We start from the raw sequence: 114,322 nt of genomic DNA, 5'->3' as shown, positions 1-114,322 counted from the left end.
TGCAGAAAACTTGTGTTGTCAAATTCAACACAGTGAAGGTAGGACAAAGCTGGAGGATCTCAGGTTTAAAAAAATTGTTTACAGCAAAGACTTTGTTCAAACAGGGAAACACATAACCTAACCCATCCCTTACCTTCTCATCTGAGATTGCTGTTCCCTGTGGGAAAAAAATAACCTTACATGAGGCGAGTACATCTACCTGCATCTGACACAGTTATAAGAGCTCATCTGTTTCAAAAAATGCCTCGCAAACATGCATGAGCTGCAGGGAGCTATTATCTTGTCTCTATTTGTCCTCTACCTGAACACAGTTTCTGGCTGTGAGCTATTCGGTCGGTTTGACATGCCAAGTTTGTTCAAGCAGGGAGACATAATGATCGGGGGGATTTTCCCGATTTTCAACAAAGAGATAAGTAGCACTTTTACATTCAAAAGCGAACCACCTGGAGCAAAATGTGCAAGGTAAGTATTACCATATTTGACTTTTCTGTACTATTTACATGCTCCAATACTCTTGTTTTACAAACTTGCCATTGTATGTACATGTACAGCAGCAGCTCTGTATTTTTATAACCTATTTCAATCACCAAAACCTTTTTAGATATGACCTGCGAGCTTTTCGATGGGCCCAAGTGATGATATTTGCAATTGAAGAAATCAACAAAGATCCTGCTCTCCTGCCAAACGTATCCCTTGGCTATAGAATCCTTAACTCTTGTTCATCTCCTACAAATACTTTACGTGCTGCACTAACACTGGCTAGTAGACCAGAGGAGATAGAATTGACTTCCCCTTGTCCTCCGGCTATATCTGCCCTCATAGCAGAGGCAGGATCATCTCAGTCTTTAGCTGTGGCTGGAGCTCTTGGACCATTTCAAGTGCCAATAGTAAGAGATTACATAAAATGTTTTATTGCATTAGTGTTCTGTGATATTTTATACTTTTGAAGTGCTTGTTTGTAGGGATTTTTGAGACTTGTTTCTTTTTATAGGTAAGTTACTTCTCAACATGTGCCTGCCTGAGTGATAGAGCTAAATATCCTACATTTTTTCGGACAATCCCCAGCGACTACTTTCAGGCAAAAGCTTTGGCAGCACTGGTCAAACGTTTTGGCTGGCAGTGGATTGGGGCCATACAGTCAGACAATGACTATGGGCGGAATGGGATCCTGGCTTTTGCTGAAGAGGTTAAAAAGCTTGGGATTTGTATTGCATTTGTTGGGACAGTTAAACGTACATACACTATGGAGAAAATAATGGATGTTGTGGAAATGATCAAACAGTCAACTGTCAAAGTCATTCTGGCTTTTGTTCCAGAGGGTGACTTTTACCCTTTAATGAAAGAGGTTGTGAAACAGAACATTACAGGAATTCAGTGGATTGCCAGTGAGGCCTGGATAACAGCAACTCAACCCTCCACACCTGAAATCTACCAAGCTTTTGGTGGAGCCCTAGGATTTGTGGTGCAGAAGATGGCTATTCCAAATCTAAAACCATTTCTTACAGGCATTAGCCCTTATACTGATCCAAATGCAGCATTTGTGAGGGATTTCTGGGAGATTATAGTGGGCTGTAAACCTGTTTTACCTGGGAAACACTCAGGTACAGAGGCAATGAATGAAATATGCACAGGCAATGAGACATTAATGAATTCCCATGACGTTTTCTTCAATGTCACACAGCTCAGAGTGTCTTATAATGTCTATAAAGCAGTTTATGCCATTGCGCATGCCCTACATCAGCTGGTATTCTGTCAACCAGTTGCAGAAAGAACAATGAGGCCATGTTTGAATATATCAGAAATTCAGCCCAAAGAGGTGAGAAATAGTGCAAGTAAAATCAGCAATACCTCCAACTGTCTGCAAATATACAATAAATGTATCTTGTTTATATGAACACTATCTAACAACTAATCTGTTAATTTTCTCAGGTCACTGATTACCTACAAAGGGTGAATTTTACGAATCACTTTGGGGATAATGTGTTTTTTGATGTGAATGGTGACCCTCCTGCTTCTTATGATATTATTAACTGGCAGCTGATAGATGGGCAAGTGCAACATGTCACACTGGGCCATTTTGCCTCTGCTGCTAATGGTGATTATAAGCTCAGAATCCAAGAGGAAGACATTGTATGGAGGACAGGGAAAAAGGTAATTGTGCAATAAGCTTATAGATTTTGAACCATGTGTCTGTTGGAACATGAAATCAACTGAATATGGCTGCACTATTATATTGTTTAAACTTCTTTTTCCTCAGGTTCCGACATCTGTGTGCTCTAATGTTTGTCCAGTAGGAACCAGGAAAGCTCAAATAAAAGGAAAACCCACCTGCTGCTTTGACTGCATCCCATGTGCTGATGGAACTATAGCCAATTCAACAGGTATCAAAAGCATGTATGCCATAGTAAACAAACATAAATGATCCAATATCATAGCATGTATTTAGTCTTTGCATATATTTATTGTTTAAATGTAATATCCAGACAAAGAGCAGATTGTTTCTGTTCATGTTTAACAGGTGCAGCTGACTGCACACCCTGTCCACAGGAATACTGGTCCAATGAGAGGAAAGATGAGTGCATCCCTAAAACATTTGAGTTCCTGACATATCACGAACCGATGGGAATAGCTATCACTGTTGTATCCCTGCTAGGGGTCTTTCTGTCCCTGGCCACAATGATGGTGTTTATCCACCACAGAGACACTCCTGTGATAAAGGCCAGCAACTCTGAACTGAGCTGTTTCCTGTTGTTTTCTCTTTTTTTGTGTTTTCTCTGTCCCCTGACCTTCATGGGCAGACCCACAGTCTGGACATGCATGCTGCGCCACACAGCTTTTGGTGTGACATTTGCTCTTTGTATTTCCTGTGTCTTGGGAAAAACTATTGTTGTTGTTACAGCTTTCAAAGCCACATTTCCTGGCAACAAAGTCGCAGGAAAGTTTGGTGCTGCACAGCAAAGGATCATAGTTTGCTCCTGCACTTTGATTCAGATAGTGATATGTGTGTTGTGGCTTAAGTTAAACCCACCTTTCCCAGACATGGTTTTCAAATACAGCAATAAAAAGATAGTTTTAGAATGTAACACAGGCTCTGAGGCTGCTTTCTATGTAGTGCTGGGGTACATAGGTATCCTTGCAATAATATGTTTGGTCCTGGCATTTCTAGCAAGAAAGTTGCCTGATAACTTTAACGAAGCCAAATTTATCACATTCAGCATGCTGATATTCTGTGCTGTCTGGATCACCTTTATCCCAGCATATGTCAGCTCTCCTGGAAAGTTCACTGTGGCTGTGGAAATATTTGCAATTTTGTCTTCAGCATTTGGCTTACTGATTAGCATTTTTGCACCGAAATGTTACATAATATTGATCAAGCCAGAGAAAAATACTAAGAAACATGTCATGGGAAAACTGTGAACAAAAAATTATGATTTCTTAATTTTCAAAGATGAAACTACTTTACTTACTACATGCTTACTGCTTGTACAATAGAAGCAGTAGCATATAAGAAAAGCAATATTTTGTAGAATTTTATATAACGCAGAATTTCATCTAGAACTCTGATATATAATTAATACATGTTCCATACATAATATAACATTAAAGATGCACAATATTTACTAAATGGATTGAAATTATTTTTTAATATTAATTTATTATCATGCCTCATTTACTATTTCATAACAAAATATTTTATGTGTGCAAGTGCTGTGTAAAACTAAGTTGTAACTGTTAATTATGCTGTTCACAGAAAACAAAAAATATTTTATAGATAGATAAGATATATTTGGGGAGCCATTTTAATTAATTAATTAATTAATTGTAAATATGCATTCATCTTGAATACAAATAATGAATAATTCTCCATATATAAATACTATAAAATCTACTGTATTACTATATAATTTTTTGAAGGTGTTAATTACATTCATCATTAAAAAAATGTTTCTGTTTTCAGATGTTCATTATTGTCTTTATCATTTACTGTAACGAACACACTTTAAATAGTACAGAAAACATAACAAGTGGGTTAAAAATAACCTTTTTAACCACTGATAGATGTATTCCACTTAATTTAATATTCTGTTATATTAACAGAATAAGTTTGCAATATACTGATGATATACTGAAGAAAGATATATACAATAGAAATTTCAATAAAAAATCGAATTAAGTATGTTTTAACAGTTTTAACTACTTAGTTGCAACATACTACCAATAGTTACATTATTAAAGAAAACCTTTAAAGTGAGAATAATGTGTTAGCTAGCATTGTGGCAACAGTATTTCAACACAAAACAAAGATATTTCATCAAAATGGCTTTCTTACACATTCTATAATATATTTAATAAACATATTTTCATCTTTGCATCATGTTTTTCTTGCTGTTCTTCTCTGGTTTCAGGATTATGATATAGCACTTTGGAGCAAAAATGCAAAAAAGGAGACCAAAAGCTGAGGCTAAAATAGCAAAAATATGGACAGCCACTGTGTATTTCCCAGCTGTGCTCACATAAACTGGGATAAAAGTTATCCACACTGCAAAGAATATCAGCATGCTGAAGGTGATGAACTTTGCCTCGTTAAAATTATCAGGCAGCTTCCGAGCCAAAAAAGCCATTAGGAAGCACATGCAGGCCAAGATGCCGATGTATCCAAGAACACACCAGAAGCCAACCTCTGAACCAGTAACACACTCGATGATGATGGTAGCACTGTGGTAATCAGTGTTGTTGTTGGCATGAGGCGGACTGATGAGCAGCCAGATTAGACAGATTATTACCTGAGCGCAGAGGAAAACACAATGTTCTTTTCTAATCGACACAATTGGAAAAAAAGATAGTTATATAGAGTTATAGAGTTGAATTATAGAAGTGTTCTTACCTGGACAGCTGTTCCTAAAAGAGCACTGGCTCTCTGCTGCTTGGGTCCAAACCACTTCATGACATTACTTCCTGGCAGTGTGGACCTAAATGCCATTAGGACCACTACTGTCTTGGCCAGGAGGCATGAAATGCAGAGGGCAAAACTGATCCCAAATGCTGGGTACCTGATACAGCAAAGCCAGTCTGAAGGCTCACCAATAAACAACAGGCCAACAAGGAAACAGACAGCGAGAAACACCAAGAGAAGGAAGCTCAATTCCATGTTGTTGGCCCGAACTAGTGGTGTGCCTTTGTATCTGAAGAATATGGCAAGGATGAAGAGGGAAATACAAGCTCCGAGGACAGATACAACACACAGCACAATACCCATTAACTCATGGTAAGACAGGAACTCAATGGTCTTCGGCATGCAGAGATCTCTGGCTTCATTGGGCCATGTGTCCTCTGAGCAGCGTGAGCACTCTAAAGAATCTGGCGATGGAGAGAAAGGAGAGCTTATTAGTTTAGAGAAGGTACATGTAGATCCTAGGAGTTTATATTTGGATAACGCAGAAAAGGGGTCATTAAAAACACAACACACCAGTCTTATTACTAACTTCTCCCTCTGCACAGGGGACACAGTCGAAACAGCAGATGGGTTCCCCCTTTCTCCTGGCGATGCGGGAACCTGGAGGACAACTGTCGCTGCATACAGACCGGGAAGCCTGAGAGGCAAAGTTCAGCCACTCAGAATGACACAAATTTCAATCAATATTCACCAGCTTGTCTATGGTTTTCTGTCTCTGCTTTGTCATTAAATGCTGGCCTCTGCAGCCTCTATTTCAGTTACAGACTAAAAGGTGAAAGTATGCAAACCAAATTCAATGTGATCTATAAAAGCTGTGTAACTAAAACTAATTACATTTCTGTGAACTACCCATTATTGTAATAAATAATCAACAAGATTATGATGGAGTAATAGTGTAACAATCCTATACAAATTATTACACAAAGAGTGAATTATTTCAATCACCAGATGATCAACAGAGAACTGATGCTCATGCCTTTGTCAGATGTAACACCATAGTTGACATCATACAATTCCCAATGACATAATTACAAAACATGTCTTTTTTTTTCTCGTAAACAATCTGTAACCTCTGTAATCACCTCAGCTGATATCCATTCACAAACTTTGCTATTACAATGGTAGTTATTCTGCTAATTGTTCATCACTATATTGGGTTATTATGGGGGATGTCAGTTAAAGTATATTGCACAATAATAACAGATTAGCTGATGTGTTGATCAACAGTACATAGAACAATCTAAGAGCTGAACATGGTCTCAAGCCCGTTTGCAGAGAACACACCTGCTTCCCAACAGGCCACTGAATCACTGAGTCATTTATGACCAGGCTGCGTCCAGCTGACAAAGAGGCATCATAGAAACCTACTTTTACCAAATTTAATGAACCGTCAGGCCTCCTTTGCCAGTTCAAGAGATCATAATAAGCAATGGGGTCACCATTTTGATCAAAGTTGACTTTCTCCCCCAGTGCAGAAAAATTTGAACGCTTCATGTAGTGGATTAGCTAAGAGAGAAAGAAAAACAGGTTATCTAAACACAAACTATGACAGATTTGACTTCTTTCTCATCCTGTTCTTAATTTGTATTTGAGTATAATATTTAACCTAGTCTCACCTGCCATGGTTTAAAATTCTTTGGGTCTGCACAGGTGCTATTCAGGAAAGGCCCTTGCCCGACTTTGCAGTTACTCATATCTTGCAAGGCATGGGCCACCACATACACAGCCTTGTAGACATTATAGGACACTCTTAGCTGTGTCACATCAGAATAAGGAGAGTAAACATCATTTAAATCCTCTGTCCCTTTACATGGCAATCTGTCGAGGTAGCTGTCGCCCCCATGAGAGTGGCTGTTCACTGACCGGTTCAGTCGGCAGTTAAACGTCTCTTCCCAAAATTCTGCCAAGAAAGCTGATTCATGAATATAGGATGGTCTGAGACTAGCGAGGTGTTGTTTCAGCCCTGGAATCACATCGGCTCTCTGGATGGCAAATCCTAGTGTTCCTGTCAGGAGATCTCCAAACTTTTCCCAGAGTGATTTGGCAGTGGCCCAAGCCTCACTGGCAATCCACTGCAGGCCGGTAATATTCCGACGTCGGATTTCTCTGAGAATGCCCTTCATCTCTGAATCACTACAAAAGTTAATGATGACCTTTGAGGATGACATCTAAACAGTGAAAATGTAGAGTTAATAGTTATTGAAATTTAAGCTGTTTTATGAACTTTAATAAGGTAATGGTGTGTTGGACCTCCTCTACTTTATATGAAATAGGATTCACATTCAAGTACTAATACTAATACACATTTGAGCATTTTAAAATACTGGACTAATACATTTGTATGTGAACAAGCCACATGTACCGAGGGTGAAAAAATGTATAAATATGTAAGTGAATAAAATAACAAGAACACATTACATGATCATGCAGTCCAATGTATCAGCCTGAAATGCTTCAAATGAAGTTGAGAAACGGAAAAGTGTTGAATTGACTGTATGGTAATTTTTCAGGACATAGTTCGTAGTGTTGCAATACTAAGATTTGTGAACCTAAACTTGATGATGTGACAAATTTTAATTGTATCAATCTAATACAAAAACACTACAACTGAACATCAGTGAAAACTAAGGCAGCAAAAGACAGTGTTCCTGAGGCAATAATTTCAATATTATATACTATAATGTACTTTTTTGTGACTAAAACTACATTTTGGTCTGAAAGTATTTCCATGCTTTATTCATTTAGTTTTAATGTAAAGTGATTCATTTTTGGTTGTCTGTGGTTATAGATGTAAATACAACATTAAAACTCAATAAAACAAACTATAATTTTCATTTTTAGTGTGAAAGATATTCAGACATTTTGGTCACATTTCTAACTCTTTTGTTGGTCTTATAGAAGACACAAAGACCCAATTTAATTAAGATGTATTAATTGTAATGGTAATATATAAACTGCGGCCTCAAATGACCATTGAGTTGAATCAACACTTTTCTCAAATAATTCCAACAAAGGTTTAACACAAGTTTCACAAAGGTCGTATTTATTGCATGTGTTATTTTGTCTACCTCCTGTATGTATGAAATTTTGTATTGACCAGTACCTGAATAACATCCAGAAGCTCATCTAGAGCCTGCTGAGTCAGGACTACAGGGTAGAAGTGAGTGTAGGCAGCACACACACCATACTGCACTAATTCCTTCAAGAAGAGCTGGATGGCAAAGCGAGCATAATCAGATTCCAACCCAATGACTCCCACCCAGGTCCAACCAAAGTAGCTAACAAGCCGGGCCAGGGCTCTGATCTGGAAGGCGTCACTAGGCATGGTGCGCATAAATGTGGGGAACTCCCTTTGGTTACTTAGACAGCTGCAGGATGCGAAATAGCTCACCTGGTATTATAGAAAACAATAGTTAACCCTCTGCACAGTTGGGCTCACTTAAAAGGCTGTTGAACAAGCATCAGATTTCACCAAACAATACCACCATCTTTACAAGCATTCAGTGGTGCACACTTGAAATGAAAGAGGGAGTTTGGAGACCTTCATCTTAACTACTCAGCTGTAAAGATGGAAGATGAGTTAATACGGATTTTGAAGCATGGATATATGAAATATGTTTTACTTCTTAAGCTAAATAAACCATTTTAAAACCCCATTGGATTGTCTGAAAACGATTATCGGAAAGCTGAAATGGGGCGGTTGTTCTTTTCTCTGAAAAGTTGAAGAAAAGTAGTTTTCACAGAACAGCAATGATTTGCAACAGTATGGCACTTCAGTAATATGAAGAAACCATAAAAGACTGATTTAACAGGGCAAGAGCACATATATTATTAACATTAACACAACAGACAGTCAGACAATCTCACCAGGGGGATATGGAAAGAACCCAGGCTTCTTAGCAGAGCCATAGACACCCCAGAGGCAGCATCTCCTATGATTACTGGGGACACAGTCCTTTGTACGGCAGCACAGCCTAAATTAGAACTATTGTTACTTTCCGGACCTTTGTCTCTGTTCACACTCTCGGCCCTGGAGCCTCTCTCTGGCTGGCCGTTCACCAACAGCAAAGATGCTCTCAGAGACACAGGTATGTCATCACAGCTGTCATGAATGTGGAAACCCAGCTTGAGCTGTGGCAGGAGGTCACTGCGCTGGTTGATCTCTTTGATTGCAAAGGTCATCGTCTGCATCCAGCGCAAGGCACGGGAGTTGAAACTGTACAGAAGTGAAAAGTAGTTCATCACACAGCACAAATATATACGTATATTAAAATACCCTAAACACAAATTCAATAAAATGAAATCTACTCTACACTACACAAGCCAATTACTATCAAATACATTCAAATATTCACTTACTACTTATACATATTAGGTGCTGGTTTTGTTTTGTATGTTGAAAGAGAAGACACAGGGCTGTAGTGTAGAGGGAATAAGCCCCCAATAACTACATCTCCATCTTCATACAGACTGTTTTTCTCTTCTTCCCCCAAGAAAACGCAGTTATCCAGAGCAGCAGCTGAGGCAGGTTTGCCGCTGAAGAGAGAAAGAATCATAAGAACCTTTGCAGCTGACATTGCCATGGCTAGCCTGGGTTTAAAGGAAAGCTCTAGCTCAGCAATGTTAAATATTTTAACGGCTGAATATACAAAAGTAGGTGCCCTTTCTTGTCACATACAAAAGGATTATGATATTTAAAGACGCTGCTGATTTATATACTGTGGTTAGCACACATAAAGGTGAGGGGACCGCCCAGTTGCAGTAATTGTGTTATTAAAAGGTAACACCTTACGTTCCTGGGCTAGGGTGAAGACACAGTGAAAAAAAAGGTTTCTTAATGACATGATTTACCGTATTTGTTCGATTTGTTTTATCAGTCAGTATTCAATACAGTTGTACTAATACAGTATAATGTTGTAGTAATAAGGCAAGCAAATTAAGTAGTCAGCATGTGCATCAGCAGCTTTTATCGGATTGGATTTGTTCAGGTCAAAGTACTGCTGTGTGGTCACCTGTGTCTTGGCAGAGCTCAAAGCCTGATACACAATCACTGTGGTTCTGCATGTAAAAGGGAAGAAAATAGACAATGACGCTCAAAAAACAAGTTTTTGATTGCAGTTGTGCACGTGTCGTGGTATGTGTAGACAGTTGTATTGATTAAAACAGAAGTGTAATTGTTCTGTCTAACGCACGTGACGTATGACAAAAACACACACCCTGTGTTCCGTGTAAGTGACTTTACACTGATTTTTATGCAGTTTCCATTTTCTCGTTAGGCAGTGTTGTGTGTGTCTATGTGTGTTATCATGGTGCCAGCAGTTTTCTGCACATCATAATGTGAGACTGATGTTTTTGTTTTCCACTTTGCTGACCAGCTGGTCTGACGAGCCAAATACATCTGGTAACACAGAGTTTTGAAATTGATATGTTAAGTAAAGCACATCCAATAAATACTGTGTAAATGGCTGCATTCATTTAGCGCTAATATCCAAAGTCCTTTACAACTCGCCTTACCATTAACCGCTTACACATACAATGATGGCGGCAAGCTTTCATGCAAGGTGCTCGTCTGACCATTGTGAGCAATTTGGGGTTTGCTTGCCGCTTCAACTTGTGTTCAGGAGGACCTGGGGATCGTACCGCCAACCCTGTGTTTAGTGGACAACCTCCTCCATTGTTTTAAACACCTCAGGGTAAAGCAATACAATTTAACAGTGCCACAAACTGCAGGCTCTAAAAAGGCCAAGAAGTTTAATCAAAACCTTTCTAAAACTGTGTCATTCAGAATGCAACATTATAACCCTCATGAAGGTAAGATTTATCGCATTAGACTGCATTAGTAACTATGTATACCTAATAAACTGGCAAGTAAGCTGGCATCTCCAGTATCATTGTCCTGTTACATCATTTACGATTTGTCATTCAGTCTGCATTAATCAATTTAGTGAATTAGGCGGGACTGCTGATGTCCAATCCACTGTCACTCTGTCATTAATAAGATGCAAGAATGAGAAGGTCCATACAGTATATAACTTGTATAATTCCCTGCTCTCTGTCTCTCACTCTGTTTTTTGGGGGTGTGTAACAATATGACTCAACTTGTCTTATTTCACTTGCTTTGCACTGTCTGTGTCCTCACTAGAGCTTATAAACCAATTTCTAGCGTCACCTCTCCACCCCCATCTGCAGCCAAAGTGTGCACTCTTCAAAACAGCTTTCAGCCAGGCTTTGTGGCCAAGGGTGACTATGTTATTGGGGGGCTCTTCCCCCTTCACTATAACCAGGAGATGCCAGACCTCAACTGCACCTACAGACCACCGCCAGTGAAGTGCAATGGGTGAGTTTAATAGATGTGGATTTGAAATCAAAGTGAGGGTATTTAACTCACAGTTTCCATTTAAATGGTGTCTGATTTTGTAGAACAAACATGTTGTGAAACTTGAAACTTCTTTAATGAATGGATTATGTAGCATGTTTAGCAGTTTATATTTACCAGTTTTTAGGGTGTGTTATTCCCAAATAAACCCAGAGAACCTTCCTGAAAAGAAATATGTACTTTGGTATTGTTTATATTTGGAAAATATCAATTTACTCTACCTTACACAAGCCATTATTTGGAATTAATTACTTGTTAGTGTACCAGTTGAAAAATGTTTCAATTTTCTCTCAAATTAGTTCCAAACGGGTTTTTCACAATAACATCTTATAACATCCTGGGAATTATTGGGAAATGATTTGAACATTTCAGACCTGTAAAATAAAGCATTCCCAAAGACATGTCTATGAAGGACAAGAAAATTTGCATAAAGCAAAAAGAAACCTCTCAGTTACTTCATCACAACAAAAAGATGTAAAAATTCAATTCAGACTAACTTCAAATCAAAACATCTCTGACTTTAATCTTACCTTCAATCTCCATACCTGCTGTGTTCAATGTGCGTGTTCATCTGTGTCTGCTGGACTACAGATTTGATCCCAGGGCTTTCCGCTGGGCTCAGACTATGAGGCTGGCAGTGGAGGAGATAAACCAAAGTACAGAGCTATTGCCCAATATAACCCTTGGGTACAAAATCTTTGATTCGTGTGCATATCCACTGACCGGCCAGAGGGCTGCTCTAGCTGTGCTGAACGGGCTGAGCGAGGACAAATCTCCCATGTGCAGCAGTGCCTCTCCGCTCCTCGCTGTTATTGGGGAATCTGGTTCTGCTCAGTCTATCGTGTTGTCAAGAATCCTGCAGCCATTCAGAATCCCAATGGTAATGATGGCTCCATTCCTCTATACCCCTCAAGAAACATTAACTTGTCATCATATAATCTGTTTCACTGCACTGTATTGTACTCTTTTTTTCTTGCTTTACACAGATCAGCTACTTTTCTTCGTGTGCGTGTCTCTCTGATAGAAGAAAATATCCCACCTTCTTCAGAGTAATCCCTAATGATGACTATCAGGTGAGAGGCCTCAGATTAAAATTACTTTTGAATGCATAACAAATGGTGCAATATCTATATCTCTCTATGTGCAATACAGTAACATTCCTTCATCCATTTCTGTGAATTTGTAAATTTGTAAACTTGTAAATTATAGTTGTTGTTTTATATTTGTTCTTATAGTTTTTATAACTGTCTTTTTTATATATTATATCTTGAGTTTTCTTACTTATGTCTCTTATGTCGCTGTTGTAACAATGCGAACCTCCCCGCTGAGGGATTAATAAAGGATTACATTACATAATAATAAAAAAAATGTCCAAAATGTCTGTGATTTGAGACCAAGTGAGTTGACAATATTTTCCTTTGAAATTAGGTGAAGGCCATTGCTCAGCTGCTGGTACACTTCAACTGGACTTGGGTTGGGCTGGTGCGAGGGGACCGTGAATACGGGCGCTTCGCCGTGGAAGGTTTACTGAGTGAATTACAGGGTACCAAAGTGTGTGTAGCATACCAAGAAATAATCCCTCTGCTCTACAATCGCCAGAGGGCACTGGAGATCATGCAGGTAGATACAAATACATGTTGAATTAAGTTTTACAGCATTAGAAAGTTTCTATTTCACCTCAAGACCCTTTTATAATAGGTGCTGATTACACATCATCACCTATATTATATATAGAGAATGGCTGATCAGATCTTTCTGCTACCAACTAAACTACAAAACAATTAATCTATCAGTATAAATATTTTAACAATTTTACTAATATAAAGAAATTTACAAAATATCTAAACAAGCAATCCCAATCCACCCCAATGATGTGACGGGCACATCTTGCAGTGCAGTCTTGGCTGCTTTCTGTATTAACAGCTCTGCTTTAGGGGGCACATCTCTTGCTCAGGCCTAACAAGCTGTCCCTCAAGCAGCAGCAACCACCAGCGGTAACTCAGAAGAAATAGAATTTAGAACAACTTCAGGTAAACTTAACTAAAGGCAAACAAAAGTAACTGTACAGAACTAAATGTGTGCACTCCAAATAGAAACAAATGTACTGTTTATTATCTGCTGCTTATTAAGTAAACCATGAGTATGATGGAAAACATAAAAGCTATGTGTCATCATCTATCTGTTTGCTGATGTATGTACAATGTGAATGTGATGTGCATAAGGTCAAAAGGTCAACAAACAAAATGAGGAGTAAATTAAGTGAGTGTAAACTATAAAGAAAACTAAGGTGAATGGTAAGTAAGGTAAGGTGACAATTAAATCAGTTGTGTGGCAGCAGCATTTATGGAGGGGAGAGAAAGGGTTATTTGTGTGCACTGCTGTCAGCTTTTATATTACCACATATATTATATATTTTTCAACTCCTACATATAGGGGCTTACACAAACACAATTATTTTTACAGTATGTACCTGTAAGTCTTGCTCAGTGTCACTTATTTTTAACCTACTTTCTTTTTGCCGTCCCTCTTCCTTGTGAAACTCTTTCCCCCTTCATCATCTGCCTCTCTGTAAAGGTGATGCGTAGCTCTTCGGCAAAAGTGGTGGTGATGTTTTCAGCCGAGGGGGAGATGACACCTTTCCTGAGAGATTACATGGTGCAGAACATCACTGGAATCCAGTGGGTGGCGAGCGAGGCCTGGGTCACAGCATCTGTCTTCACAGGGAGCGAGTATTACCCCTACATGGGGGGCACCATTGGGTTTGGCATCAGAAAAGGTCATATATCCAGACTCAGTGACTACCTGCAGACAGTAAACCCTCAGATGTATCCCAGTAGTCTTCTGGTTAAGGAGCTGTGGGAGGCTCTGTATGGTTGCAGTCCCTCTCTGCCCTCTGGTTCCCAGTTGCCCCCCTGCTCAGGGCAGGAGTCCCTGTTGGACCAGCATTCAGCCTATATGAATACATCCAGCCCTCGAGTTGCCTATAATGTCTATAAGGCTGCATATGCAATTGCTCATTCCCTCCACAACCTTCTTCTCTGTCAACCAGGCAGTGGGCCTTTCCAAAACAACTCATGTGCTCAAAGAAACAACATACACCCCTGGCAGGTATAATCCAGTGCACCTACTGTTACAGTATTACATTGAGGTATTGAGTATTTCAGAGTTATTCATATTATCTATTGGTTTTCAAGCTCCAATATTACCTCCAGGAGGTGACATTTAACATTGCCGGGGAGGAGGTGAACTTTGACCTGAAGGGCGACTCCATACCCTATTATGATATCATCAACTGGCAGAGAGGCACAGGCGGGAACATTGAGTTTGTCAACATGGGGTTGTTTGATGGAACCAAGTCTGCCGGAGAGGAGCTGGTGATCCAGGAGGACAGGATAATGTGGGCAGGGCATCAGAGTGAGGCAAGCTGCTCACACTATGTTTTTACCTTCATCAGATGCCAACTGTTGAAGTTCTGTAGGTTGAGGTGATAAGCTGGGTCTGATATGAGTGCCTTTACAGTAAACAGTAGAGATTCAAAGCCCGCCATACAGTAGGACAAGTTTGGTGATTTAATACTTCCCAATGCATTCCTTATGGTGGAATTCTTCTAAAATAAAAGCATAAATTACGTTTCATTTGAATGCTGATTAAAACATTGCATTTGTAACATACAAAGGCCTCCATCTTTGAGTATTTTTCTACAATCAACTTAAATCCTGAAACTGAATGTTAGGCTACTTTTTGAAACCACAGATAATCAGTACATATTGACTAGGAGTACAAATTCTTTAATAGCTCATGGATAAAACCCAGTCCTTGTGTGAAAAATTTTAACCTCTTCACCTTTTTCTTCATGGCTTTGTTTCTGACCAAATAGTTTAGAAACCTTTCAAAGGTGGTAACTAATAATTACATTGTCAACATCGTGACATTTATTCAGGAATTGTCGATTGTTGATCAATTTGTTGATTGTTATGTCCATCACAATATCCCAGAGTCTAAAGTGACATTGTTTGTTATGTCCAACCAACAGTACAAAATGCAAAGGCTTTCAATTAACAGTGTTCAACAGAGAAAAGCGGCACATACTCACATTTGAGGAGCTGGAACCAACAAATATTGGTGTTTTAGTAAATGACTTAAGCAATTATCAAAACAGTATGTAACAGTAAGTAATTGTCTAATTCATTTCAGCACACTTATTTCACTGCATAGCTGAAATCCATTACCTGTTCCCCAGGTGCCGGTGTCTGTATGCAGTGCCAGCTGTTTTCCAGGGTCCCGGAAGGCTGTCCGTCGTGGGGAGCCTGTGTGCTGCTTTGACTGTGTACCATGTGACAGTGGCAAAATTAGCAATCAGACAAGTGAGCTTAAAACCAAGCAATACAAATCACAACAATTAAAATATTTTATATTACAGGTAATCAGGTAATATTTGAATACAGAATATTTCAGATGGTTTACTCTTTTTTTGTCCCTCCTCCCTTTAGATTCAATAGAGTGCATATTTTGTCCCGAGGACTTCTGGTCAAACAAAGACAGAACAGCCTGCATCCCCAAGAAGGTGGAGTTCTTGGCCTATGATTCCTTGGGTATAGCCCTGACAGTGATCTCTGTGGTGGGTGCCTGCCTCACTATAGCTGTCTTTGCAGTCTTTTTCTATCATAGAAATACGGCCATTGTCCGTGTGAATAACTCTGAACTCAGCTTCTTCATCCTGTTTGCGCTGACTCTGTGTTTCCTGTGTTCATTGGTGTTCATTGGAGAGCCAACATCTTGGTCCTGCATGCTACGCCACACTGCCTTTAGCATCACATTTTCACTCTGCATCTCCTGCATTCTGGGGAAGACTCTGGTGGTGTTGGCTGCTTTCACTGCCACCAGGCCAGGGGACAACATCATGAAGTGGCTGGGGCCCAAGCAGCAGAAGGTCATTATCTTCAGTTGCACTCTGGTTCAGGTGGTTATCTGCGCTGTCTGGCTCATTGATGCTCCCCCTTTTCCATCCCGAAATACCCAATATGAACACTCAAAGATCATACTGGAGTGTAGTGTGGGCTCCAGCCTCGCATTCTGGTGCGTTCTGGGATATATTGGTCTTCAGGCCTGTCTGTGCTTTGTATTAGCTTTTCTGGCCCGGAAGTTGCCGGGCAACTTCAACGAGGCAAGGTTCATTACTTTTACCATGCTGATCTTCTGTGCTGTGTGGCTGGCATTCATCCCTGCTTATATCAGCTCCCCTGGAAATTATGCAGATGCAGTGGAGTCATTTGCCATTCTGGCTTCAAGCTTTGGCTTGTTGTTCTGCCTGTTTGCTCCAAAGTGTTACATTATTTTACTGAAGCCAGAAAAGAATACAAAACAGTACCTAATGGGAAAAGAAAATAAGTAATATGCCATTAGTTAATCTTTTAAAAATGTCAATTGTTATTTTAAAATAGTCACATTTTAAATTATGATGTTTTTCACATTTGTATTGACAAGGCGGTGACAGTTGTATGCAGCATATTGCAGCATTGCAGCTTTAGTGCCGTGTAAAAGGAAATAAATAAGTAAAAGTACAAAGAGCTTGTAACTTTAATATACTGTATATTTTGAAGAAATAAAGATTTTTAGCAGTGAATGTTCTTTGGAGTTTCTGAGGCTTAGTGTGCTCGGAAAATACTTTCTGCTTGTCCTCTACCCTGCTACATCTGTGAACTTCTGTTTTGAATTGATCCAAGGTCAGTGGAGTTAGAAATGTACACACTAGACAAGAACATCAGTAATAATTAAGTAATTATTGATTAAACTGTCCTCTGATGTTTGCAAAATACCGTGTGCTAATGTACTTTACGTTGTAAAGGTTATGTGGTTGGGTCTGGTGTGGTACACTGAAGTTTGGGTCAAAGTATCGCTGCAGTTACAATATGTAAATTGATGTGGTTGATGATGTTAACTGCATGATCTGATGCCAACATTTATACAACCATCCCCTGAAGCAGTGGGCAGGTTTTTCTTAGCATTGATTGGCTTAACAGCAGTAATTGCACAGTCCTTCAATATGTCAGTGCCATGGACATTTTGTCATTGATAAAATTTCCATATCTCAAAAGACCCTTTTGGGGGGCCTTCATGCTCCTGCTCAGTTTCTCAAATCTTAGCATAGGCCCCTGAGTACTAATACTACAGATACTAATACCTACACTGCATAGAGAAGGTAGAATACAGACTTTTTATTATTGTAGTATTAAAATGTCTAATAAAAGACATTAGCTTCTCATCAGATAAAGAGTTAGTGCCAAATGGACACGGTATAGTGAAAGGAAAAAGTCACACACTCCAATCATATTAATTTACAGTAATGAGGCAAACTTTCAGTCACTTGAGGCATTAAAATCAAAAGAGAAGCATGTTTAAAGTGGCATTTTATTTAGTTTCACATTAAAATATTCAAATTCGTCAATTAAATTTAATCATTTTAAAATGTTTCTGTTTGTTTGATGGCCATTAAAAATTACCACCTTCAACATAAATGTTATTTCATCTAAGATATTTTCCAGTCATGCCTTTCTTAATGTTTCTTTCAGGCACCAGTAAAATTATGTAACATTTAGGAACAAAAATACATAGTAACAGTCCAAAACTGGAGGCTAATATAGCAAATACTTCAACAGCCACAGTGAACTTTCCAGGGGAGCTGACATAAGCTGGGATGAAAGAGATCCACACGGCCCAGAAGATTAGCATGCTGAAGGTGATGAGCTTTGCCTCATTGAATGTATCAGGTAGTTTGCGTCCGAGGAACGCCAGGAGGAGGCAGAGGAAGGCCAGTAGGCCAATGTAGCCCAGAACCAGGTAAAATCCAGGAGGCCATGGCTCCTTACACTCCACAACAATCTATTTATGTAAAAAAAATACATGAATACAGATCAATCAATACAATACATCAATAATATACACCTCAGTACAATTTGCATGAGGGCGTGAAATAACATAATTTCAAATGATTATGTTTGGTTCCTTTCTGATCTCAATAATAAACATTAAAGCCTCTATGTGTAGGATTTGAAAATTTCTGACTTTGGCGACTCCTAATGGTAGTATCAGAAAAGACAATGTGGGACACTGTTCTTACTTTTCCAGTTGAGGCTTGGTAGGTTGGGTTCCTGAATGGAAAGGGAGGCGCGCCCAACAGCCATCCAGCACAGAGACAAACCTGACGGCAAGATAGGAAGATAGGCATTTCTTTAAAAAGACAAAAAAAATTAAAATGGTCACAAGCTTAGGTTAAAATGAACGGTGGTTCTGTAGCCATCCCACCTGAGGAGCTGTGGTGCAGAGGATCAGAGTCCTCTGTTGAGAGGGACTAAACAGATTCAGAGTCCTAGAACCAGGTACATTTGTCCGGAAGGCCAAGAGAACCACAATGGTCTTCACAAGGAGGCAGGACAGACAGAGGACAAAGCTGATCCCAAATGCTGCCTGGCGGAGCCTACATGTCCACACAGACGGCTGGCCAATGAACACCAGGGAACACAAGAAGCAGAGCTTGAGTGACAGGAGAAGCAAGAAACTTATTTCTGAGTTGTTGGCCTTGACGATCGGTGTGGAACGGAAACAGTGAAAGACAGTAGTGATGATGCTTGTCAGGACGACACCCAGCAGTGTGAGTGCAACCAGGATGATGCCCATGGTGTCGTAGAAAGACAGGAATTCTTCGACCCCTGCCACGCATTTCACCTTGTCTTTGTCTGACCAGAAGTACTCAGGACATTTTGTGCACTCAGTGGAACCTTTGGGGACACGTACAGTAAACACATGCTGTGTAAACACACAAATACACAACAACAGTTCATATCCACACAACATGCCTTGATGATTCCCCAGTTGTGCAACATTTCTGTGGTTTTAACCTTCTGCTTCTCACAGAAGTTGGAAAATATATGAATAAACAAAATGTCTATGGGCTACCAGTCTGGTTGCTGATCTCTCCATCTGCACAGGGTAAACAATCAAAGCAGCAGTGGGGCTCTCCTGGACGTCTGGCCTGTCTGCTGCCAGGGGAGCATTGAGCACTACACTCAGATACAGGGACCTGAACAAATAAAGGTGTAAAATTATACACCAAGATTTTATTTGTTGCAGACTGGATGCTTGATGGAACAAAGGTTTTTTTAGAGAGGAAATATGATAGGATTTTTAATCATGTATTCCAGGTCAAATTTAGTATCCCGTGAAGAATCATTTTAACACACATTATGAAATCAGTTTAGGTGACATATGACCCACCTGTGACTGTCCCTTTGTCCATACAATGGTGCTCTGCTCTATCTGCAACTGTTGTCTCAATGGAGCCGAACCATCATAGCTTCCCACTTTGAGAAATCTAAACACAGCATTAAATTCTTGCAATCAGGCCAAACAATATGTGTGACAGTTTTGCATCGTAACTTGGCTGAGTGCTTAAATAGCAACAATAAACATAAATAAAGCTTCTCAATCATGATTACTCAAACAGGCAGTTGTATTCCTGTGTCTTGAAATATAATATTCCACCTTATTTCACCCTTGCTGTCCTTCTGCCAGTTAATGATGTCATAGAGAGGGACTGGCTCTCCGTTGGAGTCAAAATATACCTTCTCCTCAAATTGGTTGGTGAAATTCACTGTCCTCAGATGATGCAGCAACTGGATGAAAGGAAGAAGAAGAAGACCAAGAACAGAGAAGAAAACAGGCCAAAGCAATGATTCACACAAAAACTCTGGGAAAATGTACAATAATCACAAAATGCAAATACATAATTGATGAGTATTTTGTAGTTGTTTAACTTACCTGCCAAGAAGTAAATGATTTATGTTTCTCACACATCCCCTTGTTATGTCCTGCAGAATCACAGTTCAGTAAAGTATGCAGAGCATAGGCAATGGCGTATACAGCTTTATACACATTATAGGATATTCTGACCTGAGATACATCAGTATAACTGCTGTCAGTGTACCTCAGATCCTCTGAACCTGTGCATAAAGGCCTTTCATCAGCACCTTCATAGTTTTCATCCCCTGCTCTAATAGGCCTGAATAAAGACCCAGAATTGTTCTTTCCCATGAAGTTCTCCACAGCATCTGCTTCATTTTGTTTTGATCTGTCTCCTCTAAACTCTAGCCTACAGCCGAACAGCTCTTCCCAGAATATGTTGACAAATTCTATCTCAGGTTTTGGAGAGGGGCGGACATTTAACAGAAACTCCTTCAAGCCGGGGATCCTGACTCCAGGGAAGGAGAAGCCCAGCGTGCCCTCTAGGAGAGGGTGGAAGCGAGGTGAGGTCAGCAGGCTAGCGGTCACCCAGGCTTCACTAGCTACCCACTGGATCCCTGTCACATTTCTCTGAGCCAGCTGGAAAACAAGGCATACATAAAGATATTTGATGATGATAAGAACGCAAACAGATTATTATTAGCACCAACATCCTTTTGATATTCGTAATTCTCATATTATTACTGCATATTGCCATATGCTCTGCTATGCCCCATCATATACATTAAGTAAGGTGTAGGGTGCTTACCTCTAAGAGCAGATCCAGCAGCTGTCCCTCTGTGGCAAAGACCACCACTACCTGTGCGGTTGAATTCTGCAGCCTGTCTGTCATTTCTTGTATTTCAGCAACTGTTGGTGATTTGGGGATAGTCAAATGAAATGCCAGACACCCACCTTGTTGTCTAAACTGATTAGAGAATGCTTGGATACCATAGTGACTGTAGTCATCCTGAAATATAGATAAAAATGTGTTTAAAAGCATGTTGGTATGTTAACTGACTAATGATGTGTTAAAAAATAGTCTTTATCTCACCGTGGTCCCTATTGTGCCCACCCAGAACCAGCCTAAGAAGGTGACCAGCTGAACAAGACCCCTAACTTGAAAAAGATCACTCGGCACAGTCCGCAAGAATGACGGGTACATTTGCTTGTCAGTAAGACAGGTACAAGTGGCAAAATAACTCACCTGTAGGGAGATAAAGTGAACTTTATCTTTACTGAAAGACAGAAGCCAAAAACAAAACATCATAAAATATTGTAAACATTGTTGTGACGTTTATTACAAAAGCCAAGTGGTGGAAGGAAGGACAGCCTATGAAAAAAATAGTACTGTTAATTTCTTTCTTACCAGTGGGAGGTTGAAAGGGCCGAGAGTGTGAGCTAGAGCTCTTGTAGGGGAAGAGGATGCTAGGCCAATTACAGCAGGCACAGGAGAATCAGCCAGACAGGAGGGCAACGTTTCAGATTGTGTACTATCCATTCTGTCCTCTGTTACATTTTCCTTTATATAATTTCCATTATCTTCAAGACTGTGAGGCATTGCTCTACTAATTTGAGTGCCTCTCTTTTTCACTGTGGTCAACCCCTCCATTCTAGTACCCCTGTCCTTTTGCATATCTAATCTTTTTTCAGTTTCCTCCATTTGTTTCACCTCACTCTTTACAGCTTTGGAGTGACTGATTAGAGAGAAAAGAGCTTGCAGGCTGGTGTGGACATGGTCACAGCTGTCCATGATCCGGTAGCCTAGTTTAACACCTGGTAACAGGCTTGAGTTATGGTTAATTTCCTCCACTGCAAACACCATGGTCATCATCCAGCGGAAGGCTCTGTGGTCAAAGCTGCAGAAAATTTAATAAAGATGAATACAGTGGATTCATCATGAGACAGAAAACACAGTAACACAGCACAATATAAACAGAACATATAAGCAATGTAGGAGCAACATAGAGATCTAATCACAGCAAGAGGAAATTATTGCAGTCACTTAGTTGAGTGAAAGTCATTCATCCAGCTTCAAAATAGTTAAAAGTAAGCTCTACCTCTACCAACTACAACAGTAAAATCCTGCATTTACGTTCATGCATGAATAATAAAAATGTAATGATATAATATATACGAGCATGAGTCAAAATTCTAATACTTTGAATAATTTAAGTGCATTTTCCTCATTATACTTACATACTTTTACTTGGGTAACATTTTGAATGCAGGACTTTTACTTCTAACAGTGTTTAGTGGTATCAGATATCAAGAGTATCCTCACACTCACCCGCTGCAAGGTGTGAGCTGAGGTTTGCTGTGGTAGCTGTGCTGTGGCTTAGGGGCCACATAATGCAGAGGGAAGACCCCTCCAATCACAACATCCCCTCCCGACTGCAGGGCCAGAGGCTCACTGTCTGCCAATTTCACACAGTGAGGTAAGCTAGAAGCAGCGCCATTCACGCCTATCCTCAAACCACTTTGTCTTTCTGTTTTTGTCTCTTCTTCCACCACACCATCTAAACTTAGTTCTTTCCTTTCCTTGGCCCTTTTAGGAACACCAGCGAATACTGGAAAAAGAAGGCTAAATAAGACCCAAAGAAGCAGCCAAGGTGAAGCCCCAACAGGGGTTGGATGCAGTATCCATACTGACCCCATGAAGACTGTGTGTGTTGGAGACAATGGTTCTCCAACATAGTCTCTGATGGGCAAATGAAGTAGACTATATAAAAACTGTGATGGTTGCTTCATTTCATAGGTCATATGAGTCATCGCCAGATCAACCAATCACAATGAAAAGCAATGGCACAGGAGAGAAGACAAGACGTGGCTCACATGAACTGTGAGTCTAACTAGAGATGACTATAATAAAAATTAAAGAAAGTCATGCTTTTTACCTCCACCCTGTTCTTTTTGAACAATGACCATGATTTTTACACCAAACGCATGATAAACACATAAAGGAAATCAATAAGCAGGGTTTGATTTGCTGGTTCCACTTTGTGTGATTTGACCTAGGAATAATTATAGGATCTATAAAATGGATAATAAAAATGTAGTATGGAACAATTTTCTGTTATCAAAGTGACTTTACAGAACTATGAGGAATCAGTTCCTAGGAATTTGAACAATTAAATTCAATTTGAAAAATTAAATTTAAATTTTAGCTGTTGCATCTTAAGACTGTGCAAGGACTCGGAAATGTACTGACTCTTAGACCGAACAATAACATGAAGAGAAAACATTAAGTATTATAGTACATACTGTATACTTATAGCATTAGGAAATTGTATATATTGGCATTTTGGTAATCTTGAAATGTTGAAAAATAAATCCTACTAGTTGAAATAGTTTAGTTTATGAACATTTATTTCATCAAAAAATTGCCACTCATCCCTAAATTACAGACCTCCGAAAATGGCTTGGTATATTGCTACCACCTAATGGACATCATATAGTAAAACTAGTGTGCATTTTATAAAATTGCATGAATGCTTATGGCTTCACAGCTGTGCATTGCTGATGTTTTATTTGGTCTGCTATGAGTACTGCATACCATCCCTAAATTTGTCCTCCGGATAAGAACGGTTGTCTATTTAAAAAACATGAGATTATTCAGTCACTGACCTGTAATTAAAGTAAACCTAAACCTATACAGCTCTTACTCTGTCTCTTATGTCATGTAATCTCTAAACACAATGTGCTTTACCAATTTGAAAACTGAACAAAAGCACATAAGAAGTGGGCTTTTGTCAATTAAACAAGTTAATCCCATGTCATTACCATTCAATCCATTTGCAATTGGTAAATGTGTATTAGGTTCTGCCTCTACATCACCTGCAAAACTGGGTGGTGTAAAAGCTTAAACAAACAATGACGTAAATCAGTGAAGAGGATGACATAGTCCTGTATATAACATTAAGTGACTGTGCAAAGGATTAGAAAACAGGTGACAGGAGGAGGGCAGTTATGGGGGCAGTTGTTGACACACACCTGTGTGTCTTGATTTTGTTCTCTTCCTCTTTCTTACTGCCTGTATTTTCCTCTCTTTCCTTATCTTGTAAATTACAGAGAAAGTTTCATCTTAATGGGATGCACAAGGCTGGTGATGTGGTTCTGGGTGGGCTGTTTGAGGTCCACTACATGTCTGCCTTCCCTGAGCTTTCCTTCACCTCAGAGCCAAATCAGCCAAGATGCCAAGGGTGAGTTTCACACACATACAACAGAAAGTTGTGCTGATTATTCGTGTTCAAGGGTAGAAAATAACATGAAGGAACTGTGCAGTGCTGTCATGAATTGATGATAATTCTGATACAATAAGACATGATTTCTTGACAGATAATGTATTAGTAACAAAGCCCCAGCAGTTGTATCTGAGTTATCAGCTGTGACGCATCATTTGAGAGAGGTTAATCTTGACATTCTGTGTGTTAGATTTGATATTCTAGGGTTCAGGCATGCTCACACAATGGCTTTTGCTATTGATGAGATCAACAGAAACTCCAACCTGCTACCTAATGTGACTCTGGGATACAGTCTTTATGACAACTGTGCCACACTTGGAATTGCATTTCGTGCTTCATTGTCACTGGCCAGTGGTCAAGATGATAAGTTTCTTTTGGATGAGACCTGTGTGGGGGCCCCTCCAGTCCTGGGGATTGTGGGTGATTCATACTCAACATTTACTATTGCCATGTCAAGCGTCATAGGTTTATACAAACTGCCCATTGTAAGTTTCTCATATCCTATCTTTTATCTTTTATATGCTATTTTCCACTTGCCATACATAATGGGGCTATGAAAATGAAATAAAGGAATAATCCTTGTTCTTATGTCTCTCACAGGTGAGTTACTTTGCCACATGTCCCTGCCTGAGTGATCGACAACGCTTTCCATCCTTCTTTAGAACAATCCCAAGTGATACTTTCCAGGTAAACTAAACCAGCGAAACAAGAACTTTGAAGTATATTTACCTGAATTACATACTAGTCCACAAAGAGTGAATGCTTTACATGTCATGAGTGAAGCTATATTGATTTGATGATGCACCTGAATAATTGTTTGCATTGAAAGGGTTATATAGATACATTTTCTGTACAAGAATATTTTAGTATGCACACAATTTTTTTCATTCTTTATTAAATTCAGGTGCGTGCTATGATTCAGATTCTAAAACACTTTGGCTGGACATGGATAGGCCTTCTGGTCAGTGATGATGATTATGGACTCTATGCTGCCCGATCCTTCCAGTCGGACTTGGCTCAGTCTGGTGGAGGTTGCCTGGCCTACTTAGAGGTTTTGCCCTGGGGCAATGACCCAACTGAATTTAGCAGGATTGTAGATTTGATAAAAATATCCACAGCTCGTGTGGTCATTGTGTTTGCACATGAGAGTCATATGATTCACCTAATGGAGGAGGTAAGAATTAAAAAAATATATATTCATTTTGAAATCTATAACTTGAAAGAGAGCGATTAAGGTGTTATAGTCTGTTCCTGGAATGAGGAAATTACATTGATTTCTGTAAATTGGCTGTTGCTGAAGATGATTTGATAAAATATGCAAACGTTATACATTTATCACCTTAGATTAAAAAATTGTTTAAACCAGTGAGTAATATTATTTTTTAAACAAAACAAATATGTATTTAATAAAAATAACATAATATTAAATTGAGTGACAATGAATTCTGAACTAACATATTTGACATAATTCAAACACAGGTGGTGAGGCAGAATGTGACAGGCCTGCAGTGGATGGCCAGTGAAGCCTGGACAGCAGCTGCTGTGCTCCAGACCCCCCACCTCATGCCGTACCTGGGTGGCACACTGGGCATCGCCATCCGCAGAGGAGAAATAGCAGGGCTCAGGGAATTCCTCCTACAAATACGCCCTGACCAACACCACAACAACAGCTATGGATATAGCATAGTGATGGCCTTTTTTCTTTACCTTACTACCCAGTAAGCACATGGTCACATTATCATCATTATTTTAATCTGGATTTTCTTTCCTTAGGTGAGACAGTTTTGGGAATACATATTTCAGTGCAGATTTGCACCACCTCCAGCAGGTTGGGTGGAAGCTGGAGGAGCATTATGCACTGGACAGGAAGATCTAGAGAATGTGGAGACTGAGCTGTTCGATGTGTCAGAACTCAGGCCTGAGTACAACGTGTACAAGGCTGTGTATGCTCTGGCATATGCCCTTGATGACATGCTGCAGTGTGAGCCAGGGAGAGGGCCTTTCAGCGGGCACAGCTGTGCCACTTTGCAAAGACTGGAGCCATGGCAGGTGTGATATCAGTTTACACTCCACCTGTTTTTGAGATGTCAACTAAGTGATGTTTTCTGTTGTGGAAAACTATCACATAAAAATAGTAAAAATAGTAAAGTATTATGTATGATATCAGGGCACTTACTAAAAATATAGTGTGTCAGGATAATCTCATGGATTGTGGATACAGAAGAACAAATAATTTGATCAAATTAATAATGCTAAATGCTTATGTTTTGCAAATACCTAATTTGATTGTTTATTGAAGTTAATGAAGAAAGGATTGCACATCAGTCACTACAGTTTTTATGTAGTCTGTTGTACCGTTTGTGTTTCTGTGTCTTCTCTCATCTTTTTGTAGCTTGTACATTATTTGCAAAAGGTCAACTTCACCACACCATTTGGTGATCACGTGTCATTTGATGAGAATGGTGACGCCTTACCAATATATGATATTATGAACTGGCTGTTGCTCCCTGATGGAAGAACAAAGGTTCAGAGTGTGGGTGTGGTTAAAAAGTCAACCTCCAAAGGTGAAGAACTCACACTTGATGAAGACAAAATCTTCTGGAACTTTGAATCCAAAAAGGTCACCTCTTTTTTCAGAAACCTTACTCTTTTGATAAGATTGCAGTGTAAAATCGTTCAGAATAACATAAAATAAAATAATAGATATTTTTATCCCTGTAGCCACCCCGGTCAATGTGCAGCGAGAGCTGCCCTCCAGGTACCCGCATGGCCAGAAAGAAAGGGGAACCTGAGTGCTGTTTCGACTGCATCCCTTGTTCTGAGGGAAAGATCAGCAATAAGACAGGTTGGTGTTTTTAAACATTGTACTTTGGAGACATAATGTAAATCTGTATCTCAACAACTCCCTTGTTTTCTTAGACTCAATGGAGTGCACCAGTTGTCCAGAGGACTTCTGGTCCAGTCCCCAGCATGACCACTGTGTTCCTAAGAAAACAGAGTTCCTTTCCTACCATGAGCCTCTGGGTATCTGCTTGACAACCACCTCATTGCTGGGCACATTTATCTGTGCTGTTGTGCTGGGGATCTTCACCTATCATCGCAGCACACCCATGGTACGCGCCAACAATTCAGAACTCAGTTTCCTGCTCTTAGCATCACTAAAACTATGCTTCCTGTGTTCACTGCTGTTTATCGGTCGTCCCAGGCTGTGGACATGCCAGCTGAGACATGCAGCATTTGGGGTCAGCTTTGTACTTTGTGTCTCATGCATCCTGGTGAAAACCATGGTAGTTCTGGCGGTGTTCAAGGCCTCCAAACCAGGAGGTGGAGCCAGTCTGAAGTGGTTTGGTGCTGTGCAGCAGAGAGAGACAGTTATGGTTCTTACTTCTATTCAGGCAGCAATTTGCACTGCTTGGCTTGTGTCTTCCTCACCAGTTCCTCATAAAAACACTCAATACCACAATGACAAGATAGTTTATGAGTGTATAGTCGGATCCACAGTTGGTTTTGCAGTGTTACTGGGTTACATTGGCTTACTGGCTATCCTTAGCTTCCTGTTAGCGTTTCTGGCAAGGAATCTTCCAGACAACTTCAATGAGGCCAAACTTATCACTTTCAGCATGCTGATCTTCTGTGCTGTGTGGGTGGCCTTTGTCCCTGCTTATGTGAATTCTCCAGGCAAATATGCAGATGCAGTGGAGGTATTTGCCATCCTGGCCTCCAGTTTTGGCCTCTTAGTGGCACTGTTTGGGCCCAAATGTTTCATAATCCTGCTGAGACCAGAGAGAAATACAAAGAAATCTATCATGGGTCGAGGAACCACAAAGTCATAAAACATCACTTAGTTTAATGCACACTGATCTGCTCATTAGCACATTATTTTGAGAAGGCGCAAAACAAAACAATTAAGGGGGCCCATTAATAATAATAATAATAATAATAATAATAATACATAAATGTATTTACCTTTCAAAGTTGCAGACGGCTTCACAATACAAACAAAATACTAAAAGTAAATAAAATCCAAAGCATAAGATATAAAACAAGATAAAATAATTTAAATATTTACAACAAATACCATCAGTTAAGAAAAAGCCATAAGATAAGTAAATTTAAGAAGAGATTTAAAAGAGGACACAGTTTAGTTCCACAGCTGAGAGGCCCGACCAGCAAAGGCCCGGTAAACTTTGAAACCATCAGTAGGGCCCTGCCAGAGGATTTCAATCCACAATCAGGCTCATAGGGACAGATAAAGGCAGAAACCTGACCAAATCAATTCTAAAACTGACAAGTAACCAAGATCTTGGTTAAATGCCTCAGTTGGACAAAGCAGGACTGCACTAGGCTATAGACATTTTTTCGTGAATCCTGAGGGTCACGGGACTCCTGCGGGATGGGAGTCAATTTCATTATTCATCACGTGACTGGAACTGGACAGGAAAAATAGTAAATGGGAGCAGGCGGGAAAGGAATCATAATACCAATAGGTCAGTTCAGACCAAAGATTTGCCACGAGACAAAAGCGTTTTAGTTAAGAGTGTTGCAGGGTGTAAACTGGCCTGTCTCAGTTTGACTTAAGCTGGCTGAGCGTTGCCTGCCACTCAGCTCAAGTAAAATCATTTTTTAAGACGCTACCATTTATATCAAGTACAAAAAAGCCTGAGAAGCCACAATAAGAATGGAAGTACAGAGAGTCGTTGCTATTGAGAGGATACACCGTCTCATCTAGTTGCATTGGTGTAAACTGGCGGGTTTAAGAATGTTGCTGGTAAGTAGTTGCAAGTTTCAACTCATCTCGTTGCAAATCTTTAAATCTTCAACTGTCAACTAAGCATCAAAAGACAACTCTGACTCAAAAATAACACCTAGGTTACAGGCCTCTTTTTAAACATTATTAGATTAGAAGATTATTAGAAGGCATCCAGACCGTTTGCCTGGGTCCGGGTGTGGTGGCAGCAGGCCAGGTAAAGTAACCTATGTGTCCTGCATAGCCACATCCTCCAGCTCTTCCTGTCTGCTGCTTTAGGAGTCCAACTGATCCAAGACATACATAGATTTGATGAAATGACAACAAATCATCAACCTTTGGCCTAAGGTGTTCTGGTTCCAGGTTTACGCACATGAACCACCTTATGCTTGAACATGGTGTTTGTTATGGACAATCCAGCATAGAAGTCCAATAACAAGATACTGGCTGAACGCACGGCATCTCTAAAACTAAAGGGAAAAGTAACACTGGGATATTTAGAACTGATAAAAAAAAAAGCCACAACACTCATTTACCTCCTTCAATGTGGTTGCAGGGACAGATCCTAAAGCTCACTTTGTGCCCTGAAAGGCCTGTTTTGGAAATGCTCTGAACTAATTTAGCATAACTCTTTGTCTGTGTGCTGAGAACTGTTCAATTCAGATTTATTTTTCTTAAACTTTCCTGTCAGATTGTCTTGTGTTTTCATGTGCGCACTGTAAAACATTAACATGGTAACTAAAAAATTTGAGAGTAAATGTTGCCAAAAATGTATTACAGAAATAAGCTGCTGTTGCATGTTTATTGTTTTCAATAAATTGTTTTCAGGTGACAAAAAACACTTAATTTTGTTCAGTGCTATTGCTTGGAAAACCAACACAAATTGCAATTTCATCATAGTAACAGTTGCTCGGGGCATTTGGAGATTTAGGGATGTTGATGGGTGCTATAACAAAAGTAATACACATATCTGCAACATATGGTTCACAATATTGTATAACATAAAATGAATTAAATGAATGAAAATGAATCTGTTATTTGTTGGTTTTGTTTATATTACTCCTCATTTCTATTTTTTATGTTCTTTGTCACTGCCTTTGGGTTTTTAGAAAAATAGTTTTAAAAAAGTGCTATAAAAAAATAAAGTTATTATTATTTGCTCTTTATTGTAGGATAAAAGGTCACATTTTGCTGGTCTACCATCATGTCAGCTTGTCATCGCATTAACAATTTCTCTGTAAATAAATTTGGAACTAGCCTGGAAACCAGACAAATCTGGCCTGATACAGGTTGGGCCAATCACAATAATTTATCTAATGAGGGGCGGGATTAAGCGCTGTTGAGGAATTTTTGTAAACATGGCTGCCGCTGATGTGGAACTTTCTGAATCGGCTATTGCGTCAATATTAAATGAAGTGGACAGTAGTTCACGTTACATACAAACGGTAAGTGTTGGCTTCTAAAACATGTCATACCAAACATTGAACTAGAAGTCATATGAACTGCACGTTGGCACTAGTTAACTAGCCCATCCAGACTAATTTGCATTGCGATTCTACATCAAACTTGCATTCTCATCATTTTAATAGTCGTACATAAATATTATTAAAATATAATAGCAATGATTTTATCAAAATGTCGACAAAGAACTGCATTTTTGTTATGAATGTAACTTTATTTAGCACATTATGAAAACGTATTACTAAAATAAGACATACTAAAGGAAATTCCAAAAATTACATTGAGAAAATATTTAGTGTGAAAAAACTTGTAAAGACTGTGTTGAATGTGCACTGCATAAACCCTATGCTGTATGTTGCGTATTAACTATTTCCTAACTTCAGATGTCTTGGGATTGGTTTTTGTTCATTATATGTTTCTTGGTGTTCTTCTCTGGCTTGAACAATATGATGAAACACTTTGGAGCAAATATACACATTATTAGTCCAAAACTGGAGGCTAGAATGGCAAATATCTCTACAGCTACAGTAAATTTCCCAGGAGAGGTGACATATGCTGGGATAAAGGTGATCCAGACTGCGCAGAATATCAGCATGCTGAAGGTGATGAGCTTGGCTTCATTAAAATTATCAGGTAGTTTCCGGGCCAGAACAGCTAATACAAAACAAAAGACAGCAAGTAGGCCTATGTACCCGAGCACAGCCCAGAACCCAATAGCTGAGCCTAATGCACACTCCAGGATGATTCTCTCCTTGTATAAGGTTAGATTTTTCATTGGAAAAGGGGGGCTAACAACCAACCAAATAGTGCATATTAAAACTTGAATGAATGTGAAAGACACTACAGTCATTCTTTGCTGTGGAGGACCAAACCATTTCATGACATTACTACCTGGGAGTGTAGCTTTGAAGGCCATTAACACTACTATAGTTTTTCCAAGAACACAAGAGATGCAGAGGACAAAGGTGATTCCAAACGCTGTGTGGCGCAGCATGCAGGACCACTCAGATGGTGCCCCAATGAAAGTTAGTGAACATAAGAAACATAGAGTCAGAGAGAAGAGCAGCAGGAAGCTCAGCTCAGAGTTGTTGGCCCTGACTATCGGGGATGTCCTGTGACGAAAGAACACAGCCGCTGTTACAATGGCAAGACAAGCACCACCAACTGAGAATGCAGCCAGGATGATTCCTAGGACCTCGTCGAAGGAAAGAAACTCTACAGGTTTGGGGAAACAAGTGTCTCTCTCTGCATTAGGCCAGAACTCCTTGGGGCAAGGGAAACAATCAAGGGAATCTGAAAAAATAAATCAAAAATGGTTTTTAGCAATTGTTAATTTGATGTTGTAGATATGCATTATAAAAGAACAATACCTGTGGCATTGCTAATCTCCCCCTCAGGACAGGGTATACAGTCATAACAGCAGATGGGTTTTCCTTTTTGCAGCACTTTACGAGCTCCTGGAGGACAGCTGTCAGTGCACACTGACACAGGCACCTGGCAAATAGATAAAAACAAACTCACACAGATTCAGGTGTGTTACGCAGCTCTTAGGATTAAAGGATTGGTTGTGTATTGTGTGTATTGAAGTTTTATCAGTCACTGTAACCATTCCTTTGTTCATACTTGATATGAAGAAATCCCTTCCTAAAGTCACTTCAGTATAATTCTTTGAATGTACACATATCATGCCCTTTAAGAGCACCAAATTAGAAATCTTAATATGTTAAACCATTGCTTTAGGGCTCCTTACTTGTGTGCCACCTTCCACCCAGGTGAGGTTCCTGTTTATATGGAACTCCTGGCCCACCGGCAGTGATGCATCATAGTGCCCTACTGTCACCAACTCAATGCCGCCACTCTCAGTTTTTTGCCAGTTAACCAGCTCATATCTGGCCACAGGATCCCCGTTGGCATCAAATGACACATCATAACCATTTTGGGAAAAATTTATTTCCCTCAGCTGAGAAAGTACCTGTGAGGATGAAGTAAAGTAAGACAGTGAAGGAGAGAAAAGAAATAATGTCAAATAAAGTGAATATTTCATTTAAAGAGGTACATTAAAGAAAAGGCATTGGGGTGATCACTTATTCTTTTCGACTGACCTGTTTGGACTCTATCCTGGTGAATTTGTCACACTCAGCTGTAGAATTTGTGTCCTGACACACTGCATTATGAATAGCATGTGCTATTGCATAAACAGCCTTGTACACCATGTTAGTTATTCGGAGCTGAGATGTGTCAGTGTACGGGCTCCGGAGCGTCTCTATGTCTTCAGTTCCATCACACACACTCTCGTCCGTGGCTGCACCTAAAAACACACGGAGACAGAGGCAGATGTTCTTTAACCTTGACAATGATATTACATTATTATTCTTTCTTACGTGTTTATTATTCTTTTTTGCTATAGTTTTGTTTTATTACACCTGCCAAACCTGCATTGCAGTCACTCATATATCTACATTGTTCTAATTTATTCATAAAACATGCTTATTTTACATTAGATCTATAACTGTTTTGCAGACATGCCTTAATCAGTTTTCTTTTAAGTAACTGCTCACTCAAACTACTAAGTTTGTGTCCTGCCCTATTTTCTTTAACCTCTGTGTATAGCAACTCACATCAACATGAATCAGACAATTAGTACATTTATAAAAGGCAAAAATACAAAACATATAAATTACAAAAATTACTGTCAGTATATTAGGCAAATTAGACTTACATATATACTTATAAATAAACTGAAACTGATTCATGCTAATAAATACATTTCTTTATCTTTATTCAGCTTGGTGGCCTGGAGACTGTTTATATACTGTGTGCTTGTGTTGACAACGTCAGTGTATTAGGCATTGTGAAACCACTGCAGCCAAGTTCATATAAAATCTTTGCCAAGACAGACATGTCTGGGGTTTGGTCTTAAAGCAACTATAGACTTTTTAATACAGGATGCTCCACTTAGACAGACAACACAGCCACAAGGACCTGGCTGTTAAAAATCAGCGCTCACTTTTTCCCAGCCTGCAGTTGAATGAATCCTCCCAGAACTCAGTCAGCACTGGAGAGGCAGCAACTTTAGGGGGAGAGAGATCCAACATGAATTCTCTCAGACCTGGGATGACAGATTGCTGAATGCCAAATCCAATGGCTCCAGCACAGAAGCTGAACCTCAGCATGTCTGGGTTGGTTACCCAGGACTCACTTCCTATCCACTGGCGAGGTGGAGAAGGCTCACGCGACAGCTCCTCCAGCAGGATCCTCAGGTCTCCAGAGGCTGCAAATGCCACAACGACCATAGCTGTCGACCTGGAGAGACATTATGGTGCAATGTATTCCATCCATAGACATAATGTTTATGTTTTTAATTATTTATCAACACAAATGAACATGAGAGATGCTTTAGTTTTTTGTCTGTTGAATGTACAGTATTGGTCTCAATGATTCTATTTTCAGTCACACATCAGTAATAAATATGAGAAAAATAAACATTAAAAGAAGACACATTTCAAACTTGCCACTAAAATAATAAAACAATCTTCCATCTTATATTTGCCTAATCATTGTTGTGGTTTTGTGTGCAGAAGGTCAGAGTCAGCACAGGGAACAAAAGCATAATCAGTGATGTAGAAACCTGCGGATAACGTCAGCTACTCTCTGGATTCTGCTATGTGGGTGGGTCCGATAAAAAGATTCAGAGTATTCCACACAGATCCCCTCCTCCTGCGCTGCATGCAGGAAAGATGCCATGCCATTATTGCCATATTCCGAATCCGACCGGACAGCACCTATCCAAGTCCAGCCAAAGTGTTTTACCAGTTTGGCCAGTGCATCAGCCTGAAACTGGTCACTTGGGATTGTTCTGAAGAAACTCGGGTACTGTCGCTTATTGGACAGGCATGCACATGTGGCAAAGTGACTCACCTAAAGGAAAACAGTGCAATTCTTTAACAGGAGAGACAGTAATCATCACTTGCCTATATTAAACACATAGCTTGTCAGAAATTCAAAATATTTACTTGAGGAATGTTAAAGGACCCGATGATGCGCGACATGCTGATGGATGGCGTAGACCCAGACTCACCAACGATAGCCATCACCATACCAGATTGTGAGCAATTGTCACGGGTGTAAAATATCGCGTCCAGGCCATTTGAAAGCTGGAATGCCACATGTACCGTCACAGGCACTGAGGCGCATGAGTCGTGGATCTGATAACCAAGCTTGATGCCTGACAGCAGCTCCGTGCTGTTGTTAATCTCCTCGATGGCAAAGACCATTGCACGTGAGAGGCGCAATTCACGGGAGTCAATGCTGCACACAAACAATCATGTCACTGTTCAAATTTATGATAAGGACAATTCACAATTTTAACAGAAAACACACAATAAAGTAGGACTGCAATTCATATTTATGGACAATAACTAATAGCTGCACTGCATCACAGGAATTTTATGGAAAGAAGTAAAAGAAAATGAAGTCTTGATTTGCTTTTATCCTATTAAATATTAATAAATCAATTATTAAACACACATGTTTTCAGTTAAGACACAAAATACATTTTCTGTCAAAATAATATATTCCTTAACTTTTCAATACTACACAAAAGCTTTGCAACACGATTGTCAGCACATCATGCAATTGAAAACATTTCTTTCCCCACACAGTCTAACATCCTCTTATCCCCCACTTCTCCCTCTTACTGACCTCCCTGTGCACCTTAGTGGCTCAGGCATGGTGGTGTAGTTATGCTTCACTGTGTGCACGTAGTGGTGTATAGAGAAAACACCTCCAATAACGTAATCACCATCCAGTGAGAATGCAGGTAGACGAGTGGTACCCTGGAGCTTACATTTCACAGATGAGGCCTTAGTGTCGACCCCAGCACCAGTCCTATCCTCTGTAAGCCCAGCTCTTTGTTTCAGACCATCCCCAGAACCATTCAAGGCTAGAACTGAGTTGAGCTCATACAAACCCAGAGACAGGATCAGGCCAATAAAAAGAGCTGAGATCTCCATCCCTCAAGTGTCTGCATGTGGGCATACTATATGTGTCTTGTCTGGTTTATATAGATTTTCAGACAAAATCTTCCCTCCTTCTACTGTACGTCAGCTTACTATACATCAGAGAGAGGATGCCCTTACCCAATTGACTTTGTCTAAGTCTTTGGGTTCCGTGTACAATTTAATCTTTGTCAAGTGTCCTTGTCTCTTTTTTCCTCTTGCAAAGTTATTATTATTGTAAACACCAGATACCTTCCAAATTTTCTCCTACCCTTACACCTTTTTTACTTTGTTTTCAACAAGCTCACATTTAATTAATCCTAACAAATATATATATAATTTAATATGCTGCTTGTGGTTTACTCCCCCACCGCACAAGATCTCTTAGCTCTTTTAATCAACAAGTGCCACAATCATATAAGCACAAGCAAAATAGGCGCATATATTGTATTAATCATATATTCTTGCCTTCTGTTTCATTGCCACTGAGCAGCAACTCACTCAGTGACTGTGCTTTGTGCTACTGGGTTAGCTCACTGAACGAGAGTGTGTTGCTGAGTTGAGGCTCTGACTCATTCTTTGGCTCAAGGAGTGTGTGCAGAACGAACTAGTTAACTCAGAGAGACTCTCGACAGAGTCAGAAGTTAATCTGGCTCTTATGCACGACCGCGCATATACCACACAGAAGCAGAATTTTTGATTCACTCCCTCTTGCAACTCCACTCATTCCTCTTTAATAGTTGTTCCAAAAGAACAATTAATGCGGGAATCTATTCGGGTTTATATCTGATATCAGTTACCAGACTGGAAGAACTCTGGAGTCAGCAGTTCAAGAGTGACTTCCCTGAGTGAAGCTGGAGATGTCCGGAGAGGATCTTCAGTTTCTTGACATGGCCTCATAGTCAGCTAGGGACATTACAACATCGCCCTGCCACTGAGGAGGAAGGACATGAAGATGCCCAACAACCGTAAGGTAGCTGAGCAGCACACTCTGAAATTAAGGTGGACGTTCGTGAAGAATCCAACATTCCACAAAGAGTGCTCAGCATTCTTAGGTGGCCTCATTGAAATGGGCTATACCGTGAAGGTACCCAGCAAAGACCCGGGTCGTGACGATGGTAAAGTGTGGTACCTGCAGCGTTACAGGGTTCATCACCCCAAAAAGCAGAAGCTCTATGAGCTGTATGTGGAAAGGGTGGATTCAGACACACCAAATGGGTAAGCAACAGCAGGGCCGTATTGTCTGCTATCCCTGCAGAGGAGAGGGCAACAGAGGTTAAAAACCTGAACCTGGATTGGGATGCACTACCTGTAGAGAGGGCTTTGGGAGTTCACTTGTGTACCCAGTTTGAAAGTTTCATGTCGTGGACTTAATCCAGTCCTCCACGATGGCATCCTCAGAGTAAGAGGAAGACTCAGCAGGGCCGCCATGACTGAGAAGTCAAAGCAGCCAGTGATCCTGGACCTTCACGTCGCAAAGCTGATCCTCAGAGATATCCACAAGAACTTGGGTCAGAATCAGAATCAGAATCAGAAACGGTTGAAGTATTGGCGCAAACTCTAGCTATAAGGAGAATCCTAGCGAAGTGCGAGCCTCCGTTTACCAACACTGGAGTGGACTACTTTAGCTTGTTCAATGTAAAATGTGGAAGAAGTACTGTGAAAAGGTCATTTTTACATGTCTGGCAGTAAGGCTAGCTAGGTGGAAACAGGTCCAGAATATGGCAGACATATTCTGGAAGCGATGGACAAGAGAAAATCGACCACAGCTGCAAGAGCACCACAAGTGGTCCCGTCCATCTTGCAACTTTTCCATTGGAGACATTGTGTTTATCATTGACGACTCAGCACCACACAACTCCTGGGCCATGGGAAAGGTCATCCAGAAAGTCCCAGACGAGTTTGGGCTGGTACGTCAGGTCCAACTCAAGCCCAAGACCATCACACTGGATAGGTCCATCACGAATATTTACCTGGAAGGTGAATGAGGCAGTGTTTATGCTGTCTTCTATCTAGGTGTTATGTGCTGGTAACGTCTGGCACCCTGTGTAATAGTTGAGGTAAACGGTAAATTAAGCAATACAGGCTGCTTACCAGGATGAATTTAATTTCTTTGGCTCCACAAGTTGTATATATTTGGTAACTGTGTCCAGTTAAGAACCCAATTAGGGGCCGAACATTTGAGTTGTACTGAAATATAATGAAAACAGTAATAATTTTATCACAATGTCAAGACAGAAGTTAGTGCCACACATTTATGTTATGAATTTAGATTTTATTAATTCACTTTATTTTGTACTGTCATGATAGGATTTTTTCTCTGTAAAAAGAGACAATAACATATTAAAAGGACATTCACAAACTTACATTGAAATCAAGGAAATATTGAATGTAAAATAACTTATTGTACTACTTACATGAAAATATTTAAATCAACTAGGTGTGACACCGTGATTGGATGTGTTGAATGTGCACAGCATAAGCTCTATACCGTAAGCTCCATCTTTGTCTCACTATATCCAAACTTCAAATGGCTGAGGATTGGTTTTTGTTCATTAAATGTTTCTTGGTATTCTTCTCTGGCTTTAACAATATGATAAAACACTTTGGAGCAATTATACACAATATTAGTCCAAAACTGGAGGCTAGAATGGCAAATATCTCTACAGCTACAGTAAATTTCCCTGGAGAGGTGACATATGCTGGGATAAAGGTGATCCAGACTGCACAGAATATCAGCATGCTAAAGGTGATGAGCTTGGCTTCATTAAAATTATCAGGTAGTTTCCGGGCCAGAACAGCTAATACAAAACAAAAGACAGCAAGTAGGCCTATGTACCCGAGCACAGCCCAGAACCCAATAGCTGAGCCTAATGCACACTCCAGGATGATTCTCTCCTTGTATAAGGTTAGATTTTTCATTGGAAAAGGGGGACTAACAACCAACCAAATAGTGCATATTAAAACTTGAATGAATGTGAAAGACACTACAGTCATTCTTTGCTGTGGAGGACCAAACCATTTCATGACATTACTACCTGGGAGTGTAGCTTTGAAGGCCATTAACACTACTATAGTTTTTCCAAGAACACAAGAGATGCAGAGGACAAAGGTGATTCCAAACGCTGTGTGGCGCAGCATGCAGGACCACTCAGATGGTGCCCCAATGAAAGTTAGTGAACATAAGAAACATAGAGTCAGAGAGAAGAGCAGCAGGAAGCTCAGCTCAGAGTTGTTGGCCCTGACTATCGGGGATGTCCTGTGACGAAAGAACACAGCCGCTGTTACAATGGCAAGACAAGCACCACCAACTGAGAATGCAGCCAGGATGATTCCTAGGACCTCGTCGAAGGAAAGAAACTCTACAGGTTTGGGGAAACAAGTGTCTCTCTCTGCATTAGGCCAGAACTCATTGGGGCAAGGGAAACAATCAAGGGAATCTGAAAAAATAAATCAAAAACGTTTTTTAGCAATCGTTAATTTGATGTTATAGATATGCATTATAAAAGAACAATACCTGTGGCATTGCTAATCTCCCCCTCAGGACAGGGTATACAGTCATAACAGCAGATGGGTTTTCCTTTTTGCAGCACTTTACGAGCTCCTGGAAGACAGCTGTCAGTGCACACTGACACAGGCACCTGGCAAATAAACAAAAACGAACTCACACAGATTCAGGTGTGCTATGCAGCTGTTAGGATTAAAGGATATGTTAACATGTCTTTTTCAAAACAATAGTCACATACCAAAATGTGATTAATATTTGTGTTAATACTGACTGTGAAGAAATCCTTTCGCTTCTATGTAACTGCTGGGGGACAAAATCCACAGTACTCCTTTGTGTCAAAATGCATTCAAAAAGTTCAACTGAAGCTAGAATGAGGCTTGAGCTCATTAGAGTTAGACAAATAAATTTGATCTCTTCCCAAGGTACAGTTGCTCTCTGCTGCAGCTAAACAAGGGAGCACTTTCTCTGAAAATATAAAGGGGAATTTAATACTGAAAATACTGTAATTTTGGAAGGCACCTACATTTGTTTATCTGCTGAATTCTCAATACCTTTGGTTGAATTCTGGATGGCATTTTTACACAGATGAGGACTGTCAATGTTGGTTCCTCATCTCTTACTTGGAATTGTATCAGGAGTGGATCTTCACATCCAAAAAGAAAGAACAATTACAGCAACTAAAAACTCTTTCAATGTACATGTGCTTTAGGGCTCCTTACTTGTGTGCCACCTTCCACCCAGGTGAGGTTCCTGTGGACACGGAAAACCTGGCCCACCGGCAGTGATGCATCATAGTGCCCTACTGTCACCAACTCAATGCTGCCACTTTCAGTTTTTTGCCAGTTAACCAGCTCATATGTGGCCACAGGATCCCCGTTGGCATCAAATGACACATCATAACCATTTTGGGAAAAATTTATTTTCCTCAGCTGAGAAAGTACCTGTGAGGATGAAGTAAAGTAAGACAGTGAAGGAGAGAAAAGAAATAATGTCAAATAAAATTGATATTTTTCATTTAATAAAATGTACATTATATCAAAAAAGGCATTGGGGTGATCACTTATTCGTTTCGACTGACCTGTTTGGACTCTATCCTGGTGAATTTGTCACACTCAGCTGTAGAATTTGTGTCCTGACACACTGCATTATGAATAGCATGTGCTATTGCATAAACAGCCTTGTACACCATGTTAGTTATTCGGAGCTGAGATGTGTCAGTGTACGGGCTCTGGAGCGTCTCTATGTCTTCAGTTCCATCACACACACTTTCGTCCGTGGCTGCACCTAAAAACACGAAAACAGTGTTTTTTGCCTTGACAATGATATTACATTATTTCCACTGCCAAATGTGACTTTCATATTGTTTTAATTTATTTGCAAAACGTGATTATTTTACATTACTTTTTAACCCTTCTGTGGTGTTTGTGTCAAATCTGACCGATTTACAACTTCATAAAATCATAAAAAAAAATTTTTCCTCTGATTGCCTCAAGGCCTTATGATATCCTCCACACTAGGCATTTGAACATAAAACATAAAACATAAAATTGCTGATCACCACTTTCATTGAATTTTGAGTGGTCTAATCAACTCTGTGGTGTTCCCGGTCAAAAATGACCGGCATAGGAAATGAATGGGTAATACTAGATTATGTTCATCCATTAGATGGAAAACATCCCCATGCACAGGAGGCATTATTTACAGCATTAAAAGGTGTTAAATAAAATTTGGTGATGATTATGTTGATTATGAATTATGTTTTTTGTGTTAATGTAGGAGCAGTTAAACCAGACCGGTCAAATTTGACCGGGAACACCAAAATAAGGGGGGAGAAACAAATATAATACAAGGGTTAAAGCCCTGTTTTGCAGACATGCCTTTATCTATTTTTCATAGCTGCTGTTTTAGTTTGTTTCAGTCCTTTTTTTATCTTTTATGTACACCAACTCACATTAACACAAATCAGTCAGACAATTAGTCACATTTGTAAAAGGAAAAAAAGTCCACAACTTTTCACCAACTGACTTGTTTTGTTTTAATGTGATCAAAATGAAGACATCTTATATAACTGCCAGTATAATAGCCCAATTAGATCTACATATACTGCTACTAATACATGCTAGTAAGGTTTTTAATCTTTATTCAGCTTGGTGGCCTGGATACAGTCCATATACTGTGTGCTTGTGTTGAGGATTTCAGTGTTGGCATTGTGAAACCACTGCAGCCAAGTTCATACAAAATATTGGCCAAGATTGCAGAGTGCCTAAACTTGACCACACAATGACTCAACTGTGAGTATCATCCAAGTTAAAGATCAGCACAATTTTCTCACTTTTTCCCAGCCTGCAGTTGAATGAATCCTCCCAGAACTCAGTCAGCACTGGAGAGGCAGCAACTTTAGGGGGAGAGAGATCCAATATGAATTCTCTCAGACCTGGGATGACAGATTGCTGAATGCCAAATCCAATGGCTCCAGCACAGAAGCTGAACCTCAGCATGTCTGGGTCGGTTACCCAGGACTCACTTCCTATCCACTGGCGAGGTGGAGAAGGCTCACGCGACAGCTCCTCCAGCAGGATCCTCATGTCTCCAGAGGGTGCAAATGCCACAATGACCATAGCTGTCGACCTGGAGAGACATATTAGTGAATTATATTATATAAAATATATATTATAATAATATATATGTATGTTTATATGTATATATATATAGAATGAATGGTTTTAAATATGTATAAAGGTAGTTGAATATAGAAAGTCGGTGTGTTGAATGTACAGTATTGGTCTCACTGAACAACATCAGTAAAATATATGAGACAAACGAATGTGATGAAAAGAAGACACATTTCCAACTTGCCACTAAGATAATAAAACAATCTTCCATCTTATATTTGCCTAATCATTGCTGTGATTTTGTGTGCAGAAGGTCAGAGTCAGCACAGGGAACAAAAGCATAATCAGTGATGTAGAAACCTGCGGATAACGTCAGCTACTCTCTGGATTCTGCTATGTGGGTGGGTCCGATAAAAAGATTCAGAGTATTCCACACAGATCCCCTCCTCCTGCGCTGCATGCAGGAAAGATGCCATGCCATTATTGCCATAGTCCGAATCCGACCGGACAGCACCTATCCAAGTCCAGCCAAAGTGTTTTACCAGTTTGGCCAGTGCATCAGCCTGAAACTGGTCACTTGGGATTGTTCTGAAGAAACTCGGGTACTGTCGCTTATTGGACAGGCATGCACATGTGGCAAAGTGACTCACCTAAAGGAAAACAGTGCAATTCTTTAACAAGACAGACAAAAAAACATCACTGGCCTATATTAAACACAGTCCGTCAGAAATTCAAAATATTTACTTGAGGAATGTTAAAGGACCCGATGGTACGTGACATGCTGATGGATGGCGTAGACCCAGACTCACCAACGATAGCCATCACCATACCAGATTGTGAGCAATTGTCACCGGTGTAAAATATCGGGTCCAGGCCATTTGAAAGCTGGAATGCCACATGTACCGTCACAGGCACTGAGGCGCATGAGTCGTGGATCCGATAACCAAGCTTGATGCCTGACAGCAGCTCTGTGCTGTTGTTAATCTCCTCGATGGCAAAGACCATTGCACGTGAGAGGCGCAGTTCACGGGAGTCAATGCTGCACACAGACAATCATGTCACTGTTCAAATTTATGATAAGGACAATTCACAATTTTAACAGAAAACTCACAATAAAGGAGAGCTGCAATTCATATTTATGGACAATAACCTATAGCTGCACTGCATCACAGGAATTTTATGGAAAGAAGTAAAAAAATTATGATAAATATTAATAAATCAATTATTAAACACATATTTTCAGTGAAGAAACAAAACACATCTTCACATCGTGACACTGCTATTTTTGTGAATATAATATATTCCTTAACTTTTCAATACTACACAAAAGCTTTGCAACATGATTGTAAGCACATCATACAAATTAAAACATTTCTTTCCCCACACAGTCTAACATCCTCTTATCCCCCACTTCTCCCTCTTACTGACCTCCCTGTGCACCTTAGTGGCTCAGGCATGGTGGTGTAGTTATGCTTCACTGTGTGCACGTAGTGGTGTATAGAGAAAACACCTCCAATAACGTAATCACCATCCAGTGAGAATGCAGGTAGACGAGTGGTACCCTGGAGCTTACATTTCACAGATGAGGCCTTAGTGTCGACCCCAGCACCAGTCCTATCCTCTGTAAGCCCAGCTCTTTGTTTCAGACCATCCCCAGAACCATTCAAGGCTAGAACTGAGTTGAGCTCATACAAACCCAGAGACAGGATCAGGCCAATAAAAAAAGCTGAGATCTCCATCCCTCAAGTGTCTGCATGTGGGTATACTATATGTGTCTTCTCTGGTTTATATAGATTTTCAGACAAAATCTTCCCTCCTTCTATTCTACGTCAGCTTACTATACATCAGAAAGAGGATGCCCTTGCCCTTATTTGTCACAGTGCTTCCTGTGTGTTTACTTCAGTCATTTTGGTTTTCATGTTTCCTGTTTTATTTTGTTAATTTACTCTCCTCTCGTTTTGGTCTACTTCACTTCTTGTCTTTGTGTGTTTCCCGCCTGTGTGATTGTCTTCACCTGTCCTGATTAGTTTCACCTGCCCCTCGTTATCACCACCTGGCTTCTGTATTTAGTCTATGTGTTTCCCTCTCCCCTGTTTTCCCAGTGTCTTTGGACTTTGGACTCTAATTCTTGCCTGTTCCTTGCCTGTTCCTTGCCTGATCTGTTTGTCTATTTGGACTGCTTTTGACCCCTGCCTGCCGCACCACCTTGTAAGTCTTTGTTCCCCTGGTTTTTGCAATAAAACCTTTTATCTGCATCTGTTCTGCCCATTCTCCGTGTTCCCTGCTGCCCTGCTCCACCAGCCGTGACAGTACAAACTGCCATGGACCCAGAAGACTATTTATTTGAGGAAGGATCTTTATATATATATATATATATATATATATTATATATAATATATATATATTATGTTGCTTGCCTTACCCCTTGTGAGCTGGGTCCTAACACTTCAGTAAACAGGCCTTCTAAACAGAAAATATTTGTACATATATTGATTCCCATGTTTTGAAGCAGTGATAATAGAACAATGGTAGAGTAACCAAGCAATCAGACAAAACAGGCCCAAGGTCATGGTGTCTCAAAAATGTGATTATATTTTGAAAGTTATTCTGTTGTCTGCATCTGAAGAGTAACTTAACGCACTCTGAAAGCGTCACAATGTCCGCCTCTCTGTCCCTCTCTTCAGCCACATGTCCACTTTCCCAGTCATTCTTTACCTGTCCACCAGATGCCTTCATACTTTTCCCCTGCCATTCCCATCTGTCCTGCCATCATCTTATCAGCCACTCTTTACTTATACTGGTCCACTTCCTTTGTTCCTTTGTCAGTTCGTTCTAGTTTCTATGTTGCTGTCTTGCCTTGTGTTTTTGCTTTTGAGCTTCCCTCACCTTAACCTGGACCTAAACCTGCCTGCCTTGCTGTTACCTGTCTACCTGTCTGCCGACCGGCCTACCTGTACCTGCCTGTAAACTATTTCATAAATAAAACTTTGAAGTCATCCCGCTGCCTCCTGTTCGCACTTGGGTCCTTCCCGTGTTTTCATTCTCCTTTACGTGTACGAACTGACCAGCCAAGGTCCCAGCAGATGAGGGATTTGCTATGGAGGAGCTTAATGAGGCGACTCACAATACCCTGTGCCTTTTGAACTGCTGCAAAAAACCCTCCACTATGGAACAGAAGGAAGCAACCTTGTCATTGGCACATGGGAATTGTCTTCCAAGACTGGGATGCAGAAATAGCTCCCTCGATTGGTGGGGGATTTTCATCAACCCTCCTGCTTCCTGGCCTTCAAGACTATTTCCCAGCCTGCTAGCCTCCCACCTTCTAGCCTCCAGCCTCCTCCTTGGCCTGCTAGCCTCTAGGCTCGAGCCTGGCCTACACCTTATGCTAACAACCAGCCTACACCTCGGTCTGCTAATAACCAGCCTGCACTCTGCCCAGCCTCCATGCTATGCCCAGCAGGAACCCCAGTTGGCCACCCTGACCTCCAGAACAGTCCCATCTACGTCGCCAACCTTTGGACTGACCTCCAGAGCAGTCCCGTCTATGTCACCGACCTCCAGAGAGTTCCTGTCTATGGCACTGTCCTCCGGGTCACCCTCCAAAGCGGCTCTGCCTGTCTGCCAGTCTCCTCCTCATCCACAAGAGAGGCTCTGCATTTCCATTTTTCATCGCTTATCCAGGTCCAAGTCATGGTGGCAGCAGGCTAAGCAAAATAACATGTCCTTCTGCCTAGTAACGTCCTCCAGCTCTTCCTCTGTGCTGCTTCAAGAGTCCACCTGATCGAAAAGATACGGTTGCAGATCTGATGAAATGACTACATAATTGACCTTCAGCATATGGTGTTCTGGTACCATGTACACACTTGAACCACCTTATGCTTGTATATGTTGTTTGTTATTGACAGTCCCTGACTAGCACAGATAACAACAACCACTCCAGTCCATATAAGACATGCTGTTCCTCCCAATCACACACTTCAAGGTTTCTCCGTCATTGCCCATGTGAGTGTTGAAGTCCCCCAGTAGAACTATGGAATCCCCAAGCGGTACACTCTTAAGGATCCCATACAGGGACTCCAAAAAGGCTTGCATAAGCAAGGACAGCAGTCAGAGCCTTTCTCTCAGCAACCTTCAGTCACATAGAGGCGACCCTCCTTGTTACGGCACTCTGCTGGGGTCTCATTGATTACCCACACCTGCCGAAAATTTTTCACCCTGGCCATCTCCAGAAATGGAGGGATTCCAGATACTATCCAGGAGTGTGGTTCCAGAGCCAGAGCTAGACATAGAGGTGAACCCAACTATTGCTAATTTGCTCCAAATTAGGTTTGGAATTGTTCTTAGTCAGACCCCTTGCTCGGGACAGATTTGCCATGGGTGAACCTACCAGGAGTTATAACAGAGCTCCATGGGTCATGGGGGTACACAATCCTCTCCACTACGTTAAGGTGCCCATTCTAGTAAGGGATGGCTATTTCCCAACAATTAGAAATTTCATGATTGGGAAAAGCAATTGGAAGAAAAAATGAGGGTAAATGGATGAGGTCTAGGTTTCCTAAAGAGTGGCTGAACTCACAGCATCTCTAAACCTAAAGGGAAAAGTACCACTGCCCTGTTCGAACTGATAAATTATTTTTAAAAACACCCTCAACACTCACCAACATTCATGCCATTCATGTGGCTGCCAGTACAGCTGCATTAAAACTCACTTTGTGCCTGAATGGCCTGCTCCATTAATGTTCTGGATTAGTTTAACATAACATTGTGTCATTGTACTGAGAACTGTTGAATCCTGTTCTTTCTTTTATTTTTCGTGTCAGATTTTTATCTAGTTTTCATGTGCACACTGTTATAATTGGCTATGTTTCGAGCTATCATGTATTCTGATTCTGTATTTCTCCACTGAACCTATGATCCTGTTTTGTACTTTTCTACTGAGCACAATGTACGTCCTTGAAGATAACATGACTGGTTAGAACTGGTTTTCATACCAGGAGATAGCTGAAACTTCTCTATTCTATCAGTTAGGTTTGTTATTTTAGATACACGCCGTACCAACAACATCCACACATGTTTTATTTCAGTAAGTCCAACCTCTGTACAGGGCAGGCCCAGCCCAAGAAGATAAATGTGAATCATTTTCGGACATCGGGGCTCCTTCTGACTGAGATCCTGCGAGAGCTCTGTCACTTCGAGCCAAGCGCTGCATTTACTTTACCTGTGACCGAAATAAAGTTTACATCTGTGAACTGAACATTGCCCCAGTTTGTTCTTGGGCTTCCAACTAAAGCATCGGGCTAACAACACTATTAAATAATAACATGAATAGGAACTGAATATTTTGACACATTTTGCGAACAGAAACATACTGCTGTTGCATCTTTCTTTAATTTTTTTATTTTTAACATGATGTCTTTCACATCTTAAATACTGTTGGACAAAAAAACTTGAATTTATTCAGTGCTATTCTTATTGAACACAAATTGCAAAACGGGTCACATGAGTTTCAAAACATTAACAGTTAAGGCATTTGTGAATGTAAATTGGTGACATGGCAAGACAGGAGTTTGCAAACATTTTGACAATACAGTTTATGGCAATATAACCTGTAATATGCTATTCTATAGAGAACTATTCAAAGAGCAATGGTTTTATCACAATGTCAAGACAATTCAGTGCCACACATTTTTGTTATGAATTTTAATTTCATTTATTCACTTTATTTTGTACTGTCAGCACATGATGGGATTTGGGAAAGAGACAATAACGTTAAAAGGACATTCACAAGATTACATTGAAATTAAGAAAATATTTGATGTAAAAAGACATGAAAATATTTAAATCAACTAGGTGTGACACGTGAATGTGTTGAATGTGCACAGCATAAGCTCTCTACTATAAGCTCCATCTTTGTCTCACTATATCCAAACTTCAAATGGCCTAGGATTGGTTTTTGTTCATTAAATGTTTCTTGGTATTCTTCTCTGGCTTGAACAATATGATAAAACACTTTGGAGCAAATATACACAATATTAGTCCAAAACTGGAGGCTAGAATGGCAAATATCTCTACAGCTACAGTAAATTTCCCTGGAGAGCTGACATATGCTGGGATAAAGGTGATCCAGACTGCACAGAATATCAGCATGCTGAAGGTGATGAGCTTGGCTTCATTATCAGGTAGTTTCCGGGCCAGAACAGCTAATACAAAACAAAAGACAGCAAGTAGGCCTATGTACCCGAGCACAGCCCAGAACCCAATAGCTGAGCCTAATGCACACTCCAGGATGATTCTCTCCTTGTATAAGGTTAGATTTTTCATTGGAAAAGGGGGGCTAACAACCAACCAAATAGTGCATATTAAAACTTGAATGAATGTGAAAGACACTACAGTCATTCTTTGCTGTGGAGGACCAAACCATTTCATGACATTACTACCTGGGAGTGTAGCTTTGAAGGCCATTAACACTACTATAGTTTTTCCAAGAACACAAGAGATGCAGAGGACAAAGGTGATTCCAAACGCTGTGTGGCGCAGCATGCAGGACCACTCAGATGGTGCCCCAATGAAAGTTAGTGAACATAAGAAACATAGAGTCAGGGAGAAGAGCAGCAGGAAGCTCAGCTCAGAGTTGTTGGCCCTGACTATCGGGGATGTCCTGTGACGAAAGAACACAGCCGCTGTTACAATGGCAAGACAAGCACCACCAACTGAGAATGCAGCCAGGATGATTCCTAGGACCTCGTCGAAGGAAAGAAACTCTACAGGTTTGGGGAAACAAGTGTCTCTCTCTGCATTAGGCCAGAACTCCTTGGGGCAAGGGAAACAATCAAGGGAATCTGAAAAAATAAATCAAAAATGTTTTTTAGCAATCGTTAACTTGATGTTGTAGATATGCATTATAAAAGAACAATACCTGTAGCATTGCTAATCTCCCCCTCAGGACAGGGTATACAGTCATAACAGCAGATGGGTTTTCCTTTTTGCAGCACTTTACGAGCTCCTGGAGGACAGCTGTCAGTGCACACTGACACAGGCACCTGGCAAATAAATAAAAACAAACTCACACAGATTCAGGTGTGCTATGCAGCTTTTAGGATTAAAGGATATGTTAACATGTCTTTTTCAAAACAATAGTCACATACCAAAATGTGAATTGAAAGTGTTATGGGTCACTGTAACCATTCACCCTTTTAATACTGACTGTGAAGAAATCCTTTCGCTTCTATGTAACTGCTGGGGGACAAAATCCACAGTACTTCTTTATGTAAAAATGCATTCAAAAAGTTCAACTGAAGCTAGAATGAGGCTTGAGCTCATTAGAGTTAGACAAATAAATTTGATCTCTTCCCAAGGTAGTTGTTTTAGTAGAAAATTCCTCTTTTGGTTACCATCCCTCTGCTACAGCTAAACAAGGGAGCACTTTCTCTGAAAATATAAAGGGGAATTTAATACTGAAAATACTGTAATTTTGGAAGACACCTACATTTGTTTATCTGCTGAATTCTCAATACCTTTGGTTGAATTCTGGATGGCATTTTTACACAGATGAGGACTGTCAATGTTGGTTCCTCATCTCTTACTTGGAATTGTATTGGGAGTGGATCTTCACATCCAAAAAGAAAGAACAATTACAGCAACTAAAAACTCTTTCAAGGTACATGTGCTTTAGGGCTCCTTACTTGTGTGCCACCTTCCACCCAGGTGAGGTTCCTGTGGACACGGAAAACCTGGCCCACCGGCAGTGATGCATCATAGTGCCCTACTGTCACCAACTCAATGCTGCCACTCTCAGTTTTTTGCCAGTTAACCAGCTCATATGTGGCCACAGGATCCCCATTGGCATCAAATGACACATCATAACCATTTTGGGAAAAATTTATTTTCCTCAGCTGAGAAAGTACCTGTGAGGATAAAGTAAAGTAAGACAGTGAAGGAGAGAAAAGAAATAGTGTCAAATAAAATTGATATTTTTCATTTAATAAAATGTACATTATATCAAAAAAGGCATTGGGGTGATCACTTATTCATTTCGACTGACCTGTTTGGACTCTTGTGTCCTGACATGACACACTGCATTATGAATAGCATGTGCTATTGCATAAACAGCCTTGTACACCATGTTAGTTATTCGGAGCTGAGATGTGTCAGTGTACGGGCTCTGGAGCGTCTCTATGTCTTCAGTTCCATCACACACACTCTCGTCCGTGGCTGCACCTAAAAACACGAAAACAGAGGCAGGTGTTTTTTGCCTTGACAATGATATTACATTATTTCCACTGCTAAATGTGACTTTCATATTGTTTTAATTTATTTGCAAACATGATTATTTTACATAACATTTTAAAGCCGTGTTTTGCAGACATGCCTTTATCTATTTTTCATAGCTGCTGTTTTAGTTTGTTTCAGTCCTTTTTTTATCTTTTATGTACACCAACTCACATTAACACAAATCAGTCAGACAATTAGTCACATTTGTAAAAGGAAAAAAAAGTACACAACTTTTCCTTTAATCACCAACTGACTTGCTTTTAATGTGATCAAAATGAAGACATCTTATATAACTGCCAGTATAATAGCCTAATTAGATCTACATATACTGCTGCTAATACATGCTAGTAAGGTTTTTAATCTTTATTCAGCTTGGTGGCTTGGATACAATCTATATACTGTGTGCTTGTGTTGAGGATTTCAAAAGTTCATCCAAAATCTTTGCCAAGATTGCAGAGTGCCTAAACTTGACCACACAATGACTCAACTGTGAGTATCATCCAAGTTTAAGATCAGCACAATTTTCTCACTTTTTCCCAGCCTGCAGTTGAATGAATCCTCCCAGAACTCAGTCAGCACTGGAGAGGCAGCAACTTTAGGGGGAGAGAGATCCAGCAAGAAGTCTCTCAGACCTGGGATGACAGATTGCTGAATGCCAAATCCAATGGCTCCAGCACAGAAGCTGAACCTCAGCATGTCTGGGTCGGTTACCCAGGACTCACTTCCTATCCACTGGCGAGGTGGAGAAGGCTCACGCGACAGCTCCTCCAGCAGGATCCTCATGTCTCCAGAGGCTGCAAATGCCACAACGACCATAGCTGTCGACCTGGAGAGACATATTAGTGAATTATATTATATAAAATATATATTATAATAATATATATATAGAATGAATGGTTTCAAATGTGCATAAAGGTAGTTGAATATAGATAATTGGTGTGCTGAATGTACAGTATTGGTCTCAATGATTCTATTTTCGTAACAATATCAGTGATAAATATGAGGGACATAAACATGATTAAAAGAAGACACATTTCCAACTTGACACTAAGATAATAAAACAATCTTATATTTGCCTAATCATTGTTGTGGTTTTGTGTGCAGAAGGTCAGAGTCAGCACAGGGAACAAAAGCATAATCAGTGATGTAGAAACCTGCGGATAACATCCGCTACTCTCTGGATCCTGCTACGTGGGTGGGTCCGATAGAAAGATTCAGAGTATTCCACACAGATCCCCTCCTTCTGTGCTGCATCCAGGAAAGACGCCATGCCGTTATTGCCATAGTCCGAATCCGACCGGACAGCACCTATCCAAGTCCAGCCAAAGTATTTTACCAGTTTGGCCAGTGTGTCAGCCTGGAACTGGTCACTTGGGATTGTTCTAAAGAAACTCGGGTACTGTCGCTTATTGGACAGGCATGCACATGTGGCAAAGTGACTCACCTAAAGGAAAACAGTGCAATTTAACGGGACACACACACAAAAGCAACACTGGTCTATATTATTTATATCATATTGTATTTACAATACATTTATATTTATAATATTTACTTGAGGAATGTTAAAGGACCCGATGATACGCGACATACTGATGGATAGCGTAGACCCAGACTCACCAACGATAGCCATCACCATACCAGATTGTGAGCAAATGTTGCCGGTGTAAAATATCGGGTCCAGGCCATTTGAAAGCTGGAATGCCACATGTACCGCTACAGGCACTGAGGCGCATGAGTCATGGATCTGATAACCAAGCTTGATGCCTGGCAGCAGCTCCGTGCTGTTGTTAATCTCCTCGATGGCAAAGACCATTGCGCGCGAGAAGCGCAGTTCACGGGAGTCAATGCTGCACACAGACAATCATGTCACTGTTCAAATTTACTTATGATAAGAATTTTTACTGTAATTAGTTACACTAACTAATGGGAAATAGTTATGGACAATAATTGCACCTGTGAGCCAAATGTACATCAAAGAGTTACTGACCAACAAAATTCAAAACATATAGATAGCAAATCTAAAAGTAAAACTGTGTTTTTATCCAGTTAAATATTTGTAGAACGGGTTTTAAACAAAACTATACTTACAGTTAAGAAACCAAAAAAATGCTTATTTTTCATCAAGTCACTTTCTACTATTTTTGTGAAAACAATACCTGCAATTTATATGGCACAAAATGTAAAAGAGAAAACATAGACGTTCTGTTTTTTAAATTTTCAGTACACAAAAGATTTGCAACAGGATGTACATCATAAAATTCAAAACATTTCTTTCCCCACACAGTCTAACATCCTCTTATCCCCCACTTCTCCCTCTTACTGACCTCCCTGTGCACCTTAGTGGCTCAGGCATGGTGGTGTAGTTATGCTTCACTGTGTGCACGTAGTTGTGTATAGAGAAAACACCCCCAATAACGTAGTCACCATCCAGTGAGAATGCAGGTAGACGAGTGGTACCCTGGAGCTTACATTTCACAGATGAGGCCTTAGTGTCGACCCCAGCACCAGTCCTATCCTCTGTAAGCCCAGCTCTTTGTTTCAGACCATCCCCAGAACCATTCAAGGCTAGAACTGAGTTGAGCTCATACAAACCCAGAGACAGGATCAGGCCAATAAAAAGAGCTGAGATCTCCATCCCTCAAGTGTCTGCATGTGGGTATACTATATGTGTCTTGTCTGGTTTATATAGATTTTCAGACAAAATCTTCCCTCCTTCTACTGTACGTCAGCTTACTATACATCAGAGAGAGGATGCCCTTACCCAATACCCAATTACCCAAAGTCTTCGGGTTCCGTGTACAATTTAATCTCTATTACGTGTCCTTGTCTCTTTTTTCCTCTTGCAAAGTTATTATTATTGTAAACACCAGATAGCTTCCAAATTTTGTCCTACCCTTACACCTTTTTTACTTTGTTTTAGCTCACATTTAATTAATCCTAACAAATATATATATAATTTAATATGCTGCTTGTGGTTTACTCCCCCACCGCACAAGATCTCTTAGCTCTTTTAATCAACAAGTGCCACAATCATATAAGCACAAGCAAAATAGGCGCATATATTGTATTAATCATGTTTTCTTGCCTTCTGTGTCATTGCCACTGAGCAGCAACTCACTCAGTGACTGTGCTTTGTGCTACTGGGTTAGCTCACTGAACGAGAGTGTGTTGCTGAGTTGAGTCTCTGACTCGTTCTTCGGTTCAAGGAGTGTGTGCAGAACGAACTAGTTAACTCAGAGAGACTCTCGACAGAGTCAGAAGTTAATCTGGCTCTTATGCACGACCGCGCATATACCACACAGAAGCAGGATTTTTGATTCACTCCCGTTTGCAACTCCACTCATTCCTCTTTAATAGTTGTTCCAAAAGAACAATTAATGCGGGAATCTATTCGGGTTTATATCTGATATCAGTTACCAGACTGGAAGAACTCTGGAGTCAGCAGTTCAAGAGTGACTTCCCTGAGTGAAGCTGGAGATGTCCGGAGAGGATCTTCAGTCTCTTGACATGGCCTCATAGTCAGCTAGGGACATTACAACATCGCCCTGCCACTGAGGAGGAAGGACATGAAGATGCCCAACAACCGTAAGGTAGCTGAGCAGCACACTCATTAAGGTGGACGTTCGTGAAGAATCCAACATTCCACAAAGAGTGCTCAGCATTCTTAGGTGGCCTCATTGAAAAGGGCTATACCGTGAAGGTACCCAGCAAAGACCCGAGCCGTGACGATGGTAAAGTGTGGTACCTGCAGCGTTACAGGGTTCATCACCTCAAAAAGCAGAAGCTCTATGAGCTGTATGTGGAAAGGGTGGATTCAGACACACCAAATGGGTAAGCAACAGCAGGGCCATATTGTCTGCTATCCCTGCAGAGGAGAGGGCAACAGAGGTTAAAAACCTGGACCTGGATTGGGATGCACTACCTGTAGAGAGGGCTTTGGGAGTTCACTTGTGTACCCAGTTTGAAAGTTTCATGTGATGGACTTAATCCAGTCCTCCACGATGGCATCCCCCGAGTAAGAGGAAGACTCAGCAGGGCCACCATGACTGAGAAGTCAAAGCAGCCTGTGATCTTGGACCTTCACGTCGCAAAGCTGATCCTCAGAGATATCCACAAGAACTTGGGTCAGAATCAGAATCAGAAACGGTTGAAGTATTGGCGCAAACTCTAGCTATAAGGAGAATCCTAGCGAAGTGCGAGCCTCCGTTTACCAACACTGGAGTGGACTACTTTAGCTTGTTCAATGTAAAATGTGGAAGAAGTACTGTGAAAAGGTAATTTTTACATGTCTGGCAGTAAGGCTAGCTAGGTGGAAACAGGTCCAGAATATGGCAGACATATTCTGGAAGCGATGGACAAGAGAAAATCGACCACAGCTGCAAGAGCACCACAAGTGGTCCCGTCCATCTTGCAACTTTTCCATTGGAGACATTGTGTTTATCATTGACGACTCAGCACCACAAAACTCCTGGGCCATGGGAAAGGTCATCCAGAAAGTCCCAGACGAGTTTGGGCTGGTACGTCAGGTCCAACTCAAGCCCAAGACCATCACACTGGATAGGTCCATCACGAATATTTACCTGGAAGGTGAATGAGGCAGTGTTTTTGCTGTCTTCTATCTAGGTGTTATGTGCTGGTAACGTCTGGCACCCTGTGTAATAGTTGAGGTAAACGGTAAATTAAGCAATACAGGCTGCTTACCAGGATGAATTTAATTTCTTTGGCTCCACATGTTGTATATATTTGGTAATTGTGTCCAGTTAAGAACCCAATTAGGGGCCGAACATTTGAGTTGTACTGAAATATAATGAAAACAGTAATAATTTTATCACAATGTCAAGACAGAAGTTAGTGCCACACATTTATGTTATGAATTTAGATTTTATTAATTCACTTTATTTTGTACTGTCATGATAGGATTTTTTCTCTGTAAAAAGAGACAATAACATATTAAAAGGACATTCACAAAATTACATTGAAATTAAAAAAATATTGAATGTAAAATAACTTATTGTACTACGTACTTGTAAATATTTAAATCAATTAGGTGTGACACCGCGATTGAATGTGTTGAATGTGCACAGCATAAGCTCTATACCGTAAGCTCCATCTTTGTCTCACTATATCCAAACTTCAAATGGCTGAGGATTGGTTTTTGTTCATTAAATGTTTCTTGGTATTCTTCTCTGGCTTGAACAATATGATAAAACACTTTGGAGCAAATATACACAGTATTAGTCCAAAACTGGAGGCTAGAATGGCAAATATCTCTACAGCTACAGTAAATTTCCCAGGAGAGCTGACATATGCTGGGATAAAGGTGATCCAGACTGCGCAGAATATCAGCATGCTGAAGGTGATGAGCTTGGCTTCATTAAAATTATCAGGTAGTTTCCGGGCCAGAACAGCTAATACAAAACAAAAGACAGCAAGTAGGCCTATGTACCCGAGCACAGCCCAGAACCCAATTGCTGAGCCTAATGCACACTCCAGGATGATTCTCTCCTTGTATAAGGTTAGATTTTTCATTGGAAAAGGGGGGCTAACAACCAACCAAATAGTGCATATTAAAACTTGAATGAATGTGAAAGACACTACAGTCATTCTTTGCTGTGGAGGACCAAACCATTTCATGACATTACTACTTGGGAGTGTAGCTTTGAAGGCCATTAACACTACTATAGTTTTTCCAAGAACACAAGAGATGCAGAGGACAAAGGTGATTCCAAACGCTGTGTGGCGCAGCATGCAGGACCACTCAGATGGTGCCCCAATGAAAGTTAGTGAACATAAGAAACATAGAGTCAGAGAGAAGAGCAGCAGGAAGCTCAGCTCAGAGTTGTTGGCCCTGACTATCGGGGATGTCCTGTGACGAAAGAACACAGCCGCTGTTACAATGGCAAGACAAGCACCACCAACTGAGAATGCAGCCAGGATGATTCCTAGGACCTCGTCGAAGGAAAGAAACTCTACAGGTTTGGGGAAACAAGTGTCTCTCTCTGCATTAGGCCAGAACTCCTTGGGGCAAGGGAAACAATCAAGGGAATCTGAAAAAATAAATCAAAAACTGTTTTAGCAATCGTTAATTTGATGTTGTAGATATGCATTATAAAAGAACAATACCTGTAGCATTGCTAATCTCCCCCTCAGGACAGGGTATACAGTCATAACAGCAGATGGGTTTTCCTTTTTGCAGCACTTTACGAGCTCCTGGAGGACAGCTGTCAGTGCACACTGACACAGGCACCTGGCAAATAAATAAAAACAAACTCACACAGATTCAGGTGTGCTATGCAGCTGTTAGGATTAAAGGATATGTTAACATGTCTTTTTCAAAACAATAGTCACATACCAAAATGTGAATTGAAAGTGTTATGGGTCACTGTAACCATTCATCCTGTTAATACTGACTGTGAAGAAATCCTTTCACTTCTATGTAACTGCTGGGGGACAAAATCCACAGTACTCCTTTTTGTCAAAATGCATTCAAAAAGTTCAACTGAAGCTAAAATGAGGCTTGAGCTCATTAGAGTTAGACAAATAAATTTGATCTCTTCCCAAGGTAGTTGTTTTAGTAGAAAATTCCTCTTTTGGTTACCATCCCTCTGCTACAGCTAAACAAGGGAGCACTTTCTCTGAAAATATAAAGGGGAATTTAATACTGAAAATACTGTAATTTTGGAAGACACCTACATTTGTTTATCTGCTGAATTCTCAATACCTTTGGTTGAATTCTGGATGGCATTTTTACACAGATGAGGACTGTCAATGTTGGTTCCTCATCTCTTACTTGGAATTGTATTAGGAGTGGATCTTCACATCCAAAAAGAAAGAACAATTACAGCAACTAAAAACTCTTTCAATGTACATGTGCTTTAGGGCTCCTTACTTGTGTGCCACCTTCCACCCAGGTGAGGTTCCTGTGGACACGGAAAACCTGGCCCACCGGCAGTGATGCATCATAGTGCCCTACTGTCACCAACTCAATGCTGCCACTCTCAGTTTTTTGCCAGTTAACCAGCTCATATGTGGCCACAGGATCCCCGTTGGCATCAAATGACACATCATAACCATTTTGGGAAAAATTTATTTTCCTCAGCTGAGAAAGTACCTGTGAGGATGAAGTAAAGTAAGACAGTGAAGGAGAGAAAAGAAATAATGTCAAATAAAATTGATATTTTTCATTTAATAAAATGTACATTATATCAAAAAAGGCATTGGGGTGATCACTTATTCGTTTCGACTGACCTGTTTGGACTCTATCCTGGTGAATTTGTCACACTCAGCTGTAGAATTTGTGTCCTGACACATTGCATTATGAATAGCATGTGCTATTGCATAAACAGCCTTGTACACCATGTTAGTTATTCGGAGCTGAGATGTGTCAGTGTACGGGCTCTGGAGCGTCTCTATGTCTTCAGTTCCATCACACACACTCTCGTCCGTGGCTGCACCTAAAAACAAGAAAACAGAGGCAGGTGTTTTTTGCCTTGACAATGATATTACATTATTTCCACTATTAAATGTGACTTTCATATTGTTTTAATTTATTTGCAAAACATGATTATTTTACATTACATTTTAAAGCCCTGTTTTGCAGACATGCCTTTATCTATTTTTCATAGCTGCTGTTTTAGTTTGTTTCAGTCCTTTTTTTATCTTTTATGTACACCAACTCACATTAACACAAATCAGTCAGACAATTAGTCACATTTGTAAAAGGAAAAAAAGTCCACAATTTCTCTTTTAATAACCAACTGACTTGCTTTGTTTTAATGTGATCAAAATGAAGACATCTTATATGACTGCCAGTTAAGCAACTGCTTGCTTGTGTTGAGGATTTCAAAAGTTCATCCAAAATCTTTGCCAAGATTGCAGAGTGCCTAAACTTGACCACACAATGTCTCAACTGTGAGTATCACCCAAGTCAAAGATCAGCACAATTTTCTCACTTTTTCCCAGCCTGCAGTTGAATGAATCCTCCCAGAACTCAGTCAGCACTGGAGAGGCAGCAACTTTAGGGGGAGAGAGATCCAGCAAGAAGTCTCTCAGACCTGGGATGACAGATTGCTGAATGCCAAATCCAATGGCTCCAGCACAGAAGCTGAACCTCAGCATGTCTGGGTCGGTTACCCAGGACTCACTTCCTATCCACTGGCGAGGTGGAGAAGGCTCACGCGACAGCTCCTCCAGCAGGATCCTCATGTCTCCAGAGGCTGCAAATGCCACAACGACCATAGCTGTCGACCTGGAGAGACATATTAGTGAATTATATTATATAAAATATATATTATAATAATATATATATAGAATGAATGGTTTCAAATGTGCATAAAGGTAGCTGAATATAGATAGTTGGTGTGCTGAATGTACAGTATTGGTCTCAATGATTCTATTTTCGTAACAATATCAGTGATAAATATGAGGGACATAAACATGATTAAAAGAAGACACATTTCCAACTTGCCACTTTGATAATAAAACAATCTTCCATCTTATATTTGCCTAATCATTGTTGTGGTTTTGTGCGCAGAAGGTCAGAGTCAGCACAGGGAACAAAAGCATAATCAGTGATGTAGAAACCTGCGGATAACATCAGCTACTCTCTGGATCCTGCTACGTGGGTGGGTCCGATAGAAAGATTCAGAGTATTCCACACAGATCCCCTCCTTCTGTGCTGCATCCAGGAAAGATGCCATGCCGTTATTGCCATAGTCCGAATCCGACCGGACAGCACCTATCCAAGTCCAGCCAAAGTGTTTTACCAGTTTGGCCAGTGCATCAGCCTGGAACTGGTCACTTGGGATTGTTCTGAAGAAACTCGGGTACTGTCGCTTATTGGACAGGCATGCACATGTGGCAAAGTGACTCACCTAAAGGAAAACAGTGCAATTTAACGGGACACACACACAAAAGCAACACTGGTGTATATCATTTATATCATATAGTATTTACAACACATTTATATTTATAATATTTACTTGAGGAATGTTAAAGGACCCGATGATACGCGACATACTGATGGATGGCGTAGACCCAGACTCACCAACGATAGCCATCACCATACCAGATTGTGAGCAAATGTTGCCGGTGTAAAATATCGGGTCCAGGCCATTTGAAAGCTGGAATGCCACATGTACCGTTACAGGCACTGAGGCGCATGAGTCATGGATCTGATAACCAAGCTTGATGCCTGGCAGCAGCTCCGTGCTGTTGTTAATCTCCTCGATGGCAAAGACCATTGCACGCGAGAAGCGCAGTTCACGGGAGTCAATGCTGCACACAGACAATCATGTCACTGTTCAAATTTACATATGATAAGAATTTTTACTGTAATTTCATTACAGTAACTGATGGGAAATAGTTATGGACAATAATTGCACCTGTGAGCCAAATGTACATCAAAGAGTTACTGACCAACAAAATTCAAAACACATAGATAGCAAGTCTAAAAGTAAAACTGTGTTTTTATCCAGTTAAATATTTGTAGAACAGGTTTTAAACAAAACTATATTTACAGTTAAAAAACATGCTTGTTTTTCATCAAGTCACTTTCTACTATTTTTGTGAAAACAATACCTGCAATTTATATGGCACAAAATGTCAAAGAGAAAACATAGACGTTCTGTTTTTTAAGTTTTCAGTACACAAAAGATTTGCAACAAGATGTCATAATCATAATTGATCATAAAATTCAAAACATTTCTTTCCCCACACAGTCTAACATCCTCTTATCCCCCACTTCTCCCTCTTACTGACCTCCCTGTGCACCTTAGTGGCTCAGGCATGGTGGTGTAGTTATGCTTCACTGTGTGCACGTAGTGGTGTATAGAGAAAACACCCCCAATAACGTAGTCACCATCCAGTGAGAATGCAGGTAGACGAGTGGTACCCTGGAGCTTACATTTCACAGATGAGGCCTTAGTGTCGACCCCAGCACCAGTCCTGTCTTCTGTAAGCCCAGATCTTTGTTTCAGACCATCCCCAGAACCATTCAAGGCTAGAACTGAGTTGAGCTCATACAAACCCAGAGACAGGATCAGGCCAATAAAAAGAGCTGAGATCTCCATCCCTCAAGTGTCTGCATGTGGGTATACTATATGTGTCTTGTCTGGTTTATATAGATTTTCAGACAAAAGCTTCCCTCCTTCTACTATACGTCAGCTTACTATACATCAGAGAGGATACCCTTACCCAGTGGTCGTTGTCTAAGTCTTTTCTATGGAATTTAATATCTGTTATCCCTGTGTCTTTTTTGCTTTTATAGAGATGTCATTGTAAACCTAATTTTATTCCCTGATATCTTCTTTGTTTGGTTTTAGCTCATTTACAGTTAAGCCTAACAAATTCACACCTTTAATAGGTTGTTTGTGGTTTAATCCTATTTCAAATAAATCACAAGATTTATTGTTCCACTATGATATATCCACTATGATATATTTGAAAATAATATCTCGTAAAATCTACAGTAATGCTGTTACAAAACCGTCCTGTCAGTTCCATTTTAAAGTTCAGCCGCTCTATAATCTGATTTAACTACAAATAATCAGAGTTTAACAGTTGACAATGTTTGATATACACTTCTAAGCAAACCGTTGTCTGACAAATTACATTCATTACTCTGAGCTGTAGAAGAAGCATTGAATATTTAGACTGACATGGTATATCTGAATTTGAAAAAGCGCTGCTGATGGATGTTAAACTAAGTCATGACAAAGCTATACAGTTTAAAATGATTATAATAAAGCCGAATCTAATGCCACCACAGCAGAACTGGCGCTGATAAACTAAGCCGGAGATGTCATAAAATGGCCAATAAACTTGTTTAATAATATTATTTGGTTATTTAAAATTTGGTGATCCAATATTTTCTTTCATTACACTTTGTTAGTAAAATGTGTTTTGCGCTTTTATGACATTGGAATTTTGTATTTATGCTGAAGTGCTTGTGCCAGTGTATTTATGCGTACCTGTTTGACATCAACTGTCAAATTTTAATTTACATAAGGGATTAATTGAGTGATCTAGTGAGGAAGAGAGGAATACAGTGCTGCTTTAAAGGCTCGATCTTTTACTACCACCTAGTGGACATCGTAGTCAGACTCAGAGAATATATGACAGTGAACTGGATCTGCTCAGAGATGATTTAAGGCTCAGTGTTTAGATCGAATACATGTGACTAATATAACATGAAATATTTGTACAGCACACCTCATAACAATATCCTAACTGCATCATAGCATATGGTAACATGAACCATAACAGTATCAAATACATAAAAATGACAACCCTGTGGTGGTGGATTGGCAGGTTTATATCCATGAAGCTGCCACATAATGATGTAGGGGTCAGTGTACAGTAGGGTTTATTGCTTGACTGCTTGTGGTATCAACACATACCTGAAAAAGTACCTGAGATGTCCCAGATGCAAATTGTGGCAGCCTGTGTTTGGTAACAAGATCACAGAGTGAGTGGATGAAGCCCCCAGATGCGCATCCAATTCGTAGCAGTCACTAGTGCAGCAACAAGTTTATGATCCTTTGCTGACTTCCTGTTTGTTGGAAGTTGTGGACAAAACAGAGGAGCTGTTGCTGGGATTAGCATCTGCCTGACCCATACACCCCACTCCCTTTGAAAAGAGGCTCCTGATGATACCAACTCTTTTACACCAATGAATGGTCAGAACACAGTGCAGCTGCAGGAAACAGCCCAGATACTGAAAAGGCTTGGTAGCACAGGCCCAGAGGCCCAAGAGATCAGGGAATCCCAAAACCAGAGATTCAGTGTATTTTAGTTACTAACATTATATTATATGTCAATACTCGTGAAAAACTGAAGGAATAGCCTTTGCATTGCCATTCTGCAACAAAGCGGCCATCAGGTCGTTTGGAGCTGTATTAACAGCTTTCTTATATTTACCTTACAATATGAATGTGCAGCTGTCACAAATTTTAAACTATCAGTAGCTTTTAGATATACATCTCTGCACTGATGCTTAGTACAAGGTCACATATTGGTCTAAATAAATAAATGTGGTTGCTCTATGAAACATTTTACAGGTCATCTCTGACTTTAAGGTGCACTCAACATAACTGTTCATTCACAAATCATGCTTTTGAAAATAAACCAACCATCTCAACACAATTCGACGTATTGATTTAAATTTTCCAAAACTGGATTACGGTGGTTTTTGACAAAAATGCTATTTTTTCTTTTCCATCATTCCATGAATTTCCTGAATCTTTACCTGGTTGACTTGTATTGACAAGGGCAAGGAATGGGCTTTGCTTTTTACATACAGAAAAAAAACAACCTGAACATTAAAGTAGTTTACAAAATATATGTAATGTGGTTCATTGTTTATATCTGAAATTTTTGTTGATGTTGCATCCAGATGAATCACTTCTTTACTGTATGTAATTGTGTAATCTTGACACATCTGATATAATCTGTGTATTTTGTCCTGCCCACACTACTGGCCGTGCCCTGATGGGTACTGGCCATGCCCTGATGGGTGGTGTGAAGGATTAAAAATTGACAATTGACGAAAAGGATGCAGAGAGGATAGCCCTGCATATAAAACTGTGCATCAAGATTAGAGACGGGTTAAGGGAGGAGGACAGTTATGGGGACATTTTTTAACATATACGTTTGTGTCTACCTGGTCTTGCTTTTGTTCTATTCTTCTTTTTTCCTCACTATGTCTTCCTCTATTTCTTCATCTTGTAAATTGCGGAGAAAGTTTCATCTCAATGGGTTGCACAAGGCTGGGGATGTGATTCTCGGTGGGCTGGTTGAGGTCCACTACACCTCAATCTTCCCTGAGTGGACCTTCACTTCAGAGCCACGTCAGCCCACATGCAAAGGGTATGTCTCACATGCAAAAAAGCATAAATCTTTGCAGATTATTCTGGTTTGTTCAGAGTATTCAAGATATTAAGAAAGTCATGTATTGTAATACGGATCTTATTCAGATATTGAGATATTTCTCATATAAGTGTAAAAATAATTATACAAATTTAAGATGCAGCTGTAAAAAGTAGGACACACTTATACAGGATGTTTTGATAATGTGGATACGATGGTTGTAATGTGTTCTCACAATATTTTTAGTGGTTAAGAGAGACATTTTGTGTGTTAGCTTTGACACTCAAGGGTTCAGGCATGCCATGGCGATGGTCTTTGCTGTTGATGAGATCAACAAGAACTCCAATCTGCTACCTAATGTGACTCTGGGATACAGTCTTTATGATAACTGCGGTGCACTTGTTATTGGATTTCGTGCTGCTTTAGTGCTGTCCAGTGGTCAAGAGGAGCAGTTTTTGGTTCAGGAGAACTGTTTGGGGACCCCACCAGTTATGGGGATTGTGGGTGATTCCTACTCTACATTCTCTATTGCCACCTCCAATGTGCTAGGTTTATTCAGATTGCCCATGGTGAGCTTAAATCTCCTTTCCTTCCTTTTCAATAGGCTGTTTGTGAATTCATTTCATATTCAATACTGACATTTTTTTAATTGGGTTAAATATTTCAAATGGGTTTGTTAACTTGCATGAGATACTGTTCAGAGTGCATACTGTATATCTCTTTTCAGGTGAGTCATTTTGCCACATGTTCCTGCCTGAGTGATCGCAAACGGTTTCCATCCTTCTTTAGAACAATCCCAAGTGATGCTTTCCAGGTGAAACTTAGCAAAATAATAACTGCAAAAAATGTTTTATAGAAAGTAGCAAACCTGAAAATAAGTCTCAATATTCTCTATCTAATTAGGTGCGTGCTATGATTCAGATTCTAAAACACTTTGGCTGGACTTGGGTAGGCCTGCTGATCAGTGATGATGACTATGGGCTACATGTTGCCCGAGCCTTCCAATCTGACCTGACTCGGTCTGGTGGAGGTTGTCTGGCCTACTCAGAGATTTTGCCCTGGGACAGTGACCCAGCTGAACTTACGAGGATTGTGGATGTGATGAAGAAATCTACAGCTCGTGTGGTCATTGTGTTTGCACATGAAATCCATATTTATCAACTAATGGAGGAGGTTGGGTTCAAAATACAATGTAATTTATGAATCTATGTTTTTAAAAAGGTTTACAGGTTTTCTGTATTTTAACATAAGATGGTCCCCTGTAAATGATTAACAGTACAATTGTTTCCACATGTGTGTTCTCAGAGTTAGAGCATAGCAGGTTCACAGATTATAAGCATAAAACATGAGGAATAAAAATGTCTGCAATCACAAAATGCAATTTTTTTTTCTCCCTGCAGTTTTAGGAAAAGTAAAGGAAAAAGTATATTTGTACACAACTAAGTGCATACCACAAAGAAGACTATATTTGTGTCTTAGATGAAATTCATTTTTTATAATGCAATCTTCAGGTGGTGAGGCAGAATGTGACAGGTCTGCAGTGGATGGCCAGTGAAGCCTGGGCATCAGTTGATGTACTCCATACACCCAACTTCATGCCGTACCTGGGTGGCACACTGGGCATTGCCATCCGTCGAGGAGAAATAGCAGGGTTCAAGGACTTCCTCTTAAGAATACATCCTAACCAACACCACAACAACTATGGAAATAGTATAGTGAGAGTTTCATTTTAATATCTGACCTAAGATTGCAGCAATGATATATTAATATTATTTATGTTAACACTGAATTTTTATTCACATTTCAGGTAAATCAATTTTGGGAAGACATATTTCAGTGCAAATTTCCACCCCTTCCAGTGGGTTGGGTGGAGGCTGGGGGTACACTATGCACTGGACAGGAGGATCTGCATAATGTGGAGAGTGAGTTGTTTGATGTTTCAAACCTCAGGCCTGAGTACAATGTGTACAAGGCTGTGTATGCTCTGGCGTATGCCCTTGATGACATGCTGCGCTGTGAGCCAGGGAGAGGGCCTTTCAGCGGGCACAGCTGTGCCAGTTTGCAAACACTGGAGCCATGGCAGGTGTAGTATCAATTTACACTCCAAATACAGCTGCTACACCTTGAAGTATTAACTGAATGTAGTGAATCAGGAATATAGGAATTTATTAGGAATATTATTTAAAAAATCATAGACACTGCTTTACTGTGACATCAATAAATAGAAAGAAAAGAAAAAAAAGATTCATGAAAGATTCCCAAGCAATCCGATAGAATTGCCTGAAATTCATGGTGCCTCATAAATGTGATTATAATTTGAAAGGTTAACTTATTCTGTTATCTACATCTACACAAACACCCCCTGATTACTGATCTGGTTTAACTTTTCACCTGGTGTTAGGTTACACTTTAAACATGACAATTCCACCAAAGCTATATCAAAGAATACTTTATAAAATAGACCAAAAATAATTGCTTGCTATACCTGACCAGGTACACATTTGGATAAACTCTGTTACATTTTTTTATCTGCTGTTTAATTTTTCTCACCCATTTGAAGCTGGTGTATTATTTAGATACAGTAAACTTCACCACACCATTTGGTGATCAAGTGTCATTTGATGAGAATGGTGATGCCTTACCAGTCTATGATGTCATGAACTGGCTGTGGCTCCCTGATGGAACAACACATATTCAGAATGTGGGTGAGGTTAAAGAGTCAGCCAAAGGTGAAGAACTCACACTTGATGAAGACAGAATTTTCTGGAACTTTGAATCCAAACAGGTTACACCTGCTTACTGATTTTATTGATTTTTGCCCAGTGATGAGTCAAATACCCTAACAGCATGAAACGGTGAAGAACAATGATAACTCTTTCAATTCTTATAGCCACCCCCGTCAGTTTGCAGTGAGAGCTGCCCTCCAGGTACTCGCATGGCCAGAAAGAAGGGCCAACCTGTGTGCTGTTTTGACTGCATCTCTTGTTCTGAGGGAAAGATCAGCAATGAAACAGGTTGGTATCAATTATAAAATAATGTATTTTTTAAATTGGCTATCAGTTTGTAGCTAAAAAAACTGAACAGTGCCTTTGGCGGGTGCCCTAACAAACATAATCAGTAGTGATTGCAGGTGAGAGACATCATGTTCTTGTTGCTGCTATAGCAACTCCTACTGATTTGTTGCTGGTAAAGCCCCAAACTGTTTGGGAGAAAAGAAGCAGCAGACAGAAGTCCATGTGTGTTAGAGGTGACATATGGCTGTCTACACCCACCCTGAAGCTAGTAGGATATAGTAACAATAGTAGGAGCTGACAACTGCAGGGGCTGCAGTGCATGGGAAATTGGACATTCCAAATTGGGAGAAAAAATGGTCTTAAACCTAAATTTGTCGATTTCTTCTAAGGTAAATTTCAGCAATGAAACTGGTTGGTGTTCATCTTAAAGCACCCTTCTTTGAGCATATAAAATGACATAGATATATATCTTGACATTTTTCCTATTTTCATAGGCTCCATGGAGTGCACCAGTTGTCCAGAGGACTTCTGGTCCAGTCCCCACCGTGACCACTGTGTTCCTAAGAAAACAGAGTTCCTCTCCTACCATGAGCCTCTGGGTATCTGCTTGACAACCGCCTCATTGCTGGGCACATTTGTCTGTGCTGTTGTGCTGGGGATCTTTATCTATCATCGCAGCACACCCATGGTACGCGCCAACAATTCAGAACTGAGTTTCTTGCTATTGGTGTCACTTAAGCTATGTTTCCTCTGCTCACTGCTGTTTATCGGCCGTCCCAGACTTTGGACATGCCAGCTGAGACATGCAGCATTTGGGATCAGCTTTGTGCTTTGTGTCTCATGCATCCTGGTTAAAACCATGGTAGTTCTGGCTGTGTTCAAGGCCTCCAAACCAGGAGGTGGAGCCAGTCTGAAGTGGTTTGGTGCTGTGCAGCAGAGAGGGACAGTTCTGGGTCTTACTTCTATTCAAGCAGTAATTTGCACTGCTTGGCTTGTGTCTTCTTCACCAGCTCCTCATAAAAACACTCAATACAACAAAGACAAGATAGTTTATGAGTGTGTAGTCGGGTCCACAGTTGCTTTTGCTGTGTTACTGGGTTACATTGGCTTACTGGCTATCCTTAGCTTCCTGTTAGCATTTCTGGCAAGGAATCTTCCAGACAACTTCAATGAGGCCAAACTCATAACTTTCAGCATGCTGATCTTCTGTGCTGTGTGGGTGGCCTTTGTCCCTGCTTACGTTAACTCTCCCGGCAAATATGCAGATGCAGTGGAGGTATTTGCCATCCTGGCCTCCAGTTTTGGCCTCTTAGTGGCACTGTTTGGACCCAAATGTTACATAATCCTGCTGAGACCAGAGAGAAACACAAAGAAAGCAATCATGGGTCGAGGCACCACCAAGACATAAATCAGCAGTACTGTTTGTATTTTACATTCCTTTCAGAGTGATCTGCTCATAACGGATCCACATTAAAAGTAACTTTATTTTTAACTTTAAAACGTTCTTTACATGAAAAAAAGCAGAATGAGATGAGAAGGAATAAAGCTGTTGATGAAGAACTGAGTTTTCCATCATTGTTGCCTTTTTTTGACTGATTAAATCTTTCTTATTATTTACTCATTTTTAAGAGATGTGTTCAACTGTTTGACTCTGCATGGTAGTTTTACTACCACCTGTTGACAGAAAAAAAAATACATATCTCACATGGCATATTGGCACCAGTATCTAACTCACCTAAACTTTGATTCATCTTGACTCAGAACTTAAACCATCTCTTGTTTTCTAAATTCCACAATTCCACAATTCAATGTCAGTGGCCGCATATGAGACTTTGACAGATTTTGACACCACAGTCCAAATCCAGTAAGGGTCAGAGCTCACATATTATTAACACATTCCCACCTGCGAGTCTATATTCATCAAATCACAGATATGAAGACACCGGGTGAAAACCTCACCAGTAGCTAACATTGCAACAGTCCATTTAACTGGGTCTTGGCTTTTCCTTTGCTTTTTTCTTTCTATGTACTATTTTAATAGCCAAGTGAGTAAACAGAAGTAGCCAACATATTTCTATCATTCTGTTTAATCTATTGTTTAACGTTGAATCATAGTAATGGTGCAGTAGTGCTTAAGCTAGTCACGCAGTGCGGTGATCAATCAATTATTGCTCATTGGTTAACCCAATAGTCACCAAGTGAAATGGACAACCACAGTATTTTCATTATTCCGATTAAGTAATTTGGTATCTGCCAGAGAGAAACATTCACGTTGTCATAACAGTACATTACACCACACTCACGTTTATTTGTGGTCATGAAGAATTTTTGGTTACCAGGTTAACCCCAATTGGGTTTTGGGTGAAATATCTCGCTATGGCAAGTGTCTTCTGGCATGGCCAATCATAAAAGCTCTAATACCACCTATTTGTCAATTTGATCCTGCAGGTGACACTACTCTATAGAGTATATAAGCTACAATACAGTATAGAGTACTTACAGTATATAGTTTAGAGAATATTATAGATCCAAGATGAAACTGAAAGAAGGGTTGGACTAAGAGAAAAAGGCGCAATTACAAATTTGCCTGCTACTTCAGCATTAGTGCCATGGATTTATCAATTCAGCACAGGCTACTTATATTTCAGAGCCATGGTCGGGCCCTAGATTCCAACTTGCACAAACTTCAGTCAGATTAAAAATCAATGAATCAGGCATACTAGACTAAAAGAGGGGGTCAATGGCAGGGTAATAAGGGGGATGTATTGTGGTCATTTTGCTAACAAAGGGAATGGCTTCCCCCCTCAGGGCCTCTACTAGATCTCCAGAACTTTTACTGGCATGGGGCTACAGTGCTGACAGGACCCTTAAGTCTCTTAACTCTGACTGAGGTATCTCACCACACTGCACTTCTGGCAAGTGATATTCATGGGGAAAAAAGAGAGACTGCCATGTTTATGGACACAGGCAGTGATTGGTCTGTTTCCTGACAGAGTTGGTGGTAGTGGGGCTTTACACAAGTTTACACAAGGAGATAGAAAGTGGGCATTATCATAGTCAACAGAACTTGATACACAACCAACCTTCAATATTTATTGTAGCATTAATTCTACAGTTTGTTGCAGTTTGTTCTTAAAATATCTTACTGGAATTAGCCAGCATGTTGCACTCTTCATTTACCTGTTAATTTGCTGTTTCATGTAGCTTTCACGAATTCAATATACAGTAGCACTTTACTGTTAACTGGCAGGGATACTGTAACTCATATTCCAGCGTCTGTAACTTTGTATGTAGACTTTTATAGATTTCACTCTGCAATGATGTTTACTGTGCAAAGTAAAACTCTCAGTGAAAAATCAGAAACTTAAGATGAGCTCCAACTTCACAATAGTAATTTATGCCCTCAAACACTGAAGTGATGAACAGAAAATACAGCACATAAATTATGTCATCATTCTGCGTCTGTAGAGCTAAATAATGTGTATGCCCAGCCCCCACACAATTCCCTGTGCCCTGTAATGTGAAACTATGACGAAAACCACCAAAGGAGATGACATTATCCTGCATATAAAATTAAGTAACAAGCTTGAAGTTAAGAAATGGGTGTCGGGACGAGTGCAGTTATGGGAGCCTTTCTAGACACATTTCTGTTCTTGTATGTCTACCTGATCTTGATTTTGTTCTCTTCCTCGTTTTTCTTGTCGGAGTCTACCTCTCTTTTCTCATCTTGTAAATTAAGGAGACAGTTTTATCTTAATGGGATGCACAAGCCTGGTGATGTGATTCTGGGTGGACTGTTTGAAGTACACTACACCTCTGTCTTCCCTGAGCTGACATTCACTTCACAGCCAAATCAGCTAAGCTGCCAAGGGTAAGTCTTACACTTATGCAGCAGACAGCATAAATCTGTGCAGATTATCAGAATCAGAATCAGTAATACTTTATTGATCCTTGGGGTGAAATTGTACAGTACCGGTGCTCCCATTCAAGAATAGACAGTAGCATAAATTTAGGATTAAAAGTATGTACAAAATATAAAAATAAGAAATAGAGAATAAAAAACATTATATATTTATAATAAAAATTATCATGTAGGTTAATCATGACATTTTATGTGCTAGCTTTGACCCTCCAGGGTTCAGGCATGCCATGACCATGGCCTTTGCTATCGATGAGATCAACAAAAACTCCAACCTGCTACCTAATGTGACTCTGGGATACAGTCTTTATGACAACTGTGCCACACTTGTCATTGGATTCAGTGCTGCGTTGTCATTGGCCGGTGGTCAAGATGAGAAGTTTCTGCTTCAAGAGAACTGTTTGGGGACCCCTCCAGTCCTTGGGATTGTGGGTGATTCCTTTTCGACATTTTCTATTGCTACCTCTGATGTGATCGGTTTATTCAAATTGCCCATTGTAAGTTTCCTTCCTTCAGTCTTAGCTGTGCTTTTGATGTGCTGTATTTGAATGAATTTCAAATTTTAAAATGATAGGACAGGACATATACATTAAATCTCAGCTACAGCTTCTCCAACAAGCCTTTATTTGGTAAGCAGTGATCTTTTTATTTTAGATGATGATTAAATAGGTGAAATCATGTGTTTGTTACTGGATGAACTGTTCTTCTGACTTGCATGAGAAGCAAAACCTGTGTGCAAACTGTATGTTTCTTTGTAGGTGAGTTATTTTGCTACATGTTCCTGCCTGAGTGATCGGCAAAGGTTTCCATCCTTCTTTAGAACAATCCCAAGTGATGCTTTCCAGGTGAAACTCTGTTCTAGAAATAACAAATGCAAAATATTTTTCACAGGGAGTGGACTAAGCTTGAAATAATGTCCCTCCAATTAAACACATCTCTTACGTACATGTCTTGTACAGAAAGTACTATATTTGTTTTGTGCATCATTGATGAAACCACGTGGATTTAGAAGAAAGAGCATAATGGAATCAATTAACTGTGATTTTATTGTGAGACATAGGTAAGTTTCCACTGAAAAATAATTCAATATTGTACACTAATCCCTCCACTCTGTATTCAAATAGGTGCGTGCTATGATTCAGATTCTAAAACGCTTTGGCTGGACTTGGGCAGGTCTGCTGGTCAGTGATGATGATTATGGACTCCATGTTGCCCGATCCTTCCAATCAGACCTGGCTCAGTCTGGTGGAGGTTGTCTGGCCTACTCAGAGATTTTGCCCTGGGGTGACAATCCATCTGAACTAAAGAGGATTGTAGAAGTGATGAAGAAATCCACAGCTCGTGTGGTCATTGTGTTTGCACATCAGATCCACATGATTCAACTAATGGGAGAGGTATCTATCAATCTATCTATCTATCTATATATCTATCTGTCTATCTGTCTATCTATTTATCCTACAGAGTAGACTATATTTGTTACACATAAGTCTGAAAACATATATTCAATAAAATGCAAATAACAGGTGGTAAAGCAGAATGTGACAGGCCTGCAGTGGATGGCCAGTGAAGCCTGGACAGCGGCTGCTGTGCTCCAGACACCCCACCACATGCCTTACCTGGGTGGCACACTGGGAATTGCTATCCGCAGAGGAGAAATACCAGGGCTCAGGGATTTTCTGTTAAGAATACGTCTTGACCTACTTGACAACAATAATGACGTAAATAGCATGGTGAGATTATAACCTTACAGTCAGATCAATTACAAAAATAAAATATTCTCATTTCTGCTAAGACTTTGTTTAAAATACATTTCAGCTGAGGCAGTTTTGGGAATACACATTTCAGTGTAGATTTGCACCACCTCCAGCAGGTTGGATGGAAGCTGGGGGAGCATTATGCACTGGAGATGAAGATCTAGAGAATGTGGAGACTGAATTCTTGGACATTTCAAACCTCAGGCCTGAGTACAATGTGTACAAGGCAGTGTATGCGCTGGCATATGCCCTTGATGACATGCTGCAGTGTGAGCCAGAGAGAGGGCCTTTCAGTGCTCACAGCTGTGCCACTTTGCAAACAATGGAACCATGGCAGGTGTGATATCAGTTTACAATCCACCTCATTAGTTTTTGAGAAAACAACTGTTACATCTTGATGTGTTTACTGAAATAGATTGTGGGAAAATAAGACATTATTAACACTGGCATTAATAGGCGGGTTTTAATCTCCGGGTTATCTTTGAGTAGAAGACAAAATGTTCCCTTCATTTGCTGTGACAAAGATAATTAATTATCTTTGCAACAGTGGTTGATCAAATTTATAGAACTTACATTTTCATGTTTTAAAGCACTGGATTTGAATCTGAAAGCATATGCCCATCAAGAGCAGTACATTTTTTTTTGAGTCTCCTTTTGACAAAATGTATACGTATTATATCCCTTTGTAGCTTATACATTACTTGGAAAAGGTCAACTTCACCACACCATTTGGTGATCAAGTGTCATTTGATGAGAATGGTGACGCCTTGCCAATCTATGATATCATGAACTGGCTGTGGCTCCCTGAGGGAGGAACAAAGGTTCAGAATGTAGGGGTTGTTAAGAAGTCGGCCTCCAAAGGTGAAGAACTCACACTTGATGAAGACAAAATCTTCTGGAACTTTGACTCCAAACAGGTTACTTCTGTTATTCTTGTTTTTGCTTTACTACTGAATGACATGCAATAACAGAATCAAATAACTGTGATATAACTCTTACAATCCCTACAGCCACCCCGGTCAGTGTGCAGTGAGAGCTGTTCTCCAGGTACCCGCATGGCTGGAAAAAAGGGGCACCCTGTGTGCTGTTTTGATTGTGTCCCTTGTTCTGAGGGAAAGTTCAGCAATGAAACAGGTTGGTAACATTATATAGCTATATGTTATATCGTGGAACATAAATTTGTATTTAGGAATCTTCCGCTTCTTGATGTCCAGGTGATGTAAACAAAAACCCACCACTGCAGAATCACAAGTACAATTCCTGGCATCGGTGGCCCATCCAACATAACTGTCAGTGTTCATAAGTGGGAGGGACAATGTCCTTAGTTCTGCGCAAGTAACTAATTTGGTTGGTTTAGGTTGTCTGTGTGGAGGGGATATGCAGGGACAGCATATGTATGTATGTGTTATGCCCATCTACACTCTCTCCAGGCAATGACAAGGGCCACAAAAATAAATAACTACATTTCAGAAACAAAGACAATCTTCCCCTTTCTCTCAGACTCCATGGAGTGCACCAGTTGTCCAGAGGACTTCTGGTCCAGTCCCCAGCGTGACCACTGTGTTCCTAAGAAAACAGAGTTCCTCTCCTACCATGAGCCTCTGGGTATCTGCTTGACAACCGCCTCATTGCTGGGCACATTTGTCTGTGCTGTTGTGCTGGGGATCTTTATCTATCATCGCAGCACACCCATGGTACGCGCCAACAATTCAGAACTGAGTTTCTTGCTATTGGTGTCACTTAAACTATGCTTCCTGTGTTCACTGCTGTTTATCGGACGTCCCAGGCTGTGGACATGCCAGCTGAGACATGTAGCATTTGGGATCAGCTTTGTGCTTTGCGTCTCATGCATCCTGGTGAAAACCATGGTAGTTCTGGCTGTGTTCAAGGCCTCCAAACCAGGAGGTGGAGCCAGCCTGAAGTGGTTTGGTGCTGTGCAGCAGAGAGGGACAGTTCTGGGTCTTACTTCTATCCAGGCAGCAATTTGCACTGCCTGGATTGTCTCCTCCTCACCAGTTCCTCATAAAAACGGTCAATACTACAATGACAAGATAGTTTATGAGTGTGTAGTCGGGTCTACAATTGGATTTGCAGTGTTACTGGGTTACATTGGCTTACTGGCTATCCTTAGCTTCCTGTTAGCATTTTTGGCAAGGAATCTTCCAGACAACTTCAATGAGGCCAAACTCATAACTTTCAGCATGCTGATCTTCTGTGCTGTGTGGGTGGCCTTTGTCCCTGCTTATGTCAACTCTCCAGGCAAATATGCAGATGCAGTGGAGGTATTTGCCATCCTGGCCTCCAGTTTTGGCCTCTTAGTGGCACTGTTTGGACCCAAATGTTACATAATCCTGCTGAGACCAGAGAGAAACACAAAGAAAGCAATCATGGGTCGAGGCACCAGCAAGGCTTGAAAAATAACATTAGTAAGTCAATTAATTTCATTCAGCCTGCATTTTGAATGTATTCAACAATGATCTGCTCATGAAATGACACACAAGTATCCTTTTTTAATTTAAAACTTTCCTTAATAGGAATAATGAACCTGAACACATTAACATGAACACATATATAATAAACATTGATTCAAAACTGTGCTTTCTATTTTTCTATCATCTCCATCATTGCCTATTTTGCCCAATAACTTTCTTTGGGATTTGAAATTCTTAAAAACTGTGTTACATTATTAAACTATGTCAAACAAAGTGTCTGAACAATGTGTCTGTGAATTAGTCAATCATACAATACAAACCAGCTTAGAAAATAAATAAACTTATTTGTGACTGTTGTAGTTGCTCAAAGAGAATATCACAAACCTCTACAGGGCGTTACAATGTTGGAAAGCGAGAACATCAGGTAATGCTATTATAGCGCGAAGGTCAGGGTGTTTCCAACTGCGAGTCAGTGTTTTTTTTTCAAAGCATGACCACGATCGTTTAGACAGTTAGACAAAAATGGGCTCTGATCTCATCTTGGAAGCTTTCATCACAGATTGCTTTTGTTAACTTTTCATTTACATCGGAATAAAATCTTCATAATTGTATAATAGCCATGGTTCTTCTTGAATAAATTTACAACCAAAATATTCTGTTCTCACCACTTGCCCACTTGCAGAATTAGTGTACTTTTTAGTTACTTTTAGTTATTCCAAATGTCGAATAAGGAGAGATACAATTTTCACATAAATGTGACCTATGCAGAAAGGCCTTCTTATGATAGATTGCAAGCTTTCCTGGGTGTTTTTAAGGACACTGTAAGAAGTTACCTACTTGTTATGAAAGGAGAATGGATCCTATCTTGTTAAGCTTTGGGTTTCTTAAAGATCTTTTAGCCATTAAATGTTATAAGTGGACTTACATTTAAGTTGCTAGCACTCCATCTTGATTCATTTCTTATTATCCAGGAGTTGGATTTTTTCCTTTGTTATCTATGACTGGTGAAAAACTCAGATCATTAACTGTCTTACTGTCTTTTAAAAAAATATATACCTAAAGGTGATAGTGTCTTTGACTGGGGGGTCCCAAATACATTTTAAATGTTTGTTTCTTGAGTATTTCACATTTCAAGAGACTCAACTTAATTGAGTAGTGACAGAGAGAGGCAAACTGACTTCTGCTTCAATTCAAGAAAAAAATGTCACATTGTTTTCCAGCTGAAAAAGTTTATTTTATATATTTTGCATTTCAATGCCTCAGAAATTTGAGTCACAATTTATAAAGAAATGGAAAAATAAGGCAACCTTGATGTAGACGATTGTTGATTGCCTCCTGACATTAAATGCTTTTATGAAGTTCAACAGTAGCTCATTATTCACTGCCTCTTGAAATACAGCAAGTTGTTATTTAGTAAAATATTTGTTTTATTAACAGCTTCTCTCACCCTCTTCCAGCCATCTCCTTTTTGACCTGACAAAGGCGCACTTTGCTTTTGCTGATAAATAACATCTAGCTCCCTCTGTAGGTTTACCAGGACAGTACCCTGGATTTCTGAATCATTACTGCAGTTTGTGATACACTAACAATCTAATCTGCACATTACTTTTATCTTCCAGGAATTGTATCCCTAAAATACCCGCAACTTGTCTTATTTTAGTTTTTAACAATACCCAATACCTACCAAATTCATTATGAATGTAGGCCTCCAGTTTTCACTAAATAAGATTTTTTAGTTTCCAGTGGCTTACATTTCCATTTACATCTAAGTTGAGTGCTACAGTTATGGTTTAACTGTTTATTGTTCTCTTTGCTATTAATGCTTTGTGATTCTCTATTTTTCAGTCGCACTATAATAAACTATTTTACCCTCAGTGTGGGTCCAGTGTATAAAGCACAGTTTTATTAACAGTCATTAACACAAAGATTTCTAACCTGACTATTTTAGAGACAGAGACTCAAAATGGACTATTAATTCTCAAAGCAAAAGACCATGAACACTGAAGTGATTTACAAAATGTATAATATGGTTTAGCACTCATATTTGCCAAAATACCTTCTGATGTGGCATCGAGGTGGCACACTTATTTTGAAATGTCTATTATACCCATCCCCCACTGCTGCTCATGCCCTGATGGATGGTGTGAATCATTGAACAATGACGAAAAGGGATGACATAGCCGGCATATAAAATTAAGAAACCGTGCATGAAGATGTGATACAGGGGTGAAGGGAGGAGGGCAGTTATGGCGGCCTTTCTCTTCAAATATTTGCTCTTGTGTTTCTATCTGATCTTGATTTCTTCCTTGTTTTTCTTCTCTGAGTCTTCCTTTCTTTCCCCAACTTGTAAATTACGGAGGCGGTTTAATCTTAATGGGATGCACAAGGCTGGTGATGTGATTCTGGGTGGGCTGTTTGAACTCCACTACACCTCTGTCTTCCCTGAGCTGACGTTCACCTCACAGCCACATCAGCCCAACTGCCATGGGTAAGTCTCACACTCATGTAGCAGACAACATGCAAAGATTATTATAAATACTATGATACTTTTTAGTGGTTAATTGTGATATTTTGTGTGTTAGCTTTGACCCTCCAGGGTTCAGGCATGCCATGACCATGGCCTTTGCTATTGATGAGATCAACAAAAACACCCATCTGCTACCTAATGTGACTCTGGGATACAGTCTTTATGACAACTGTGCTACACTTGGTATTGGGTTCAGTGCTGCGTTGTCATTGGCCAGTGGTCAAGAGGAGCAGTTTCTGCTTCAGGAGAACTGTTTAGGGACCCCTCCAGTCCTGGGGATTGTGGGTGATCCCTTCTCAACCTTTTCTATTGCCGCCTCCAATGTTCTAGGTTTATTCAAACTGCCTATTGTAAGTTTCCTCTCTTTAACTTCTTGTGTGCTTTTGACGTGCTGTATTTGAATTATAAATTGTAAAAGTAACTTAAATAATTTGAATGTCTCCAGTAACCTGTTCGAGATGCACAACTTTGTGCATTATGTTCTTTATAGGTGAGTTATTTTGCTACATGTTCCTGCCTGAGTGATCGACAAAGGTTTCCATCCTTCTTCAGAACAATCCCAAGTGATGCTTTCCAGGTGAAGCAATATTAGCAAAAAAATAAGTGCATATATGTCTCAAGTACAGTATAGCAAACTTGAAAATAAGTTTTCTGTGCATAAAACACATTTTCTCTGAGCATCATTGAGGAAATTATATGTATTGAGGTGAAAAAGCTTAATTAGATGTATTATCTATAATTCCATGAATCAAATTTCCACTTAAAGAATATTCCAGCCTATTTACTAATCCTTCCACTCTGTTTTCAATTAGGTGCGTGCTATGATTCAGATTCTAAAACGCTTTGGCTGGACTTGGGCAGGTCTGCTGTTCAGTGATGATGATTATGGACTCCATGCTGCCCGATCCTTCCAGTCTGACTTGGCTCATTCTGGTGTAGGTTGTCTGGCCTACTCAGAGATTTTGCCTTGGGGCAATGATCCAAATGAATATAAGAGGATTGTTGATGTAATGACAAAATCTACAGCTCGTGTGGTCATTGTGTTCGCACATCAGAGGCACATGATTCAACTCATGGAAGAGGTTGGGGAGTAAAAATACATTGATATTTATGAATCCATAGCATGAATCTATGATTTTCTTTTCTCCTTTTAATCTAAATACACCTTTTCACACCTAATTCTGTGAATGATTGTGTGTTCATTTTCAATTTACCAAATTCGCAGTATTCAGTAATCAGTGAATTACATGACTCATTTGGAGTTAGGATTTGAGAAAATTAGGCTCATATTTATGCTTATCTGTAAATAAATGTAATAATCCTATATCCTCTTTATGCTTCGCTCACTATAACTCAGCTGTTTTTGAACATTGAGGTGTGATATGTGATTTAAATGAATCACTTTGCTCTGAATAATTTAATTACATCTGTGCTTTTATCACTGCAGGAAACAATTGTAACAGATAATTATTGTCTCATTTTGTTGTTATTTATGACATACTTCAAAGTAGAGTCTGATAAAGATCGGTTTCATGCAACGCACAGGTGGTGAAGCAGAATGTGACAGGCCTGCAGTGGATTGCCAGTGAAGCTTGGACATTAATTGATGGACTCCATACCCCTGCCTTCATACCATACCTGGGTGGCACACTGGGCATTGCTATCCGTGGTGCAAAAATAACAGGACTCAGGGACTTCCTGTTAAGAATTAATCCTTACCAACACCACAACAACAGCTATGAAAATACCATGGTGACAGTTTAACCTTACAATCTGATGACAAATTGCAAGAATAATATATTGTTATTTTTTCTGTTAACATGCATTTTTTCAATGTATTTCAGGCAAAACAGTTTTGGGAATACACATTTCAGTGTAGATTTGTTCCACCTCCAGCAGGTTGGGTGGAAGCTGGAGGAGCATTATGCACTGGACAGGAAGATCTAGAGAATGTGGAGACTGATTTTTTGTATGTGTCAGAACTCAGGCTAGAGTACAATATTTACAAGGCTGTGTATGTTCTGGCGTATGCGCTCGATGACATGCTGCAGTGTGAGCCAGGGAGAGGGCCTTTCAGCGGGAACAGCTGTGCCAATTTGCAAACACTGGAGCCATGGCAGGTGGGCTATCAGTTTACACTCCACCTGTTTATGTTTTAAAACAGCTGCTATAACTTCAGGTACTTACTGAAAGTAGAATATTATGAGGGAAAAAATACAATTGGTATCAGTATGCCAGCTATTAACTTTATGATTTTGACAAAAGATATTTAATCGAAGAAAAAGCAGAAAAAAAGTTTTTTGTTTGTTTTGATAGTGATAACTAACCTCTGGTAATTTTCAATCAAACAAACAAAACAGACATTTAGGGTGCCTCAATACTTACTATAGATCAAATGTATGTTGTTTTCTGTACGCTTCATTTTAACATTAGAATACCTTCCAATATAATTCCAGCAAGCTTTGCATTAAAGAACATTATACATTATAAGCCTGCCAAAAAGGTAAACTTCCTGATTGTGATGCAAATCATTTGAACAATAAGTTCAAGTCTGTCACACCGCTTTTTTAAATTATTTCTATCATCCATTTGTAGCTTGTACATTATTTGCAAAAGGTCAACTTCACCACACCATTTGGTGATCAAGTGTCATTTGATGAGAATGGTGACGCCTTACCAATATATGATATCATGAACTGGCTGTGGCTCCCTGATGGAGGAACAAAAGTTCAGAGTGTGGGTGTGGTTAAAAAGTCGGCCTCCAAAGGTGAAGAACTCACACTTGATGAAGACAAAATCTTCTGGAACTTTGACTCCAAACAGGTTTCTTCTGTTTATTGTTGTTTGTGCCTTAATACTGTATGACACACAACAGAATCAAACAGTATAGAATAACTGTGATATAACTATGATATAACAGCCTCCCCGGTCAGTTTGCAGCGAGAGCTGCCCCCCAGGTACCCGCATGGCCAGGAAGAGGGGACAACCTGTGTGCTGTTTTGACTGCATCCCCTGTTCTGAGGGAAAGATCAGCAATGAAACTGGTTGGTATCAATTTTATAATTTGCTGTATTAATTTGTATTCAGGAATGTATCCCCCTGTGGGTGCCCAGTTGGTGTTGAGGGAAAGTATATGCCCACCACTGCAGAAACAATTGCACATCAATGACAGTGTTCACAGGTGGGGGAGGGGGGGGGGTTGTTGTTGCTGCTATAGTGACTCCTAGTAGTTGAAATGAAAAGAAGGGGGAAAATGTAGAAATAAATTTTAATCTTTCCCTTTTTTGTCAGACTCCATGGAGTGCATCACTTGTCCAGAGGACTTCTGGTCGAGTCCCCAGCGTGACCACTGTGTTCCTAAGAAAACAGAGTTCCTCTCCTACCATGAGCCTCTGGGTATCTGCTTGACAACCGCCTCATTGCTGGGTACATTTGTCTGTGCTGTTGTCCTGGGGATCTTCACCTACCATCGCAGCACACCCATGGTACGCCCCAACAATTCAGAACTGAGTTTCTTGCTATTGGTGTCACTTAAGCTATGTTTTCTGTGTTCACTGCTGTTTATCGGCCGTCCCAGACTTTGGACATGCCAGCTGAGACATGCAGTATTTGGGATCAGCTTTGTGCTTTGCGTCTCATGTATTCTGGTGAAAACCATGGTAGTTCTGGCTGTGTTCAAGGCCTCCAAACCAGGAGGTGGAGCCAGTCTGAAGTGGTTTGGTGCTGTGCAGCAGAGAGGGACAGTTATGGTTCTTACTTCTATTCAGGCAGCAATTTGCACTGCTTGGCTTGTCTCCTCCTCACCAGTTCCTCATAAAAACACTCAATACAACAAAGACAAGATAGTTTATGAGTGTGTAATCGGGTCTACAGTTGGTTTTGCAGTGTTGCTGGGTTACATTGGCTTACTGGCTATCCTTAGCTTCCTGTTAGCATTTCTGGCAAGGAATCTTCCAGACAACTTCAATGAGGCCAAACTCATAACTTTCAGCATGCTGATCTTCTGTGCTGTGTGGGTGGCCTTTGTTCCTGCTTATGTCAACTCTCCCGGCAAATATGCTGATGCAGTGGAGGTATTTGCCATCCTGGCCTCCAGTTTTGGCCTCTTGGTGGCACTGTTTGGACCCAAATGTTACATAATCCTGCTGAGACCAGAGAGAAACACAAAGAAAGCAATCATGGGTCGAGCCACCCCCAAGTGATAAAAGTAGCATTAACAGTGAAATGATCAACTAGTCTAAACCAACATGTATTTTACATTTATTCAGGAGAGATTTTCCCTTAAAATGGCCAATGTACCAAAAAAAGTAACCTGCCTTCTAAATTCAGAAATGTCTTGTAAAGAATACATTTTGCAATAAAGAAATGTTTGTGTAAAACAGGTCCGTACTTTATTATTGCCTTTTTTGCCTTATCACATTCCCTCGGATTTGAAAGACTTTGCCTCAATTTGAGGTTGAGTCTGATACATTAAGGGAAACATTTATATTTCCAAATAAGACTTAAACTTACATAAATACTTAGAAGACAGCTTGAATTGAGATACCATTGTATATGCCAAGAAGCACAACTTTTTCATTTTGCACTTTTTGCATTTGAGACAAACGTCAAAAATCATCATCATATAATTTGATTTTGTGAGTCTTTGTTCCCATATTGATATTATGAATATCATTGTGAGTTCTAGCTTCTGTAAGTGGCTCATTTGCATGAGCATACAGTAATGGATGGATGGGACAACCTTCCTCTTTCCATGGGGAAAACTTTTGAAGGCATCCCATTTACAACCACCCTCACTAATTTTTCATTCACTACTATCAAATGTTTTTTCGGCATTAAGAAAAATAAGATTTTTTTTTGTTTTGATGGGCCATGTCTAGCTCAGTGTTGTATTAATTAAGGGACTCATAACTAGACATCCTTTGCTTAATAGAGCCCATTTGGTCTGGCTTCACAAGTTGAGATAAATCTATTAATCAAAGAAAGAACTTTAAGAGAAAATGTTACACTCAATTCACTAAGTTTTGGTATGCTGCCTCTTCAGTGAAGCAACTATTTACACTTTGTGATCGAAACTTTTAACATTAATCAGAATCAGAATCAGAAATACTTTATTGATCCCCGGGGGGAAATTGTACAGTGCCGGTGCTCCCATTCAAGAGTAGAAAGTAGCATACATTTAGAAATGAGAGTATGTACAAAAATAAGATATACAAAATAAGAAATAAAAAATAAAAAATATACAATATCTAAGAGAAAAATTAAAGTAAAAAATATACAATAACAATCTATATATATACATATATATATATATTGCACTGTTGCGTATGAATATATATGTATTGCACTGACATTTAAAGAATACATAATGAGGTAGTATATGACAGGTGAAGTAGGTCTAGATTTTTAGTCTGTTTATTCTGAGTGTCTGACACTCAGAGGGAGGAGTTGAACAGTTTGATGGCCACAGGCAGGAATGATTTCCTGTGATGCTCTGTTATGCATTTGGGAGGAATGAGTCTCCTACTGAATGTGCTCTTGTGCCTGACCAAGTAATTAATTGAAGTAATTTTGATTAAGTTCATTTTAATACCACAGCAACACCATATTATGCCATACCTACAAGAAATGCTACTGTATATTGTTAGAAAAACACCATTCCTGGCTAAAACATGGTTAAGTACAGTATGATCTACACCTTCAAGCATTACAAAAAGGTATTGTCAAACTACCAAATAAACATCAGAATCAGCTTTATTGGCCAAGTATGTGTACAAATACAAGGTATTTGACTTTTTTATTGCTTTGAATGTACTTACACAGAAATAGACTTAACAGCTTGGCACAAGAACAACAAAGCTGAACAAATAAAGGTAAATGAATAGACAGGACTATAGCTTAAACCACGCCCACTTCCATAACGAAAGCCTCGACAGCCGCGTTCCCATGGAAACGTTGGAAATATACATGGAAATAGTGATATGGGGCACTGAATTTGATGAATTTATTGTTCATCAGACCACAAATGAGACAAGAATTAGGTTGGAAAAACGATAGATGCCAGAGTGAGTGTTTCTGAGCATTGGCCTCACTAATTACTGTACAAAAACACAACTTTATTGGTGGCCTATTCAAACCAGACAGGTTTGCAGAGAACAGACTGGATTGTTGCGGAGTAGAACTGGATCAGCAGCTGGTTTAAATTCTTGAGCTGGAGGTATGTCCTCTGCTGGGCCTCTTTGATAGTTGTGTCGATGTGTTGAGTATGGTGATGGGTGCAGTGTCAGGGGGCTTCTGCTGAAGTCCACTGTCAACTCCACAGTTTGAGCATGTGAAGCTCCAGGTTGTTCTGACCGCACCACATGGCCAGCTGTTCAACGTCCCATCTGTATGCAGATTCGTCACCATCCCGCACGAGGCAGATGACTATTTGCAGGTGACTATTGTGTCAATTGCAAACTTCAGGATTTTAACATCTCCTGGGGTGCAGTTTTTGATATGGAGGGAGAAGAGCAGTGGGGAGAGCACACATCCCTGGGGGGTGCCAGTGCTGATTGTCCGGGTGCTGAATGTGATGTACCCCAGCTTCACCTGCTGCTTCCTGTCTGTCAGGAAGTTTCTGATCCAATGACAGGTGGGGGCTGGCACAGTGAGCTGGCTGAGTTTGGTGTGAAGGATGCCTGGGATGATGGTGTTGAACGCCAAGCTCAAGGGGGGGGGGGGGTCTCCAGTAGTTGGTGATGATGATGCCAGGTTGTTGCCTGAAAACCTGTTTTCAGCTTTTCAGTGTAGCTCCTCTTTGCTACTTGGTGCACATATCAAGTTTTATGACAAAATGACATTTTCATGTGTAATGCCAAGAGAATGAAAAAAAATGAGAAAAGCGGACTAAAACAATTGAATCCTAATCAATGCTATGGAGTTGATTACAATCCCCAGACATTTCCAATATGTATTTAAACAATATACAACATGGACTTTAATTTCAACTAAAACAAAAGAAGATGAACATTAAAGTGATTTACAAAATGTATAATATGGTTTGTGGCTTACATTTGCTGAAATACTTGCTGATATGGCAATGCATGCAATATTAACATAATTAAATAAACATCTGTGTCATGTCCAGACCCCAAATCCTGTGCCCTCATGGGTGTAAGATTAATGACGAAAAGCAAACGGGATGAGCCCTGCATATAAAATTAACGAACCTTATAAGAAGAATAGAAACAGTCGTGAAGGGAGGAGGGCAGTTATGGCAGCTTTTTTTGACACATATTTCCTCTTGTGTGTGTACCTTATCTTGTTTTTTCTGTCTTCCCCCTCTTTGTACTCTGCATCCTCCTCTTTTCCCTCATCTTGTAAATTACGGAGAAAGTTTCATCTTAATGAAATGCACAAGCCTGGCGATGTGGTTCTGGGTGGGATGTTTGAGGTCCACTACACCTCTGTCTTTCCTGAGTGGACATTTACCTCAGAACCACAACAGCCCAGCTGCAAAGGGTTAGTTTCATACACATTCAGCGGACAGTGTGGATCTTTGCCAATGTATTTTATTTTTATTTTGTACTGTTAATGTCTTACATCCACAGATATAATATTTTATGGGATGGGGGTCATGTGTTATGTGTTCTCTCACTGTGTCTTAACTGTTATGCTGGGATTGTTGTTCTGTCATGAGCACACTAAGACAAATTCCTAACAACTAAGCACAGTTAGACACAGTAAGACAGTCTTAGTGATACTTTTAAAATGTTAAAATATATCTGTAAAAAGTATATTATTGCAACTGTGTGATGTGATATGTTATGAACATAGTTTTAGTTTATTTTTTTGTATATATCTACCCAGTTCTCACAGTATCATTCTTCTGTGTTAGCTTTGACACTCTAGGGTTCAGGCATGCCATGACCATGGCCTTTGCTATTGATGAGATCAACAAGAACTCCAATCTGCTACCTAATGTGACTCTGGGATACAGTCTTTATGATAACTGTGGTGCACTTGTTATTGGATTCAGTGGTGCATTATCACTGGCAAGTGGTCAAGAGGAGCAGTTTCTGCTTCAGGAGAACTGTTTAGGGACCCCACCAGTCCTGGGGATTGTGGGTGATTCTTCCTCTACATTTTCTATTGCCACCTCCAATGTGCTAGGTTTATACAAAATGCCTATTGTAAGTATCCTCTATCTTTTGTATTGTTGTATTTTTATATACTGTATATGGATTAATGCCATCTTTAAAAGTGATACAGTTTTTAAAATATGAAACTATTTTGCCTGGGTCTGCCTTGCACGACATGGGTAACTTGAGTTTATACTGTATATGTTTATACTGTCTTTCTTTAAAGGTGAGTTATTTTTCCACATGTTCCTGCCTGAGTGATCGGCAACGGTTTCCATCCTTCTTTAGAACAATCCCAAGTGACGCATTCCAGGTGAGTCACTATTACCAAGTTGAGAACTGCAAAACATGTCTATTTCAGGCAGTACAGCAAGCTTGAATAAATGATTTCAAATGACACAAACCTTTCCTTTTCTCTTAATAGGATTAATTAACTGTGATTCTTTGATGAAATGTATGTAAATAATATAATTCATATAAACTACAATGACTTAAGTTGGTTGTATATGTCATTTTAAAAGAAAATACTTGTCTGTGCACTAATCCCTTCACACCAACATATCCACATAGGTGCGTGCTATGATTCAGATTCTAAAACACTTTGGCTGGACTTGGGTAGGCCTACTGGTCAGTGATGATGATTATGGACTCCACGTTGCCCGATCCTTCCAATCTGACCTGGCTCAGTCTGGTGGAGGTTGTCTGGCCTACTTAGAGGTTTTGCCCTGGGACAGTGACCCAAGTGAACTCAACAGGATTGTACATTTGATGAAGACATCCACAGCTCGTGTGGTCATGGTGTTTGCACATGAGTTCCACATGATTCATCTAATGGAAGAGGTTGGAATTAAAATGGAATATAACTTAGAAATCCATGATTTTAAGAAGTGTAACATTTTGTTTGCTTATTTGTTTGTCCAAACTGAAATTCACTGAACAAACTGTTGTCAATTGTCATCAGTTTCAATCAAACAAAATTATCTACAATGGCAAATTTCAGTTCCAGTTAAAACGTAATCAGGTCAAAATGTTTGATAATGTTACCTGTGTACATGTGAAAGATTTCGAGCTGTAGAAGATTCATCTAGAGGATGACATTGCTTGAAATATTTAAAGACATTCGTGGGTTTCCAACAGTGTACCGGCATGACAGGATCCTGTTCTACCTAACAGTGAAAGAAACAATACATTTTTCTAATGATTAGATGAAATTGGTTAGGTTATAGAGGGAATCATACGAAAAAACTGAGGCCACTTGTCAACTTCAGTTATGCATACCTCAGTTTACAATAACCGCCCCTTTTTTAACATAGATTTCAATATACAGACTATGTTAAATTGGGTGTGTGGCACATAAGAACAAAAGTTATTAAGTACATTTTAATTCATTTTTTTACACGACTAAAAAATATAGCCAGACAGAGGAATAGTTGTAGACAAATCAAAATTTGCTACAAAGCACACTGTATTTTTTCAACAGAGAACTGAATCGTATATGTTATACGATGTAATACACAGGTGGTGAGGCAGAATGTGACAGGCCAGCAGTGGATTGCAAGTGAAGCTTGGACAGCAGCTGCTGTGCTCCAGACACCCCGCCTCATGCCGTACCTGGGTGGCACACTGGGCATCGCCATCCGTCGAGGAGAAATACCAGGGCTCAGGGAATTCCTCTTACAAATACATCCTGGCCAAAATGACAACAACAACCATGGAAATAACATGGTAACAGTTTAATCTTACAATGTGATCTAAAATAAATACTAAAATTTAATAATATATTTCTGTCAATACTGGCTTTATTTCAGGTGAGGCAGTTTTGGGAATACACATTTCAGTGTAGATTTGTTCCACCTCCAGCAGGTTGGATGGAAGCTGGGGGAGCGTTATGTACTGGACAGGAAGATCTAGAAAATGTGGAGACTGAGTTTTTGGATGTTTCTAACCTCAGGCCTGAGTACAATATTTACAAGGCTGTGTATGCTCTGGCATATGCCCTTGATGACATGCTGCAGTGTGAGCCAAGGAGAGGGCCTTTCAGCGGGAACAGCTGTGCCACTTTGCAAACACTGGAGCCATTGCAGGTGTGATATCAGTTTACACTCCACCTGTTTATATTTTGAAAACAGCTGCTACACCGTGAGGTACTTACTGAATCTAGTTTTGTGAGTATAAATTGATGTGAAAAAAGACACATTTTGCCCACTATTAATTTCATTATTTTCTTAGAAAAGTAAAGTATTTAATACTGGAAATATCAGGATAAAACAGATTACCATCTTGTTTTGTGACAGTGATGACTGACTTATCATAATAAGCTAGTTTGAAAAAAACAACAACCTGAATTTCAAGATGTCTCAATACTTAGATAAAACGTTATGAAGATAAAAATGTCATGATTGTATTCCAAATCATTTAACAGTAGCATAGACCTCCGTTTCGACGGAGTCTTTCACACTCCAAATCTATTTATTTTTCATTCATTTGTAGCTTGTACATTATTTGCAAACGGTCAACTTCACCACACCATTTGGTGATCAAGTGTCATTTGATGAGAATGGTGACGCCTTACCAATCTATGATATCATTAACTGGCTGTGGCTCCCTGATGGAAGAACTAAAGTTCAGAATGTGGGTGAGGTTAAGAGGTCGGACTTCAAAGGGGAAGAACTCACAATTTATGAAAAAAAAATCTTCTGGAACTTTGAATCAAACAAGGTTATTTCTACTTCTTCTCTCCTTTTTTGGACTTGAAGTGTATAATAATATAGAATGAAAGATTTACTTTTCTCCCAAAAGCCACCCCGGTCACAGTGCAGCGAGAGCTGTCCTCCAGGTACCCGCATGGCCAGAAAGAAAGGGGAACCTAAGTGCTGTTTCGACTGCATCGCTTGTTCTGAGGGAAAGATCAGCAATAAGACAGGTGGGTGTTCATGTTTCAGTATTTTTATTTTACTTTATGATTTTTAATACTATACAGAAAGAATCTTACCATTTCCCCCATTTTGTCAGACTCCATGGAGTGCACCAGTTGTCCAGAGGACTTCTGGTCCAGTCCCCAGCGTGACCACTGTCTTCCTAAGAAAACAGAGTTCCTCTCCTACCATGAGCCTCTGGGTATCTGCTTGACAACCGCCTCATTGCTGGGCACATTTATCTGTGCTGTTGTCCTGGGGATCTTTATCTATCATCGCAGCACACCCATGGTACGCGCCAACAATTCAGAACTCAGTTTCCTGCTCCTGGTGTCACTTAAACTATGCTTCCTGTGTTCACTGCTGTTTATCGGTCGTCCCAGGCTGTGGACATGCCAGCTGAGACATGCAGCATTTGGGATCAGCTTTGTGCTTTGTGTCTCATGCATCCTGGTTAAAACCATGGTAGTTCTGGCTGTGTTCAAGGCCTCCAAACCAGGAGGTGGAGGCAGTCTGAAGTGTTTTGGTGCTGGGCAGCAGAGAGGGACAGTTCTGGGTCTTACTTCTATCCAGGCAGCAATCTGCACTGTCTGGATTATCTCCTCCTCACCAGTTCCTCATAAAAACAGTCAATACTACAATGACAAGATAGTTTATGAGTGTGTAGTCGGGTCTACAGTTGGTTTTGCAGTGTTGCTGGGTTACATTGGCTTACTGGCTATCCTTAGCTTCCTGTTAGCATTTCTGGCAAGGAATCTTCCAGACAACTTCAATGAGGCCAAACTCATAACTTTCAGCATGCTGATCTTCTGTGCTGTGTGGGTGGCCTTTGTTCCTGCTTATGTCAACTCTCCAGGCAAATATGCTGATGCAGTGGAGGCATTTGCCATCCTGGCCTCCAGTTTTGGCCTCTTAGTGGCACTGTTTGGACCCAAATGTTACATAATCCTGCTGAGACCAGAGAGAAACACAAAGAAAGCAATCATGGGTCGAGCCACCAGCAAGTCATAAAAAGTAACTCTAGTAAGTCAATTAATTTCATTCAGCCTGTATTTTGAATGTATTCAACAGTGATCTGCTCATGAAATGACACACAAGAAGTAGCCTTTTTGAATTAAAAACTTTCCTTAATAGGAATAATGAACCTGAACACATTAACATGAACACATATATAATAAACATTGATTCAAAACTGTGCTTTCTATTTTTTCTATCATCTTCATCATTGCCTATTTTGCCCAATTACTTTCTTTGGGATTTGAAATTCTCAAAAAACTTTACACTATTAAACTATGTCAAACAAAGTGTCTAAACAATGTGTCTGTGAATTAGTCATGGTCATACAATCACTCTAGTTTAGAACCCTCAGGATGGAAAATACATAAACTCATTTGTGACTGCAGTAGTTGCTCAAAGATCACAAACCACCCATTTTTTATTTTTTTATTCTTCTTTAGTCTTGAATTGTTTGTTAAAGCTGCTTTATAGTAGTTTTTTGGCCACTTGGGGGCAGTGAAACAATCTCAAAACACAACACAGCAGACCATCTATATTATCAACTTATAGTAAGTGAGTGTCCTCTGAAAAAAACCCAACAGCAATCGTTAGGGCAAGTGACCCAAAACAAGATATGTTTACATGATATGTTTATGTTTAGGTGACAAAGCCCTCAAGAGGGCGTAACAATGTTGGAAAGCGAGAACATCAGGTAATACTATTGTAGCGCGACAGTCTGCGAAGGTCAGAGTGTTTCCAACTGCGAGTCAGTGTTTTTTTTTCAAAGCATGACCACGATCGTTTAGACAGTTAGACAAAAATGGGCTCTGATCTCATCTTGGAAGCTTTCATCACAGATTGCTTTTGTTAACTTTTCATTTACATCGGAATAAAATCTTCATAATTGTATAATAACCATGGTTCTTCTTGAATAAATTTACAACCAAAATATTCTGTTCTCACCACTTGCCCACTTGCAGAATTAGTGTACTTTTTAGTCACTTTTAGTTATTCCCAATGTCGAATAAGGAGAGATACAATTTTCACATAAATGTGACCTATGCAGAAAGGCCTTCTTATGATAGATTGCAAGCTTTCCTGGGTGTTTTTAAGGACACTGTAAGAAGTTACCTACTTGTTATGAAAGGAGAATGGATCCTATCTTGTTAAGCTTTGGGTTTCTTAAAGATCTTTTAGCCATTAAATGTTATAAGTGGACTTACATTTAAGTTGCTAGCACTCCATCTTGATTCATTTCTTATTATCCAGGAGTTGGATTTTTTCCTTTGTTATCTATGACTGGTGAAAAACTCAGATCATTAACTGTCTTACTGTCTTTTAAAAAAATATATACCTAAAGGTGATAGTGTCTTTGACTGGGGGGTCCCAAATACATTTTAAATGTTTGTTTCTTGAGTATTTCACATTTCAAGAGACTCAACTTAATTGAGTAGTGACAGAGAGAGGCAAACTGACTTCTGCTTCAATTCAAGAAAAAAATGTCACATTGTTTTCCAGCTGAAAAAGTTTATTTTATATATTTTGCATTTCAATGCCTCAGAAATTTGAGTCACAATTTATAAAGAAATGGAAAAATAAGGCAACCTTGATGTAGACGATTGTTGATTGCCTCCTGACATTAAATGCTTTTATGAAGTTCAACAGTAGCTCATTATTCACTGCCTCTTGAAATACAGCAAGTTGTTATTTAGTAAAATATTTGTTTTATTAACAGCTTCTCTCACCCTCTTCCAGCCATCTCCTTTTTGACCTGACAAAGGCGCACTTTGCTTTTGCTGATAAATAACATCTAGCTCCCTCTGTAGGTTTACCAGGACAGTACCCTGGATTTCTGAATCATTACTGCAGTTTGTGATACACTAACAATCTAATCTGCACATTACTTTTATCTTCCAGGAATTGTATCCCTAAAATACCCGCAACTTGTCTTATTTTAGTTTTTAACAATACCCAATACCTACCAAATTCATTATGAATGTAGGCCTCCAGTTTTCACTAAATAAGATTTTTTAATTTCCAGTGGCTTACATTTCCATTTACATCTAAGTTGAGTGCTACAGTTATGGTTTAACTGTTTATTGTTCTCTTTGCTATTAATGCTTTGTGATTCTCTATTTTTCAGTCGCACTATAATAAACTATTTTACCCTCAGTGTGGGTCCGGTGTATAAAGCACAGTTTTATTAACAGTCATTAACACAAAGATTTCTAACCTGACTATTTTAGAGACAGAGACTCAAAATGGACTATTAATTCTCAAAGCAAAAGACCATGAACACTGAAGTGATTTACAAAATGTATAATATGGTTTAGCACTCATATTTGCCAAAATACCTTCTGATGTGGCATCGAGGTGGCACACTTATTTTGAAATGTCTATTATACCCATCCCCCACTGCTGCTCATGCCCTGATGGATGGTGTGAATCATTGAACAATGACGAAAAGGGATGACATAGCCGGCATATAAAATTAAGAAACCGTGCATGAAGATGTGATACAGGGGTGAAGGGAGGAGGGCAGTTATGGCGGCCTTTCTCTTCAAATATTTGCTCTTGTGTTTCTATCTGATCTTGATTTCTTCCTTGTTTTTCTTCTCTGAGTCTTCCTTTCTTTCCCCAACTTGTAAATTACGGAGGCGGTTTAATCTTAATGGGATGCACAAGGCTGGTGATGTGATTCTGGGTGGGCTGTTTGAACTCCACTACACCTCTGTCTTCCCTGAGCTGACGTTCACCTCACAGCCACATCAGCCCAACTGCCATGGGTAAGTCTCACACTCATGTAGCAGACAACATGCAAAGATTATTATAAATACTATGATACTTTTTAGTGGTTAATTGTGATATTTTGTGTGTTAGCTTTGACCCTCCAGGGTTCAGGCATGCCATGACCATGGCCTTTGCTATTGATGAGATCAACAAAAACACCCATCTGCTACCTAATGTGACTCTGGGATACAGTCTTTATGACAACTGTGCTACACTTGGTATTGGGTTCAGTGCTGCGTTGTCATTGGCCAGTGGTCAAGAGGAGCAGTTTCTGCTTCAGGAGAACTGTTTAGGGACCCCTCCAGTCCTGGGGATTGTGGGTGATCCCTTCTCAACCTTTTCTATTGCCGCCTCCAATGTTCTAGGTTTATTCAAACTGCCTATTGTAAGTTTCCTCTCTTTAACTTCTTGTGTGCTTTTGACGTGCTGTATTTGAATTATAAATTGTAAAAGTAACTTAAATAATTTGAATGTCTCCAGTAACCTGTTCGAGATGCACAACTTTGTGCATTATGTTCTTTATAGGTGAGTTATTTTGCTACATGTTCCTGCCTGAGTGATCGACAAAGGTTTCCATCCTTCTTCAGAACAATCCCAAGTGATGCTTTCCAGGTGAAGCAATATTAGCAAAAAAATAAGTGCATATATGTCTCAAGTACAGTATAGCAAACTTGAAAATAAGTTTTCTGTGCATAAAACACATTTTCTCTGAGCATCATTGAGGAAATTATATGTATTGAGGTGAAAAAGCTTAATTAGATGTATTATCTATAATTCCATGAATCAAATTTCCACTTAAAGAATATTCCAGCCTATTTACTAATCCTTCCACTCTGTTTTCAATTAGGTGCGTGCTATGATTCAGATTCTAAAACGCTTTGGCTGGACTTGGGCAGGTCTGCTGTTCAGTGATGATGATTATGGACTCCATGCTGCCCGATCCTTCCAGTCTGACTTGGCTCATTCTGGTGTAGGTTGTCTGGCCTACTCAGAGATTTTGCCTTGGGGCAATGATCCAAATGAATATAAGAGGATTGTTGATGTAATGACAAAATCTACAGCTCGTGTGGTCATTGTGTTCGCACATCAGAGGCACATGATTCAACTCATGGAAGAGGTTGGGGAGTAAAAATACATTGATATTTATGAATCCATAGCATGAATCTATGATTTTCTTTTCTCCTTTTAATCTAAATACACCTTTTCACACCTAATTCTGTGAATGATTGTGTGTTCATTTTCAATTTACCAAATTCGCAGTATTCAGTAATCAGTGAATTACATGACTCATTTGGAGTTAGGATTTGAGAAAATTAGGCTCATATTTATGCTTATCTGTAAATAAATGTAATAATCCTATATCCTCTTTATGCTTCGCTCACTATAACTCAGCTGTTTTTGAACATTGAGGTGTGATATGTGATTTAAATGAATCACTTTGCTCTGAATAATTTAATTACATCTGTGCTTTTATCACTGCAGGAAACAATTGTAACAGATAATTATTGTCTCATTTTGTTGTTATTTATGACATACTTCAAAGTAGAGTCTGATAAAGATCGGTTTCATGCAACGCACAGGTGGTGAAGCAGAATGTGACAGGCCTGCAGTGGATTGCCAGTGAAGCTTGGACATTAATTGATGGACTCCATACCCCTGCCTTCATACCATACCTGGGTGGCACACTGGGCATTGCTATCCGTGGTGCAAAAATAACAGGACTCAGGGACTTCCTGTTAAGAATTAATCCTTACCAACACCACAACAACAGCTATGAAAATACCATGGTGACAGTTTAACCTTACAATCTGATGACAAATTGCAATGCAAGAATAATATATTGTCATTATTTCTGTTAACATGCAGATTTTAATGTATTTCAGGCAAAACAGTTTTGGGAATACACATTTCAGTGTAGATTTGCACCACCTCCAGCAGGTTGGGTGGAAGCTGGAGGAGCATTATGCACTGGACAGGAAGATCTAGAGAATGTGGAGACTGAGCTTTTTGATGTGTCAGAATTTAGGCCAGAGTATAATATTTACAAGGCTGTGTATGCTCTGGCGTATGCGCTCGATGACATGCTGCAGTGTGAGCCAGGGAGAGGGCCTTTCAGCGGGAACAGCTGTGCCAATTTGCAAACACTGGAGCCATGGCAGGTGGGCTATCAGTTTACACTCCACCTGTTTATGTTTTAAAACAGCTGCTATAACTTCAGGTACTTACTGAAAGTAGAATATGATGAGGGAAACACTACAATTGGTATCAGTATGCGAGCTATTGACTTAATTATTTTCTTTAGAGAGTATGACAAAACATATTTAATCCAATGTTTTGACATTTAGGATGCCTCAATACTTACTTTAGATCAAATGTATGATGTTTTCTGTACACTTCATTTTAACATTAGAATACCTTCCAACATAATTCCAGCAAGCTTTGCATTAAAGAACATTATACATTATAAGCCTGCCAAAAAGGTAAACTTCCTGATTGTGATGCAAATCATTTGAACAATAAGTTCAAGTCTGTCACACCGCTTTTTTAAATTATTTCTATCATCCATTTGTAGCTTGTACATTATTTGCAAAAGGTCAACTTCACCACACCATTTGGTGATCAAGTGTCATTTGATGAGAATGGTGACGCCTTACCAATATATGATATCATGAACTGGCTGTGGCTCCCTGATGGAGGAACAAAAGTTCAGAGTGTGGGTGTGGTTAAAAAGTCGGCCTCCAAAGGTGAAGAACTCACACTTGATGAAGACAAAATCTTCTGGAACTTTGACTCCAAACAGGTTTCTTCTGTTTATTGTTGTTTGTGCCTTAATACTGTATGACACACAACAGAATCAAACAGTATAGAATAACTGTGATATAACTATGATATAACAGCCTCCCCGGTCAGTTTGCAGCGAGAGCTGCCCCCCAGGTACCCGCATGGCCAGGAAGAGGGGACAACCTGTGTGCTGTTTTGACTGCATACCCTGTTCTGAGGGGAAGATCAGCAATGAAACTGGTTGGTATCAATTTTATAATTTGTTGTATTAATTTGTATTCAGGAATGTATCCCCCTGTGGATGCCCAGTTGGTGTTGAGGGAAAGTATATGCCCACCACTGCAGAAACAATTGCAATGACAGTGTTAGTGTTCATAGGTGGTGGGGGGGTGATGTCCTTGTTGCTGCTATAGTGACTCCTAGTAGTTGAAAAGAAAAGAAGGGGGAAAATGTAGAAATAAATTTTAATCTTTCCCTTTCTCTCAGACTCCATGGAGTGCACTACTTGTCCAGAGGACTTCTGGTCGAGTCACCACCGTGACCACTGTGTTCCCAAGAAAACAGAGTTTCTCTCCTATCATGAGCCTCTGGGTATCTGCTTGACAACCGCCTCATTGCTTGGCACATTTATCTGTGCTGTTGTCCTGGTCATCTTCACCTATCATCGCAGCACACCCATGGTACGCGCCAACAATTCAGAACTGAGTTTCTTGCTATTGGTGTCACTTAAACTATGCTTCCTGTGTTCACTGCTGTTTATCGGCCATCCCAGACTTTGGACATGCCAGCTGAGACATGCAGTATTTGGGATCAGCTTTGTGCTTTGCGTCTCATGTATTCTGGTAAAAACCATGGTAGTTTTGGCTGTGTTCAAGGCCTCCAAACCAGGAGGTGGAGGCAATCTCAAGTGGTTTGGTGCTGTGCAGCAGAGAGGGACAGTTATGGTTCTTACTTCTATCCAGGCAGCAATTTGCACTGCCTGGACTGTCTCCTCCTCACCAGTTCCTCATAAAAATAGTCAATACCACAATGACAAGATAGTTTACGAGTGTGTAGTCGGGTCCACAGTTGGTTTTGCAGTGTTACTGGGTTACATTGGCTTACTGGCTATCCTTAGCTTCCTGTTAGCATTTCTGGCAAGGAATCTTCCAGACAACTTCAATGAGGCCAAACTCATAACTTTCAGCATGCTGATCTTCTGTGCTGTGTGGGTGGCCTTTGTTCCTGCTTATGTCAACTCTCCCGGCAAATATGCTGATGCAGTGGAGGTATTTGCCATCCTGGCCTCCAGTTTTGGCCTCTTGGTGGCACTGTTTGGACCCAAATGTTACATAATCCTGCTGAGACCAGAGAGAAACACAAAGAAAGCAATCATGGGTCGAGGCACCACCAAGTGATATAAGCCGTAACAGTGAAATGATGAAACTAGTCTCAACCAATATGTATTTTATAGTCATTCATTGGAGATTTTCCCTTAAAATGGCCAATGTACAAAAAAATAAGTAACCTGCTTTCTAAATTCAGAAATGTCTTAATGTAAAGAATCCATTTAGAAGAATCTAAGAACAATAAAGAAATGTTTGTGTAAAACAGATCCTTACTTTATTTTTGCCTTTGTTGCCTGATCACATGCCAGAGGATTTGAAAGACTTTGCCTAGTTTTCCTGCTGACTTAACCTCAAAGATGAAATTAAACCATGTTTTATGTGAATTTTGTAGTTGTTGAAACAGGTTCCTCACAAGGGACTTTTTCAAAGCTATTATCCCCAAAGTAAGACAAACAGCAGTGGGCAGCATCAGAACAAGCTTACATGCTTAAAAGACATTTTCACATTTGGTTTAATATGAGACATTAAGGAAGGTTTATATATGCAAATAAGACAAACCTTTAGAACGCTGCTTGAATTGAGTTACCAATGTATAAACCAAGAAGCCTGACTTTTTCATTTAGCAGTTTTTGCATCTGAGACAAACAGCTAAATATCATCTGCATATAATGTGACTTTGTGAATGTTTGTTCCCATATTGATATCACGAATATCATTGTGAGTTATAGCTTCTGTAAGTGGCTCATTTGCATGGGCAAATAGTAATGGAGGGATGGGACAACCTTGGCAGTTTCCTCTTTCTATGGGGTAAACTTTTGAAGGTATCCCTTTTACAACCACCCTCACTCCTGCTGTATATTACAAAAGTTTGAAGCACCTACTAAAATCCTCTAAAACCCAAACATGGTCAGCATTTTTCATTTACTGCTATCAAATGTTTTTTCAGCATTAAAATAAGACTTTTTTTGATGGGCCATGTCTAGCTCAGTGTTGTATTAATTGAGGGTTTCATAACTACACATCCTTTGCGTAATAGAGCCCATTAGGTCTGGCTTAACAAGTTGAGATAAATATATTAAATAAAGATTCAAGAGATAATGTTACACTTAATATAACCTTTTCAATCATAAAGGGCAAACATATGGACGCCAAACATGCATCCCCTTTGATTTTCTAAAGAAAATGAAGATTAAGCCATGCCTTTGTTCCAAATAAAGTGTCTGTTGGAGTGAGGCAATTTTGGTATGCTGCCTCTTCAGTGAAGTAAGTGACTTTTTACACTTTGTGATTGAAACTCTTAACCCTTAACATTAAGTGAAGTCATTTTGATAAAGCTCATGATAATACCTTAGCAACACCATATCATACCACAGTTACAAGAAATGCTACTGTATAGTGTAACGAGAACACGATTCCTGGCTACAACAGTACAGTATGAGCCACACCTTTAAACATTACAAAAACATTGTTAAACTGCCACACAAGCATTATGGTACATCTATCAAGTTTTATTGACAAAATGAAATTATGGCATGTGTAATGCCAAGAGAGTGAAAAAAATATTTCTCACCTGAGAAAACAGGACCAACACAATAGACTCCAAATCAGTTATATGATGTTGATTAATCCCCAGACAGTTCCAAAATGTATTTCAATAATAAACAAGGTGGGCTTTAATTTCAACAAAAAAGAAAATGATAATAATTAATATATAATAATTGAATAAATATCCTGAATAGCTTGTTTCCTGATGGGTGGTGTGATAGATTAAACAATGGCAGAAAGCATGCAAAGGGGATGACATACAGCTCTGCATATAAAATTAAGTAACCTTGAGAGAAGTCCAGAAACAGTTGTGAAGGGAGGAGGGCAGTTATGGCAGCTTTTCTTGACACATATTTCCTCTTGTGTGTGTACCTTATCTTGTTTTTTTTCTCTTCCTTCTCTTTATGCTCTGCATCTTCATCTCATCCTTCATCTTGTAAAATACAGAAAAGGTTTCATCTTAATGAAATGCACAAACCTGGCGATGTGGTTTTGGGTGGGCTGTTTGAGGTCCACTACACCTCTGTCTTCCCTGAGCAGACATTTACCTCAGAACCACAGCAGCCCAGCTGCAAAGGGTAAGTTTAAGCATGGATCTGTGCAATGCTTTATGCTCAGACTATACAGTGCATCCGGAAAGTATTCACGGCGCTTCACTTTTTCCACATTTTGTTATGTTACACCCTTATTCTAAAATGGATTAAATTAATTTTTTTCCTCAAAATTCTACACACAACACCCCATAATGACAATGTGAAAAAAGTTTTTTTGAAATATTTGCAAATTTATTAAAAATAAAAAACTAAGAAATCACATGTACATAAGTATTCACAGCCTTTGCCATGAAGCTCAAAATTGAGCTCAGGTGCATCCTGTTTCCACTGATCATCCTTGAGATGTTTCTGCAGCTTAATTGGAGTCCACCTGTGGTAAATTCAGTTGATTGGACATGATTTGGAAAGGCACACACCTGTCTATATAAGGTCCCACAGTTGACAGTGCATGTCAGAGCACAAACCAAGCATGAAGTCAAAGGAATTGTCTGTAGACCTCCGAGACAGGATTGTCTCGAGGCACAAATCTGGGGAAGGTTACAGAAAAATTTCTGCTGCTTTGAAGGTCCCAATGAGCACAGTGGCCTCCATCATCCGTAAGTGGAAGAAGTTCGGAACCACCAGGACTCTTCCTAGAGCTGGCCGGCCATCTAAACTGAGTAATCGGGGGAGAAGGGCCTTAGTCAGGGAGGTGACCAAGAACCCGATGGTCACTCTGTCAGAGCTCCAGAGTTCCTCTGTGGAGAGAGGAGAACCTTCCAGAAGGACAACCATCTCTGCAGCAATCCACCAATCAGGCCTGTATGGTAGAGTGGCCAGACGGAAGCCACTCCTTAGTAAAAGGCACATAGCAGCCCGCCTGGAGTTTGCCAAAAGGCACCTGAAGGACTCTCAGACCATGAGAAACAAAATTCTCTGGTCTGATGAGACAAAGATTGAACTCTTTGGTGTGAATGCCAGGCGTCACGTTTGGAGGAAACCAGGCACCGCTCATCACCAGGCCAATACCATCCCTACAGTGAAGCATGGTGGTGGCAGCATCATGCTGTGGGGATGTTTTTCAGCGGCAGGAACTGGGAGACTAGTCAGGATAGAGGGAAAGATGAATGCAGCAAAGTACAGAGACATCCTGGATGAAAACCTGCTCCAGAGCGCTCTTGACCTCAGACTGGGGCGACGGTTTATCTTTCAGCAGGACAACGACCCTAAGCACACAGCCAAGATATCAAAGGAGTGGCTTCAGGACAACTCTGTGAATGTCCTTGAGTGGCCCAGCCAGAGCCCAGACTTGAATCCGATTGAACATCTCTGGAGAGATCTGAAAATGGCTGTGCACCGACGCTTCCCATCCAACCTGATGGAGCTTGAGAGGTGCTGCAAAGAGGAATGGGTGAAACTGCCCAAAGATAGGTGTGCCAAGCTTGTGGCATCATATTCAAAAAGACTTGAGGCTGTAATTGCTGCCAAAGGTGCATCAACAAAGTATTGAGCAAAGGCTGTGAATACTTATGTACATGTGATTTCTCAGGTTTTTTATTTTTAATAAATTTGCAAAAATTTCAAATAAACTTTTTTCACGTTGTCATTATGGGGTGTTGTGTGTAGAATTTTGAGGAAAAAAATGAATTTAATCCATTTTGGTATAAGGCTGCAACATAACAAAATGTGGAAAAAGTGAAGCGCTGTGAATACTTTCCGGATGCACTGTATGTGGCAAGGAAGAAAATGTCGTTGTTATGCTTATGAAACATGAGTAATATAGCTTTTCATGACAGTTTTAGTAATACTTCTAAAATGTTAACATGCACATGTTAATGTGTATTATTGCAATGGTGTAATATGTTATTGAAATATGTAACATAGGTTTAGGGTTCTACTGTATCTACCCAGTTCTCACAGTGCCATATTACTTTTTAATGGTTAATAGTGACATTTTGTGTGTTAGCATGGACACTCTAGGGTTCAGGCATGCCATGACCATGGCCTTTGCTATTGATGAGATCAACAAGAACTCCAATCTGCTACCTAATGTGACTCTGGGATACAGTCTTTATGATAACTGTGGTGCACTTGTTATTGGATTCAGTGGTGCATTATCACTGGCAAGTGGTCAAGAGGAGCAGTTTCTGCTTCAGGAGAACTGTTTAGGGACCCCACCAGTCCTGGGGATTGTGGGTGATTCCTACTCTACATTTTCTATTGCTACCTCCAATGTACTAGGTTTATACAAAATGCCCATTGTAAGTTTCCTATCCTTTGTCTTTTGTTTTATTGTTTTTATGTACTGTAAATGAATTAATGTCATCTTTAAAAGTGATACATTGTTGAAATATGAAACTATTTTGACTAGGTCTTATTTATATGACATGGGTAATTTGAGTTTATACTGTATGTTTCTTTGTAGGTGAGTTATTTTTCCACATGTTCCTGCCTGAGTAATCGGCAACGGTTTCCATCCTTCTTTAGAACAATCCCAAGTGATGCTTTCCAGGTGAAATGCAAAACTGAGTACTGCAAAAATATTTTTCACAGGCAGTGCAGCAAGATTATGAAAAATGTGCCCAATGAAACAACACTTTTCTTAACTCTTAATGGGATTAGTTAACTGTTTTTCTGTTGTGAAACTTATATAAATAATACAGTCTATAGTTTACAATAATTGAAGTTAGTTGTATATGTCACTTTAAGAGAATATACTTGTCTGTGCACTAATCCCTTCACACCAACATATCCACATAGGTGCGTGCTATGATTCAGATTCTAAAACACTTTGGCTGGACTTGGGTAGGCCTTCTGGTCAGTGATGATGATTATGGACTCCACGTTGCCCAATCCTTCCAATCTGATCTGGCTCAGTCTGGTGGAGGTTGTCTGGCCTACTTAGAGGTTTTGCCCTGGGACAGTGACCCAAGTGAACTCAAGAGGATTGTACATTTGATAAAGACATCCACAGCTCGTGTGGTCATGGTGTTTGCACATGAAATCCACATGATTCATCTAATGGAAGAGGTTGGAATTTAAATGTTATATAACTTAGAAATCCATGATTTAAAGAAGTGTAACATTTTGTTTGCTTATTTGTTTGTCCTCACCAAAATTCAGAGAATAAACTGCTGTCTATTATCGTCACTTTCAAACTAACAAAATTATCTACAACAGCAAATTTCAGTTCCAGTTGGAACGTCATTGAAGATTCATCTGGTGAATAACTTTGCTTGAAATATATGAATACATTTGTGGGTTTCTATCAGTGTACATGCGTTAAAAGGACCACTCAAACAATGTAGGGATTATACATTTTTTTTAATAATTAGATGAAATTGGTTAGGTTGTAGAGGGAATCTTACGAAGAAACTGAGGCCAGTTGTCAACTTAAGTTCTAAATTTTGAGAGAGCCCAAACCACCCATGATGCATGAAAACAAAGTAGTGCTTATTTAACTTACTTGACTGCTCCTTTTTTAACATGGATTTCAATATAAATACCCTTTGTTAAATTGGGTGTCTTTCATTTAATTTGTTTATATCTGTGTTTATATGAATACCCATATATAGGAATAGTTGTAGATAAATCAATATTTGCTACAAAGCACACTGTATTTTTTCAACAGAAATCTGAAACATATATGTTATATGATGTAATACACAGGTGGTGAGGCAGAATGTGACAGGCCAGCAGTGGATTGCAAGTGAAGCTTGGACAGCAGCTGCTGTGCTCCAGACACCCCGCCTCATGCCGTACCTGGGTGGCACACTGGGCATCGCCATCCGTCGAGGAGAAATACCAGGGCTCAGGGAATTCCTCTTACAAATAAATCCTGGCCAAAATGACAACGACAGCTATGGAAATTACATGGTAAGGGTTTAATCTTACATTATGATTATTGCAGATTTTTCTCATTATTTTCCCAAAAATCAAATATGTAATGAATAATAAATAATGAATAATATATTGTAGTATCTCTTAATACAGTCTTTTTTATATATATTTCAGGTGAAGCAGTTTTGGGAATACACGTTTCAATGTAAATTTGATCCAGCAGGTTGGATGGAAGCTGGGGGAGCATTATGCACTGGACAGGAAGATCTAGAGAATGTGGAGACTGAGTTTTTGGATCTTTCTAACCTCAGGCCTGAGTACAATGTTTACAAGGCTGTGTATGCTCTGGCATATGCCCTTGATGACATGCTGCAGTGTGAGCCAGGGAGAGGGCCTTTCAGCGGGCACAGCTGTGCCACTTTGCAAACACTGGAGCCATGGCAGGTGTGATATCAGTTTACACTCAACCGTTTTATGTTTTGAAAACAGCTGCTACACTGTGAGGTACTTACTGAATTTAGTTTTGTGATAACAGAATATTATGAAAAAAGACAAATTTTCTAAAAATGACGTTGAAGAACTGGGTATTGGTTTCATTATTTTCTCACAAAAGTAAAATATTTGATACTAGAAATAGCAGGATAAAAGACATTAGGAATTTGTTTGCAACAGTGATGACTGACTATTGACATTATACAAATTAGAATAAATAACACCATGAATATTAGGGTGTCTCAATACTTAAATAAGTCTGTCACACTTCTTTTTTAAATTATTTCTATAATCTATTTATAGCTTGTACATTATTTGCAAACGGTCAACTTCACCACACCATTTGGTGATCAAGTTTCATTTGATGAGAATGGTGACGCCTTACCAATCTATGATATCATGAACTGGCTGTGGCTCCCTGATGGAAAAACTAAACTTCAGAATGTGGGTGAGGTTAAGAGGTCGGCCTTCAAAGGTGAAGAACTCACAATTGATGAAGACAAAATCTTCTGGAACTTTGAATCGAACAAGGTTATTTCTGCTTTTTCAGAAACCTCTCCATTTTAAGGCTGTAGATCTTAGCAGTATATAATAATATAGAGTGAGGGATTTATTTTTTTCCCTGTAGCCACCCCGGTCAGTGTGCAGTGAGAACTGTCCCCCAGGTACCCGCATGGCCAGAAAGAAAGGGGAACCTGAGTGCTGTTTTGACTGCATCCCTTGTTCTGACGGACAGATCAGCAATAAGACTGGTGGGTGTGCATGTTTTAATATTTTTTATTTACTTCATGGATATTATGAACTGTAAGTATGTATCTCACCATTTTCCCTTTATTGTCAGACTCCATGGAGTGCACCACTTGTCCAGAGGACTTCTGGTCCAGTCCCCAGCGTGACCACTGTGTTCTTAAGAAAACAGAGTTCCTCTCCTACCATGAGCCTCTGGGTATCTGCTTGACAGCCACCTCATTGCTGGGCACATTTATATGTGCTATTGTCTTTGGCATCTTCACCTACCATCGCAGCACACCCATGGTACGCGCCAATAATTCAGAACTGAGTTTCCTGCTCTTGGTGTCACTTAAACTATGTTTCCTGTGTTCACTGCTGTTTATTGGCCGTCCCAGGCTGTGGACATGCCAGCTGAGACACGCAGCATTTGGGATCAGCTTTGTGCTTTGTATCTCATGCATCCTGGTGAAAACCATGGTAGTTCTGGCTGTGTTCAAGGCCTCTAAGCCAGGAGGTGGAACCAGTCTGAAGTGGTTTGGTTCTATGCAGCAGAGAGGGACAGTTATGGTTCTTACTTCTATTCAGGCAGCAATTTGCACTGCTTGGATTGTCTCTTCCTCACCAGCTCCTCATAAAAACACTCAATACAACAAAGACAAGATAGTTTATGAGTGTGTAGTCGGGTCCACAGTTGGTTTTGCAGTTTTACTTGGCTACATTGGCTTACTGGCTATCCTAAGCTTCCTGTTAGCATTTCTGGCAAGGAATCTTCCAGACAACTTCAATGAGGCCAAACTCATAACTTTCAGCATGCTGATCTTCTGTGCTGTGTGGGTGGCCTTTGTTCCTGCTTATGTCAACTCTCCAGGCAAATATGCAGATGCAGTGGAGGTATTTGCCATCCTGGCCTCCAGTTTTGGCCTCTTGGTGGCACTGTTTGGGCCCAAATGTTTCATAATCCTGCTGAGACCAGAGAGGAATACAAAGAAAGCTATCATGGGTCGAGGAACCACCAAGTCATAAAAGCAGCACTTACATTAAAATGATCAACTAGTCTGAACCAATTTGTATTCTTCATTCATTCAGAAGAGATCTTCCCTTGAAATGGCCAATATGTAACAAATAAGTAACCTGCTTTTTAACTTTAGAAATGTTTTTACTGTAAAGAATACATTTAGAAGAAACTAGAAGCAATAAAGACATTTCTGAATGAACAGACTCTTTTTAACTTCCTGTTTTTGCCAGATTTTAGTCTTTGAAAGGCTTTGCTTCTGTTTCCATGTGACTAAAACTCAAAGATGAAATTAAAGTGGCCAGCATCAGAACAAGCTTATGCTGTTCATATTTAATTTAAACAAGTCTGACACAGTAAGGGAAATGTTTATATATCCAAATAGGACAAACAATTAGGAGAAAATTTGAAAGTAGGCACCATTTCATAAGCCAAGAAGCCACGACTTATCCAGGTTGCTCTTACATTAACAGCCACTAAAACATTCCACAATCTTTACAATATCATGTATAGAATTTTGGGGTTTCAGACAAATAGCAAAATACCATCAGCATATAATGCAATTTTTTGACTTTTTCTTCCAAGATTGATACCTTATTATCATTATGCGTTCTAGCTTCTTTAAGTCTCATTTTCATGAGAAAACAGTATTAAAGGGATTAAGAAACAACATTTTTTGATGGGGCAGGTTTAGGTTGGTTATGTTATATTATTTAATTCTAACTAGACAAACTTTGCTAAGGAAAGCCCATTTGGTCTTTCTTAACAAGTTCAGGTAAATATATTTTTCAAAGACTTAAGATAAAGTTTTACCATATTACCATTTCAATCATAAGAGACAATGGAGACCAAACCATCCCTTTGATTTTTCAAGAAAAGGAAGATTAAGCCACATCTTTATTTCAATTGTTCCAAATTAAGTGTCTCTGTTGGAATAAGACATACTGCCTTTTCATTGAAGTAAGTAACTTTTTACACTTTGTGATTGAAATATTCAACATTAAGTGAAGTCATTTAGCTTGATCTCATGATCATACCATAGCTACACCATATCATGCCATAGATAGAAGAATCCCTTTAATGTCATTACAACACTGTTTTGTTAAGTACAGTATGACCCACGCCTTTAAGCATTACAAAAAGGCATTGTCACACTACCACACAAACATACGGTGCATATTTCAAGTTTCATTGACAAAATGAAAAACCAAGAGAATTAAAATAAAAGTTAAAACATTTAGAGAAAAAAAAATATTGCTCACCTTACAAAAGGGGATTAAAACAACAGATTCTTTATCAGTGCAGCGTATTTGAATACAATCCCAAGACATTTCCAAAATACATTAAATAATAAGAAAGTTGGACTTAAATTTCAACATAAACAAAAGAAGATGAACATTGCTTTACAAAATAAACAATATAGTTCATGGCTTATATTTGCTGGAAAACCTTATTGATACTGTATAGAAATGTACATTATGTTTTATATATTATTTTAACATAATTAAGTAACTATCTGTATTCTGTCCAGCCCCCATAGCCTGTTCCCTCATGGGTATTGTGATGGAAAGCATGCAAAGGGGATGACATATAGCTCTGCTTATAAAATGAACTTACCTTGTATGAAGAATAGAAACAATTGTGAAGTGAGGAGGACAGTTATGGCAGCTTTTCTTGACACATATTTCCTCTTGTGTGTGTACCTTATCTTGTTTTTTATCTCTTCCTTCTCTTTATGCTCCGCATCTTCATCTCTTCCTTCATCTTGTAAATTACAGAGAATGTTTCATCTTAATGAAATGCACAAGCCTGGCGATGTGGTTCTGGGTGGGCTGTTTGAGGTCCACTACACCTCTGTCTTCCCTGAGCGGACATTTACCTCAGAACCACAACAGCCCAGCTGCAAAGGGTAAGTTTCAGCATGCTGTATGCTCAGACTATATGTGGCAAGGAAGAAAATGTCACTGTTATGCTTATGAAACATGAGTAATGCAGCTTTTCATGACAGTTTTAGTAATACTTTTAAATATTAAAATACATATGTTAAATGTATATTATGGCAATGGTGTAATATGTTATTAACATATGTAACCATTTTTCTGTGTTAGCTTTGACACTCTAGGGTTCAGGCATGCCATGACCATGGCCTTTGCTATTGATGAGATCAACAAGAACTCCAATCTGCTACCTAATGTGACTCTGGGATACAGTCTTTATGATAACTGTGGTGCACTTGTTATTGGATTCAGTGGTGCATTATCACTGGCAAGTGGTCATGAGGAGCAGTTTCTGCTTCAAGAGAACTGTTTAGGGACCCCACCAGTCCTGGGGATTGTGGGTGATCACTATTCTACATTTTCTATTGCCACCTCCAATGTGTTAGGTTTATACAAGATGCCCATTGTAAGTTTCCTGTCTTCTATATTTTTTATTGTTGTACTTTCATATACTGTATTTGCATAAATATTATCTTTAAAAGTGATACATTGTTGAAATATGAATATATTTTGAGTCTGATTGCATGAGATGGGTAACTTGTGTGCATGTATATGTTTCTTTATAGGTGAGTTATTTTGCCACATGTTCCTGCCTGAGTAATCGGCAACGGTTTCCATCCTTCTTTAGAACAATCCCAAGTGATGCTTTCCAGGTGAAATGCAAAATTGAGTACTGCAAAAATATTTTTCACAGGCAGTGCAGAAAGATTATGAAAAATGTCCCTAATGAAACAACACTTTTCTTAACTCTTAATGGGATTAGTTAACTGTTTTTCTGTTGTGAAGCTTATATAAATTATACAGTCTATATTTTACAATAATTAAAGTTAGTTGTATATGTCACTTTAAGAGAATATACTTGTCTGTGCACTAATCCCTCCACACCAACATATCCACATAGGTGCGTGCTATGATTCAGATTCTAAAACACTTTGGCTGGACTTGGGTAGGCCTTCTGGTCAGTGATGATGATTATGGACTCCACGTTGCCCAATCCTTCCAATCTGACCTGGCTCAGTCTAGTGGAGGTTGTCTGGCCTACTTAGAGGTTTTGCCCTGGGACAGTGACCCAAGTGAACTCAAGAGGATTGTACATTTGATAAAGACATCCACAGCTCGTGTGGTCATGGTGTTTGCACATGAAATCCACATGATTCAACTAATGGAAGAGGTTGGAATTAAAATGTGACATAATTTAGAAATCCATGATTTTTACAAATTATAACATGATGAATAATTTTGTAATGTTTGTTTATTTGTCTGAACTGAAATTCGCTTACCAAAATCCTGTCAGCTATCATTGGTTTCAATCAAAAAAATACAACAGCAAATTTGAGCTCCAGTTGGATCGTCATCAGGTCAAAATATTTGATATTTTCACCTATACATATCAAATATTTTAACCTGTCGCAGATTCAGCTTGATGAAAACATTGTGTGAAATATTTTAATCAATTTGTAGATTTTCCATCAGTGTGAAGTCATGAAAGAAACAAACAATGAAAACAATAAATTATTCCAATAATTGGATCAAATTGGATAGGTAATAAAGGGAAGCTTACCTTATGTTGAATTGAGTGCTTTGCCCTTCATTATGTGACATCTATGCTTATGTGAGTAAAAAAAAAGGCAAACATCAGAATTGTTGTAGACAAGTTCACTGTATTTTTTTTTTAACAGATGTCTGAAATATATTTTGTAAAATGGAATACACAGGTGGTGAGGCAGAATGTGACAGGCCAGCAGTGGATTGCAAGTGAAGCTTTGACAACAGCTGCTGTGCTCCAGACACCCCGCCTCATGCCTTACCTGAGCGGCACATTGGGCATTGCCATCCGTCGAGGAGAAATACCAGGGCTCAGGGAATTCCTCTCACAAATACATCCTGGCCAAAATGACATAGACAGCTATGGAAATGATATGGTAAGATCTTCTTACAATTTGATCTAAAATTGTAAGATTAATATAATGCAATTTCTGTTAATACAGTCTTTTTTTATATATTTCAGGTGAGGCAGTTTTGGGAATACACGTTTCAATGTAAATTTGATCCAGCAGGTTGGGTGGAAGCTGGGGGAGCATTATGCACTGGACAGGAAGATCTAGAGAATGTGGAGACGGAGTTTTTGGATCTTTCTAACCTCAGGCCTGAGTACAATGTTTACAAGGCTGTGTATGCTCTGGCATATGCCCTTGATGACATGCTGCAGTGTGAGCCAGGGAGAGGGCCTTTCAGTGCTCACAGCTGTGCCACTTTGCAAACACTGGAGCCATGGCAGGTGTGATATCAGTTTACACTCCACCTGTTTATATTTTGAAAACAGCTGCTACACCGTGAGGTACTAACTGAATTTAGTTTTGTGAGTATAGAATATTATGTATAAAGACACATTTTGAAATAATTGCATTGGTGCACTAGCTATTAAGTTAATTCTTTTCTTACAAAAGTCAAATATTTAATACTAGAGGTAGCAGGATAAAACACATTCCCATTTTGTTTTTTGACAGTGATGACTAACTAATTCTGTTAAACCAGTTATACATAGATGAAAATGTCATGATTGTGATGCAAATAATTTGAACAATGAGATAAACCTCATTTTGGACGAAACTGTCACACTTCTTGTATGTTTTTTAATTATTTCCATTCGTAGCTTGTACATTATTTGCAAAAGGTCAACTTCACCACACCATTTGGTGATCAAGTTTCATTTGATGAGAATGGTGATGTCTTACCAATCTATGATATCATGAACTGGCTGTGGCTCCCTGATGGACGAACAAAGGTTCAGAATGTGGGTGAGGTTAAGAGGTCGGCCTTCAAAGTTGAAGAACTCACAATTGATGAAGACAAAATCTTCTGGAACTTTGAATCCAACAAGGTTATTTCAAATTTTTCAGAAACCTCTCCTTGTTTGGGCTGTACACTATCTTAGCAGTGTATAATAATATAGAGTGAGGGATTTATTTTTTTCCCTATAGCCACCCCAGTCAGTGTGCAGCGAGAGCTGTCCTCCAGGTACCCGCATGGCCAGAAAGAAAGGGGAACCTGAGTGCTGTTTTGACTGCATCCCTTGTTCTGACGGACAGATCACCAATAAGACAGGTGGGTGTTCATGTTTATTTTTTTTATTTTACTTCATGGATATTATGAACTGTAAGTATGTATCTCATCATTTTCCCTTTTTTGTCAGACTCCATGGAGTGCACCACTTGTCCAGAGGACTTCTGGTCCAGTCCCCAGCGTGACCACTGTGTTCCTAAGAAAACAGAGTTCCTCTCCTACCATGAGCCTCTGGGTATCTGCTTGACAACCACCTCATTGCTGGGCACATTTGTCTGTGCTGTTGTCCTGGCCATCTTCACCTATCATCGCCGTACACCCATGGTACGCGCCAACAATTCAGAACTGAGTTTCCTGCTCTTGGTGTCACTTAAATTATGTTTCCTGTGTTCACTGCTGTTTATCGGACGTCCCAGGCTTTGGACATGCCAGCTGAGACATGCAGCATTTGGGATCAGCTTTGTGCTTTGTGTCTCATGTATTCTGGTTAAAACCATGGTAGTTCTGGCTGTTTTCAAGGCCTCCAAGCAAGGAGGTGGAGGCAATCTCAAGTGGTTTGGTGCTGTGCAGCAGAGAGGGACAGTTTTTGCTCTAACTTGCATTCAGGCAGCAATCTGCACTGCTTGGATTGTCTCTGCCTCACCAGAGCCTCATAAAAACACTCAATACCACAATGACAAGATAGTTTATGAGTGTGTAGTCGGGTCCACAGTTGGTTTTACGGTGTTACTGGGTTACATTGGCTTACTGGCTATCCTTAGCTTCCTGTTAGCATTTCTGGCAAGGAATCTACCAGACAACTTCAATGAGGCCAAACTCATAACTTTCAGCATGCTGATCTTCTGTGCTGTGTGGGTGGCCTTTGTTCCTGCTTATGTCAACTCTCCAGGCAAATATGCTGATGCAGTGGAGGTATTTGCCATCCTGGCCTCCAGTTTTGGCCTCTTGGTGGCACTGTTTGGACCCAAATGTTACATAATCCTGCTGAGACCAGAAAGAAACACAAAGAAAGCTATCATGGGTCGAGGCACCACAAAATCATAAAATTTGCACTTAAATTAAGTTTAGCAATTAATCTGATCCAGTCTATATATTCCATTCAACAGCAATCACCATCAGAGGAAACTAGAAGCAATAGAGAAATGTTAATAAAAATTATTCATAAATACATTATTAATACTGATCATTTATTCTTACAATCCCTGGGGTTTGAAAAATGGGGGGGGGGGGGGGGGTTAACTGTTTGAACAATTTGTCTGAGAATGACTCAGTTTTACTTACAATGATGAACATAGAAATTTCATGTAGTTGCATTATGTTTGGCTTCAGCATGTAACTTTCCAACCCTCAGTGATAGAAAATTGTTATGCCAAATCCTGTTACTGTTTCAGATACTCCCAAGGACTACATCAGTTCTATAGAAGATGCTTTCACCAAATATGGCTGCTGGGGGAATAGCAGCAGAACCAGCTTATACCTCTCAACTGGAAGCATGATGGGAAATACTGTACATCTGAACTGAAAATGAACAGTCACTTAACTTGGTCCTAGGGCAATGACCCGGTGGATGATCTCAACTGCTACTGTCAATTACAGTTGTACATTGTTGGAATTCACCCTAGAACATCAACTCTAAACATCAATTAAGTTTTTGACCTCATCATATCAAAACAGGAAAATAAAAGTATTAACAGACCAATTTACAGAAAAGTAGTATACACATACTATTAAAATATTTAATTGAATTAGCAACCACCCTCAACATCTGAAACAAAATGAACCATTTTTTTAGTCTATTTGTCTTAGCTTTGGATGCAGCAAAATATCTTCTGCATCAGCCCACAAAAACAGGTTGCTGCCTTTAATCATAGACTTACAGTTACCATGTTCTACTTCTTTACTTGTATGTGTGTTGACATGCATATGAATATTTGACAGACACTCTAAAGAGAAAATTTGTCACATTGCAAATTGGACACATGTCCACACATTTCTGAAGAACTGAATATGTATATTATCTAATGACAAATTACTATGGATGCCACCCAAATACAATAGCCCTCCATATAACAGACACAGCACAATGAAAAATAGATGGACTTGTGTATTATTTCACCATTTTTTTAGTATACTGCTACCTAGTGAAGAGTGAAGAGTGAAGAGCTGAGATGTCCACTACATCTCAGCTCTTCACTGTTTGATAGTGAATTCCACATACTCCACATACTGATTTCTGCATTTGGTGATTTTAATAAAAGGAGTCATTAATAAAAAATTTATAAAAATTAAGACCACCACTGCTATAGGAAAATTAAGTGTGGACTGTTAAACATCAGATCTCTGTCATCTAAAGCTGTATTACTAAACAAGTTAATATCAGATAATCATATTGATCTACTGTGTCTGACAGAAACCTGGCAGTGTCATGAAGAACATGTCGGCCTGAATGAATCCACTCCGCCCAGTCATACTAATACTCACATCCCTCGAGGCACCGGCCGAGGAGATGGAGTTGCAGCCATTTTTGACTCAAGCCTGTTGATGAACTCTAGACCTAAACTGGATTATAACTAATTTTAAAGCCTTGTTCTTAGTCTTTCACTCCCAACCTGGAAAACACTGAAGCCAGTCTTAATCGTTATAGTCTATCGCGCTCCAGGTCCATACTCTGAATTTTTATCTGAATTCTCAGAGTTCTTATCAGGTTTAGTCCTTAAAACAGACAAAGTAATTATTGTAGGTGATTTTAATATTCATGTGGACGTTGATAAGGATAGCCTTGGTGCTGCGTTTATCTCATTATTGGATTCGATCGGCTTCTGTCAGAGGGTACAGAAACCCACTCACTGTTTTAACCACACCCTCGACCTGGTTCTGACATATGGCCTTGAAATTGAACATCTAATTGTCTTTCCACAGAATCCTTTGTGAATTCTGGACTACACGCCATTAGGCAAAAAAGCCTACACTAGATATCTATCTGATAGTGCTGTAGCTAAATTTGTGATTCCATCTGCATTTAATTCAATGCCATGTCTCAATACAACTAAGGACTCCTATGCTTACCTTTGTCCCTCCCAAATGGACGATCTTGTTGACAGTGCCGCAGGATCAATGCGATTGCCACTTCTGACACTACTCTATTGCCCCTCTAAAAAAGAAGATAATAAAACAAAGAAAGTCAGCTCCATGGTATAACACCCAAACCCGCAAATTAGAGCAAACAGCGCAGAAACTTGAAAGGAAATGGCGCTCCACCAAACTGGAGGAATCATGTTTAATTTGGCAAGATAGTCTTAAAACTTATAGGAAGGCCCTCCGTAAACCCAGAGCAGCCTATTACTCATCATTAATAGAAAAGAACAAGAACAACCCCAGGTTTCTCTTCAGCACTGTAGCCAGGCTGACAGAGAGTCACAGCTCTATTGAGCCATGTATTCCTATAGCCCTCAGCAGTAATGACTTCATGAGCTTCTTTAATGATAAAATTCTAACTATTAGAGACAGAAGCACCTCCTGTCTTCAGGTGGTACCTTACCTTCAAACACAGGAATCTCAGAAACAGCTGTAAAACCTGATGTATATTTAGATTGCTTTTCTCCCATTGACCTTCACCAAATTACTAAAACCATTTCTTCATCTAAGCCATCAACTTGTCTCTTAGACCCCATCCCAACTTGGCTGCTTAAAGAGGTTTCACCTTTAGTCAGCACTTCTTTACTAGACATGATCAATCTGTCTTTATTAACAGGCTATGTACCACAGTCCTTTAAAGTAGCTGTAATTAAACCTCATCTTAAAAAGCCCACTCTTGATCCAGAGGTTTTAGCCAACTATAGACCTATATATAACCTTCCCTTTCTCTCCAAGATTCTTGAGAAAGCAGTCGCCAACCAGCTGTGTGACTTTCTACATGACAATAAGTTGCTTTCAGTCAGGTTTCAGAGCTCATCATAGCACAGAGACAGCACTGGTGAAAGTTACAAATTACCTTATAATTGCATCAGACAAAGGACTTGTCTCTGTACTTGCTTTGTTAGACCTTAGTGCTGCATTCGACACCATTGACCATCATATCCTATTACAGAGACTGGAACATTTAATTGGCATTAAAGGAACTGCACTAAGCTGGTTTAAGTCGTATTTATCAGATCGATCACAGTTTGTACATGTTAACGATGAATCCTCCATGTACGCCAAAGTCAGTCATGGAGTTCCACAAGGTCCTGTGCTTGGACCAATACTATTCACCTTATACAGTATATGCTTCCTTTAGGAGATATTATTAGAAAACACTCCATACATTTTCATTGCAATGCGGACGATACCCAGCTATATTCATCGATCAAGCCAGAGGAACCTCATTAGTTAGCTAAGCTCCAAGCATGCCTTGAGGACATAAAGACCTGGATGACCTGCAATCATCTGATGTTGAACTCGGACAAGACAGAAGTTATTGTTCTTGGCCCTGAACACCTCAGAAACACAGTATCTAAGGATATTGTTACCCTAGATGGCATTGCCCTGGCCTCCAGTGCCACCGTGAGGAATCTTGGAGTTGTCTTTGATCAGGACATGTCCTTTAAGTCTCACGTAAAACAAACTTCAAGGACTGCCTTCTTTCACCTCCGTAACATTGCAAAAATCAGGAAGACCCTGTCTCAAACAGATGCAGAAAAATTTGTCCATGCATTTGTCACGTCTAGGCTGGATTATTGCAATTCCTTATTATCAGGCTGTCCCAATAAGTCCCTGAAGACTCTCCAGCTGATCCAGAATGCTGCGGCACGTGTACTGACAGGAACCAGGAAAAGAGATCTATTTCTCATGTATTAGCTTCGCTACACTGGCTCCCTGTAAAATCCATAATAGAGTTTAAAATCCTTCTCCTGACCTACAAAGCTCTCACTGGTCAGGCACCATCATATCTTAGGAGGTCATAGTACCCTTTTACCCCACTAGAGCACTCCGCTCCCAGAATGCAGGGTTGCTTGTGGTTCCTAGAGTCTCCAAAAGCAGAACAGGAGCCAGAGCCTTCAGTTATCAAGCTCCTCTCCTGTGGAACCGGCTCCCAGCTTGGGTCCGGGAGGCAGACACACGCTCTACTTTTAAGAGTAGTCTTAAAACTTTGCTTTTTGATAACGCTTATAGTTAGAGCTGGCTCAGGCTTGCCTGGACCAGCCCCTAGTTATGCTGATATAGGCCTAGACTGCTGGGGGACTTCCCATGATGCACCAAACTTTCCTCCTCTCCCTCTCCATCTTTACACATTAATGTCCCTCCAATGCATGTTACTAACTTTATATCTTCCCCGGAGTTTCTTTGTGCTTTGTCGTTTCGCAGGCTCTTGTGGATCGTGGTCCTGGTACGCCTTGCTGCTGCTGCCATGGGCCCACTTGACTCTCATCACTACAGTTATTACTTTTAGTCATAGTTCTGTTACTATTAAAGCTGTTATTGCTATTATTAATCTCAGCTATTGTTACAGCTGTAACTACTATTATCAGTCATATTTCCATTATTATTATAATTATAGCTGCTATGGCTACTGCTAGTGCTGCCATACATCTCTGGCTGTCTGCTTGTCTGTCTGTCTGTGTCTCTACGTCTATCTCTCTCTCTCTCTCCCTCTTCCTTTGGCGCTATATAAATAAAATTTTATTTAATTTGGTATGCTTGTCACAGACACAAATTGAGGATGATGCAAAATATTAGTA

At 39.8% G+C, this 114,322-nt stretch overlaps 16 protein-coding genes across 16 annotated transcripts; 10 read left to right on the top strand and 6 right to left on the bottom strand.

The window, feature by feature from the left end:
* Positions 1–343: 343 nt before the first annotated feature.
* Positions 344–3,417, top strand: LOC139285458 (extracellular calcium-sensing receptor-like). The gene is made up of 6 exons (XM_070906023.1): positions 344–462; positions 602–887; positions 992–1,816; positions 1,930–2,151; positions 2,258–2,381; positions 2,519–3,417. Exons 1-6 carry the CDS (start codon positions 344–346, stop codon positions 3,415–3,417), a joined length of 2,475 nt encoding a protein of 824 aa, XP_070762124.1.
* Positions 3,418–4,361: 944 nt separating this feature from the next.
* On the bottom strand, positions 4,362–9,537 carry LOC139285457 (extracellular calcium-sensing receptor-like). Its single transcript, XM_070906022.1, has 8 exons — positions 9,314–9,537; positions 8,822–9,170; positions 8,058–8,345; positions 6,571–7,122; positions 6,239–6,460; positions 5,468–5,591; positions 4,886–5,358; positions 4,362–4,784 (listed from the first exon to the last, which is right to left on the bottom strand). The coding sequence occupies exons 1-8, from the start codon at positions 9,535–9,537 to the stop codon at positions 4,362–4,364; spliced, it is 2,655 nt and encodes an 884-aa protein (XP_070762123.1).
* Positions 9,538–11,043: 1,506 nt separating this feature from the next.
* Positions 11,044–16,722, top strand: LOC139284914 (extracellular calcium-sensing receptor-like). Its single transcript, XM_070905280.1, has 8 exons — positions 11,044–11,291; positions 11,922–12,210; positions 12,317–12,403; positions 12,759–12,950; positions 13,905–14,438; positions 14,525–14,749; positions 15,571–15,694; positions 15,821–16,722. The coding sequence occupies exons 1-8, from the start codon at positions 11,044–11,046 to the stop codon at positions 16,720–16,722; spliced, it is 2,601 nt and encodes an 866-aa protein (XP_070761381.1).
* A 1,130-nt stretch (positions 16,723–17,852) lies between these two features.
* On the bottom strand, positions 17,853–22,487 carry olfcu1 (olfactory receptor C family, u1). The gene is made up of 12 exons (XM_070905476.1): positions 22,396–22,487; positions 21,475–21,964; positions 21,160–21,312; positions 20,875–21,075; positions 20,456–20,705; positions 20,145–20,356; positions 19,869–19,999; positions 19,602–19,698; positions 19,284–19,407; positions 18,633–19,105; positions 18,448–18,528; positions 17,853–18,209 (listed from the first exon to the last, which is right to left on the bottom strand). Exons 2-12 carry the CDS (start codon positions 21,937–21,939, stop codon positions 17,853–17,855), a joined length of 2,544 nt encoding a protein of 847 aa, XP_070761577.1. The 5' UTR covers positions 21,940–21,964; positions 22,396–22,487.
* A 1,710-nt stretch (positions 22,488–24,197) lies between these two features.
* Positions 24,198–28,182, top strand: LOC139285045 (extracellular calcium-sensing receptor-like). The gene is made up of 9 exons (XM_070905474.1): positions 24,198–24,307; positions 24,540–24,834; positions 24,950–25,036; positions 25,254–25,523; positions 25,829–26,035; positions 26,132–26,398; positions 26,742–26,969; positions 27,071–27,194; positions 27,269–28,182. Exons 1-9 carry the CDS (start codon positions 24,198–24,200, stop codon positions 28,180–28,182), a joined length of 2,502 nt encoding a protein of 833 aa, XP_070761575.1.
* A 2,754-nt stretch (positions 28,183–30,936) lies between these two features.
* On the bottom strand, positions 30,937–35,287 carry LOC139285046 (extracellular calcium-sensing receptor-like). The gene is made up of 8 exons (XM_070905475.1): positions 35,259–35,287; positions 34,571–34,865; positions 34,186–34,475; positions 33,565–33,860; positions 32,660–32,865; positions 32,308–32,529; positions 31,928–32,051; positions 30,937–31,850 (listed from the first exon to the last, which is right to left on the bottom strand). Exons 1-8 carry the CDS (start codon positions 35,285–35,287, stop codon positions 30,937–30,939), a joined length of 2,376 nt encoding a protein of 791 aa, XP_070761576.1.
* Positions 35,288–38,080: 2,793 nt separating this feature from the next.
* LOC139285929 (extracellular calcium-sensing receptor-like) lies at positions 38,081–43,413 on the bottom strand. Its single transcript, XM_070906618.1, has 8 exons — positions 43,103–43,413; positions 42,419–42,713; positions 42,035–42,324; positions 41,395–41,690; positions 40,141–40,346; positions 39,782–40,003; positions 39,072–39,195; positions 38,081–38,994 (listed from the first exon to the last, which is right to left on the bottom strand). Exons 1-8 carry the CDS (start codon positions 43,411–43,413, stop codon positions 38,081–38,083), a joined length of 2,658 nt encoding a protein of 885 aa, XP_070762719.1.
* A 4,201-nt stretch (positions 43,414–47,614) lies between these two features.
* LOC139285171 (extracellular calcium-sensing receptor-like) lies at positions 47,615–52,580 on the bottom strand. Its single transcript, XM_070905661.1, has 8 exons — positions 52,270–52,580; positions 51,498–51,792; positions 51,100–51,389; positions 50,476–50,771; positions 49,716–49,891; positions 49,357–49,578; positions 48,591–48,714; positions 47,615–48,513 (listed from the first exon to the last, which is right to left on the bottom strand). The coding sequence occupies exons 1-8, from the start codon at positions 52,578–52,580 to the stop codon at positions 47,615–47,617; spliced, it is 2,613 nt and encodes an 870-aa protein (XP_070761762.1).
* A 2,498-nt stretch (positions 52,581–55,078) lies between these two features.
* On the bottom strand, positions 55,079–60,015 carry LOC139285170 (extracellular calcium-sensing receptor-like). Its single transcript, XM_070905660.1, has 8 exons — positions 59,705–60,015; positions 58,927–59,221; positions 58,529–58,818; positions 57,898–58,193; positions 57,194–57,399; positions 56,835–57,056; positions 56,069–56,192; positions 55,079–55,992 (listed from the first exon to the last, which is right to left on the bottom strand). Exons 1-8 carry the CDS (start codon positions 60,013–60,015, stop codon positions 55,079–55,081), a joined length of 2,658 nt encoding a protein of 885 aa, XP_070761761.1.
* A 3,066-nt stretch (positions 60,016–63,081) lies between these two features.
* On the top strand, positions 63,082–67,234 carry LOC139285173 (extracellular calcium-sensing receptor-like). The gene is made up of 8 exons (XM_070905663.1): positions 63,082–63,381; positions 63,540–63,626; positions 63,716–63,985; positions 64,324–64,527; positions 64,620–64,895; positions 65,373–65,597; positions 65,703–65,826; positions 66,321–67,234. The coding sequence occupies exons 1-8, from the start codon at positions 63,115–63,117 to the stop codon at positions 67,232–67,234; spliced, it is 2,367 nt and encodes a 788-aa protein (XP_070761764.1). The 5' UTR covers positions 63,082–63,114.
* A 2,353-nt stretch (positions 67,235–69,587) lies between these two features.
* Positions 69,588–73,913, top strand: LOC139285172 (extracellular calcium-sensing receptor-like). The gene is made up of 9 exons (XM_070905662.1): positions 69,588–69,697; positions 69,948–70,242; positions 70,504–70,590; positions 70,870–71,139; positions 71,269–71,463; positions 71,561–71,836; positions 72,189–72,416; positions 72,510–72,633; positions 73,000–73,913. The coding sequence occupies exons 1-9, from the start codon at positions 69,588–69,590 to the stop codon at positions 73,911–73,913; spliced, it is 2,499 nt and encodes an 832-aa protein (XP_070761763.1).
* Positions 73,914–76,279: 2,366 nt separating this feature from the next.
* Positions 76,280–80,660, top strand: LOC139285808 (extracellular calcium-sensing receptor-like). Its single transcript, XM_070906461.1, has 9 exons — positions 76,280–76,419; positions 76,514–76,808; positions 76,949–77,035; positions 77,271–77,540; positions 78,004–78,216; positions 78,303–78,578; positions 79,054–79,281; positions 79,379–79,502; positions 79,750–80,660. The coding sequence occupies exons 1-9, from the start codon at positions 76,310–76,312 to the stop codon at positions 80,658–80,660; spliced, it is 2,514 nt and encodes an 837-aa protein (XP_070762562.1). The 5' UTR covers positions 76,280–76,309.
* Positions 80,661–83,713: 3,053 nt separating this feature from the next.
* On the top strand, positions 83,714–88,507 carry LOC139285807 (extracellular calcium-sensing receptor-like). The gene is made up of 9 exons (XM_070906460.1): positions 83,714–83,961; positions 84,338–84,632; positions 84,808–84,894; positions 85,152–85,421; positions 86,100–86,306; positions 86,390–86,665; positions 87,072–87,299; positions 87,381–87,504; positions 87,594–88,507. The coding sequence occupies exons 1-9, from the start codon at positions 83,714–83,716 to the stop codon at positions 88,505–88,507; spliced, it is 2,649 nt and encodes an 882-aa protein (XP_070762561.1).
* A 2,490-nt stretch (positions 88,508–90,997) lies between these two features.
* Positions 90,998–95,460, top strand: LOC139285034 (extracellular calcium-sensing receptor-like). Its single transcript, XM_070905461.1, is given in 9 exon segments — positions 90,998–91,278; positions 91,373–91,667; positions 91,808–91,894; positions 92,130–92,399; positions 92,863–93,069; positions 93,166–93,441; positions 93,855–94,082; positions 94,180–94,303; positions 94,550–95,460. Coding segments are annotated over 9 exon segments (2,679 nt in total).
* A 1,944-nt stretch (positions 95,461–97,404) lies between these two features.
* On the top strand, positions 97,405–103,556 carry LOC139285036 (extracellular calcium-sensing receptor-like). The gene is made up of 9 exons (XM_070905463.1): positions 97,405–97,514; positions 99,436–99,730; positions 99,895–99,981; positions 100,230–100,499; positions 101,139–101,345; positions 101,484–101,753; positions 102,105–102,332; positions 102,430–102,553; positions 102,643–103,556. The coding sequence occupies exons 1-9, from the start codon at positions 97,405–97,407 to the stop codon at positions 103,554–103,556; spliced, it is 2,505 nt and encodes an 834-aa protein (XP_070761564.1).
* Positions 103,557–105,344: 1,788 nt separating this feature from the next.
* Positions 105,345–109,649, top strand: LOC139285878 (extracellular calcium-sensing receptor-like). Its single transcript, XM_070906551.1, has 9 exons — positions 105,345–105,454; positions 105,654–105,948; positions 106,109–106,195; positions 106,444–106,713; positions 107,258–107,464; positions 107,551–107,820; positions 108,196–108,423; positions 108,533–108,647; positions 108,736–109,649. The coding sequence occupies exons 1-9, from the start codon at positions 105,345–105,347 to the stop codon at positions 109,647–109,649; spliced, it is 2,496 nt and encodes an 831-aa protein (XP_070762652.1).
* Positions 109,650–114,322: the final 4,673 nt, after the last annotated feature.

The sequence above is a fragment of the Enoplosus armatus genome, chromosome 5 (genome assembly GCF_043641665.1).
Source record: "Enoplosus armatus isolate fEnoArm2 chromosome 5, fEnoArm2.hap1, whole genome shotgun sequence".
NCBI lineage: Eukaryota > Metazoa > Chordata > Actinopteri > Centrarchiformes > Enoplosidae > Enoplosus > Enoplosus armatus.
This window is presented reverse-complemented; position numbering and strand designations above follow the sequence as displayed.

What these genes read in the sequence shown, in the direction of transcription:
- LOC139285170 (XM_070905660.1), bottom strand. Translation starts at nt 60,015, where the DNA reads ATGGAGATCTCAGCTCTTTTTATTGGCCTGATCCTGTCTCTGGGTTTG. An exon ending in CCACTAAGGTGCACAGGGAG is followed by an intron (nt 59,222 to 59,704) that starts GTCAGTAAGAGG and finishes GTCTGTGTGCAG; the next exon opens with CATTGACTCCCGTGAACTGC. An exon ending in GTAGCTGATGTTATCCGCAG is followed by an intron (nt 58,194 to 58,528) that starts GTTTCTACATCA and finishes ATGTCTCTCCAG; the next exon opens with GTCGACAGCTATGGTCGTTG.
- LOC139285807 (XM_070906460.1), top strand. Translation starts at nt 83,714, where the DNA reads ATGGCAGCTTTTTTTGACACATATTTCCTCTTGTGTGTGTACCTTATC. An exon ending in AAACACTGGAGCCATTGCAG is followed by an intron (nt 86,666 to 87,071) that starts GTGTGATATCAG and finishes ATTCATTTGTAG; the next exon opens with CTTGTACATTATTTGCAAAC. An exon ending in AAAGATCAGCAATAAGACAG is followed by an intron (nt 87,505 to 87,593) that starts GTGGGTGTTCAT and finishes CCATTTTGTCAG; the next exon opens with ACTCCATGGAGTGCACCAGT.
- LOC139285808 (XM_070906461.1), top strand. Translation starts at nt 76,310, where the DNA reads ATGCACAAGGCTGGTGATGTGATTCTGGGTGGGCTGTTTGAACTCCAC. An exon ending in ATGAAAATACCATGGTGACA is followed by an intron (nt 78,217 to 78,302) that starts GTTTAACCTTAC and finishes AATGTATTTCAG; the next exon opens with GCAAAACAGTTTTGGGAATA. An exon ending in AAAGATCAGCAATGAAACTG is followed by an intron (nt 79,503 to 79,749) that starts GTTGGTATCAAT and finishes CTTTTTTGTCAG; the next exon opens with ACTCCATGGAGTGCATCACT.
- LOC139285172 (XM_070905662.1), top strand. Translation starts at nt 69,588, where the DNA reads ATGCACAAGCCTGGTGATGTGATTCTGGGTGGACTGTTTGAAGTACAC. An exon ending in AATCAGCTAAGCTGCCAAGG is followed by an intron (nt 69,698 to 69,947) that starts GTAAGTCTTACA and finishes TTTATGTGCTAG; the next exon opens with CTTTGACCCTCCAGGGTTCA. An exon ending in GGAACTTTGACTCCAAACAG is followed by an intron (nt 72,417 to 72,509) that starts GTTACTTCTGTT and finishes CAATCCCTACAG; the next exon opens with CCACCCCGGTCAGTGTGCAG.
- LOC139285036 (XM_070905463.1), top strand. Translation starts at nt 97,405, where the DNA reads ATGCACAAACCTGGCGATGTGGTTTTGGGTGGGCTGTTTGAGGTCCAC. An exon ending in CAGCAGCCCAGCTGCAAAGG is followed by an intron (nt 97,515 to 99,435) that starts GTAAGTTTAAGC and finishes TTTGTGTGTTAG; the next exon opens with CATGGACACTCTAGGGTTCA. An exon ending in TGATTCATCTAATGGAAGAG is followed by an intron (nt 100,500 to 101,138) that starts GTTGGAATTTAA and finishes TGTAATACACAG; the next exon opens with GTGGTGAGGCAGAATGTGAC.
- olfcu1 (XM_070905476.1), bottom strand. Translation starts at nt 21,939, where the DNA reads ATGATGACCATGGTGTTTGCAGTGGAGGAAATTAACCATAACTCAAGC. An exon ending in AATCATTTACTTCTTGGCAG is followed by an intron (nt 20,000 to 20,144) that starts GTAAGTTAAACA and finishes CCTTTCATCCAG; the next exon opens with TTGCTGCATCATCTGAGGAC. An exon ending in GGACAAAGGGACAGTCACAG is followed by an intron (nt 19,408 to 19,601) that starts GTGGGTCATATG and finishes TTATTTGTTCAG; the next exon opens with GTCCCTGTATCTGAGTGTAG.
- LOC139285046 (XM_070905475.1), bottom strand. Translation starts at nt 35,287, where the DNA reads ATGCCTGAGCCACTAAGGTGCACAGGGAG. An exon ending in CAACTGCAGGCTGGGAAAAA is followed by an intron (nt 32,866 to 33,564) that starts GTGAGCGCTGAT and finishes GTGTGTTTTTAG; the next exon opens with GTGCAGCCACGGACGAGAGT. An exon ending in GGGTGGAAGGTGGCACACAA is followed by an intron (nt 32,052 to 32,307) that starts GTAAGGAGCCCT and finishes TCTATTTGCCAG; the next exon opens with GTGCCTGTGTCAGTGTGCAC.
- LOC139285171 (XM_070905661.1), bottom strand. Translation starts at nt 52,580, where the DNA reads ATGGAGATCTCAGCTCTTTTTATTGGCCTGATCCTGTCTCTGGGTTTG. An exon ending in CAACTGCAGGCTGGGAAAAA is followed by an intron (nt 49,892 to 50,475) that starts GTGAGAAAATTG and finishes TCGTGTTTTTAG; the next exon opens with GTGCAGCCACGGACGAGAGT. An exon ending in GGAGATTAGCAATGCTACAG is followed by an intron (nt 48,514 to 48,590) that starts GTATTGTTCTTT and finishes TTATTTTTTCAG; the next exon opens with ATTCCCTTGATTGTTTCCCT.
- LOC139285457 (XM_070906022.1), bottom strand. Translation starts at nt 9,537, where the DNA reads ATGGCAATGTCAGCTGCAAAGGTTCTTATGATTCTTTCTCTCTTCAGC. An exon ending in AGAAGTTAGTAATAAGACTG is followed by an intron (nt 5,359 to 5,467) that starts GTGTGTTGTGTT and finishes CTCCATCGCCAG; the next exon opens with ATTCTTTAGAGTGCTCACGC. An exon ending in TTTTAGGAACAGCTGTCCAG is followed by an intron (nt 4,785 to 4,885) that starts GTAAGAACACTT and finishes CTCTGCGCTCAG; the next exon opens with GTAATAATCTGTCTAATCTG.
- LOC139285929 (XM_070906618.1), bottom strand. Translation starts at nt 43,413, where the DNA reads ATGGAGATCTCAGCTTTTTTTATTGGCCTGATCCTGTCTCTGGGTTTG. An exon ending in GGTCCTTTAACATTCCTCAA is followed by an intron (nt 42,325 to 42,418) that starts GTAAATATTTTG and finishes GTTTTCCTTTAG; the next exon opens with GTGAGTCACTTTGCCACATG. An exon ending in GGGTGGAAGGTGGCACACAA is followed by an intron (nt 39,196 to 39,781) that starts GTAAGGAGCCCT and finishes TTTATTTGCCAG; the next exon opens with GTGCCTGTGTCAGTGTGCAC.
- LOC139285045 (XM_070905474.1), top strand. Translation starts at nt 24,198, where the DNA reads ATGCACAAGGCTGGTGATGTGGTTCTGGGTGGGCTGTTTGAGGTCCAC. An exon ending in GTTTATACAAACTGCCCATT is followed by an intron (nt 24,835 to 24,949) that starts GTAAGTTTCTCA and finishes TGTCTCTCACAG; the next exon opens with GTGAGTTACTTTGCCACATG. An exon ending in ACAGCTATGGATATAGCATA is followed by an intron (nt 26,036 to 26,131) that starts GTGATGGCCTTT and finishes TAGGTGAGACAG; the next exon opens with TTTTGGGAATACATATTTCA.
- LOC139285458 (XM_070906023.1), top strand. Translation starts at nt 344, where the DNA reads ATGCCAAGTTTGTTCAAGCAGGGAGACATAATGATCGGGGGGATTTTC. An exon ending in CCTGGAGCAAAATGTGCAAG is followed by an intron (nt 463 to 601) that starts GTAAGTATTACC and finishes AAACCTTTTTAG; the next exon opens with ATATGACCTGCGAGCTTTTC. An exon ending in AACTATAGCCAATTCAACAG is followed by an intron (nt 2,382 to 2,518) that starts GTATCAAAAGCA and finishes CATGTTTAACAG; the next exon opens with GTGCAGCTGACTGCACACCC.
- LOC139284914 (XM_070905280.1), top strand. Translation starts at nt 11,044, where the DNA reads ATGACTCAACTTGTCTTATTTCACTTGCTTTGCACTGTCTGTGTCCTC. An exon ending in GGGCACTGGAGATCATGCAG is followed by an intron (nt 12,951 to 13,904) that starts GTAGATACAAAT and finishes CTCTCTGTAAAG; the next exon opens with GTGATGCGTAGCTCTTCGGC. An exon ending in CAAAATTAGCAATCAGACAA is followed by an intron (nt 15,695 to 15,820) that starts GTGAGCTTAAAA and finishes TCCTCCCTTTAG; the next exon opens with ATTCAATAGAGTGCATATTT.
- LOC139285878 (XM_070906551.1), top strand. Translation starts at nt 105,345, where the DNA reads ATGCACAAGCCTGGCGATGTGGTTCTGGGTGGGCTGTTTGAGGTCCAC. An exon ending in GGAACTTTGAATCCAACAAG is followed by an intron (nt 108,424 to 108,532) that starts GTTATTTCAAAT and finishes TAGCCACCCCAG; the next exon opens with TCAGTGTGCAGCGAGAGCTG. An exon ending in ACAGATCACCAATAAGACAG is followed by an intron (nt 108,648 to 108,735) that starts GTGGGTGTTCAT and finishes CTTTTTTGTCAG; the next exon opens with ACTCCATGGAGTGCACCACT.
- LOC139285173 (XM_070905663.1), top strand. Translation starts at nt 63,115, where the DNA reads ATGGCGATGGTCTTTGCTGTTGATGAGATCAACAAGAACTCCAATCTG. An exon ending in TTTATCAACTAATGGAGGAG is followed by an intron (nt 63,986 to 64,323) that starts GTTGGGTTCAAA and finishes TGCAATCTTCAG; the next exon opens with GTGGTGAGGCAGAATGTGAC. An exon ending in AAAGATCAGCAATGAAACAG is followed by an intron (nt 65,827 to 66,320) that starts GTTGGTATCAAT and finishes CTATTTTCATAG; the next exon opens with GCTCCATGGAGTGCACCAGT.